Here is a 107,500-nt window from a genome sequence, read left to right as displayed (position 1 = left end):
TCTGTGTCTCTGAGAGAGATGGTCACCGTGTGTTGATGCCTGTGTTGTCCACTAGGTGGTGATCTCTCCAGCGAGGAGCAGCTTCATGCCTGACAAGGTGTGCAGCGTCCAGGACGATGCCAAGGAGCTGGCCGCTCAGAACGCCTTCCGGAACCTGGGTACACACACACACACACGTACACACACACACACACACACACACACACACACACACACACACACACACACACACACACACACACACACACACACTAGGGATGTACCCGAATACAAATAAGTTATTCAGGAAAGCACATATAATGCGATGGAAACACATACAGATTCTACCCGAAGTTGCTTGTTATTATTCTGAAAAAAGCCATTGACATGTCTGTTCGTCAGCCATTATTTTTCTTCAGATCCATTCATATCATTGTGAATGGTCACAAGATAAAAATGCCCATTCTGTTTGCAACATAGGACTTTGATTCCACTAACTAGTCGTTTCATTTACTACACATTTTGGAAAAGTGATCACTATTCAGTAGCCGTCCCCACCAAGTCAGCGCTGCCTCGATGCGAAACTCTCGCATTGGAAGTAGTAATTCACATTTCCCTTGCGAACTGCAGTAATGTTAACACTTCAAGAAACGCAAATGCAGCATCATTGGAATTTAAGATGATTCCCTTCAACTGAAGGATATTTTTCTATATATTTTTAATGTAAATCATTTATATTTCCAATGCAAAACAGAATCTTTCAGTTTCAAATTATTATTTTTTCAGTTTCTGGTTGTTCAACGTCCCCCAGTTAAAGGGGTGGTGGTGGGATTCAAAGCTTAGTTTAGTTAAAAAAAATAAAAAGAGAGAGAGATAAAACATACAGTATGATGATGTGGTGATGATGTTAATTATAAACCAATATGAATTGAACCAATATTGATTGAAGGCACAAACATTGCATTGCCAATGAATATTAGATTAGAAGCTACAACATTTGCCTGATTGAATCTGACTTCCGGTATAAACCACGCCCACTTCTGGTCTTCTATCCGAATACAGATACAGATACAGATAACTTTGTAGGTTGAACAGATACAGATACAGATAATGTTGTAGGTTGAACAGATACGGATACAGATAATGATGTCTCTGTACACCACTAACACACGCACACACACACACACACACACACACCTGGGTTTCCGTTAACCGGTAATTACCGGTCTTTGTCCGGTAAAATCTGTTGAAGTCCGACATATTTAAACCTCTTCGGTCATAATGTCCGGTGAAAATAATTCCCTTTAAGCACAATTTGAATACAATTTGCAAAAATTAATTTGTCACATATTCTGATTCCTTCTACATTAAAAAAGACGAATATATAGGCTATATTTTTTCTTTTATTATTAATGTGTAGACTAGCCTACGCGATGAACAACAGCGGCAGGGTTGCCAGATGGGATTGACAATTTACAGCCTAACTAGTCCGCTAAACCCAATAGCCCATTCGGCGGTAACCCGCCCCATCTGGCAACCCTGTCTCTCAACGGCGCGAGTAGTTTATTGCTTGCGGAGAGTGAAGGTACCTTTCGGGAGTAGTTGTGAGGGAGAAATTCGTCCGTTAATTTAGTTTGATCTAGTCTAAATAAAACCACTGCAGTGACCGGAGTCAAGGTTATTGTTCTGCGTGTTTTGGATGGGCTAGAGCACAGTGAATGACCACAGAGGGCCGTGAGATGCGGCTAGTAAAGGACGCTAGCCATCTCAACCCCGTTCATTGATTGAGCCTGCCGTGCCCGTTCCAGCCCTGAGTCGGGAGATTCAGAGTACAACATCCCCCTGGCTACCTCTTCTACTCCCCCTGGCTACCTCTTCTACTCCTCCTGGCTACCTCTTCTACTCCCCCTGGCTACCTCTTCTACTCCCCCTGGCTACCTTTTCTACTCCCCCTGGCTACCTCTTCTACTCCCCCTGGCTGCCTCTTCTACTCCCCCTGGCTACCTCTTCTACTCCCCCTGGCTACCTCTTCTACTCCCCCTGGCTACCTCTTCTACTCCCCCTGGCTGCCTCTTCTACTCCCCCTGGCTACCTCTTCTACTCCCCCTGGCTGCCTCTTCTATTCCCCCTGGCTACCTCTTCTATTCCCCCTGGCTACCTCTTCTATTCCCCCTGGCTACCTCTTCTACTCCCCCTGGCTCTTCTACTCCGGGAGTTTCCATTGAACTTTCCTCCTCTACATTCGTCCATCTCCACGTGCGCTACTATCGACAACCTGGGCTACTGGTACCATTAGATTAGGATTGATTAGATTAGGTTGACAATACCACACTACATTTGAGTTTAGGGATATCAATGTTATATATTTGTGTATGTTTTATCTTTATGTATTAAATTAGGGATGTCCCGATCCGATACTGAGATCGGATATCGACCCGATATTGGTCCTGAATGCTGGATCGGAGATCGGACCAGAAAAAAAAAAGGCTCCGATCCGATCCTACTGTCATCCGCAGTCAAACTTATGTGTATAAGCGATGAGAGAATAAAAACAGTGAACAGAAACACGTGTCGCAGAAATCCTTCACGCAAGTCCTATATGCGCTTAAAATGCGCATAGCGCTTCACGCGAGTCCTATATGCGCTTAAAATGCGCATAGCGCTGCGCTGTGTGCTTCCGGTTTCATTACAAAGAGGTTAACCCTATGTGCCTGACGTCTAACAACATTCAAATTACTCTAACTTCATATTTTTTCGGATTTCAATGTATGACACATCATTTGAAAGCTTATGATCCGTAGTTCCAATCCACAACACGTCGCATTTGTTGCTTTAATAAAGGCTGGCAGTCTTTAATTTAACTGTTGTTGGTGTGGACTATATACTGGGGAGGTATTTGAATGAATGAATGAATGAATGGTCTTTATTGTCATTGCTACAGTACAGGTACCAAACAACGAAATTTAGGAGGGGTGGCTCCCCTGGTGTTAGGAGAAAAAAAAAAAAAAAAAAAAATATTCAGGGGTCAAAAAATTTATACAAATATCGGATCGGTATCGGTATCGCCGATACCCGAAGCCCAGGTATCGGTATCGGTATCGGTAGTGAAAAAGTGGGATCGGGACATCCCTATATTAAATGTTATAATTGTTCCACATTTGAGACCTGTCTTCCCCCCACTCAGTTATTCAGTCGGTGTCCATCATCTTAGTTCAATTTAGTCTATCTATAGTGTTAGAGTTTAATTTGTGCCACTAAATTGAAAAAGTCCACGGGTGTGTATCCCCCCGATACATCCTCCCCATTCTCATACTCCCGAGTCCGAGTAAGTATGATTTGACAGGCAGCTAGACTTAATGCCTTCCCAAACAGCGAATCGTGGTTATAGAAATGACGTTGTTTTATTGATAAAAAGGGTGAAACTGGAAAGAGAATATAGAAAACTTACATTACTGTCGTGAAACTATTTAACACACTTCAGTTAACGTAATGTGGAGTCCGTTCATTGATCGATCGATGCAGTCCGTTCAAATAGACATCAAAAGCTAAACTAGGCATACTTAAAATTACCAATTACATCCTTAAATCCCATTAATGCAATTAAAATAAACATCTTAGCCTACAGTCGTAATTCAAAGTAGCAAAGGTGACTAGGCCCAGTGTGGCGCGCGTGCAGCCCTGGACAGTAGCGCATGCGAATCATGAAAGCCTATATTATTATATAGTTCGCATCTAATCGTATCGGATGAGAAATAGACATTAAATGGCATATATAGGCTATACAACAGCTATAATCACCGCGATAAACACCTATATTATATTTGAATATGATGACCGGAATTTCTCCCGTTTGTCCGACACATTGAAATCTTTCCGGACACGTTGACCGGCACCAATTTTTTCTAACGGAAACCCTGACACACACACACACACAACCTGGTTGAGTGAGAGACACTGAGCCAACACACTGTGTCAACACGATCAGACACACTCAGATCAAACACTCCGTCAACTACCTGTTTATTGACCTTTCCTCTCCTCTCCCCCTCTTCTCTCTCTCCCCTCCTCTTCTCTCCCCCCTCTTCTCTCTCTCTTCCTCTTCTCTCTCTCTCTCTCTCCTCTTTTCTCTCTCTCCTCCTCTTCTCTCTTTCTCTCCTCTCCTCTTCTCTCCCCTCCTCTTCTCTCTCTCTCCCCATCTCTCCCCCCCCTCTTCTCTCTCTCTCCTCCTCTTCTCTCTCTCTCCTCTCCTCTCTCCTCTCCTCTCCTCTTCTCTCTCTCTCCTATTTTCTCTCCTCCTCTCTCTCTCTCTCCTCCTCTTCTCTTTCTCTCCTCTCCTCTTCTCTCTCTCTCCTCTTTTCTCTCCTCCTCTCCTCTTCTCTCTCTCCTTTCCTCTTCTCTCCCCTTCTCTCTCCTCCTCTCCTCTCCTCTCTCTCCTCTTTTCTCTCCTCCTCACCTCTTCTCTCTCTCTCTATCTCCTCCTCTTCTCTCTCTCCTTTCCTCTTCTCTCTCCCCTTCTCTCTCCTCCTCTCCTCTTCTCTCTCTCTATCTCCTCCTCTTCTCTCTCTCCTTTCCTCTTCTCTCTCCCCTTCTCTCTCCTCCTCTCCTCTTCTCTCTCTCTCCTCTCCTCTTCTCTCTCCTCCTCTCCTCTTCTCTCTCCTCCTCTTCTCTCTCTCTCTCCGTTCCAGATTATTCCTTCCTGAACGAGGGGTCTCCTGGGAGCTTGTCTCCCCCTCCGACCAGCACCGGCCTTCTAGCGTGCGGCTGTCGAGCCTACACCTACCCCGCCTACCCTCTCTCCCCCCTCTCCCCCCCTCTCCCCCTGACCGCACAGACACCCCAGAGGCTCTTCATCCCCAGCCAGTCAGGGTTCTTCTGACCCCGCACCACAGGTACACACACACACACACACACACACACACACACACACACACACACACAAGCAGGGTTCTACCCAGGATGTTTGAACAGCGTGGCGCTCGATTGCATCATCAAAACCAGACTCTCGTTTATTCATGTCAACATGTGCAAAAAATACCAGCTAAAACTCTGCCTTCACTGAGGAACATCACAACCAGCTAAAACTCTGCCTTCACTGAGGAACATCACAACGCTTTAGCTTTTGTTTTTAACAACAATGTTGTGACTAAATATGTAGTTTAATAAAGACAGTTACTCTGTCATTACTAAATATGTAGTTTAATGAAGACAGTTACTCTGTCATTACTAAATATGTAGTTTAATAAAGATAGTTACTCTATCATTACTAAATATGTAGTTAAACTTCAAAACTATTACCTGGGCACTTCCATTACACTACGCAAAGCAAGACACCGGCGCACTCATACACTCACACACTGCTTGTTTATTGCAGAGGAACAGGGTGACTGACATTTTGACCTGCGTCTTCCCAGAGTCAACAACAGAGGAAAGGGGGGGGGGTATACAGTATATATCCTCCACCCACATAATTGGATAATTGTCAGCCATTTTCAAAGATAGAAATAATTATGTATGTATATGAATAAATAATGGGACTCATCACAATTATCTCAAACAGCAGTCATAAATGATGTAGGTCTATAGCAACAACAATATATTAATATTTACAAATATTGACATGTTCTGGATATTTATTCTCACAGTACAGAGTAGACTAGGGATCATTATAGGAAACAGGAGAGGCTTGGTTGGTCATTTACTCCACCAGAAGCAGCTTGCAGCTGAGTGTATATCCAAAAGGCTTCCCTGCGTAGTAGTTAATGATCATGTCGCCTCCCCTTGGGGATGGCTTAACCTGTTCTATGCCTATAAATTCGAGGGAGGAGACCGAGCCGTGGTTTGCTTCAGCGTAGTGACGTGCCATAGCATAATCCAGATTTTTATCCTCTCCAATTTTCGTCGTTTTCGTCCTCTCCAATTCTCACTTTGAGTGCTCGCTTGGTCTGACCCACGTAGACTCGATCACAAGGGCACTTCAGCATGTAAATGACATGGGTGGAATTGATCAACCTTTCTTCCCAATGACCCATGAAGAGGTTAGAATAGTTAGGTGCAAACCCTGCGCCCATGACAGCGCTCTGTGATTGGATGTAGTAAGAACCTGCATATTGGAAGAAGTTCATTTTGAGGGCCATCTCTTTTAGAGAGAGTAGACATTCATTAGGTGGAAGAATACCTTCTTGAGAAGCGCCCTGAAGTTTTTCTTCCACCTAATGCATTTCTACTCACTCTAACCAATATGCAGGTTCTTACTACATCCAATCACAAGGCTCTGCCATGGCCATGCCATATCTCTGTTCTGTTATTGACTCTGAGGAAGACGCAAGTCAAAACCTTTTTTTGTTAGTCACCCTTTTCTTCTGCACTAAACAGCAGATTGTATGAGTGCTCCGGTGTCTCGCTTTGGGTAGTCTAATGGAAGTGCCCAGGTAATAGTTTTGCTGTTATATTTGCTGTTATGTCCTCTGCTGAGCACCAAACCCCCTTGGATCTTAAACATGGCTGAAGCTTGTTAGACTTTACGTTTGGAACTTTGATAACGTAGTTTAACTTGTGTTGACATAGTGGTGCCGCCATGTTCACAGTGTGGCACAGTGCCACTTTTCCATTCTCTGGGGAGAACACTGCACTCGCTCACTCACACAAACACACACACACACACACACACACATACACACACACACACACACACACACACACACATACACACAGAGGAGAATAGTACTTGAACACTGTTAACACTAGTCAGCCTTTTCTTGATCTTCAGCTTGACTTCTTAGAAGTTAAGATACAAAAAAATCAGATTAGACACACACACACACACACAAGATCAGATGGGTTTTATTCACCCAGACAGAGTTCCTCTGATCGGTCCCACTAGAGCAACCTCAGCACCAGGACTTAATACAAGAACATGATACTTCATGCTGAGCTTCAGTTCTTTAAACACACACACACACACACACACACACACACACACACACACATATTCAGCTTAATAAGACAGATGGTTATTCATGCCCAGTGGGGAGTAGGGCTGCTGATCTCACACTCTTCCACATTGTTGGAAAAGAAGAAAATCTGAAGTATGAAATATTCCAGATCCTCTCACAGAGCTGAGGAAAGGCATTTGATGAACATGAATATTTCACTGTGAACTTATTACTAGCACTGTTTAATTATTGATAACACTATTAACTTGTTCATAACACTATTGATAACACTAAACTTATTGATAACACTGTGAACGTTTTGATAACACTACATTTATTGATTGCGCTGAACGTGTTGATAACACTACACATTTATTGATAACACTATTAACTCGTTCATAATACTGTGAAAGCATTGATAATTGATCGTACCCTCAGATTCAGTCTGGCCTGTCCCATCACCACCGCCTGAGAGAGAAGAGGAGGAGAAGGGAGGGGCGGAAGAAAAGAAGAGAGATACCGCCTTCAGTTTTTTGTACCTAGTTGATTTAATTTAGACAATGTTCCTGTTAGTTGATTACCTCTGGTCCACTACCCATTACACCATCTCAGGAGAGAGGGGGGTTGGGAGAGGGGGTAGGAGGTTGGTGTCCTCTGAACCACCGCTCATTACACCTACTACATCTCAGGAGGGGGGGTGGACTTGTTCCCTCATGTGCCTAGTTAGTTATTTTGACTTTGCTTGGGTCATTTGGATTTGAACAGGAGGCAATTTTAGCATTTTAATATGTTGTGTTCAGGGAGATGGTTTACTGTTTGTTCTTCTGGGCAGAATAATCTCAGCCACACAGCCTCACACACCGGAGGGAGACAGGATGATTAAGTACCAGCGCTTCAAACACACACCACCATAGTGTGTCTGTACTGCAGCTGTATGAACTGAACACTGTTGTAACTGTTATATCACTTGTTATTTCTTGTTTTGGAGCCTCCTCCACCTCTGTTTCTACTGTGTTAAAACAAGGGGAGGCTGGCGGGGTTAGAAATCGGAGGACCGGCTCATTGTGAGGGATGGTGTCAGATGGTTGTGTTCTGTGCATCACAGTGAGCCCGTCCTCCAATTTCTACCTCCGCCAGCCTCCCCTGATTAAGATTGACTGTGGATGGTTCACTGGGAACATTTTTAAACTGTTGCTGAGATCATGTTGAATTCAATAAACACATGAAATGCAGGTTGTGCCTGTGGGTGTGTGTGTGGGTGTGGGTGTGGGTGTGTGTGGTGGAGATACATGGGGAGAATTACAGGGCTTAAAGTTCTCCGGCATGGTGCCGGATTTCCGGCGCGGGGGAATTTTTAGCAAAAAATAAAATAAAATCACATGGTATTTGTTTACATCGTAATTTAAAGAGTCATCTTCAGCAAAGAGACAGTTCCGCCTACCAATGGTATCACATTGCTCAAGCCAACCAACGACTTCTAGCCAATCGGAGGCAGAGTAGTGGGGCGGGCCTTAAGAAGTTTGAATGAGTGTAATGTTAGCTTTATAGACGTTCGCTTTTAGCAGCCCGCTATCTCGCTAACTTTAGTAAGAGTCTATTAAAATGGAAGCCAAGTTTCTTAAACCTGGCGAAGACACAGCTATACTAGAACGAGGAGTAAGGAATAAATGGCGCTGGGCATGGATAGAGGAGAGTAGCAGGGTTTTTCCTGCATAGAGAACTATGAGGCGGCCGCCTCCGTCATAGCCGCCTCCAGCTCTCGACAAAACTCTTGACAGTCGTATTTAACTGCAATTGCGGCATTGCGCCGACGTGGTGGCGGGGGCGCTGTTTTACAAATAAGTTAGCTTTCGTTTTTGCTAGCGAAACAGCTGATAGTTGATGTTGACTGCTCAAGGAGAATACATACAGAATGCATGAGAGCCTTATATTGCATTATATTACATTATATTTTGAATGGTCATCTGGTGCCTGAATATTGTTTTTTCCTTTACATATATAATGACATTTCCACAATAAATTGATGCAGAAAGGGCACAAATTGGTGCATATCAATTCACCAGAATGCAAGAAATTAAGTGTTTTATGCTCGTTTAAGGACCCCCAGACAGCCCCGCTTCATGGGTCCCCCCCGATGTCAAACACCACTGGTACCACCTCCGCCTCATTTTGAGCCAGGAAAAACCTTGAGTAGTGACGGGAAGCCTTATGGGACGTGGTGCCAAGAAGGAGAATATAAGTGATAGTGGCTTAATAAGTAATCAGTTTGTTCTTTTAAAGACATGTATATATTTTATTCTGTATTGTTATAGTGATAGTGGCTTAATAAGTGATGCAATCAGTTTGGCCTTTTAAAGACATCTAAATATATTATTTTATTTTGTATTGAGTATAAAACAGTATTATGAATGAATGAATGAATGGTCTTTATTGTCATTAATACAGTACAGGTACCATACAACGAAATGGTGCTTGGAAAAAGACTAAAAACACGAGGGCCAAGGGTAAAATAAAAAAGGGAAAAGAGCTGGTTTACATAAATAAAGGCAATGTACACTATCTACTATACTACTATACTATACAATAAAACACTGTGCTGTACTCTATGCTATGCTATAAATATCCTAACTTTTCCTATATCTGAACCTTATGTACACAAGGGTTGTCATATTGCACATAGTATTGTTGCACATTCATTTAAAGTATTAATGCATTTTAACATTGAGACATATATTTTGTATTGACTATAAAATAGTATTAATGCATTTAAACATTGAGACAAGAAGCTGTCTTCTGTACCCGCTCTCCCAATATCTCAAACTGTGACCCCCCTCCCCAAGAATTGGTTTCAGGCACAGGATTTTTTCCCACTTTATGCCCTGGAATTATGTTTTGGGGATTACTGTGTGTCAAGAGCAGTTGGGAGTCTTGGATGAAGTAGACAGAAAGACTATTAACTTCAACTTTGTATTTAATTCTGTGTGTGTGAGTGTAGTTTTAGGATGGAGGGGAGTTAAGAGCGGGCTCGTTAAAGAGCTCACATCTCACAGATTACTGTATACACAGCTTCAGCAGGGAGATGTGTGCGTGTGTGTGTGTGCTTATGGGGTTAGTGAGGAAGTGTGAGAGATGTACGCTACAGTATGTGAGTAAGCGAGAGAGAGAGTGTATAAAAAAGGAAGTGTGTTTAATAGCCTTGAAAGCCTGTGTGAGAGAGCCAAGAGATCAAGTGGTGTGTGTAGTCCTAATAGCCTCACAAATGTGTGTGTGTGTGAGAGTGTGTGCCTGTGTGAGAGTGAGTGTATGTGAGAGTGTGTGTGCCTGTGTGAGAGAGAGTGTATGTGAGAGTGTGTGTGCCTGTGTGAGAGAGTGAGTGAGTGGTTGTTGTGGGTGTCGGCAATAGGGAGGGAGAGAACAGAATCCATTCTATCCCAGTGTGTCCCAGATCCTCCACCCTTCCAGTCTGGAGGACAGATAAACCCGTCCTTGCGCATCCCTACGCGTCCTTGCCTCTTAAAGTACTGGAGGTCTTCTTCCTCAGCCTCACCCTGCACACACTGTCAGAGGAGAGAGCAGAGCTGCAGAGGCGTGTGTGTGTGTACGTGTACGTGTACGTGTGTGTGTGTGGAGCAGGGAGGGAGAGACAGTGAAGGAGAGACGGAGGGAGGGAGAGTGAAGGAGGGAGGGAGGGAGGGAGAGAAAAAGTGAAGGAGTGGGGGAGACAATGAAGGAGAGGGTGAGAGAGTGAAGGAGAGATGGAGGGAGGGAGAGAGTGATTGGAGAGGGAGAGAGAGTTCAGGTGAATCTTGACATGAAAGGGTTTTGTCGGAACATTGCTGAAGCGAAGCTCCTCTGAGCTCCTCTCTCCTTTCTTTATTCAGGTTACAGATTTTTTGTGTGTGTGTGTGTGCATGTGTGAGAGAGAGCGCGAGTGTGTATGTGAGTGTGTGTGTATGAGCGTGAGTGTGTGTGTGTCTGCGTGTGCGTGTGTGCACGTGAGTGTCTGTATGTCAGTGTGTATGAGCGTGAGTGTGTGTGTGAGGGTGAATGTGCTGTGTGTGTGTGTGTGTGTGTTGATGTACATTCCCCTCATATCATAATCATATTGCTCCTTCCCCTCAGGGTCTGCAGGTGTAACAAGCTGCTCACACAGCATCAAAGGACGGGTGGTCAGAAACACCAAGGTGCTCACTAGCTAACCGCTAGACACACACATGCTCATACACACACACAGACACACACACTCACATACACACACACACACCTTGTTCTCATGGAAGATTTCACTGATGGTGGCTGTGATGTTATGATGACTCACCTGCTTATGAAGTTAATTTCCTTTGTTGGTTATGAATCAAAGAATCAATTCTGAGTTTAAGACGATTTATTTAAAGTACAAAAGTATACAGATATCAAAGCTGGATTCTGGTCTGATGGTCAGCTGGGGTGAATAAGAGAGAGAGCTTTCCCTGAGCTCTCCCCCTTATGTCCTTTCGTATGCAAATATCTACAACAATGATCCTATCACAGTCACTACATAGATGCTTGAGGTGTGAAAAAGGGGTCAGTACTTCAGGTCAGAAGCCATCTTAGGGTACAGTCAATTCAGGTCATCCATTTAGTCACAGAACAGCCAGGAGTATCTTACAGAACTTATGCAAGTCAAAAGGCAAATAATACATGCCCATACTATACAATTCATGTATGTGTGTGTGTTCAAGTAAAAATATACTACATATTCCCCCCTCGAAATTAAACGACCCAACAACAACAACAAAAACAAAAACCCACAAACTGCAGCTAAGAAACCACAAAAACATAAACAATAACAGACAGAAAAACTACACCAACACACAACACAAGAAACATAATAACACAGACCAACCCAGCACCAGTACCAGCAACCAAAGATAACATACAAACCAAATATAAAATAATCAACAATAAAATAGAATCCTAAAATTAACAATACAAATTAATCTAAACACAGTACATCATCACAAACACTTCCAACGACCGACGTCTTCTTGGTTCTTGCATCTTCAGGGTCAGAGGTTACTAGCACTTGAACCCAGTTGGAGAACAACCTTTACCGCTGTCTCAGATTGATATATGGAGATCTTTCTTGGTCAGGTGGCCGGAAATGATATATTGATGACTCAGAGAGAAGGTTGAATTGTAATCATTGTATTAGGCAGATCTGGGTTGCATTCTCTTGTACAGATGTTTCCAAGGCAGCATGCTCTGTTAAGTCCAAGTTTCAAGCATGGCTACGACATAGGAGATGCCGAACTTGGCTACGGCTGGTGCCGAGCATGGCTGTGGCATAAAGAGATGCCAAGCAAAGTACTGATGTTTGTTACAGCTTATATACCGTTCTCAGAGAGGAAATAGCTTTACCTCGTAACTTACAATACTGACATTGGTTCCCATACATGGCTATCCTGTGTCCATGCTGTTCTACCCTGCTGACCACTGTAAGGCTCCTATGTCCTTAGAGTTAAACTGGTCTCACTGTTACTTGATATGGTATATGCCTGCTCCTAAGAATGTTGTTTACTACTGAGAGTGGGCACACTTAAAGTATGTTTAAGGTTAAACAATGAGTATTGCAATATTTGATAGGCACACACATTTGGCATATAGTCACACAAAAACGCATCATATCAGCTCACTCTTTTTTTTCCCCCATGATGGTAAATTAGTTCTATTGAAAAACATGTGGAGTTCTTAATAAAGTCAATGAATGACCACATCAGAAATAAATGAGGTATCGGTTCCATCATACAAAGTACATTATATGTCAATATAACAATGTCTGGAAGTAGATCTTCAATCAAAGGAACGGCCTTGTGTTTCTGGTAACAAGGAGTGCTATTTGATTCTTTGATGGTCATCAGTCTTGCACGTGTTCTTGCCTCTGTTCACAGCATTAATAGGTTTTATTAACTTAAGACAATTTTAGCATTATCATTACACTACACCCCTCCTTTTCTTGACTTAAGTCTATAAAATCTTAGGCTCTCCATCAATGGATTGTGGAATTAACCTGCTCAGAAACAGTTGGAAACAAAAATACAGATGTTAAGCATAAGTTTGTTAATTGGGTTATCTGGACTGTTGTTCCCGTCCCTTAGAATTCCTAGAAGAAAGTTTGTAAGTTTGTGCTGTTGAATTCAGCTGTTTACTGCTGATGACACTGTTAGTTGCGTGCGTCAGTACAATTGAACAATTACGACTACATAAAAGTATGTGTAAGTCTCTCTTGTCATCATCATGTCTCTGTCTTAAATAATAAGAATTAACATTTCCATTGTTTGTCACATTGAAATGTCATTAGTTTGTCTCATTTATCATGTTTCATCCGTCAATAGCTTCCTTCAGCATCTGCAACTTTCTCTCCCCACTTCTGCAATGGTTAGATCTTAACAGCATCTCGGTCTCTGAGTCCTTCGCTCAATGTCTCTTGATTTCCTTGATTCTGTCAGGAAATAGAATCAACAGGCATTGTCAGAATACATTCCAGGTCTTTCTTGCTGAATTGTGTTTTCTCCATCAGAAATGTCCTCCTTTGATGTTTCATAGAGTCTTAGAGTCTTAATGTGTATTTCTCTGTTCACTAAATCAATCAAAATGTTATATGTCTGCTGAATTAATACAGATTTGCATGATAATTTCAATATGAGACAAATTTGTCTATTTGTTGTATGTTGTAGCTCTATGTGTGTGTGTGTGTGTGTGTGTGTGTGTGTGTGTGTGTGTGTGTGTGTGTGTGTGTTTGGTTACAGGAGCAGTCTCCGTTCTATTAATAGCCTAGGGTCAGAGTTTTAACACTCTCGCCCTGTTGTGATGCTTGGTTCAGAAATGTGGTTGTTATTCATTTCATTCTTAATGATAACATTCTGCATGCCATTCATACTAGTTTGCTTCCCATGATGTTAATAGACATGCGGTTTTAGTAATCAATTATGTTGATTGAAACTTCTCTTAGAGTCTTTTAAATATTATGGCCAAATCTTTTCAAACTTAGTTTTCCTCAAAGTGCTGTGCTTTCAATCACGTATTTAAGGTCTTGTCCCTAACTTAATACACAATAAATATCTCAGTCTGTACTGTTTGTCCACAGTATTTCCATTACACAATAGACTTCTGCTTTGTTTCTCTACAAAGTTCAGAATCTCAATAAATCCTAACTCTCAGTGTTTTGACCACCCTCTTTGACTATACAGCGCCTTCTATTCAAACTATATTTTAATTTAGTACTTTCCAATATCAATACATCTCCTTTTTGAAAAAATTTGAGATTCGTTCTAGAACAGCAATTCAGGTTAAAGCAAATAATCACATTGTGTTATCATGCCTTACCTGTTTCGCTGAATCTAGCATCCTGTTCGTTAGACGCCATCTGATATATGGAGATCTTTCTTGGTCAGGTGGCCGGAAATGATATATTGATGACTCAGAGAGAAGGTTGAATTGTAATCATTGTATTAGGCAGATCTGGGTTGCATTCTCCTGTACAGATGTTTCCAAGGCAGCATGCTCTGTTAAGTCCAAGTTTCAAGCATGGCTACGACATAGGAGATGCCGAACTTGGCTACGGCTGGTGCCGAGCATGGCTGTGGCATAAAGAGATGCCAAGCAAAGTACTGATGTTTGTTACAGCTTATATACTGTTCTCAGAGAGGAAATAGCTTTACCTCGTAACTTACAATACTGACATTAGTTCCCATACATGGCTATCTGTGTTCATGCTGTTCTGCTCTGCTGACCACTGGGTTAGGCTCCTATGTCCTTAGAGTTAAACTGGTCTCACTGTTACTTGATATGGTATATGCCTGCTCCTAAGAATGTTGTTTACTACTGAGAGTGGGCACACTTAAAGTATGTTTAAGGTTAAACAATGAGTATTGCAATATTTGATAGGCACACAAATTTGGCATATAGTCACACAAAAACGCATCATATCACAGATTGATAACCTTTCCATAGAGAAAGAAACAGAACTTCTTTCCTATCTTCGCATAACCACCACATCACTTCTCAACTGACATCAATCACATACGATATAGAAATAAACAAACAATACACAAATAATCACATTCAGTTATCATAACACATCATTCCCCAACAGTAAGCACAGGACAAAGGGAAAGCATGAATGCATAGATCTTCACCTCAGATGAGGACTAGTATTCTGAAAAGTTCATCAACGTGGACTGAGTGACTGATTTTCCTAAAACAGTCAATGAGGCCCTGTCTCCTAAGAAAGTCAAAAATCATGTCTGCTATAATAGGTGCTCCGATCTTAGCAAAATACGTTTCCCATGCCCCTAAGACCGTTTCCAGCCATGCTATCATCTGCTGTCCATTCCCGTAATTCCCTTTGATCTGCTGCTTCACTACCCTATGCGTAGTCTTTAATCTCTTCCTAACTGGTCGTCGTCTGTCAGTGTCATTCAGGTTCAGGCAGTTGTCTGGTCCCCTCCCACGCTGATCAAGGTCTGAGGAGTCGCCATCAGCATCATCTGAAGCATGATGCAGGCACTCACCAGCATCCCCAGTAGCACAGGTGTCCAAGCTTTGGACACTCCCAGGCTGGACCTCCAGACTGTCAACACTCTCTGCTTCGTTGGTGTCTGGGTCATTGGCATCTGGACAGCTTTCAACTGTCACCTCAGTTTCAGGCATTGCCGGTAATGTCACTGGCTGTAACTCTGTCATTGCCACTGGCAATTCCACTGGCATTGCCACTGGCTCTGGCAACACCACAGCATCTCGTCGTAGCTCCTCCTTCTCAGGTTCTCTCGGAATCTCGGCACCTGTTGGCACAACATCCTGCCTACTCTGTACATCCACCCCCCTGTCCACCACCCGTGGCCCAATTGGGGTAGGGATATGCCCAGACACCCTCTGGTGTACCCACTCTGATGTTGCTCCTCCAACAGACCCCACATCGACCTAAAGCATGGTCAATATGTTCCATCAAATATGGACTCCAAAACCCATATTCCTTGGTGATCTTGCGTCTTACCTCCCCCCTAGCCACATGTGCTAATCCATGAGCTTCCCGTATTAACATGCCTAATAAATCTGAGGGTGCTACAACCAACCCCTGTTGATTCCTCCATAGACCTGTGTCATCCTGACTTGCCCCCCTTGCTAGCCAAACGTTCTTGTCTAGCGTAGTTGCTCTACCCTGTAATATCAGCAAATCTTCAAGTGTGACCATGCCCTGTAATTGCACTTCATGTGCGACCAGAAGAACTTTACCTGCCTTGTCTGCTCCTGTAATGGCTTTGGCTGCATCATCTGCAGCCCTGTTACCCTGTGTGACATGTGATGAGTCAGAGCTGTGTGCGACACACTTCACTATGGCTAATTCCTTTGGCTTCATCATGGCCTGTAACAGTTTCATGATTTGTGCGTGGTGCTGTATAGGCGAACCATCAGTTTTCTTAAAACCCCGCCCCTTCCATACAGCTCCATTAAAATGACAAACATTATGTGCATAGGCAGAGTCGGTGTACACTGTCACTCTCCGTCCGGTTCCCAAGTTGCATGCTTCTGTGAGGGCAATCAATTCAGCCAACTGAGCTGAGAAAGGCTGAGGAACTGCCTCAGCCTGTTCCACAATAAACTTAGAATTTTGTGCTTTAACTAAGGAATACCCAGCGCACAAAGTTTCTCCTACCCGGTAACAAGACCCATCAGCCCAATATTCTATATCAGCTCCCTTTAAAGGCAAAGCTTGTAGGTCTGTTCTAAACTTAAACACTCTGGCTGTCGATGGAATCTGAGTCAACAGCACATGAGGAACTTCAGCTGGGTAGCTGACGACCACATCATTAACAGCAGGTAGGTCATGTACCAGACGATATGAACCATCAGGTTTCTTCACTGGCAGAAGAGGTGTGTTACTTAACGGATATTGAGTTATCTTCAAGACTCCTGCCTCTAACAGTCCTTTGATCTGTGGCTCAATCCCATCAATTGCTTCCTGTTTCAATTGGTATTGATTTTTCCAAGGGGGTTCTGCACCCGGTCTGAGTTCAACTCTTAATGGACAAGCTGATTTCACAAATCTAATGTCTGCACTGTTCTTTGCCCACAGGTATGCTGGCACATTCTGCATCATTTCCTCTCTGAGGTCTCTTTCCGCTTGCACAGGAAGGATTGGCTTGTCCATTAGCTTCACAGTGTGGGGATGTCCCATTCCTTGAGCAGAGATCATCAGCTTTGTAAACTGTCCATCACTGCTCCTCCATATAGCAGGGTTTTCTTTTGTTGTTACAAATCTGGCCTTTTCTGAGTCTGCCATCATTGCCCCTAAATGCTTCTGCTCATAATGTTCAGATATCATAAGGGTCACATGTGGGATGCTACCCTCAACCTTATGCTCCTGATCTAGATAAGATAGATAGATAGATAGATAGATAGATAGATAGATAGATAGATAGATAGATAGATAGATAGATACTTTATTAATCCCCGTGGGGAAATTCATTGTGCCGCGCCACTCCACTAAAAACCACACATAACAACACAACACAACATAAAGGACAGACAACAACACTGGGCCAGCCATGTACAGTATATAAAAAAACTGTGAGATCTGATATAAAAGTGGATTAAAAGGATGGCTATAGTTATTTATATTAAAATACTAAAAAAGTGATGATGATGATTAAAATAAATAATAAATACAAATTCAGGAGCCTTGACCCCGACTGCTACTTTAGTTGCCATTGAACAGTCTTAGTGCAGCCGGGATAAATTATTTTTTATATCGCTCCGTCCGGGAGCGGATCGTAATGAACCGCCCTCTGCGGCGGCTGCTGGTTTGCCCAGCGAGGACATGATGGAGGGGGTGGTTGGGGTTGTCCCTGATGGACAGCAGCTTACTCCTAGTCCTTCTCTCCACCACAAGTGACAAGTGTCACTGTTTATCTTCATAGCCACTCCCTGAGGGCCTAGGATTATACAACTTGTACTAAGCTGTACCTGTTTTGGCTGATGCTTCAGCCACTCATCTGGGTTTGCGTCTGCAGCATTTCTAAAATACTGGAGTGTACAATGCAATGGATCAGTAGGCCTTCTGGCCCCTGACATGTTTGCCAGGATGTAATTGTCCCACATCCTTGCTGGTTCCATTAGGTCTGGGCTAAGCCCTCCCACCCAATACACCATGGATGCGTTGTTGTCCATCATGACAGACAGCTGTCTGTTTTCTGATGGCACCGTCACCTGACAGCCGTCAGGTGTGCATTTCACTGTACAGTTCAATTGGCATAGAGCATCTCTCCCTAACAGCCCTATTGGTGTGTGTTCTGACACAAGTATTGACAGAGCTGCTCTCTGTCCTTTGTACTCTAAGATTACAAGCTCAGTTGTAGGAATCAGCTGTTTAATTCCCTCAAATCCGATTGTCTTCACATATTTTCCAGACATAGGAAGGTGCGTGGTGGCGTCTTCAGGCTTCACACAGGTATCTTCAGGCCTGTTTGTCACCACCAGCTGGCACCTTCCACTCGGATCTTCCGGGCACCCCTATAGCCCAGCTGCTGGGCCTCCGTAGAGGTTCATCACTTCTGGAGCAGGTGTAGCAGGAGGCCAATATCCTCCTCCTTGGCTCCCCCCTGCGCCCCCCTGGGGCCTTTTGTAGCAGGTACGGGCTAGATGTCCATACTGGCCGCATTGGAAGCATGGCCCTAGAGTCTTCCTCACTGCTTCTGTCCATCCCACTGGTGGTGGTCCTTGGCCAGGCTGTGTGTATGGCTGGTATGGAACCGCTTGCACCCCTGGTGGCCCCTGTGGGTATGGCTGGTAAGTAGCAGGATACCCCCCTTGTGGCCCCTGTGAGTAGGACTGGGGAGGGACAGTCTGCACTTCCTCTATGTTCCTCTTGCCTTCAGTCAATTGCACTTGAGTCAATCTTCTGAGTGACTCTTCGTCTTGTGTCTTCTGTATCTGAATATTCTTTCGATGTAATTCGACTTGATGTGCCACGTTGTCTATATAAACAGCCTTGTTCATGTGTCGTAGCCCCACCACTTCTGCTAGCTTATCCTTGACTGGGGTAGGAAGACCTTCTTGTATTTTTTCCCTGATTATGGCTTTTTCTAACGGATTATCTTCAGCGTCCTTCCCTGTCACACTTCTCCATTGAGTGTGCACACGGGCAACAAATCCCCTGGGGTTCTCATCTCGCCCCAGTGGCTTCACAATGATATTGTCTGGGTGAACGTGAGTAGGGTAAGTTTCCCTGATTGCCTTCCACAGCCTGCCTCTGTTTGCTGCGAAGAGCTCTGGATCATAGACTGATGTATTGATATATCTATGAAGTCCTGCCTTCATCAATATCTCCTGCATGGTATCTAACCCTGCAATTGAAGCTAAGAGTCTTTTCAGGTCTCCCATTGCTGCTTGCGTTCCTGTCAGTCTCACGTCTACCTCTGTCGTCTACGGGTGCCCCCCATCCTCCAGAACGGGGAGTTTCTCTATCACTTCAGATAGATCTGTATGATTCCAAGGACGATATTCTATCTTGTTACCCCGAATCAGCACTGGACAGTTCTTTAATGTATTTGATGACATTCGATGACAATCTTCCTCTTCCTCCCTTTCTCGTTGCTCCTTCAGCCGTCTGTGGTGTCTTTCTTCCTCTCTTTCCGCTTTCTCTTGGCGTTTCCTCCCACTTTTCTTTTCGGCTGTGGCTATCATCTTCCTGACCTGAGCGTTGTAGCCTCCATCTGCATTGTCGTCATCACTTGAGTCTTCACTGCCATCTTCGCTGTCATCTTCCTTGTCACTCTTGTCCTCCCCTTTTCCCCTTGGCTCCTTCTTCTTCTTCTTCTTCTTCTGGGAATTGTCCTCCAGTGCCTTAGCATATGGAGGGGGACTGGAGACTGGACACATGTTTGTAAATTGAATGTTCAATTTCTCCTCAAGTGGTTTGGCCAATTCATTTTTCTTTTCCGTTCCCATCACTGTTTTCTCATTCCAAGCTGATGCTATTTTCTGCCCCTCTACCTTAAATAGATCTAAAATAGCTAACTCTAACCTGCGTTTTTCTGATCTATTCTTTGCCTTTTTCTGGTTTGCTTTATACGTTTTAATAAGTACCTCTAAAGTTGCAATAACTTGTAAGTCAAAGGTGCCCTCTTTTGGCCAGGGTTGTTCAATGTCTGCCCAACGAATATTCCATTTTGCTAATTACCTTAACAAGAGGATTCATTTTTTTCTACTATAGCCATGGGGGATAGTGTAGACAATACACCACTATGTTCACTAATATCTTTTAACATCTTACTTGAATCTGCCCCCATTTTAAAATGATGGGTTTCTAAATGCTTAATATGCTGAAAATATACTATATGGGATCAGGTGTACTTTTCTTACAACCCACCTTCCTTATTGCCTTGTTTGCTAAACAAATGCTAGTCCAATTTAACTGTATTAATGGATCCACCTCCATGCTTAACAGTTGGCAAGGTGTTCTTCTCTACAAATGCTTCATTTTGGTTTTGGTTTTGTCAGTTCAAAGTACATTGTTCCAATAGGCTTCAGGTTTCTCAAGGTTTTCTTTTGCATACTTCAGACGTTTAATTTTGTGTTGATGTCGTAGGAAAGGCTTCTTTCTGGCAACTCTGCCATGTAGGTCTTTGTTGTTTAAGGTACGCTGTATTGTTGTCCTGTGAACAACTAGACCAGTGTCTGCTACTCTTTTTTGCATCATCCTTAGACAACTGTTTAGAGGAACCCATGGTTTTTAGCACCACTGCAATCGGGTACTTTAGAAGGCATGGAGTTACTTCAGAATATATAGTTCAACCCTGGAATTATATTCACCTCATTGAAGCTCTAACGAGTAAATCACCTTGGTCTGGGCCTTAGTAATCATCTTCTCAAAAGGTAACAAAGAATAATCCAAAAGGGTTCCCAAACATTTGCACATCATCATTTTAAAAACCTTGCTTTAAAATTTGCCAGAAATGTTTAACTTTGTAGCATTTAGTGTTCAGGTTTGCTTTCAATCACAAGATTAATCGTAACAGACATTTAAACCAGGGGTGCCCACATTTTTGCACCCCACGTTTGTATGTTCTACTGTATATTTTTGCATTTGTATGCATTAAGAGGTATTTAAAACGTCTATTTGTGTGTGTGTGTGTCTGGGTAGGTGTTTGTTTGTGCAGAGCTGTCCCAGTGTCGGTACCACCCTGAGGGTGTGATGTACCCAGGGATGGGGGCAGAGCGGGGCTGGCACGGGATGGGCGTCTACCCCTGCTGTAACCAGAGGGTCCTCCGCTTCGACCCAGCCGGTATACCCAAGGTGGGATTTTTCTTTACACACACACACACACACACACACACACACACACACACACACACACACACACACACACATACAAGAAAGATGAAAGAAGGATAATTATATTTGTCCATTTACACAGAGGTAATGGAAATTAGTATTTTGCACACACACACACACACACACACACACACACGCACACGCACACACACAGTTGTTGTGAATAGATAGCACACACATTCCACACAATGCATTTGTTACACACTGCATACCTTAGCCATTACATATTTTAAAAGATTGTGTGTATGTGTGTGTGTGTGTGTGTGTGTGTGTGTGTGTGTGTGTGTGTGTCTGTAGGGCTGTAAGATGAGGGACCACATAGTGAGTACGTCAGACAATGGAAACTGCGGGGACCACCAGGTGAACTCGGCCCAGACCAGACTGCTCAACGACCTCCTACTGCACAGAGACGCAGTTTGTGTTTCCAATACGCCACCATCAGAGGGGTGAGTGTGTGTGTTTGTGTATGTTGTAAGAGTTGTCTCGTGTATATGTGGAGTATAGTGTGTGTTGATATAGTGGAGTATAGTGTGTGTTGAGAGAGAGAGAGGCCGTTCGGGAGATCAGCTGCATTCTGAAGGCCAACAGCATCACCAAGGAGGACGACCTGAGTGTCATCAACCTTGTCAGGTGAGGTCTCCCCCAAAGTCTGAGTGTGATCAACCTTGTCAGGTGAGGTCTCCCCCAAAGTCTGAGTGTCATCAACCTTGTCAGGTGACGTCTCCCCCAAAGTCTGAGTGTCATCAACCTTGTCAGGTGACGTCTCCCCCAAAGTCTGAGTGTCATCAACCTTGTCAGGTGACGTCTCCCCCAAAGTCTGAGTGTGATCAACCTTGTCAGGTGACGTCTCCCCCAAAGTCTGAGTGTGATCAACCTTGTCAGGTGAGGTCTCCCCCAAAGTCTGAGTGTCATCAACCTTGTCAGGTGACGTCTCCCCCAAAGTCTGAGTGTCATCAACCTTGTCAGGTGAGGTCTCCCCCAAAGTCTGAGTGTGATCAACCTTGTCAGGTGACGTCTCCCCCAAAGTCTGAGTGTCATCAACCTTGTCAGGTGACGTCTCCCCCAAAGTCTGAGTGTCATCAACCTTGTCAGGTGAGGTCTCCCCCAAAGTCTGAGTGTGATCAACCTTGTCAGGTGACGTCTCCCCCAAAGCCTGAGTGTCATCAACCTTGTCAGGTGACGTCTCCCCCAAAGCCTGAGTGTCATCAACCTTGTCAGGTGACGTCTCCCCCAAAGTCTGAGTGTGATCAACCTTGTCAGGTGACGTCTCCCCCAAAGTCTGAGAGTGATCAACCTTGTCAGGTGACGTCTCCCCCAAAGTCTGAGTGTCATCAACCTTGTCAGGTGACGTCTCCCCCAAAGTCTGAGTGTGATCAACCTTGTCAGGTGAGGTCTCCCCCAAAGTCTGAGTGTCATCAACCTTGTCAGGTGACGTCTCCCCCAAAGTCTGAGTGTCATCAACCTTGTCAGGTGACGTCTCCCCCAAAGTCTGAGTGTCATCAACCTTGTCAGGTGACGTCTCCCCCAAAGTCTGAGTGTCATCAACCTTGTCAGGTGACGTCTCCCCCAAAGTCTGAGTGTGATCAACCTTGTCAGTTGACGTCTCCCCCAAAGTCTGAGTGTCATCAACCTTGTCAGGTGACGTCTCCCCCAAAGTCTGAGTGTGATCAACCTTGTCAGGTGACGTCTCCCCCAAAGTCTGAGTGTCATCAACCTTGTCAGGTGACGTCTCCCCCAAAGTCTGAGTGTCATCAACCTTGTCAGGTGACGTCTCCCCCAAAGTCTGAGTGTCATCAACCTTGTCAGGTGACGTCTCCCCCAAAGTCTGAGTGTGATCAACCTTGTCAGGTGACGTCTCCCCCAAAGTCTGAGTGTGATCAACCTTGTCAGGTGACGTCTCCCCCAAAGTCTGAGAGGCGATGGCTGAACCCCGTACTGTGGCATATTCACTCTCAATCGATCTGGGTGAAGTGCTCATCTGCCTGTGTCGTGTGTGTGTGTCGTGTGTGTGTGTGTGTGTGTGTGTGTGAGTGTGTGTGTGTGTGTGTGTGTGTGTGTGTGTGTGTGTGAGTGTGTGTGTGTGTGTGTGTGTGTGTGTGTGTGTGTGTGTCTATGAATGATGAAAGGCCTGTCGAGTCTCCTCTCAGTGGGGAGCGGGTGCTGGACTGTGACATCCGCCTGGAGCCTGGGCTACTGGGAGAGGGCAGCACTGTGAGTATCCCTCTCTCACTCACTCACTCACTCACTCACTCACTCACTCACTCACTCACTCACTCACTCACTCACTCACTCTCTCTCAGAATCAGAATTATTTTTATAACTATATTCGCACTATATAGGAAATTGACTTAAAGACACAGACAACAATATAATATATAATAATAATAATAAAAAACAACAACAACAATGTAATAAACAACACTATATAAGCAAACATAGTTTAAAAAAGACAATGACAGAAAGGGGCTCTCTCACTTTGTCTCTTATTTGCAGTTTTCCCTGTTGAAGAACTGGAGCCTACAACTGGTAGGGTCAAAGTTTTATTTTATTTTTTTCAAATCAAACATTATTTATATAGCACATTTCATACAGATGCTTTACAGGAAGAATACATACAATACAATACAATTCTGTGCATTATGACTGTTCACTTCAAATGAAGTGTTCAAGCACACTGCAAATGGTTTTTAGAATAATGTATGCAGTGTTGGTGTAACTTTGATAAAACATAATTGAATACAAATATTTAAATGACCCTAACCCCCCTATCCCCTAACCAACCATCAGAACCCCTAACTTACACTTTGCCCTTGGCAGAGGCAGCAGTCCCTTCTGTCTGAGGAGGAGGAGTACACCACGGGGTCAGAGGTCACAGAGGATGAGGTCGGGGATGAGGAGGAAGTTTCCAAGAAGCAAGGTTATGGACTCATCCAGACCAGTAGCTTCTAGCAATTAATGTACCCCTTCAGTGTGCAGATCTGAAGGAATGGTGTCAAGAAAACAAAATGGTGTCAGTGCACTTTATCCCAACTTGAAGGCTAGGTGGAGCCAACACCATTTTGCTTTTACCTATCCACATATGTAATAATAATAATATTAATAATAATAATAATAATAATAATAATAATAATAATAATAATAATAATTAATTGTGTTTATATAGCACTTTTCCGGGGCTCAAAGACACTGACAATATGGGAAAACACAGAAACAACAAGCAACAGATAACATGAGCACATAGAACACAGAATTAACGAACAGGGAACAATTAACACAGCAATGTCCAGGGGGGGATGGAGGTGGCAGGGTTAGGGGAGATATGTGACACGTTCTAGTCTTTTGATTGGCAACCAATCAAATTGTTCAGACTTTTCTTATGTTTGCCTTATTCCAGCTGCTAAGAAGGCAAAGAAGTGGAGCAAACCTCTGAAGAAGCAGGTGTCCTCTCCCAATGTTCAGCGCAAAGAGAAGGCAGCAGAGAAAGTGAGCATCATTCTGTAGTGTACTTATGAGATGATTGTGCTTCCCTTGGATATAAGAACTGCTGGGGTTTTTTAAATGCCTATTTCATTCTTACAGACACCTTCACGAGACAACACACCATTCACGTGAGTTCAGCTATACTGTATACTCTATTGTATAGTGTGCACAAAGATCTTGAGTCTGCATCTCTCATAACACCAATCTTATTTGGTGTCTGTCCATCTTGGTTATGATGCAGCTGCCTTTATACATTGGTTGGTCAACATTACAATTTACTCAATACATTTTGAAATGTTATTCATGAATAGAAAGTTGCTGTCATTATGCATGAGGATTCATTTCAGTTCGTTTTCAGTTCAATTCACTTTGTGTGCATTTTTTAAAAAATGTGTTAGAATGTGTCATATTTGAATTACTGAGGTAATTGGAACTGTGCATTTCCAGAGTGAGTGCCCAGAAGAGCAAATGGGACAGCTCTCGCTCTATGCGCTACAACCAAGATGCCCAAAGAGAAGAAGGTAATGTCTGTGTGGCGTGTGTGCTTGTGTGCGATACTGCAGTTGTTCTTAACTTTACTTTATGTTCACTATTTCGTTTTTATTGATTTAACTATTTTCTTCTCCCTATTTCTTCTTCTCTCTCTTTCACCTCCCATGTTCTCTTCTCTTCTCTCCCCCTCTCTGTCCCAGACCAGCGACGTATGGTGGATATTATTGGTCATCTCACTAAAATGAGATTTGGGGATCAGGAGCAAAGCAAGTCCAAGGACATAAAAGAGGTGCGTGGCGTGAGTGTCCACTCTTGATGACATCATCGCACCCTCTCTATACTAGATGTCTATGTCTCTATACTAGATGTCTATGTGGATTTTGTTTTACCTTTGCTGTCAAAAGCGGAACTGTAATCTACATGGCAAAGGAATGAACTGTTTTCTGTAGACTGTCTATTTTTTAATAGTCTAAATTGCTCCATGCAGAAATGTCAATACTTAGGAAATTTCCCCCCATGAGGTTGGTAAGACTGACGTTGGTTTTGAGACACTTGTGTTAGTGTAATCTGTGTTAGTGATGTATAATTTGTGGCTTTGTGAGCTGTGCTTGTATGAACTGTGGTCATGTTTGTGGTTAGGGTCATATCATGTGTGGTTGTGGTTGTTACAGCATGCGGGGGGAATCTACTCCAGACTGGAGGCTCAGTTCAAAAGCCCGTCCCAGGCCAGTGGCCGACAGGGAAGCTCTGAGAAGACCCTCAGGTACGACTTTGTTGGAGCCCAACCAATATTGGGTTTTTGAGTCTGATGCCACTATGAATTATAAATGCTGTAAATGCTGCTTTAACATTTAAACAGGGTCTTTTATTGAAGCGCATTTTTGAACTGTCTCTTGTTCCCATTCCACTCCGATGCTATTTTGTTTAGTTTTAGGTTTGAAAATGTACCGATACATATGCCTGTAGAGGGCCAATATTGGTTAAGAATATTATTGAACCAAATACTACCTTGCAAAAGTATTCACCCCCTGTCCCATTTTCATATGGTGCCAAATTCATTTAAGATAAGAAAAAGAAAGTCAACTTATAGCATAAGTATTAACCTTATTTGCTGTCACACCCCTATGACACAAAGGTATTCGTTTGCAAAATGTTGTTAACTATTATTCGTTCATGGCGAGATAGACTTGCATTTGAGCTAGGCTAATTGTAGGACTTCCACAACCAAGGGGTAAAAATGTGTCCAGTACACTGGGTAGATCAGTGGGTAGAACACTTTTTATTTGAATTCCAGGCCTATAGCCAACAAAATGTGAAAATTAGGCAAGTGGTGTGAATACTGTCAAGGCTGTATCTGCTCCATATACATGCATGTTACATACATGTATACATTCAGTCTTAAGTAACACTCAAAACATTACAGTATGTTTCTTTTCTTTCATATTTCCCCACTCTTTTACTGTGAATCTGTCTGTCTTTTTCCTCAGTCTCTCACCTTCATTTAATCTGATATTTTCTGTTCCTATTTTCTGTTCCTATTTCCTGTCTTCTCTTAGAGCAAAGACACGCAGTCAACCTCGGCCCACATAGATGACAGAAAGAGGAAACGTGTGAGAGAAATATGGAAGATGATTGTGGAGCGATAGAAAGAGGAAACGTGTGAGAGAAATATGGAAGATGATTGTGGAGCGATAGAAAGAGGAGGAAAAAGAAGATGAGGATCAATCGGGACAGATCCTCATGCATCATGAACTCTTTGAGAACGATTAACCCCAAATGGGGAACTTTGCAACAGCTACTGCCCTTCGCTGTCTCCTTGCTTGTTCTAAGCTATCGCCCCTGCAACTACTAAGGTCCTAGTTTGGTCAACTTAAGCCCAGGAGGCCTGTTTTCTTGATGGGGCTTTGTGGCCCACTGAGTCCAGTCAAGCCCTGCTCAGCCCAGTTCAACCTGACCCTGGTGTATTTGTATTGATCACCTTCTATCCCATTCGCTTTCGCTTTACTATATCGTCATGGCAATAGATTGGTGGCCACTAGCCCGTGTCTTGGTCTGCTGTATCCCAGCATTAGATCTCATTAAGTCAATCAAGGTCTTAGAGTTGAGTAATGTGTTTTAGTGCTGGACTAGAGTTAAAACCTTCCAACCCTATAGGTTGTCCAGGACCAGGATTGGAGACCACTGGAATAGCTAGATCAACCTGTATACCATAGAAACTCCTCCTAGGATGAGAAATTAGGAGCAATAAAATGTCTGATGCTATGTCTGTTAGCACCATGAACCACTGGGACCAAGATAACATGGATTAGTCTCTCTCTAACTGGTGGTCACAGTATACTTCAAGCACTGTCTATAAAGCCTCTCAATGAGCTATGGAGGAAATGCACATATTGCTGTGATTATGAAAGCATACAAGTCTTCAATTTCACAAAAATTCAGACGCAGAAAGACTTCAAATGTAAACTACGTTCCAAAATGTCCTTTTGTCCCCCTTCACCCCCCCCTCTATCCCCCCTTCAGCTAAAGCGCACCTTTCGTCCGAAGCTCATCGAGGGACCTTATAGACGGCGTTTTATGTATGTTTATACTATGACCATCAGACAGTAGGCTAGGATGAACTGTGCAGTCGAAAATAAAGTGACAAATGATGGAATTGCATCTTTCTCTTGTGACTGTGTTCACTGTCAGTTCATTTGTTGAAGACCAGCTTTATTCAATTATACTACTTTCCAGTAGATGGCAGGATAGCTTCTGAGAAGGTACAGTGCGAGGTGTTCAGTAGGCCCATTAGATCATCTTTGCCTCACTAACCCCCACACCAAAGACACTAACCTAAGTTGGACTCATGATAACTTTGCTAAACACATTTGTTATGATATTCATATCTGTCTCTTTGGCTTGAGGCCTTGTACAGGGATAAAGCAATGTATTCATCCAACCACAATAGACAAGGTATATCATCCAAGATCAGTCTCAATGTAATGTAAAACAACATTTGTTTTAGGGGATGATGGGGGGGGGCCTTTCTTCTTCAGCGTATGGGTTGTTGTTTCCTCTCCACTTCACCAGGCTCTGGGCCGAGGGGCTACCCTTTTACCACCCCGAGACCTGGTTGAGGGGCTCCCCGGGCTATATTTCTGGACACCCCTCCAGAAGCCACGTCATGGTCTCGTCATCTAATACCGACAGACCGTGCATTCCGTTGGGTGGGTGGTACACCGGGCAATCCAGGATGACATGGTCTGCGGTTTGGTCCTCTGGGGGGGCCTTGATCGTGTGTATGTGTGTGTGTACACTTTTTTTTCCCTTAAGTGCGACAGTGATTGCCTGCTGGTGTAGGTATCTGCTAACTAGGGCTGCCACGACTAGTCGACTAGTCACGACGACGTCGACTACCAAAATCGTCGCCGACATATTTGGTAATCGCCGTAGTCGCATGTTTTTTTGGAGCTGAAATATTATTTTTATTTTTTATTTTTTTTTTTCCTAGCACCAGGGGAGCCCCCCCTCCCAAATGTCGTTGTTTGGTACCTGTACTATATCAATGACAATAAAGACCATTCATTTCATTCGATAAGCATTAGTTTTTCTTCCCTGAAGCTGCCACTGGCTAGCGTCTCCCAGTGTCTTTGATGTACATGCGCAGTGTCGGTCATCCGGGGCACACGTGACTTCCCCGGAAAAACAAACAGAGAAATGTCTTCCTGTCCTCGTACCTCTAAAGTGTGGGAGCATTTCAACCACAACGTTGAAAAAAAGAATGTAAAATGTAAAATTTGCAAAGCTGAACTCGCTTATCATGGCAGCAAGTCTATGATGCGCGAGCATCTCAAAAGGAAGCACGTTGTGGCAGATGACGAGGAAGAAGATGGCTCGTCTCGGTAAGCTAGTAAGCTAGCTTGTTATTGGCTAACGATATCGTTACGTTAAAAGCCTTCTTTCATTATTTTACGTTATGTGCTGTAACGTTGTCATCAAAGCGATACTTATCAAATAGCTAAAAATGTTGTCTTAACGTTACAGTGCTAAGAAGGCGCGTTCTACTATGAGATGAGTGAAGCAAAGCAAAACTTTTGTACTCTGTACAAGTATTTATTTTTGTTTTTGTATTCTTTTGGTTGCCTAGTGCCTAGCCTACCTCATTTTACTCAGCAGTTTGCACTTTCTACTACTCTTTACATTACATTACATGCAAGTGATGGCAGAAATAAATCTGCAAAGTTCATTAAAATATCTATTTTTGAGTGAACAATCATTTTAATTGTCTTCATTTTTAGTTAGCACATGCCTACAACAACAACTAACAACTTCAAGCTACATTTAGAAGCTGATTTAGAAGATGATAGCTAAATAAGAGCGATTGAGTAATCTGTAATTTATGATCCGATTAGTCGACTAATCGTTAAAATAATCGGTGACTAGTCGACTATGAAAATAATCGTTTGTGGCAGCCCTACTGCTAACTATAACATCCTCCTGCGAACATATTCAGGAATATTGGTAAGCTCAGCGTGGACTCTGCACACTGGGGAAAACCTGGCTCCCTGTTGAAGCAGTGCACTCATGCTGCACCCTGACAGCGGATGCCTGGAATGGTTCCCTAAAACTGGGTCAAGGGGGAGTAGGGCTCCAGTTACCCCCAGAGCACAGCACCCTGTGTCGGGAGAGTTTTAATGGTCATTTCAGCACAAGCTCATTTTAGCACATTCATGAATTATGACTGAAAAGGAACAGGAGCGTTTTAGCACTATACAAACAACCAGGGTGACCGTGAACAACTGTAAGGGATGCCTTGAATGGAGATGCCTTCTTTTTTTTTTTTTTACTTATAAGAAATTGAACCTAGAGACAGCTAAAAGTCTCAACTTTAACTAAAACATGTTCACGACAAATGTAACTTAGAGAAGGGGGATTTGTCAATAGAGATTTTTGTCTAATTAGCTGTGCTGGCAAGTACATAAGTATAAAATGCAGGGCCCCAGATGCAGGGTTACACACCAGGGCCCCGTCTAAAACAATCCCTAGCTCACTCACCCTATACACAAACAGATCTGAAGGGTCTGGATAGGTATAAGCAATATGGTAGCAGCTCCATCGTGCCATCAAAGACTTGGTGGATTTTTTTTTTTGGCCATCTTGCTTATTCCTATTAAGACCTGGCAGATGTACACATATTGTACCAGGAGTAGGAGACATAGTGGTTTCTGGTGGTTTCTGGTTTCACCACGTCACTCTCCTGTCTGCCTGACACAGAAGTCCTAGAAGCCTCTTAGCCAATGACTTGCCCTTTTGCGCAAACATTCCTCAGATTTAAAAAGAAAAGAAAAAACTAAACAATTCTCTCTCACACACACACACACACACACAGAAATAATAATAATAACAAAAAAATAGGTAGGAAAACAAAAAAGCATCCAGCTCTGGGATGGGGATGGACCAAACAAACATACATTTGGATTAGAGGAACAGTTCAGAAAAGATATCACACAAACAATCTCCATATAAAAAACACACTGTAAAAAGGGCCACAGGGTGACACGGTGTCATTTAAATATTGGCATTGTTTTGGTCGACAAGCCTCCACTCTGTCCTCCGCCTGTCCTGCCGCACACCTGCCTCTATCGGTTCAGATTCTGTGTTGGTTACTTTTCTTTGTTTCAACGCCTGTACAGTTTGGTTCGCTGCTCAGTCGCACATCTCCTCTGGGATCTCGTGGGGGTTGAGGATACCCGGCACGGACATCTGCAGCTTGTGTTTCTCCTCCTGCGCCTGGCGCAGTGACGACTCCCGCTCCTCCAGGAACAGGTCTGTGGTGTCCTCACCTGCAAACTCCTACAGAGAGGGGGTGTGTGTGTGTGGGAGGGGGACGCGTATCAGTGTACTGTGCATGAGAGAGAGACAGAGAGACCCCTGGCCCTGCACTCGAACAGTTATTTATAGAAACCATACCTCAGCATCCAACCATCTTAGCTCACTAAGGAAAACAACTTCTATCCATCTATCCCTTCCCTTTAATGTAGGCTTATGGCGCTGCTTGATTGGGGGGGGGAAACATTGAGTTACCTTCACTTAGTCTTTTGAGAATTATTTTGTTTAGAAAGGGGATCCATTCATTAAAACATGTCTAAAACACTTGATTTCTGTCACACTGGGATGCCTACTTTAATTTTGAGGTAACTATTAGTTACTTCCAGGCTCTATAATCCACTTCTGAATTTGAATGTTGAATTGTGACGTCATCAAAGGTGGTCTTAGAAAGGGACTCTCACCTTAATCTGGACCAGGAAGTCTCTAAGGTGCTCCTTGAAGGCAGGAATATCCTGGTTTAGGCTGAACAGCCCGGTTACAAACACCTTCACCTGGGCACTGAAGGAAGGGACACATAACATTATGAGACAACATACTATTGGCTGGCATAAACATCATCAACAACACAGCAAATACACAGAAGACACTCGAAACCTAAGTTAGGAAAAAAGAGAATGTTAAAACTCACTCCTGTAAGTGGGAGAAGGCTGTTTTGAGCAGGTTGGCCACGTACTCCTGGATGAACACCTGGTTGTTGACAGGGCTGGAGGGGTTGAGGGTGGTGTTGATCTTACCCTCCTCCACCAGGTTGAACATGTAGGCCAGAATGGACGCGTGCATGGTCAGGCCTGGAAGACACGAGCACAGAACCGTACGGAGTCGTGAAATAGAGACATGGCAGACGGCAGAAACCCAATGACACAGGCTTGAGTTACATGAACACTGTGTTTTCATTACTCTGTGCAGCCCGGAGGCTAAAATGTTGTGATGCTTTCGTAATGTAACACTAATGTAAGACTGATATAGGTGGTGCAGGACATGGGAGGGTCAGTGGACTTGGGGAGTTGGCAAAAACACGCAACATGACGTTGATGTTCAATAGGCAAAAAATGAAATAGACTCATTTGATCATACTAGGCAGCAGTTGAGGTATCTCTCATACCACCAGTACATCCTCTATTAATATGTGGAAGCAGGCCTTGTGTATATTCTCGCATTACTATATTCTGTGAGATATATTCCCTAAAACATTGACCAATGTTGCATACATCCATCACCTCCACTCTCTGTGGCAGTGACTGTATGTATGCACACGCTCACCAGCAGTGTGTGACGTGTCTGTGACTACAGAGAAGATGTGCTGCAGGATGTCACAGAAGTAGGTCTGGTAGAAGCTCTGGGCCGCCGCCTCCTCCTGGCCCACGTTCTGCAGCAGCGTGTACAGGACCTGCAGACCTGGGAGGAGACACGCAACACACACACTTACTACACACGCAACACACACACTTACTACACACGTAACACACACACCTACTACACACGCAACACACACACTTACTAAAGAGGGACCGTACTGGCTGATCTGGACTCCCCAACCACACGTACAGTACATATCGTGACACGTTCTAGTCTTTTGGTCCGCATATCAGCAACCAATCAAAATGTTCCGACTTTTCTTTTGAAACACGGAACTACGTTTCAACGTTGTCGAGATTCTCGACACAAACTCGCTAGTCAAGCCAAAATACTGCAACAACGCAATGGATTCGGAGAGTAATTCCCACTGCTACCTAGTTAACTAGTTTTACTTTGTTAGCAGGCTCACAAAACAAGCTGTGTTAGTTGACTAGCGATGTGTCATTGATTTTCAACAACCACGCGGAAATGTATTCAAGTTTTTTTTCCGATCAGATCCCGATATGCGGACCAAAGCATTAGAATGTGACACGTATGACACAATGTTGGTTTAACTTATCCTCACCCGTGTCAGCCACATTCCGCATGGTGTGTTTAAAGGCCCAGATGTTGGAATCTAACACCAGTTTAAACTGGGCAGGTGGGATCGCCAGGAATGCTGGAAAGCAGTGGGAGTTGACGGCCTGCAGCAGGTAGAAGAAGTGCGTCCTGTGCTCAGGGTACTCCTCAAAGTCCTGGAAAAACCATGAAAGACAAGGCAAAGGGACATACTGTACAGATGAGACCCAGGTACATAAGCAACAGACTTCGGCGTTGAGTTTGTAAAACATTTTCCTACCCTCAATCACCACCTACGTGCATTCCTCACTCGGTAACTTTATTTTTGAACTTTTAAACATCCCACCCAAAACAGGCGGCCTCGATCACCATTCAAAGCCGTCAGCTAGATTCTCAAACGGGGTGTGTAATGTGGAATAGGGATTCATGCTCTGTATTCCATTTCTATATGCAACGTTGTGAACATTTTGCCTAACTGAATGCACCCCATGGCAACATGTTAAAACGTATCCCATGTTAAGGTGATCATACTCACTTTATTGATCATGTTGAGGGTGCATTCGAAAACAGCATCAAAGATCTGGGGGATCTCCCCTGTGATGTGGCCGCCTAGTTTATTGACGATGGTCGCCATGGTGCTGAGGACCTCAGGTTCTCTGGCGGCAGGGACGTTTCGCTGGTAGTCGATCAGAACCGCATCCAACAGTGGCGGGACAAACTTCTCTCCCACCTAGAATGCCCCGGAAAACATTGGATTGGAACAGATCAACACGACTACACTGAAGAGCATTCCTAACAGGTTGTTTTAGGACAGGCTTTGTGGGTTTAAGTCTCCAACACTAATGTCTCTGAGACTATTACACCAGGGTTTACAGTCTTATGGACCCACACTGTGTACACTGGATTTCAGTCCAGCTGAAGATCATTTAGACTCTAATGAGTGTATATACTTGGTTGACAATGGAGTAATACCACTTTATATTTGGGATTATAATAGGGTAAACGCTGCACTGAGCTCATAAATTAGTTATAAGCCTAACCTTCAAAAATCAATGAGCCGGTTTCCCAGATTGCATTTGTTCTCTAGAGGGGGCATCTAGGCAAGGGCTCACAGCCATTATGAATGAATGAATGAATGGTCTTTATTGTCATTGCTATAGTACAGGTACCAAACAACGAAATTTAGGAGGGGTGGCTCCCCCGATGCTAGGAAAGAAAAAAAAACAAAACTATAAGAACACAAGAAGGGAAGGAGCTGGTTTACATAAATAAAGGCTATGTACACTATCCACTATACTATACTGTACAGATAGACGACTAGGGTTGTCATATTGCACATAGTGTTATTGCACATTCATTTGAAGTGTCGCAGTTTGCAGGCTAGAAATGTACATATTTGTGCCTCAGCACTACACTTTTTTTTTTTTTTTTTTCCAGTCCATTATAGGTGACCCCGGCAATTAGGGGTTTAGTGCCTTGCTCAGGGACACGCTGCGAGCTGCCGACTTTGCGATCATTAGTTGCCAGCTCTACCAGTTGAGCCACAGCCCCCCCCCCCCCAAAAAAAAAGCAACCACAATGGAGATATCCCATTGAAAGACTGATTCAGTCCAGGACTTTGGGTCAGGAAAGCTATCCTAATGGAAATATCATTCATTAAAAATTCCATTTGAATAGCAGGAAATCAAACAGATGATTTGTGCGACTAATAGGTCAGGAGGGTTTATAAGACAATAGTGCTGAAGACAACGGTGTCTTGCATCACTGCCGAAAATCACAGCATAGCATGGCATGTGTGTAACAGTTCAGGCATGGTTTCCTGTTTGATCTAAAAATAAGGTCGATTTTCATTGAAACATCTGTGTTTTTCATGGATGTTTGGAGTAGAAATATCGGTGTGCAGCTTCTCACCATCTGTGGATCGTTTGATCGGCTAACCCAGCCCGATATCAGTTTCAGCGTCTCTCGTTTCACCGTCCTCATACTCCTTATCAAGGGCTGTTTGGTCACCATCTCTCCTACGACAAGAGACACACACACACTAATGTTATATATTGAACGTGTTCTTTTTGAGCTAGGTGAGCCACTGTAGTTAGATGAGAAAGGCCTTATAGGTAATGAAGTGTTCCCCTGTCAGAGGAGTAAGTGGTGCCATGTCTGTACACCGGCGTTTGTTTCTCTAAAGCTCTATGTTGTTACCAAACGTTTTCTCTGCCCCCATTCCTATTTGGGAATTATACGTCTAAAAGGGTTTAGACATAACAACTAGGGCTGTCACATCGTGTTACTCTCTGCAGAGTGGAGGCCAAATATTGCCAAATACAGCCAAAATATTGTGAATTCTTAAGACGCATATGAAAAAGTGTTCATTAATTTTGATGAGGAAAATAAAAGAGAAAATACAATAAAAAGCTAACAGGTTCCAGGTGTTGGAACATATTTTTGGGGAAAATGTGACCACCATAAAACACACACACACACACTTCAGTTTGACAGTGCTGTATACTGTATATGCACGCACGCACGTGCACACACACACACACACACTTCAGTTTGACAGTGCTGTATACTATATACGCACACACACACACACACACACACACACACACACACACACACCGTTGGTCTGAATTGATTGATTGAAAACCTTTATTGTCCCCAATGGGGAAATTTTGTTGTCAAACAGCTCAGTTAGGGCAGACAGAAAACATTCAATAAAATACATAAAACAGTGCAGGCTCAATAAGTAAAAAGTTCCAAGTTCCAAAGTTCCAGCTCCAGGTCTCCCCCACCCTGCAGGGCCTGGTTGTAGAGTCGGAGTGCAGCTGGAACAAAGGACTGTCCAAATCTTTTTGTACTTTGACGGGGGAGAACAAATCTGTGGCTGAACTTGCTCCTCATCCCCGCCAGCTCGCAGTACATCGGGTGGGAGGGATTGGCCAGCATGGCCGCCAGTTTTTTCCCCATCCTCTGAATGGCAGCTGAGATGTTTTCGCTCAGACACTTGTAGACGTTGAGCATGTCCAGGTAGATGCGGTCCAGCTGAAGGACGAAGGGGTGGCCCACGGCCTTGCAGGCTCTCACTTTGGTCTTCAGGATGCTGCCCAGCTGTTTCACCGTTTCTGGGTCCTTCAGGATGTCCACATTCTATCATGGTGGGAATGGGTACATTAGTACATTTATTTTCAAATTGAAAAGGAGTGGCGTAAAGTCACCCAACAGCAATGTGAAAGACTGGTGTAGAGCATGCCAAGACGCATGAAAGCTGTGATTGAAAATGCAGGGTTATTCCACCAAATACTGATTTCTGAACTCTTCTAAGTTAAAACATTAGTATCGTGTCGTTTAAAAAAGAAAAAAAGAATCTGTCGGGCTCTATATCCAGTATAGAACATAGCTGGTCTGTGTCTCACCTTGGTGGCCTGTTGGATGATGCTGTCCCACACCTGGTTGGGTAGCAGCATGTACTTCTCTATCAGGTGCTCCTGGACCGCCTGGTCCGTCTGAGCCCCGATCATGTAGCCTACCGCCTCATAGAACGTGAGAACCTGGAGACACCGACGACCACACACCACACACACAACATGAACATAGAGAGGACAACGGTTAGCACAACAACTCATCTAGGAATCATGAACAGACACTGAAAGACTTTTTTGTTCACTAGCAAGTCTTTATCTCGTTTTATTTCTATCATTTTATATTCGTTATTTGGAACAGGTGTGTTGGTCAAAAGCCTGCTAACCTAAAAGCTACCCAGGACAGCTGATGAACCCTACATGAGTCCATCTGTGTCTAGGCTGAAGCTGACCTGTTGTGGTTGGAGGTCACAGATGATGGTGTTGATGTTGTTGAGGATCTCGTCGATGAAGGGCATCACCTCGCCCACCTGCACCTGGACAAAGTGTCGCCTGCACTTCTGAGCGATCTTGATGAACGTGTCGCACGCCATGTCTTGTACACCGTCATGGGTCACTTGAGGAGGGAGAATAAATAAGAAACAGAAAAAGAGACTGAGACAGCACTAACACACAATCTAAAAACCACCGATACCCTCTTCCTCACTAACACCAACGACCAGATGCAGTGGTTTCCTCACCGTGCATGAACTCAAACAGCTTGTTGACCACGGTTTTGAGGAACTTCCAGTGGGCTCTGAGAAATCGAGGATACTGGCCAAAGATGTACATGATGTTGGAGGCTATGATGGCCTTGTTGTCCTTCCCTCTCTTCTGTTCATACAGCCCCCGTAGATCCTGTGAGACACACACACAGACGAGTGGTTAACAAAGCGGTCCAATTTCCCACGAATCAAGCAGTATCGGGTCTAATTGTTATTTGGATTGCTTTCTTTTTCAAAATTGCTTTCTAAAAAATGTGTTAAACATAGGGATGGGAACCGATAACCGGTTCCGTTGAGAACCGGTTCCAAATTGTTTGATGCATTGGAATCGTATGCCTCAGAGGTTATTGATTCCTCTTATCGATGCCGGCATGTTTTGCGCGTGCGCTCACAGTTGCTCATTACAAAAACGTGTGCGTCATGATGACGTCAAACTCTTTTTTTTAATTAATGTTCAAATATTATACACTGTGTTCAGAGACGCGAGATAATAAAACAGCTGCGTTAACTCTGAAAACCTGTGTTGTTGTAGTGCCTGATAAGACATTTTATTTATTGAGAAGACATTTACTTTTACTTTTGTGACATAATTTGCACCACAGCTAGCCCCTCCTCATCACAGATGTGGACAGGAAATAACTGTGATTGGCTTGAACCCTACCTGAGGGCGGGACTGATTACCTGTGTATAAAAATCCATGTTTCTTCTCTGTCTGGACTTTTTCTGAGAATGATTTGACTGACAGACTTTGTCTGTCATGCTTGTAAACTATTCTCCTTTTGCATAAGACAATTAAATACCGTTTCTATACAATTTGAAGAAACCAGGCTACCTTTCTCTATTTTCTATTTAGATACTTAAATATTTCCCTAATAGTTGTCCTACTTTTTTTTTTCTACCCAGAAAATGTATCAGGAATCGATCAAGAATTGAACGGATAAGCAGAATTGATAATAGGGTATCAATAGCACCTTATCTATTCCAATCCCTAGTTGTACACATAAAGATATATCTTTATCTTTTACATTGAAAAAATATGTAAATTTAAGTTATTATTAAATGCAGTGTTATTTTGTTAAATGCATAGTACAATAAAGTGCAAACTTAATCAAGCACACATCAAATACTAAGTAGCCGATTTGCCATATTAATCCAGGTCTGAAATTGAGCCACATTAAAGCCTATTTAATCTCCACAGTGCCCTATAAACCCCTCCCCATCGTCCCTACCTTGATAACAGTGAGGAGGAACCTCTTCTCATCCTCCTCATGCATGGCTCCACTAATAGATCCTATAGCCCAGCACAACGTGTTGAGGTTCTTCCATGACCACTCTGTCCCGTTGACCTGGTTATGCAGCTTCTCTGTCATGATTCGTTCTGTGTCTGCATAGTCCAGATGGGTCAGGTACACTGGAACATTGAGGGTTAGGGTTAGAGGTCAATAGAATACTGGACACCCTCCACCATGGTGGGCTGCTTAGGAGATACTCCCAAAGACGGAAGGAGGCAATGATGAAGAGATTCAGTCAGAATACAGTAATGGATTTGTGGAGATGAATGTGCACGCACACACGCACACCACACATACGCCACACACACACACACACACACACACACACACACACACACACACACACACACACACCGAGAGTCTCTCTCATGTTCTTGTAGAGGTTGATGGAATCTGTGTCCTTCATGAACTCTCTGACCACTTCCCCCTGGTCGTTCTCTACTACGAGGACCTCCTCTGGCTTGGCCATCCGACTCACCATCAGTGTACGCACCTGTTACGGGAGATTACAAATTGTCAACACACACACACACACACGGCATGTGGCAACTCACACATACGCTGACTACATGCCAACGCACACACAAACCCTGATCACTTGACCGGCCACACGCACACAGCGTGCGCCGTTGGCTACGTGTGTGTGTGTGTTCACACATTTTTAACTGTACTAAAAGTAACTCCATGGATATGATGTCACCATGCGTTCCCCCACACTGCAATCTGTATGAAATGGGAGCCTTACTGTGTGTTCCGTAGGCTTCCATTTAGTACAGATTGCACTTGGTCATGGTGACATCATATCCATGGAGTTTTCAAAGTGAAATTCCAACTGCCTTTCATATTCCATTGCTTATTCAGTTACGTTTTTTTCTTTTTTCTTTTTATGTATTGAACACAGTTAAACATGTGAGCCGTCCCCACAACTTATTGAGACACAGAATTTGTTCCAGAAATGGTGGTGTATCTGAATAATTAATACTCATTCATCAAATAAAAAAGAATCCAAGCATCCATATCATCTGATGCATGTATAATCATGTATAATCTGTCTATGTTGTTGTCTGATGTTATGCTTTGTGGTTTTTGTATTCTGCCTAGGGACTACATTTTTATTGACGCGTTGATGTGTGAAATGTTGATTAATGTGCACTTTTCCTGTCAACAAAATTGCTAAATGAATTAATAGATAAATGCCTCTGGCAGTTTGGACAGGCGGAGTTGTATATTTTGAGCAAGTAATTTCACACACACTGACACTACGGTGCATGTATAGGCTACATGGGTCTTTCCTCACCTTGGAGAGCACGGGAAGGTAGAGCTGTCTGCGGGGCGGGACGTCAAAGTGCTGGCTGCCTGAGAGCAGCGGGGAGGTGGAGGTGGAGAAGGGGCTCTCTCTGTAGAGCTCGGCTGCCAGGTGGTTCCAGTACTCCAGGCAGATCTTGAAGATCTCCGTCTCCTCCACCTCCGACACCAGCAGCATGTAGTGCAGGGCCTGGGGGATGGAAAACATGGACATTTGCAGTTAAACGCAAAGAAGTCAATGGACTCGGATGAGAGTTTGACCACGTTCAGATAACGAAGAAATGTGAAGTGTAAACACAGGTATTGGTTATGTATCACATAAGTAGGTATAAACAATCTTAAACAATTCCATCATGTCGCTAAAGGACAATCCAGGCTTATTTCGATAAATGTCGCGAGATTTCCAACTCTTTTCGATTTACTTATCAAAATAAGCCTGGATTCTCCTTTCGCAACGTTGATGGAATACCCCCCTGATGACAGAAGATCGGAGTCAGATGTTTAGGACCGCTGGGTAAACAAAGGTTAGCATACAGTCTCTGGGGGCATGGATTCCTCTCACCTCCATAAGAGTCTCTCGGAGGTTCAGTCTCTTCTCAATGAGCTGGCCGTGCTCTTTGAGGAAGGTGCAGAGAAACAGGCTGAGGTTCTGGATGAAGTTCTGCTCGTCGTCTTTCCCATTGGAGTAGGCCAGCCGGATGTTGGTGTTCAGGGGAAGCATCTAGGGGAGAGAGACACGGAGGATCTCAACACCCAAGACATTTGTGTTTAACTAGCCTACAAACAAGTGTGTGTTTGACTGTGTGTGGGTCTTTAACACTAGGACAGCCGTGCCTGTTTCACCTACTCTTAAGGCTGCCTCGGGGGTCATGACCGTAGTCTTTAGAATGGGAAGCTGTGCCTCTTGTAAATTAGCCTGCCTCCTACACAGCAAAACTGCTAAATATACTATACTAGTTTATCCTGATGTGATTTCGAAAATGTAAGGATACTGGGTGGTAGAACGCACATATCTAGGAAAAGTCATGAAAGGAGGGTCCTGAAATTTGATCGAGTGCAAAGGTATACATTTGTCTTTTTACTCACTTGGTCAAATGACCCCATCCATGGCTGTTCTAGTGTTAACTATTTGAGGGAAATCACTGTGTGTGTGTGTGTGTGTGTGTGTGTGTGCCCACCTGTTTGAGCTGACACATAGTGAGGGTGAAGAGAGTGACGAACTGCTCCTCGTACTGGCTGACGCTCACGCCGGCGATCTCCGTCAGGCCCTTCACGTTGTCACGTTGCGGAACATTGGCACGTTCAGGAACTACAGGAAAGCAAAGTGAAACGGGTATTTATTTTATTTATTTAACTTTATTTAGCCATGTTAATGTTGGACAGGTAAACACTATGGTTATAACTCAACCTTGCCGTTTGAGAGGCTACCTGCAATTCTTGCTGCAGTGGTTACCAATATTTGGTATTACATATCATATCATATATTATTATATTGATATATGAATTATTAAATGCAATAATGGAGCACTTTGAGCTGCAACGTTTGCAGGAAAAGCGCTATACAAATAAAAAGTTATTATTATTATTATTATTATTATTATTATTATTATTATTATCAGATAGAGACAGTTGGCAGGGGACCAGTTTGGAACTAGGCAGTGACCATTAACTGGTGTCTGTATGTGAGTGTGTGTATGAGGCCTATGGGGGTACCTTGTACACAAGTGTGCTGATGAGTTTGGTTTCAAATATATATCCCAGAGGAATCCAGTTGAGAAATCGCAGGAGGGTCTCCAGAGTGGAATGGACCAGCGGGGCATTCTGAGAGTTTTCCTGGTAACAAAACATAGTTAACGGCCGACCAAAGACAAGGGGAGATCAGTGTAAATGGTCTGTTGTTGCAAAACACTGGGAAGGGGCTTCACCTACCATAACAAACTGGCAGAGCTGGAAAATGTGGGAGAATTCGTTGCACATGCTGAAAGAAAGAGGAAACCATAAAGTTGACAAAAGGACCATGGGAACTCTTTATGATAGTGGGCTCATGGGAAAGTGTGATCGGCGAGGAAATCATCAAACACATCGTTGGACAGATTACAATGCAATGGGTTATTCACACTTCAGCCGGACTGTTCTAACCATTTGCCCTGTTCACATCTGAACGTTCTACCATAGACTTCTGCACACCACTAAATGTCAGTCTCTCTTCAAATCAGGTCAGATCATACACTGTTTTTTCTCTCTCAATGGGTTGCCTCGTAACCAATCAGGTTACTAGTGTACAGGTGCCCAGATATGTGAGGTGAAATCTATGTGAGGTCCATATATATTCGCCTTAAGGGTGTGTACGGGGCAGTAGTAGCAGCACACCTGTCTTTGAGGTGCTTGGCCTTGACCTGGGTCATCTGGCCGCTGGAGAAGTCGAAGACCTCCTCGCTGAGCAGTTTGAGGATGATCATGTTGTTCTGGCACAGGCTCTCGCTGGTGCGGCTGGCGCCCACGATGTCGCTGATGAAGGTGGGCCAGTGCTTCGGCCACTCCTGCTTCAGGATCTGAGCGTGGTGGAGGGGAGGAGGGGTCAGAACACACAGCCCGATGTCAAGCTTAGGGGATACACACATGTACAGGATGTACAGGCACACATACACACGTGTAAAGTCAGACCATAGACCAACCATAGATGATCTGTCCAGAGACCAAAACAACGTCAGCAAAAACATTTAGGGACACAGTCAGTGGCTGGCTTTCCACAGTGGGAAAATGCATTTTCGATGGCGCTTACTCAGTACCTATTCAGTGCTTAAACCTCAGACTTTTTAGCTTCTTCTACCCCCCTGGTGCTTATGAGGCCAAACAGGGTTTTGCTGGGAAACACAGCAAACCTTCTTGCGACAGCATGTATGGATGTGCCATCCTGGAGGAGCTGGACTACCTGTGCAACCTGAATGGGCTGCAGGTAGCGCCTCGTGCTACCAGTAGTGCCAAGGGCACTAAAATGCAAAACTAGAGAAAAATCAGTCAGGAAGGAGAAGGAGAGAGAAATGGTCTGTGGCCACCACCTGCAAAATAATGTCCTTTTTGGGGGTTGTCTTGCTGTTGCCTCTCCTGTCTACCTGTTGTCGCTTTCATTTGCACCAAAGCAGGTGAGATTGATTAACAATCGTTTACGCTTCCTAACTGGACAGATCGATATCCCAGAAGTTTAATTGACTGTGAAAATTGAATTCATTTCCTATATTCTTGAGATCTAATTGCCCCCTCCCACACCTCAAAATTCTTACCTGAACAAGGATCATGTTCAGCTTTCCGATGTACACTTTTTCTTTCTGAAACACAAATCAGACTATCATCTAACACAGGCATAAACCTTAAGTAATGCTGTAAAAATGACAATGTTACAGATGTCATTAACAGTATGTCTCTGCTTGCTTACAGTCATTGTGAATGTAGATGCAAACCTAATTTAACTAGGTCTCTAATGAGCCTGATGTATGCTGGCTGTATCCTTCGTACTTTAAGACATTAATTCAAAACATAGAGACATATGATTGTAACTTTCCTTGATCTCCCAAAATCATAACAGATACATTTGGCATTACTCACCTCAACATTTGTTGCATCTGACGAAGTCTTGATAATAAGACCAACCACATGCTTTTTAATCCCTGCAAGCAGAAAGAACAAGACGTGTGAAAGTCTCCCATAAAAGGGAGAATGGTTCTATACAACCATCCCTTCATAGAGGGCTGCCTGGACCATCCCTTCATAGAGGGCTGCCTGGAAAACAACTATTGTGTCCATCTACAAATAACACCACCTTCTGGTCCAGTGCACATAGGTGAACCCTGAACAGATCATCTAGCATGGTGAAGAGGCAGTTAGCAGAGTGTTTTCCTCTCTCTAATCCAGTTTGCAGTCATGCATGCTGCAGATAGTCTTAACCCTGTGTTAACGCTGTGTGGCTTTGGAGTGGTTGAAGCTGCAAAGAGCTGTCTATGCCAGTTGCTTTACTGTCTTTGGAACTACTGATTACATACAAAGTAGAATACAGTAAAAGGTGCATTAAAGAGGCCCAATCATTTCTAATTGATGGACAATACATTGATGGCTACATATGCTGGCTACATTTTGACTTAGACAGATTATAACAACAGACAATAATCTATACAATATATTATATATATATATGCAGCAAATGTGTTGGCCGCCCAAAAAATGATGATAATGTTATCATTGGTGTCTGCCATGTTTACATTTTGTATAGACTTTTAACTGACCGTTCGTAAATTAACTGAAATCAGAGTGCTCAGAAATCAGCAGTGAGGTACAACTCTAAGGTAAGAGGGGGAAATGACATGCACTGCATTGGGTTTGCCACTTGAACAAACGTCAGGCATCTACAGTAAAGTGGGAAGTCACAGGTCAATGAGAAAACACATTGTAGGGGGGAACATGAACATGACTAACTTGATTAGTTCTATTTCTGTTGTCACATAAAAGAAAAACATCCAATTCCAATTACATTTCAGGAGTCTTATAAAAAGCCAGAGGTACAGCTCTTTCAAACCTTTTGTGTGATTCTTTTCCATCTTTCTTTTGTCTATGTCCAGATCACAGATCTATTTCCCTGATCTACATTGCAGTGAGAGCATTACTGGGTAAGGATAAATAGCAGCAAACAACAAATCAGTTTACCGAAAAAAGGAATGTCAGCCTAAGTAGTAAGGGAGAAAACATGGACTTATACACTTTCGTTGAACATGTCGGTTTATCATATCGGCAGTAATTAATACAACAACAAAACCTGGAAGGTATAGAGTTATAACAAACTTACTTTTTTAAGATTTTCAAAACAATTGGCTAATTGTCCGTTCTGTACTGCTGTCAGTTGACATACTCTACATAGGACTATAGACGCTAGTCACAGTGGATGGAGCTTTGGCTGCGTGAGGACAGACAGAGCTTCTATGATTAAGTGGCTCTTCTATGTCAACAATTGAGGAAACAAATAGATAATCTACCAAGATGCCCAGCCCTTACCAAGATCTAAAAGACCTCTAAACAAACAGAGCAGATAGATACTGCAAACCAAGTGTTTGCAAGTTTACCTTAGGATGCTACACTAGGCTTAACGTCTTTGCAATCCCAAAACAGCAGTTTAGGTCTTTTCCTCGTGTAAAGAAGTGCCAGGGTGCAGAATACAACCTTTCTGCAGTGGTGAATACAACCCAGCCAAGCAGAAAACCACCCGGCATGCTTAGCAGGGGACACCACTCAACTTGGCAACCGCACGATGGGCAGTAAAAGGAGTGTGTCTCTGGCACAATTAAGGCTTTTCACAGTGTCAACAGCAATATTCCAAAGGAGGTCTGAATGAATCTGCCCATAGTTTTTCCAACTATGAGCAAGTACACATCGCTCAATGTCATCATGGTCAACTCACACATCTAAAGGGATATTTTCACTCTTGTTTTCAGTCTTTTTAAAAAAAAAATATGACAGAAATAGTAGAGATTATGACAGGAAGGACGGGTGAGAGAGAGAGAAGGGATGATTGTTTTCAGTCTTGAGCAGGTAGAAGCCAGGTGGGTGAGCACAGCTTACCTTCGCACTGATTTCGGGGCAGAATCTTCCATCGCGTTTTGATAACCGTTTCCAGAATCTGCAGAGCATAGTACTGTAATGCATAACATACAGTCACACTCTCTCGCCTTAAGGCTACAGCATTAATTTACATTAAACTATTGTCAGAAGTTGACGAAATGACTTCAGTTGTGAACAACAGCAAATAAAGAGTCGAATATTATTATTATTATTAGTAGTAGTAGTAGTAGTAGTAGTAATGTTTACTTTTTGCGCCAGATGATGCAGCGCGAGCTGATCGTATTTCGCGGTAGCGCTCCTTGGGTGCGTTCGTGCATTTGCTCTGAGAGCGCCGGAACGCACACTGGGTTCAACGTCATAAACGGACCAAGTAATTTGATTGGACAACAGGCATTCCATGAGTGCTGATCAGATTTCCAGAGCGTATTTACGAACGCACCCCTTGTTGTTCAGCGAGTGTCCTCGCGAGGGAGCAGGAACTGTGCAGCACACAAGCTCAATAGCGGCTCGCCGGCTGAGGTAAAACTGTTTGTGACTTTAGTTTAGATAATATTATAGTATATATATTATATTGTCTCATGTCAGTGGTGTCAATATTTACCAGAACACATAACAGCTTGTGAAGGAGCATTTAAAGCTCAGTAAGGCAACAATTTCAAAGGTTTATTGACAAGTGCCATTCTCCTCAGCTAGGTAAGTTCATGCAGCTATCCTAGCCAGCAACTTTTCAGTTTGTGGCTAACCACCAAGTTTAACTAACTAACTATTTCCTTTCGCTTCTAGATTATTTGCGGGACAATAAAGGCTTGACAGTATTCCAGTTATTATGGCGAAAGTGACAAGGAAATTCACGGTGACCCACAAGTATCACCGCAGACGCCGGCCGTATCCTGTCAGAACCATGACGACCCGCAGTCAGTGTCGTCAGGTTCGGGCCAGCGACTGTTTCTTTGAGCGGCTGGCCCCCGAGGTCTTTGACATGATCCTGGACAGACTCTCTGGTGGGTTCTGTTTGCTTTGGACATTTTTCAGGATGGGTGAATTATGATTATTTAGATGAGACATATCTATGAGGCTGAACTATTCTGATTGAAGCCGTTACCAGGGGCAGGGTACTAAATGGTCTTACATATGTATAGCTCGAATGACGTGCATCTGAATTAATGAGATGTTTCTCCCTGCCTCATTGTTTGTTGTGGTAAAGTGTTGCAGATCAGTGTGTTGAGCATGGTGTCCAAGGCCATCAGTCGCTACATCATGGGCTATGTCTCCACTCAGACCTGGAGGAAGAGGACCATCGTACAGGGGTGTCATCACTCCACCGAGGTGTCCTCACTAGAACACTACACATCGCTGGGTGAGAGGCTCCTCAACAGCTTTATTTGATTAATTTACCTTTATTTTACTTAGTTGGTTGGCCAAGAACACACATGTTTATAATAAACAAATATTCAGAGCCACATTATTTCTGCTGTAATTCTTTATCAGGTAGATAGACCAAAGTATTATTTCTATCTCCTTTCATAGGGGGTCCGATGAGGAAAGCAAGTGGTCCTGGTTGGCAAATATAGTCACTATGTTACATTCTTGTTGTTTTTGCTCATTGTTTTAGGTTTATTGTTCAAGAGATGTACCCTCTTGCTGCCAACAAAGGATAGGCTAACGTTCATATATAGCAAGTTTTCACAGGTAAGACAGAGAGGTGAGGGAGGACAGATGAGGCAATGTTTAGCTGTGTGTGCTCTACAAACATTCTCACATTTCTAAACAAACCAAACAGTTGACAACATTGAATAGATTGTTATTTTCTAGTTAACCTTACTTAGACTAACACAGTTGTTACCTCCCACTCAGGTTCCTTGCTTCATGATGGAAGAGTGCATTCAATCAGTGCAATGCCAAGGCTTCTCCAGCTATGGAGTGTTTCTACAGGTGAGAGCCTAGTTACAAAGAACATCAGACAATTTAATATCAAAGGCTGAATCCTGTATTGAGATGGTTAATGTTTGACTGACAGACATTGATAGCCGGCTGGAATGAGCTGGAGTGTCACAGAGTTTTCAACTTCCTGTGCGACTTCACAAATCTACCGCAGAAAATCATGTCAGTGGTCACAGGAAAGCCAGGTGAGTGTCTGTCCCTATAAGAGAGAGAGAGAGAGAGAGAGAGACAAACAGAAAGGCTAATTGAAAGAGTGTGAGAGACGTGAGTGATCCGTATGTCTTTTTTCTCCCTCAGGTTCATGTCAGCTGTTAGAGCAACAGATCCGTCTGTTCTGCAGACAGGTTCTGTTGGACCCCTGGAAGAACCGCAAGCACACTCTGTTCTGGCTGACCCGCATCCTGAAACCCTGGCCCATTGTCAGCCAAGCCCGGCTGCTGTTCATCCTCTACGGACCACTGCTACCAGACGGTGAGAGGGACAACATGGGCCTTCTCGGTTTCTACCTTAAAAAAACTGGTTGCACTTTTGTACAGTATATAAATCACTTGTTAGTAATTACATGGTGAAATTCTAATGTTAATAATAACAAATGAAATGCTTGTTTTTTGGTTGGCCAGAGTTGCAAGGGAAAGTGTATGTGTAGTGTAAGGGAATGTTCTTTCCAGGTTCGCTAGGCTGGCAGGAGCAGCTGCGTGCTGGGGTGGCCCAGCGGGACCTGGCCAAGGCTCTCATCCTGCTAAACAGCGACCTGGAAGCCAAAGATTGGACCACCGACACCATAATGGCCATCCTGGAGGAGCTCATAGGTAACTGCAGTAGCCCAGAGGACTTGGCAACTTTTAATGATTATATTTTACACACCCAGGAATGGTAGACAAACCTTTTACACTATTTTGTCTGTATACTGTATATACTGTATGTCTGGTCAGTCCACACGTACAGTATGTACCATTACCATAGGATTATAGATTTCACTAAGCAAATGGTGCGATGATGACTGATGTATAGATGATTCACTTACCTTAAGCCTGGTACACATATAAGGATTTTCTGATTATCTGAGAAGGACCCCACACATGAAGATAAAAAAATCATGGATTGAACAGTCTTGATCGTATTGTGTGTGGTGTGCTCCAATATACAACCACATGCATAAAGATCTGTCCTCCGACAGTCTGGAGTCTCGCGTGAACAGGGTAGTAGTACCCTGACTGACCTGTAGAGGCAGCCATGTGCTACAGGGAAAATAAAGTGCAGAAGAACGAAAAGAAGAAGACGCGTCAGTCAGCTGGCTTCTTGAGTGGCTACATTCCATTCCACGTCACAATCGGACTTGGGAGTTGTCAGTTTTGACCACAGACAATAAGACTTTTGATCGTAAATATTGAACACGTTTAATATTTACGATCGTCGGCCCCGACCATTTTCCGAGCAGATTGTCGGGAGAAATTGACTCTTAACACACCTCACACCACAGAATAATCTTGTAGGATAATCTTTAGAGCCATCCGATAATCAGGAGTTTGCTGTCCTTGGTCGGAAGGGGGGAAATTGGGCCAAAATCGCCCAGATTATCTTTATGTGTGTACCGGGCATGCGATAAATGTACTTCGCTTGTAAGTCGCTTTGGATAAAGGCGTCTGCTAAATGTCAAAAATGTTAATGTAAAGTGTGAATGCTGTGTGTATGAATGACAGTTGTTTTGTTTTGTGCTGGTTCTGTTGGCCTCCAGTCCTCCCCCAGGCATGGCACATGGAGAATGTGGCTCGTCTGTTGTTCCTGTGTGGGAACAGCGTGTGCTGCAGCGTGCTGGCCAGCAAGGCCCTCAATGGACGCCTGTTTGAGATCTCACGACTCATTGTGTACCTCGTACTGGTCAGTCACTGCTGCTAAATAACTTTATTATCTGCTCTAGGGTTCCGGTATCTTTTAACCTAAGAGACACATTTCCCCCATTTTGTGCCCACTTATCGGAAGGTACTGCCTGAACCGGCCTGAGCTACTGACATTTCTGGTTCCCCCTCTCAGGTGTGTGAGAAGGACGGGGAGTCCATGAACTGGTCCGTCAAGATGGTGCAGCAGGTGTGTGAGGTGTTCTCCTCCTCTGCTGACAAGTGGTCCTTCATCGAGGCCGTGGAAAACATGTTCTCAGAGGTTGCCATGGAGATGTACGAGATTATGGTGGCTGGTGAGTTGTTATAGGCACTAAGACTATCGTATCAGATCAGGGTCCAGATTCCTTCAAGCTTTGTAGCACTAAAATAATCTTAAAGTTAAGGGCATATTATTTGGGAACACATTAATAGAAAAACAGTGAAAATAAGTAGACATATGCGGATTTCTAACTGTCAATGATCTTGTCACAGATAACGATCAAGAAGACTTTGAGATCTTCCAGAGCCTCTGCAGCCTCCTCAACGCCAGTGCTCACTTCCACACTGTGATTCTCTACAACATTCTGTAGTATTACTTTCTTTCACAACAAACCGGATGTTCTGTCTTTGATTGTAATCTTTGAGAATATATACATTTTTTTGTTATGTCTTTTATATATTTATCTATATCTATCTATCTATCTATATCTATATCTATATATTTACAGTATACGTCTGTGTAAACTACTCTTCTGGATAGAGGTGTTCAACTTGTATTGTATTATGGTTATGTATTGATTATACTGTTGTTTCTGTAAGAAATATAAAAACACATTTGCATTATCATCAATTAGCCGATCACAAATGTTAACAATGAATATCTCCTGAAGACAGATGGATAGCCTGGGTAAATTAGGCTGTAAGGGCTTCTCTGGGAATGTGGCAGCAGCATAATAATAATAATAATCATCATCATAATAATCATAATAATCATAATCATGCAAATAATAATAATAATACTATATACATAACACAAGAAACTGACCCAAAAAGGGGGCTGCCTGTCGTGGAATAATATGAAAGACAGATGTGCTCGACACACAATGTGTAAAAGAGAAATAGTAAGCGACATTATTCAGCTTTTCATCAATCAATTCTGATAATTTTCACTAAAGTCGCTATGAAGCTGATCAACTGCCTCCGCTATGACTGCCAGTGTTTCCCCCCGGGAGCTACAGTGAAGCGGATGTGCCGTGTGCCAGGATCAGCACCATGGCCAGCGGCACCACACTCAGCCTGACGTCCCTCCAGTCACCCTGCTTCCAGTGGCGGAGATGTGAACTGAGAGAAAAAGGGCCAATTTTTTTATTTTGTAGTTGGATACCCTGCAGCTATCCTTTGTGAGAATATGCCTCGTTAATGACCTCTTGCTTCTCGCTTAACTAAATGCTCATAGAACACACCATGCTATTGGACTGGGCTAAAAGATGCATTTATACTGTGCTTTGTGTTTTACAAAGCACAATGACACAGGGTTCCCTAACACTCCTAAACAAATAATTAAAGTTTCTTTAATATTTGATAGGCATAAACTGTGTGTGTGTGTAACCATTGGTCCCCATAGTGTTTAGTGTTCTCTAAAGCTAAAGGTAAACGGTTGCTTCGTCATGGCTGCAAATGCATTGTATAGGGATGTGGTTTTAATTGTATTTGTCTTTTTTCACGCTAGTCTTTGCTTTAGAACCTATATTGAATTGTCATTTGTGAAATGTTTTGGTGATGACATTGATAATAATAAGAAGAAGAAGCTACAGTGGTATATCATGCAGATGGTGCGTCTACATGCGTCCTCTACAGCAACACAATCGAGTCTTTTATACTATCAGCAATTAAAAGTCAAAATAGCCCAAAAAGGCAATAATAGAATACAGCCGAGCCCAAGGGCAGTTTGCATGTGTTGCTACATTTGTTTCCTGTTTCACTGTATTGATTTCCCTCTGGCATGCGTCAACAGGACCGGTCGTAGATTCTGACTCTCCGTCTGATTTGTACATTTTCAATCACAAGATTGCTCAACACACTTCTCAGTGAGAAAATTGATTTTCAAGCACATGATTAAGTTTGTCTCCATGTCACCCGGAGACATTTCAAATAAATACACTTTACATTCAGTTGTATTGCATACAAATGCTCACTATTTTCAGATGAGAAAGACACATTGGCTGGCTGTTGATATTTCCATAATAGAAAACATGTTTTCATTGTTATAAGGGTGTAATAGTCCAATACAGTCAAATAGGTGTTTAGCATTGTTAAATGTTACAGCTCTGTTGGGAGACTATAACAAACAATGAGTAAACCATTTCCTCTATCTCTCTCTATATATGCCTCGTATAATATGATATAACAAAACAAATATACAAGAGCTCAAAGGTTGCTGCCTAATGTATGAATTCTTCTGACAGGTCATTATTTCAAGATCCATACGTGTCTACAGTGTGGCTCCATGCACATTGCGATGAAGTTAAAGGGGAGTGGGTGTCGTTTGGTTTAATATACTGTAGTCAGGTAACATACAGTAGCTGCATTGAAGGACGCGTGAACTTGAATGAATTGTGACTTGAGCAACCATTACAGACGCAGTTTAACTTCCGAAAAAGTGCGCCTCTACTGTACCTACAGTATGGGGACCATGTAGATACTTGTACTTGCGCCTCTTGTGGATCGTTTCCCTTCTCATATTTACAATGACCTTATCTGTCTAAATGGCTAACACCTGGCACACCTACCTGTGGGACTGTGCCCACCGCCCTGGCATACTCTTCTATCGTGTAGGTACCCAATTAATGCCCACCTAGAGTCTCATATCCAGGCGCATGTTGTATATTTAAAGAGCATTAAAGCGCAACAACTGTGATATGGTCAAAGCTGTCTTGGGAGATGTAAACGTAATTGGACGCACAGTCTCGATTACTACACAATTTATTTCGAGCATGGCAGAAACCATCTAGGCCAGGGGAACTATGAGGGTGAGTATGCAGGGAAGTGTTAGGAAGGATTTCTTGTTCTGATGTACACTTCCATAACTGGGGCAATCATGTAAAAAAGGGGCAATCATATGGACTAAAGAGACATTATCCTACTGCGGCAGCATAATGACTGCATGCCAATTTCAAATAATATTATTTATAGATGTATGCTTCAATTAACTCTATAAAGATACAGTTACTATACAGTATGTTGCAATCTCTGGGCACTTAACTGTCATTTATCCAGCGGAAAGACTTGTTTTCACTTTAGAGTGCGCATAATGACTATCCTCAGATCATTAGATGTTGTTGTTATGATGTTATCCAATAATGTTATGATACACAGACAGCATTTTAGGACCATGATGTTATGATGATCAGAGAATTGCACAGCTGCAACTTTAGGATGCAGTACACCTCCCCTCCGTCGGCTCAGACAATGGTCTGTACCAGCTCCGCTTGTCACAACTGAACTGGGCAATTTCAAGTTTTTGAAAATGCCAGCTGTAGATGCAGCTTCGCCTTTTATCGGAGCTTTCGTCTGGCTGGCGCCGCTGCTTTTTTCCAGTGAAGCTTCATCCTAGGATTGGCCGCTAATGGTCCCAGCTGTTTGAGTCCGGTTAGCTTGCAGAGACTGCGATTGTCATTGATCCATTGAAGGAGCCTACATACATTACAGGGATAAATCGTAAGTATGGGGCACTAATAGTCGGCGAATAGAATGCCTTTCATTGTTTCACTCCTTGCCTTGTCGACGACTGCATATCACGACCTGCTTCTGTAACACGCTCAAGGTGAATTAGAAACAGTGCCCTCCTCACATCCTCAACTTCTCCCAGATGTACATGATGATGCTGGAGTAAAAGGATGTGAATGAGTGCATTGGTTTACCCATAGGCTCAGGGGTGAAAGTGGTTTGAGTTTCTTACAGGAACTATAGGCTACTACCCCAACCTTCATCGTTTCATATTGTTCTCCTCCCGCCACCAGCTTCATGCATCCCTGAACACACACATCGTGGTGTTGGTGTTGAAATTAGAAACACTTGACAATAATAATAATATAATGTTTAAATTATTTATTTAAACATTATAACAGACTCATAACTCAGACTCTATAACGTAGACTCTCCTATGTGGGCTATCATTTGTGATTGCAACTCTCCTTTTTGAGCAAAACATTTACCACACACTGAACAATTAAATTGTTTCTCTCCTGTGTGAACTATCATGTGTCTCTTCAAGTCTCCTTTTTGAACAGATTTTTTTTAAACACAAACTGGGTAACTCAAGTGTTTCTTCCCAATAACTGAGGTTCATTAATTTCCATCCAGGATCTAGGTCCCTGGGAAAGTGGGAACACTTAAACACTTTTCCACATTTTCCACAGAGGGCTGAAGTAGTTATCCTTGTCTTCTGTGTATTGGCGAGTCATGCAACTTGTTGAGTGGGCTGCTCTTCTTCCTTTGCCTAGCCAAGTCTTCACATAAGGCAGTGGATCCCACTGTCTGCATGGAGGTCCCACAGAGCTGATGAAGAGGAGATTTGCTGCATTTCTTGTTGTCAGTTTTCTCCTATACTCAGTTATGATGTTGTTCATTGTGCTGAACCCCCGTTCACAGTCAGCATTGCTTGCAGACAGTGTCAACTGCCATGAGCAACTTCTTCATCCTCTTAGGAATGGTTCTTCCTCCACTTGCTTTGTATTCAGTGAACCCAAGGTCGGCCTCTTGTCCATTCAGATGTAGGACATCACACAAAGCCCTCACCTCATTATCTCCAAATCGAGCATTGTCGTGGTCCCAGTTGTCAGGGTTGAGGACTGCCATTTGTTTGATAAGGTTATTGTACGCCTCTTTTCGGTTGGCTGCAACACTGGCCTGTGCTCTGTTTGCTGTGGTTGTGAAGAGTCTTTATTGTCTACCACTGCTTGGATGAACTGAGCAGAGTTAATGATGGGAGACCTGCCAACTCTTAACTCCTCTCCCTTGAATTCCATCACTTCCTCTGCTTGGCTGGCTTCAACTGCATGTTGTCCTGGGTAGCGATTGAGGCTTTCTATGCGTTTGATATAGATTGTCATGTTGTCATGGGCCTTTGGGAGCGTGGTCTGTCTGTCCTGAAGAATCTCTGACAAGTTCTTAAGTTCAGTCAGAACATCTGCCATCACTGCAAGACTTTTCAGGAAGTTGATGGAGCACAACTTAGAAAGCAGACCTTTGAATTTGGCCCTGTCTCTGTTGTCCCTTGTGTTATCCTCTGATGCTTCACGGAAATGTTGTGCCAAGGCTGGATAAGACTGCCAAACTGCAGAGACTGCCCTGCATGAAGAAGCTACCCAGCGAACACTGAACACTTTTCTGATCCTCCTGAGGGCAATGTCTAGGTTGTGAGCACATTCACTCAGCTCCCGCATGTTTTTTGGTGACTGGCTATATAATGAATATAGGCTGTCAAGGAATGCCTGGAAGTCCTTTGTTCCCCCCGTCACATCCAGGGCCTGGTCCACAGCAAGCTCCAGTCTGTGATTGAGGCAGTGCCATAGTAGGATGCCTGGGAAGTCATCCTGGAGCAACTTCCCAACACCTGACTTCACTCCCAGCATGACACTGGCCCCATCACTGCCAAATCCAATGAGGACTTCCCTCAGCAACTCAACAGTGAAGCCGTTCTTAAGCAAGCAACCCATAATCTGTTCCTTGATATGAGCAGCAGACATACTATCCAGCTCAACCAGGTCTAATGGAAAGGCAATGGGCTCCATGTCTCCATCAACACTAGCCTTCAGAAACACAATGTGTTGATTTGTGCCCGACACTGGTCGACTCATCAGCCAATACTATGATTTTACAGTTGGCCTCTATTATCTTTTTCAGAAGTTCCTTTTTCATCTGTGATGACACATGCTCAATTATATCAACACAGACTGTTTTGCTGTGCAAAACACGCCCTAAGCTAACATCATTTACTTGCTGCAGGTCAATCAGACTCTCAAAGTCTGTGAAAGGCTTGTTATTCTTGGCCACATAGTATGCTGTCATGAATACTTTGGCAGTAGACTCAAATGCAGACTCCTGACTACTGGCGTTTACGTTCAGAAGTATGTCTTTATTTGCTGTCTGAAGAATCTTGACAGCTTCAGTATGCGCTGTGGAGTTCCTGTGCTCATGGATCTTTTTCCGCAGTGATGAAAGCTGTACTTCCCTTGAATTACCACTTGGGGCTATCTTTCCCTCAGCCCACTGAGTAGCTATGTTGACCCCACGGGATGCCATGACACCCAGATCTTTTACATCATGGCATGGGCTACAGCCTAGCCTTCCATTTTCAGCATGCAGCCATTCATTTTTCTCCTTGCACTGTTTATACTGTTCTTCTTTCCATACATTAGGGTAAGCAGTAGGAGGGCTAGCAGCATCGCCTGTTCTTTCTTCTGAGTAGGGAGAGGGACCTGCTGCTTCTTGTTGAGTCTCCTCTTCCTCCCTCTGGCCTTCAACTGTTTTAAATTAGAATAACATTTACAACTAAATTCATCAAAAGACAGTCAAACAGTCTCTGTCTTTGAATTGTCAGAACAGTGGGCAGATACATTAATGAACAGATTATTAGTAAAATAAAATATCTCAAAATGTATCCTACAATGTGTAGGATACATACAAAATGTTGTACTGTATGCACACAGACTGTGTTCTGAGTAAGCCACTGTCTAGTTTGCTAGTAAGCTAACTTCATGTCCATTCTCTGGTAAGTTAGCATCATCACCTGTGTTTGCATCTGAGGGTGGGTTTTCATTTTGCAGAGGTTCTGCCTCCCCCCTCTGGCCCTCAATTTGCTCTCTCCTTCTAACTTTAGCCACATTATCTGCTTCTTTATCTCTCTCCTTTCTCTTAAACATTTGACTTATTGTTCGTTGCATGTTTCTTCTCCTCAGGCCCGTCACTATGGTGACGCCCACTCACGTGTGATTATGGCCCATTAGTCTGGAACGCACGTCGAACGTTCGAACGATTAGATTTTGATGGGCCGTTGATGGCCCGGTAAGATTTGTACACGATTTGGCATGACAGCGCCCCCCCCAACTGGCGACCAGATATAACAAAATAATATATATATATATCATAATAATAATAATAATTATTATTATTAATCTTCTATATTTTATATTAAATGAAGACATTAAAATTGAGAAACAATAGTGTGTTTTTCATTTTGTTGGAAGGGATTCTAGTGACCAATCATTTGAAAAGAAGTTGAAATATTGCACGTTACTGCTTGAATATTAGGGCTACTACTAGCCTTGCTAGCCCCCCTATGGCTACTGTTCCTGTTGGATTAGTGGTGGAGCTGTCATGCCAAAACCTGGCAGCTGCCAAATCCTGGCAGGGCCATCAACGGCCTAATCGTTCGAACGCTCTTGCTAATCGTTTGCTAATCGTTCGAACGTTCGACGTGCGTTCCAGACTAGGGCCAAAATCTGACCGCCTGTGACGTCTTTCTACTGCGCTTTGTTTACTACCGCAGCTGATTAATGTGTGTATCTTAAACTGCGAAGACAATTGTAATCTTCTTGCACTTGAATAGCATTAAGGTTGATGCAGGCTTACTAGTCAGCTATATCATATATAACATTTTATATGAAAACACCCGCTAGCATGCTAATTTCACACGTAATTCGCTCTGAGAATGAGAGCTTTATTGAATTGGTATGATTGTATACACGGCATGACTTTTCATACACCTAAACCAGTAGTAAGGCACATGACATGGGCATGAACATCACCGTAGGACCGGAACACCTAATCTTACAAGACTGTTAAAATAACGCACAGCAGACAGGAAACAGAACTAAATTATTATTCGGCTCATAATTCATAAAAATTAAAAAATGGCGCAGTCCCCCAAAAAATAAAAAAGTGGCGCAGTCCCACTCTTACATTTAACTTCATTTCTACTGGATAGAGACAGTGGAGAGAGACAGTAACGAGGAGAGTAAGGAGGAGAGGGCATATCAGCTCTTTATTGGCTGGATTCGAATGCCAATATGGGCAGATGTGCACTGTAGGCCGTGGTGCGAGACCACTGGACCATCCAAGGCCACACAGAGGTGGTTTTAATCACATTATCACATGATTATTTAATCACATTAACAGGGCTGTATGGCTGCTCCAACCCATTAACATGGGCTGTATGGCTGCTCCAACTCATTAACATGGGCTGTATGGCTGCTCCAACCCATTAACATGGGCTGTATGGCTGCTCCAACCCATTAACATGGCAGCCAAAATGAAACTCACACGAGCCGCTGAGGTTGACGCAGCCAGTGAAATCGAGCCCTTAGTGTCAGTTTTTGACGCCCCTTCTCTCTGGGCAAGAAGAAGAAACAAACCTCAGTGTTTCAGTGGCGTTTTTCAGGTTGGCTATGAGGCTGTTCCACTGTTGCATCTTTGGTTGTGTTGCGACAGGTACTGGGGCCTCGCATGGCTCCGGGGAAGCCAGGACCTCTGTCAGGGCCTGGGCTGGTTCTGTCAGGACCTGGGGTGGGTCTGTCAGGACCTGGGTGGGTGGATCTGTCAGGACCTGGGATGGGTCTGTCAGGGCCTGGGTGGGTGGATCTGTCAGGACCTGGGGTGTGTCTGTCAGGACCTGGGTGGGTGAGTCTGTCAGGACCTGGGTGAGTGGGTCTGTTAGGGCCTGGGCTGGGTGTGTCAGGGCCTGGGTGGGTGGGTTTGTCAGGACCTCCTGGTGACAGTGCATGCTCTTTATGGCTGCTCTCATCCGGTGGGCCAGGGTCTCCTCGGCAGCCTGCATCCTGTCCTCCAGAGTCACCTCAGAGCCCTCCGGCCTAACATGACACACACACACACCCACACTATTAATGGGGAGCCAGTTAAGTGCTCTCAGCAACTATTGGGGAACTAGGTTGAGATTGAGAACGACAAATCTCTCTATCATATAGAAACGAAATGCCACGGGTCCCCTGACGTGTTAGGAGGTCATTAGGATGTCTGGTGTGTGTGGTGCTGGAAGCCTCATCGCTCACCCCAGGCTGTGAGTGACCTCCCCAGCGCCGGCGGGCACAGCCCCCCGGCAGAGCTCCTTCAGCAGGTCTAGGTGGTGCAGGTTGCTGGTGCCCATCCCTGTGTTCAGGATCTCGGCGTGGACGTTGTACTCGTTTATGGATATCTTCAGGCCTGGCAGACGGGTGGTTCTCACCTACAGACATGCCACACAAGGGTTAGGCTAGGAGTTCAGTTGACTTTGAAATGAAGTAGAGATAACTCTGGGTTATCAAGTTGCTATAGTGCTAAGTGTAATGTAAAGCCTACCATGGGATCAACAAAGACGGTGTTTCCCAGACACAGAACGACCTTGGCTTGGTGATGCAGGCCTTTGATCTTCTGACTGAGGAGAGATGGTGAGCCCAGAGTGGGTAAGTTACACCCTTGGAATGTCATTGTATGATGTTCTTCTACAGCAGGGGTAGCCAACACGGTGCCCGCGGGCACCTGGTCGCCCACAAGGCCAACGCTGAAGAATATAACAATGTTTGCGCGACTGTGCAGGCGCAATGCGAGAGAGTTTTTGCAGGGTGAGATGTCTGCAGATGAAAGTAAGCAAGTTGAAAGGTTAGCAAATATAATTGCTGAGTGTTCTGACAGAGAACGTTGGTTCAAATTGGTCGTTATTATTGTGACTAGAAAGTGTCTGATTATAGTTCCATGGTGTGAATAGTGTCAAAGAACTAGCAAGCTAGCTAGCTGGTCTGCTCATCTCCGTCTCTTTTGTACATAGATTTGCGAATCGTGATACTCGAGTCCTGTGACTGTACTGACCTTGGGGTTCCAGTCCACCTCAGCGTCGACGGGCTTGGCCCGGCACACAACCATCTCCACGGCCTGGGGAGGCAGGCTGTGGAACTGAGCAGGCAGCTGCAGCAGCTGGTGGGCCTTCGTCTCCTGCTCGCGCCCCTCGTCCAGGAACGCCACCGTCACGCTGGAGAACAGACACCCGGCCGCCTCTGGCACCGAGGTCACCCGCACTCTGACAGAGACGAACGTCAGAGCGGGGAGACGGTTAAGTCTCTCAGAGGAGCCGCCTCTTTGTTGTCTAAGCACAGAAACACACTCAAACGGGACTTCTCTCTGAGTCACCCGATTGTTGACATTGAGAACATCGTTTCATAGCTGAAATTTGTTCATTTGTATTCATGTTGGGTTTGGTGGGGGGGGGGGGGGTTCTGACCTATGATAGGCTTCTTCTTCTTGTACTCCATAGAGGCCTCCCTCTAGCACCTCCTTGGCATACAGCTTCTCCTTGGCGTAGTGAGAGACCATCTCTGCAGCCAGGCTCTCATAACAGTCGTCTTTGTTGCTCACAATGCGGCCATAGAGGGAAGCGGTCTTGATGTGCAAGGGCAAAACCTTGGATGACAAATAGGTAAAAAAGGGAAATATTGCGAGTGTACATACACAGATAAGCATGTTACAGTTAGAGGTTCATCTCATTGTGGAAGATAGACAAGCACCCACTACCACCCAAATAATATACTCTGAATGACATTTGGACCATAGTCAAAAATGTGGTGAATCATAAACTATGATTCACCACTATAGTTCCTGAGTCTTGATGAAGTGGGCGGTCCTGTTTAGGGCTGATGCTGTGTCGATAAGGACAAACACTACTGTCCCTGCAACAGAAAGAAAGTAATTAAGCATTACAGAATTCAGTTCCACTTCACCTTTCTTCAGACGCATACCTACGAGCAAAATAGCCAAATCCAGGGTTCAGCTAATTACAGTTGCATCTTAGCAGATTATTAATGTCAAATCAAGTACATTTTAGGTCAATCCGTCCATATTCTAAACACTGACTTGCAGAAGCCGAAGCTCTTGAGGTAGCTGCAGAAGGGCCTGTCAGTCTTCTGCTCCTCCTGGGCCTGCAGGACCCCCTGGGCGAAGTGGAGCAGCTCGGGGGGCAGCGATGCCTCGGTGCGCTTCAGGTAGCGCATGACCCCGATGACGTGACGGGCGTTCCTCTCAGACAGCAGGAGGACTGACTTCAGGGGGTGGGATGCACCCTTCTTGTCCTGTTGAAGAAAAGCCTTTGGTGAGTCCAGACAGCAATCTTGAGGTTGAGAAAGCATACCCAATACAATCATGGTGCTGGGAAATGGGGCACATTTCTCAGACGTTTGCAAAGCAACAGGTATAATACGCAAATTAAAAGACCTGTGAACTAGCGGGGCGCTAGTGAGTAGTGGATGGAGTAGACGTGCTTTCGAGAGCTCCTCTCCGTTCTGCCCTTATCTATGATGGGCCGTATCAACACGATCAAGATGGTATCGCCCCCTAGATTTTTTATATTTATTTCAGAATCTCCCAATCTTCCTCACTTCAGCATTTTTTAAGAAGTTGGACTCCATTATCTTTCCATTTGTTTGGGGATATAAAGCTCATCGCATAGCGAAAGCACATCTGCAAAAGGCCAAAACTGAGGGAGGATTAGGCCTTCCTGTATTTCGTAACTATTTCTGGGCAGCCAACGCTAGGGCTTTGTCTTACTGGCAATGGGGTTTCCCAGGTGAGGCCCATCTGTATCCACTGACCATCTGAGCGAAGCCTGGTCCTTAATATCGAGGTGACTGACGACAAACAAGGTTTAGCTAGAATCCAATCTTGATCAATTAATGTCAGGTACAAATTGATCCAATTCAAAGTCATCCATAGACTCCACTATTCAAAGACATTACACCGAATTTATCCATCGGTTTCTCCACTGTGTGACAGATGCAAAAATGCAGATGGGTCTCTAGCGCATCTTTTCTGTCTCGGTCCTCATTTGCAAAAAATCTGGTGGTTTTCCAGGGTCTATGGAAGGGACATTCCCCCTGATCCTGAACTGGCACTCTTTGGATGTTCAGAGACTGCTTCCAACTATACGGCTGAGGAACGGTCGGAATGAATGACTGGTATTGTTGCTGCTAAGAATATTATTCTATTGGATTGGAAATCACCTCCACCTCCCTGCTTCCAGAAATGGCTCTACGGATTAATCAGTATCATGCAGATGGAGAGAATACGCTTCTACAACTCTAAAGTTCCCAATAGATATTTGAACATATGGGGTCCAATTATTGACTCTCAAAGTGTATTCAAATGTTTGATTATATCCTGTAGTGATGCAAGCCTGTACACTTTTTTATTTTTACTTTTACATTTTACTCTTTACTTGTACCCTTGTAATACCTGACGATGTTGCATTTTGGGAATTGCTTTGAACCAAATCATACTAGACATGTATGCCTGGCAGTTTGTTGTTTGTTAGTTCGTTTGTTTGTTTGTCTTGTGTATAAAATAAAATGACCTGTGAACTCAGTATGCTTGTGAAAGGAGTGGAGGGTAGCTGGTCTGTCCTACCTTGTCAGAGAGGTTCTGGAAGTTGTCAGACATGCAGAACAGACGGCTGCCAAACAGTTTAGGGGAGCTTGGGAAGCCGTAATGCACGACACACGTAGCATCCCTGATGCCCAGGGCCTTCAGACACTCATTGGTGGTGACTGGAATACAGGGGAAATACAGGGAGACATTTGTTGACATTTGTCCTGACTACTGGCGTTTAAGTTCAGAAGTATGTCTTTATTTGCTGTCTGAAGAATCTTGACAGCTTCAGTATGCGCTGTGGAGTTCCTGTGCTCATGGATCTTTTTCCGCAGTGATGAAAGCTGTACTTCCCTTGAATTACCACTTGGGGCTATCTTTCCCTCAGCCCACTGAGTAGCTATGTTGACCCCACGGGATGCCATGACACCCAGATCTTTTACATCATGGCATGGGCTACAGCCTAGCCTTCCATTTTCAGCATGCAGCCATTCATTTTTCTCCTTGCACTGTTTATACTGTTCTTCTTTCCATACATTAGGGTAAGCAGTAGGAGGGCTAGCAGCATCGCCTGTTCTTTCTTCTGAGTAGGGAGAGGGACCTGCTGCTTCTTGTTGAGTCTCCTCTTCCTCCCTCTGGCCTTCAACTGTTTTAAATTAGAATAACATTTACAACTAAATTCATCAAAAGACAGTCAAACAGTCTCTGTCTTTGAATTGTCAGAACAGTGGGCAGATACATTAATGAACAGATTATTAGTAAAATAAAATATCTCAAAATGTATCCTACAATGTGTAGGATACATACAAAATGTTGTACTGTATGCACACAGACTGTGTTCTGAGTAAGCCACTGTCTAGTTTGCTAGTAAGCTAACTTCATGTCCATTCTCTGGTAAGTTAGCATCATCACCTGTGTTTGCATCTGAGGGTGGGTTTTCATTTTGCAGAGGTTCTGCCTCCCCCCTCTGGCCCTCAATTTGCTCTCTCCTTCTAACTTTAGCCACATTATCTGCTTCTTTATCTCTCTCCTTTCTCTTAAACATTTGAATTATTGTTCGTTGCATGTTTCTTCTCCTCAGGCCCGTCACTATGGTGACGCCCACTCACGTGCGATTATGGCCCATTAGTCTGGAACGCACGTCGAACGTTCGAACGATTAGATTTTGATGGGCCGTTGATGGCCCGGTAAGATTTGTACACGATTTGGCATGACAGCGCCCCCCCCAACTGGCGACCAGATATAACAAAATAATATATATATATATCATAATAATAATAATAATTATTATTATTAATCTTCTATATTTTATATTAAATGAAGACATAAAAATTGAGAAACAATAGTGTGTTTTTCATTTTGTTGGAAGGGATTCTAGTGACCAATCATTTGAAAAGAAGTTGAAATATTGCACGTTACTGCTTGAATATTAGGGCTACTACTAGCCTTGCTAGCCCCCCTACGGCTACTGTTCCTGTTGGATTAGTGGTGGAGCTGTCATGCCAAAACCTGGCAGCTGCCAAATCCTGGCAGGGCCATCAACGGCCTAATCGTTCGAACGCTCTTGCTAATCGTTTGCTAATCGTTCGAACGTTCGACGTGCGTTCCAGACTAGGGCCAAAATCTGACCGCCTGTGACGTCTTTCTACTGCGCTTTGTTTACTACCGCAGCTGATTAATGTGTGTATCTTAAACTGCGAAGACAATTGTAATCTTCTTGCACTTGAATAGCATTAAGGTTGATGCAGGCTTACTAGTCAGCTATATCATATATAACATTTTATATGAAAACACCCGCTAGCATGCTAATTTCACACGTAATTCGCTCTGAGAATGAGAGCTTTATTGAATTGGTATGATTGTATACACGGCATGACTTTTCATACACCTAAACCAGTAGTAAGGCACATGAATTGGGCATGAACATCACCGTAGGACCGGAACACCTAATCTTACAAGACTGTTAAAATAACGCACAGCAGACAGGAAACAGAACTAAATTATTATTCGGCTCATAATTCATAAAAATAAAAAAATGGCGCAGTCCCCCAAAAAAAAAAAAAGTGGCGCAGTCCCACTCTTACATTTAACTTCATTTCTACTGGATAGAGACAGTGGAGAGAGACAGTAACGAGGAGAGTAAGGAGGAGAGGGCATATCAGCTCTTTATTGGCTGGATTCGAATGCCAATATGGGCAGATGTGCACTGTAGGCCGTGGTGCGAGACCACTGGACCATCCAAGGCCACACAGAGGTGGTTTTAATCACATTATCACATGATTATTTAATCACATTAACAGGGCTGTATGGCTGCTCCAACCCATTAACATGGGCTGTATGGCTGCTCCAACCCATTAACATGGGCTGTATGGCTGCTCCAACCCATTAACATGGGCTGTATGGCTGCTCCAACCCATTAACATGGCAGCCGAAATGAAACTCACACGAGCCGCTGAGGTTGACGCAGCCAGTGAAATCGAGCCCTTAGTGTCAGTTTTTGACGCCCCTTCTCTCTGGGCAAGAAGAAGAAACAAACCTCAGTGTTTCAGTGGCGTTTTTCAGGTTGGCTATGAGGCTGTTCCACTGTTGCATCTTTGGTTGTGTTGCGACAGGTACTGGGGCCTCGCATGGCTCCGGGGAAGCCAGGACCTCTGTCAGGGCCTGGGCTGGTTCTGTCAGGACCTGGGGTGGGTCTGTCAGGACCTGGGTGGGTGGATCTGTCAGGACCTGGGATGGGTCTGTTAGGGCCTGGGCTGGGTGTGTCAGGGCCTGGGTGGGTGGGTTTGTCAGGACCTCCTGGTGACAGTGCATGCTCTTTATGGCTGCTCTCATCCGGTGGGCCAGGGTCTCCTCGGCAGCCTGCATCCTGTCCTCCAGAGTCACCTCAGAGCCCTCCGGCCTAACATGACACACACACACACCCACACCCACACTATTAATGGGGAGCCAGTTAAGTGCTCTCAGCAACTATTGGGGAACTAGGTTGAGATTGAGAACGACAAATCTCTCTATCATATAGAAACGAAATGCCACGGGTCCCCTGACGTGTTAGGAGGTCATTAGGATGTCTGGTGTGTGTGGTGCTGGAAGCCTCATCGCTCACCCCAGGCTGTGAGTGACCTCCCCAGCGCCGGCGGGCACAGCCCCCCGGCAGAGCTCCTTCAGCAGGTCTAGGTGGTGCAGGTTGCTGGTGCCCATCCCCGTGTTCAGGATCTCGGCGTGGACGTTGTACTCGTTTTTGGATATCTTCAGGCCTGGCAGACGGGTGGTTCTCACCTACAGACATGCCACACAAGGGTTAGGCTAGGAGTTCAGTTGACTTTGAAATGAATTAGAGATAACTCTGGGTTATCAAGTTGCTATAGTGCTAAGTGTAATGTAAAGCCTACCATGGGATCCACAAAGACGGTGTTTCCCAGACACAGAACGACCTTGGCTTGGTGATGCAGGCCTTTGATCTTCTGACTGAGGAGAGATGGTGAGCCCAGAGTGGGTAAGTTACACCCTTGGAATGTCATTGTATGATGTTCTTCTACAGCAGGGGTAGCCAACACGGTGCCCGCGGGCACCTGGTCGCCCACAAGGCCAACGCTGAAGAATATAACAATGTTTGCGCGACTGTGCAGGCGCAATGCGAGAGAGTTTTTGCAGGGTGAGATGTCTGCAGATGAAAGTAAGCACGTTGAAAGGTTAGCAAATATAATTGCTGAGTGTTCTGACAGAGAACGTTGGTTCAAATTGGTCGTTATTATTGTGACTAGAAAGTGTCTGATTATAGTTCCATGGTGTGAATAGTGTCAAAGAACTAGCAAGCTAGCTAGCTGGTCTGCTCATCTCCGTCTCTTTTGTACATAGATTTGCGAATCGTGATACTCGAGTCCTGTGACTGTACTGACCTTGGGGTTCCAGTCCACCTCAGCGTCGACGGGCTTGGCCCGGCACACAACCATCTCCACGGCCTGGGGAGGCAGGCTGTGGAACTGAGCAGGCAGCTGCAGCAGCTGGTGGGCCTTCGTCTCCTGCTCGCGCCCCTCGTCCAGGAACGCCACCGTCACGCTGGAGAACAGACACCCGGCCGCCTCTGGCACCGAGGTCACCCGCACTCTGACAGAGACGAACGTCAGAGCGGGGAGACGGTTAAGTCTCTCAGAGGAGCCGCCTCTTTGTTGTCTAAGCACAGAAACACACTCAAACGGGACTTCTCTCTGAGTCACCCGATTGTTGACATTGAGAACATCGTTTCATAGCTGAAATTTGTTCATTTGTATTCATGTTGGGTTTGGTGGGGGGGGGGGGTTCTGACCTATGATAGGCTTCTTCTTCTTGTACTCCAGAGAGGCCTCCCTCTAGCACCTCCTTGGCATACAGCTTCTCCTTGGCGTAGTGAGAGACCATCTCTGCAGCCAGGCTCTCATAACAGTCGTCTTTGTTGCTCACAATGCGGCCATAGAGGGAAGCGGTCTTGATGTGCAAGGGCAAAACCTTGGATGACAAATAGGTAAAAAAGGGAAATATTGCGAGTGTACATACACAGATAAGCATGTTACAGTTAGAGGTTCATCTCATTGTGGAAGATAGACAAGCACCCACTACCACCCAAATAATATACTCTGAATGACATTTGGACCATAGTCAAAAATGTGGTGAATCATAAACTATGATTCACCACTATAGTTCCTGAGTCTTGATGAAGTGGGCGGTCCTGTTTAGGGCTGATGCTGTGTCGATAAGGACAAACACTACTGTCCCTGCAACAGAAAGAAAGTAATTAAGCATTACAGAATTCAGTTCCACTTCACCTTTCTTCAGACGCATACCTACGAGCAAAATAGCCAAATCCAGGGTTCAGCTAATTACAGTTGCATCTTAGCAGATTATTAATGTCAAATCAAGTACATTTTAGGTCAATCCGTCCATATTCTAAACACTGACTTGCAGAAGCCGAAGCTCTTGAGGTAGCTGCAGAAGGGCCTGTCAGTCTTCTGCTCCTCCTGGGCCTGCAGGACCCCCTGGGCGAAGTGGAGCAGCTCGGGGGGCAGCGATGCCTCGGTGCGCTTCAGGTAGCGCATGACCCCGATGACGTGACGGGCGTTCCTCTCAGACAGCAGGAGGACTGACTTCAGGGGGTGGGATGCACCCTTCTTGTCCTGTTGAAGAAAAGCCTTTGGTGAGTCCAGACAGCAATCTTGAGGTTGAGAAAGCATACCCAATACAATCATGGTGCTGGGAAATGGGGCACATTTCTCAGACGTTTGCAAAGCAACAGGTATAATACGCAAATTAAAAGACCTGTGAACTAGCGGGGCGCTAGTGAGTAGTGGATGGAGTAGACGTGCTTTCGAGAGCTCCTCTCCGTTCTGCCCTTATCTATGATGGGCCGTATCAACACGATCAAGATGGTATCGCCCCCTAGATTTTTTATATTTATTTCAGAATCTCCCAATCTTCCTCACTTCAGCATTTTTTAAGAAGTTGGACTCCATTATCTTTCCATTTGTTTGGGGATATAAAGCTCATCGCATAGCGAAAGCACATCTGCAAAAGGCCAAAACTGAGGGAGGATTAGGCCTTCCTGTATTTCGTAACTATTTCTGGGCAGCCAACGCTAGGGCTTTGTCTTACTGGCAATGGGGTTTCCCAGGTGAGGCCCATCTGTATCCACTGACCATCTGAGCGAAGCCTGGTCCTTAATATCGAGGTGACTGACGACAAACAAGGTTTAGCTAGAATCCAATCTTGATCAATTAATGTCAGGTACAAATTGATCCAATTCAAAGTCATCCATAGACTCCACTATTCAAAGACATTACACCGAATTTATCCATCGGTTTCTCCACTGTGTGACAGATGCAAAAATGCAGATGGGTCTCTAGCGCATCTTTTCTGTCTCGGTCCTCATTTGCAAAAAATCTGGTGGTTTTCCAGGGTCTATGGAAGGGACATTCCCCCTGATCCTGAACTGGCACTCTTTGGATGTTCAGAGACTGCTTCCAACTATACGGCTGAGGAACGGTCGGAATGAATGACTGGTATTGTTGCTGCTAAGAATATTATTCTATTGGATTGGAAATCACCTCCACCTCCCTGCTTCCAGAAATGGCTCTACGGATTAATCAGTATCATGCAGATGGAGAGAATACGCTTCTACAACTCTAAAGTTCCCAATAGATATTTGAACATATGGGGTCCAATTATTGACTCTCAAAGTGTATTCAAATGTTTGATTATATCCTGTAGTGATGCAAGCCTGTACACTTTTTTATTTTTACTTTTACATTTTACTCTTTACTTGTACCCTTGTAATACCTGACGATGTTGCATTTTGGGAATTGCTTTGAACCAAATCATACTAGACATGTATGCCTGGCAGTTTGTTGTTTGTTAGTTCGTTTGTTTGTTTGTCTTGTGTATAAAATAAAATGACCTGTGAACTCAGTATGCTTGTGAAAGGAGTGGAGGGTAGCTGGTCTGTCCTACCTTGTCAGAGAGGTTCTGGAAGTTGTCAGACATGCAGAACAGACGGCTGCCAAACAGTTTAGGGGAGCTTGGGAAGCCGTAATGCACGACACACGTAGCATCCCTGATGCCCAGGGCCTTCAGACACTCATTGGTGGTGACTGGAATACAGGGGAAATACAGGGAGACATTTGTTGAATGTTATCAATAATATGAAATTGACAAGATTTAAATGTCAAATAATTAATTGATTTAATTTACCCAGAATGACATGAGTGCCAAGTCCAATGTCCTTCCTCCACTGCTCAATCACAAAGTCAAACTGGTATGTTAAACCCTCATGAGCTTTCAGGGAGAATGCAGATGTGCTGGTCACACCCTGAATGACAGACACAAGGAGGGAAGATCAAATAGATGTAGTTAAAAACATGTATTAATGTTTGGTGACAGTGTTATGTAGGAGAAATTGTCCAATAGAGTTATTCTGTGATATTGTTATTATTTTATACTACAGTTGTATGAGTCGAGAAATGACCAAATGTGACAATATGAAAAATCCAATAAAATACAGATTATATAAAAATAAAAAAAACATGTATTAATTAATGACCAATTATTATTTATGTATTTATTATACTTCTACAGTACTTTTTCTCCAAGATAGTGATTTATATTTTGCATGACAAGATACACGTTTACAAAGGTAAATGCTAAACTAAAATGGCACAAACTAATTGTTACAATATTCAGGAGACGTGTAGACATCGGCACAGTGAGCAGACATACGAAATGGCACAACAATCACTGGTCAAATGGCTGAAAAAAATGCCTTTTCAATGGTAGGCATAACAAAGCCATAACTAGGCAACTGGTGATACATCAATAACAACAATGGTCTTTTGGTTCTTCCACTACCCCTGCAAAAGACAGTCTCCCAATATAAGGTTGCAAAAATGAAAAAAACCTCTTCACACAGGAGAGTGTTGTACCTTAAAGACATGCTCGACCTCCTCTGCAGAGTTAGCGATAATGAGGGTCTTCTGGACCACCTCAGGGTTGAAGTCTAACGAACCAAGCAGCACTGAGATCTTTGTGCATTCCAGACACAACAGGATCATCTGTGGGGAGAAAGATGAGGGAAACATAATCTCAAGTGATTGAAGACTGTAAGATTTAACCAGGAATAGCAGATTTTTGGGGGGATCTGTACACCAATTGATTATGCCAAATAAAGTTTGTTTATGACAACACTAGGACACATGGGGTTTGATAGTTGTACCCAACTGTCTTGTGGAGACCCTCTACCCCCATAACCCTTTGATACCAGGACCCAGTTTGCCTTGCATGAAATGAAACTGTGATTAGGACTTCCCAAGGGATAACATGTCTGTCTTTTTTGTACAGATATAGGCAGTTAATACCCACATGTGTTTTAATTCAGCCTTTGAGCCACAAAAACATTATTTTACACGAAGGCCTAAGCATAAATGTGTGATTTATAGTCCTTAACACCCGATGTTGCGCATAGGCAACATTAGCATTTCAAGTTGTTATACCTTTGACAAAACATTTAAATAATAAAAAATGTATACGGGCAACTCTATGAGCATTTTGCATCCATTGAATTTCACAAACGCACTCTTTTGTGTTTACAGACTTGCGATGTCCACCATTTTTCAGAGAAAACTTGATGTAATCATAACAATCGGCCACAAAAAGGTGGTATAACATTTTATTAGGATCTCTTGCTCAAGAAAATAATTTACTTTTGTGAATTGATCGTGTACAGACATGTCATCAAGTGTTTAAAGTAGGGCTGTCAATGTTAACGTGTTAACACTCCCGATTAATCCGTAAACTTTAGAAAAATGTAACGCAAATTAATCATACTTCATATTACCAAATTCTACTAAGATGCGTAGCATCGATCCTGCTACCTCGCGCATGCTAAGCGAGCGCTCTACCATTCCTCTCACAAGGCCAAAGTGATCTCAAGAGCAAAAGGTATACTTTAACCTGTGTCCTTCTTAGTTTATGTAGGAGCTATAAAAGTATACTGTATTCTGTGATAGCAATTCGAGAATGAAAATAACAGTGATGGGTTTGAAGAAAAAAACTGTCTGAAAGCAAGAAGCAGACTTCTTCTAGTCTTCGGAGACTACGTCTCCGCTTGCTGAAGTACTAAAAGTCGGAACAGCGCCACAAAACGAACTAGTGGTCGAAGACATAAGAGTTTCAGAGTAACTCTTCCCGACTCCGGGGGTCCCTGGTTCGAGACCGGACGGGAACAACGTTTTTTCCTTTCACCTCTGAGGCGGAGCAGTTACTTACGATAGGGCTTGAGTCAACCGACTAGAATTCAGGCGAGAACAGACGGGTGCAGTCTGAGGTTTGGCAGTTAAGTGCAATTCTGACTGCATAGCTTGAGACTCTTTTACTCTGCACATTTAAGAGATTCTAATCTTATTTAGAAATCATCAAAACTAAGAAATGTTATAATAAAGTAAAACAAATAACAGATTCCTCTAACCAGTATGCCATGCAGTTGTTTTTGTTTTATGCTTTATCTCCCCCAAAAAATACAAGTAAATACTAGTATTTTAAACATGTGATTAATCACAGCCTATTATTGTGATTAACTTGATTAAAATGTTTAATCGATTGACAGCATTAGTTTAAAGACATGGTTGCCTATACAGGGTATATACAGGAATCTTGAGGTTAATTTCAATACCTTTCTAAGACTTTTTAAAGACCGTGTCAATATCCAGACCTCACCGCCACTTGGAGCTGTAACCGTTTACATCAGTGACACCTTTAACTTAACAGTTTTAGTTGTAATAGACACTAGACCACTATCATACAACACCATTTCCGGTTCATCTTTGTTTTTTAATAGAACTAATAAATTCCCAAACTTTTACTAAAAGTTTTTAGGACTCAACTCTTTGGACAGAGTCTAATTCAGAAAAATATCTACAAGATTCAAGACCTCATAAAATCGTGATAAGACTTAATACTTATTAAGGGTCTTGATTTTCCCCAAATTGATTTATCAACTTTTAATACTTTTCAAGACACCGCGGATACCCTGCTATATGCAACCTCAAAGGTTAAGCTGACCTGGTGCACGTTGCCGTAAAGTGCTGCCTCCTCGGTCACTGTGATGATGATGCAGGGGTTGATCATGTGGTCTGCCAGGAGCCCCACCATCTAGCTGCTCCAGCGTTTGCCCACGGCGATGATCTGCCTGGGGCAGGAAGCCCGCTCGCTTCTGTCGGTCACCTTCTGGAAGTGCTGCAGAATGGTGGCCATCTGAGAAGGAACAATGCAGTCAGAGAACACTCATAGGGAGATGGTGTTGGCAAGGCTAGTTTACTTGTACAGCACATTTCAACAGGGGCAATTCAAATAACTTTTCATATAGCATTAAAAAATACAGAACAAGAAGGAAAATAAATAGATACACATTTAACTATATAATAAGACAATGAATAAAAAGATATAGATAAGTGTTATTACTGCAACTGTAATCAAGCACTGCTTTTTGGTTATCTGGTATTGCCTTCAGACATTTTGAACCTGCTGGTTATTTTAGGCTTCAGTCATAAGCATAAAATGCCCTTCAAAAGGTACATAGAACATAATTGAATTAATGATTATGTTAATTGTAGTTATTGATCAATAGGAAAAATATATCATATATAATGATAACGTTTTTTGGGCATATCGCCCTGCCCTAGTTGACAGACAGTCCTCCACTGCATCAGGCGGTTGTTCCTCTTTAACTTAGTGAACTCCATTCTAAACATCATAAAATCATCTCTCTCTCTCTCTCTCTCTCTGACCTCGTCTGGGGCCTGTGAGTAGAGCAGATCCACCTCGTCCAGCACCAAGTGACACAGCCGCAGGAACATAAAGCAGTGGAAGGCCATCAGACGCACCAGGCTGAAGGGAGTGGTCACAACCATCTGGCCTGGAGACAGAAGGGTTAGGGAATGAGGGAATGACATATTCAAATATCCAACAATATACTATACAGTCAATTGTTGGAATTAGGTATTTTTGCTCTAGACCCAGGGTGCCCAATCTTTTTTGAACCAAGATCTACTTTTCAAGTAGCCACACACACACACACACACACACACACACACACACACACACACACACACTTCCCAGCCTGCATAGTAAACGCACAGGGGTTAATTGCCTTGCCACATGCAAGCGCCCTCCTGACCTTCCTATTGCAAGCCGGCCTCTCTAACCTCTAGGCTACCTCTCTAACCTCTAGGCTACCGGCCTCTCTAACCTCTAGGCTACCGTCACCCCCACCGCCGCCCCCCCCCAATGTTGTAATTCAACCCCCCCCCCCCAAAACAATTTCTATGACTTCAACTAGAGCAAGTCTAATAGAGCCCCCGAGACAGTAGGCTTACAGTTCTTCTGGATCTTGATCGTCTTGGCTTCGTCCTTCCCTAGTCCCACCAGTGCAATCATGGGGTGAAGGGACTGGGCAGTCTGGCATTCCTCCAGCCGGTCAAACACAGTCTGGGCCTTCTCCCACCCCGGGCACAGGATCACTGCTATGGGCTGGGGGGGGGGACACCAGACGACAACAACAACAACACATGGGTATCTTCACTCACCACTTGATCGTTTTACTATGGATTTGTAGTAGTCCAGAAAACCACATCTAAAAATCAGCCTTCTGATAGCATGGAAAGTACTGGAGTTGGAACAATATTGTTCTATTGTACATATTTTAGCTAGTTTTAGGCTAGTCTGTTAATAACACAGACACTCCTACATTGACACTATGGAGACAGGCTTGAGCTTCCATCCTCCAGTCTGGTGTGTGTGTGTGTGTATGCGTGTGTGTGTGCTGGGCTCACCCCGGTGTGTGAGGAGAGGGTGCTGTAGCCTGAGGACAGCTGCATGTGAGCCAGTAACGGGGGGAGGTAGGTGAGGGGCTCGTCTGCGCTGCGGGAGATGAGGACCGTGTCACAGCCCCAATAGCTTTCAGCCACCGACGGCCTAGTGAACTTCTGTCTCACTAGGATCTGGAGAGAACACATATGACACATTCTAATGCTTTGGTCCTCATGTCGGGATCCGATGTAATGATCTGACTTTTCTTTCGAAAAATGTGAATACATTTCCGCGTTATTGAAAATCAATGACACACACGTCGCTAGTCAACTAACACAGCTTGTTTTGTGAGCCTGCTAACAATGTAAAGTAGTGTTATAGTTAACTAGATAGCAGTGGAAATTACTCACCGGCAATCCATTGCCTTGCAGTATTTTGGCTTGACTAGCGAGTTTGTGTTGTGATTCTCAACAACGTTGAAATGTAGTGTTTCAAAAGAAAAGTCCGAACACTTTGATTGGTTGCCGACATGCGGACCAATGATCAGACTGTGTCACATATATTATACACATTCGTCACCACAACATCTGACTTAGACAACTGACAATCAATGAATGTGATTTCACATCTTCCAGATCACATGTAGAAACCCTCATTCAATATTTTTATTAATATCAAATTGTTACAGCCGTAGTGTGTTGCAGGGCTTAAAGTGGGAAAAAATCCTGTGCCTGAAACTTTTTCTTGGGGAGGGGGGTCACAGTTTGAGATATTGGGAGAGCGGGTACAGAAGACAGCTTCTTTTCTCAATGTTTAAATGCAATAATACTATTTTATAGTCAATACAAAATATATGTCTCAATGTTAAAATGCATTAATACTGTTTTATACTCAATACAAAATAAAATAATATATTTAGATGTCTTTAAAAGAACAAACTGATTAAATCACTTAAGGCCAAACTGATTGCATCACTTATCAAGCCACTATCACTATAACAATAGATCAATAGATCTACATCAAGTAGAATACTGATGACTAGTGACCAGTCAAGACCATTGGACTCCAGGATATCTTTGAGCTCCTGCATGAGGGCTGACGAGTTGGCGATGTTTACTTTCCTGCTGACTAGGTGTTGTGTTGTTACTTTGGCCAGATCCTAAAAAAATCGAACAAGGACATTGAGGATTTTGTCCATGTTAAGATTAGTAGCTTTGTCGATATTAATTGAAAACGTTGCTTTTTTAAGCTTTTCACACAGCCGTTTTTTCAATTCCGGGACAAAGGCCATGTGTGTTTAAATAGCTGGCGTGCTGATTGGAAACGGACAGCTTTGTCAGTGCATTTTTGTCTTCTGATAGCTTCTTGCACAAATCGACGAGTGGCTGAGCCATTGTGAAAGACAGATCATGTTCAGCTATAAACGCGCACACTCGGATCTTTTGCTCGCAAACACGGTCGGCCATTGAAGATGAAGTGGTAGGCTACCTGTAGCCGTCGCTCCCGGCAAGGTTGTTGTATGAGCAAGGTTTAAGAAACTTGGCTTCCATTTTAATAGACTCTTACTAAAGTTAGCGAGATAGCGGGCTGCTAAAAGCGAACGTCTCTACAAGCTAAAGGCCAATACACACAGCGTGCAATTTTTGTTGCACCACAACATTCGATTTTGAAGTTTGAATGGAAGTCTATGAGAAAATCTCATCCCAACGCATACGGCCCCGATTTTAATCGCACAGCGAAAATTCGATTCCATTCGTGGATGAATGGGACAAAGCACACGGCGTGCAAGTTTTGTCACACTGTCAAATTTTGCAAATTTTGTAAAAGTTTGTGGTGCGACGGATTATTGCATCACAATGGGACAATTGGGAAAACTTCAACTGGTCTATCTAAATTAATTGAGTCACTCATAACGGGGAGAGAGACCACTGGAGCTAGCATCAAAACACTAGTCTATTAGGGTACTGTACTGTTATAAACTGTTTAATAACAGCTTCCAATACAAACGGAACCAAATTAATTGTAACAGTTGTTTGTTTCTACCTGGCCCTGGCTAACAAACAAAGAGGTGGCTAGCTGGCTAGCTAACATTTCGGAGCTAGCATCAAAACACTAGTCTATTACATTACTGTACTCTTATAAACTGTTTAATAACAGTTTCCAATACAAACGGAACCAAATTAATTGTAACAGTAGTTTGAAAAACATTAGTGTAACATACATAATACATACATGCAATTTCAAAGTACAAATATAGTGTTGTCAGGGCTTGACATTAAGCTTTTTCAGTGAATTTATCTATAACTTTGCATACCTGCATTCTTATGAATATGTTGGTTTTGTTTTTGATGAAATACGTGCTTTAGGGAGGGTATTAAGTTATTTAACATGATGGCATGTATTACATGTGAATAAAATATTACTAAAAAAGTATTATCATTGTTGTTATTTGTATTTTGTACTGTGCAGCCAAAAAGGCTATCGTAAATCTTTTAGCAAGTAACGTTATTTATACTTATAATATATACTATACTACAGGTGCTGGTCATATAATTAGAATATCATCAAAAAGTTGATTTATTTCAGTAATTCCATTCAAAAAGTGAAACTTGTATAATGTATACTGTATATATTATATTAGTTTACTCAAAGATCTACGATAGCACGGGGTTGCCAGATTTCTAATCTAGCACGACTGAATGACCAGCCAAATTGTACACACGTTGTATAGACACTGTCCACTGAAAACCGGACATCTGGCAACCCAAAATTAATATTTACTCTACTGTACGTGTATGTAATTTACCGGTAACCTGAATGGATGAAATGGATGACGAAAAGCTCATAACTTGTCAACCAGTCAACCTGACATCTTCAATTGTGGATGGAGCAATCATCTATTTTAACGGTTTGACAGTCAAGGGCAATATATGAACATCACCATCAGCCAGCCACTACACCTAGCCCACAGCTGCCACTATACACATTACTAGATCTACGAATTACTGCATGCATGATTTATTTCCGTGTCATGCCACATAGCTACACGGCACATCTCACATACAAGACGCCTATATTACATAATAATAACAATCGAGCATGTAGGCACAATATTGTAGCGCGAACGCAGGAACATTCGCTGCCGTGTAGTGGTGAGCACCCGGTCTTGCTGATCGCCCCTTGTAGTGGAGTTGTGTGGTGTCCTATGGCCTCGTGTCGGCCCGTATGGTTATGCTGTGGCTCGATATGAGCGTGCTTCTATGTGTGGCTTTATGAGCGTGCTGTGGCTCCAATAGAGCGTGCCTTTTTTGTACACTGTTTGTAATGGTAATTAGGGAAACCAGCTCTAACTTATTGAACTATGCCGTCCTCCGAATCTATGTCCGGCTGATCATCGCCCATAATAATAAAGTGGCTTTTATAATACACCTTTCTGGCTGTGTGTTTTGTGCGCTCCCTCTCCTGACATTTTACCAATACCCCTAAATCAGGGGACCCACATATTTTATCACAATATGTCCAGTTGTATCTTGTAGAAATTGTGGAAGCAAGGCAAGCAATATTGGTAGAGCCTATTGTAATCAGCCTGCCTGGTCCGACTACGTAACAATAAAGTAACAATTGAGAATGGAATGTTGTGGTGCAACAAAATTGCATCGCACGCCGTGTGCATTGGGATGAGATTCTTTATGATTTTCTCATAGACTTCAATGGTGTGAGTTGAAAATGGAATTTTGCGGTGCAACAAAATCGTATCGCACGCCGTGTGCATTGCAATCGAATGTTGTGGTGCAACAAAAATTGCACGCCGTGTGCATTGGCCTTAACATTACACTCATTCAAACTTCTTAAGGCCCGCCCCACTACTCTGCCTCCGATTGGCTAGAAGTCGTTGGTTGGCTTGAGCAATGTGATACCATTGGTAGGCGGAACTGTCTCTTTGCTGAAGATAAACTTGCCGCCGGAGAACTTTAAGCCCTGCAATATAGCAACATTCTTCAGGATTTCATGCACATTCTACAGCCAGAGACAGATTACATTACATTCTTGTAGCACCTGAAAATGAGAACCCCATATTGCTGCGAGAGACAGACAGACACCACAGTCACACAGAGTTCCCCAACCCTCCATAATGTTATTCATCTTTTTTCCTCCTCCCTCCACCCTTCCTCCATCCTTACGTTTGGTTCTTGCTCTGGAGCTCCTGTAGCTCCGCTCTGGGCTCCAGCTCCTGTTCAGCCTGATTTCTTTTCAGCTTCTCTAAACGATACTGCAACTGGTAGATTTGGGCTTCTATTAAGGGGGGGGGGGACAATTAGAATGCAGGAAGCTCAGTATAAGTAGTAGCACCTGGAGATATAAAAGCAATTTTCATACAATAGCACAAATAAAATCAACCTGATGGATTGCTTAAATAGCAGAGAAATGCATACCTCTCTATGTGATAGTGGTGCTACTGTTAGCCAATTCTCTCTCCAGCTCATCCCTCATGTCTCTCTCCTGGGACAGCTGCCTCTGCAGCTTCCTCAGTCTGAACTGAGGAGTGTTCATCAGATCCTGCAAGGGAGAGCTGAAGAGCATAAAAGTATTTGCAAAAATGTCTGCAGTGTACAGTACATGGGTGATTTAATTCATCAACACTAAATTCAAATGTAATTTGGCAATACCCATGCCTCGGAACAGGCAATGTACCTAGAGTCTGAGTTGCCGTTGTACCCATTTCAACACCCCCAAAATGACATGATCACAGTAAATGGAAAAGTATACCTGACTGAGGAGGAGGCCACAGTGTGGAGCTGCATGAACTGGACCCTCTGTTTGCGGTTGAAGACAGGCGACTCATCATCCGTGAAAGAGGAGGCACTAGACCCCCATCTACTAGCAAAGGCTGAAACATTTGAGAGAGAGAGAGAGATACTTGCTGTTATTTCAGAACTCTGTGCAGACCACTGCAGGGGCAGTGTTGTTGAATATGAATATGAAACACAGACAAATGTTGTGACTTACTTTTCCTTTTCTTCAGATACTTCTCCAGATCACTGCTCACAGAGGCCGTTCTCGTCGTCCACAACAAAGCGAAGCATGGTGACAAGCTCAAGCTAAGGGATAAGGAATGAGCCACTTATGTATTTACAAATATAACTTATAAATGACATGCTACAGTATGGAACTGTCATTTAAAAACTGCTTTAAATGCTGTGGTTACTTAGGTCTACAATAATGAGGCCCTGTCCCCTACCTCAATGTTATGCCCCAGTGTGTGAAGGGTATAATGATCATTATAAACAGCATGGTGGAGCAGCAGTAGAACCACCTGAGAAAACACAACAGGTGTGATTGAGCACACAGGGTGACCCCACTAGTAGTAGCGATGCTCTAGTTCTGTCCAGTTCTGTCCGTGAGTGTGGATTACAATTCTGAAACTTGGTCTGTGTTTGGTCTGTGGTGGTTGATATTTCTCAGATGCATTAATATGCTTGCCTTGCTGTGGGATCATGTGATGTTATAAGGGATTGGGACAGTCAGATTGTGCCTGGAAAATCAATAACTGTCATTTATGCAGTGATAAAGCAGATACCTTTGATAGCTCCATCTCTAGGTTTACACCATTACTGAGATGTTCCCAGGAGACCATAGCTCCGTGGTCTGAACTGTACCTGCAGTCTCCTGAAAAATAGATAGAAGGAGAGACATGTGGAGAGTTATGAGGAAGACTGACGGAGAGAGGGAGCTGGCCATCTGGGGAAATTAAGTAAAAGACTACGGCCCAAATTACACTGGAAGCGTCAACCTCGCCTTACCTCAGCGGCGTGTGAGTTTCATTTAGGCGCCCATGCTAATGGGCTAGAGCTCTCACGTGCACCTCATGCTGGCTCCTCCGACTCGCTTGCTATAGAGTCAGAGTCTGGCCTATTTTTCACGTGTGAGGCCGACGTGAAAATTATCTTAACCAGCAACATAGACTACAGTTTCAATGTCTACATCTAAATATGTCTAACTTTTTTTTAAATCAATACTTCCGCTATCTGTTTCAAAGCAGAAACCCCAGGTAGACTATAATCATATTATGTTAATAAGTTAAAAGAACATCATGCACCATGAAGGGCAGTATTTTTCCAGTGATTTCTCCCTCTCTCTCTTTGTTCGGTAGTTTGGTTATTCTCTTGCCACGGCAACATTGTGACGGTATACATTTCCATCTTGCTTATGTTGAGATCGAAGTCGCATGAAATGACATGTCGTTGGCACGATCGCAAAATATTAAAACCAATAACATTCCTGTGGAAATGGACATGCTCTGAATAATTTGTCCACTACTCTTTCTACCGTTCTCTCTCTTGCTCACACACACATACACACTTTCTCTTTGCTTCTCTCTGTGTTTCCCTGTCTGTGTGTGCATGACTGCGTTTTGCTTATAACCATTGCACTTTTTGAATCGCTCATTAAGGATGGATGACAGTAGAGACTGAACCCAGAACTATTCATAGTGAAATAGTTTGGACTATTGTAACGGTCTCCTTTCTGGTCTTCCGAAGAAAGCGATTGGCCAGCTGCAATGAGTCACAGCAAGAGTTTTAACCAAAACAAGCAGACAAGCTCATATAACTCCTATTTTAGAGACTCTACACTGGCTTCCTGTTAAGTTCAGGATAGATTTCAAGATCCTTCTGCTTGTTTATAAAGCTCTCACTGGCACAGCACCAGAATATCTGAAAGAGCTTTTGCAGCATATCAGCCCAATAGAGCTCTCAGGTCTTCTGATGGTGGTTCTCTGTGTACCACATGTACAAAAGAAGAGATTTGGTCAATCTGAATGTACAAAGATAGGCCTGGCTGTAGCAGCTACGCATTAGAGGCGTAACAAAAAACATGGGCAGTAGGGAAGACAGAAAGTTCTGCAAAATTCTGCCACGCACACACAGCTAACGCAGCCAGTGTAATTTGGGCATAACAAGGTGCAAGGCATTTGTATTTTGAGTGGACAATCTAACCAGACAGATTAACCTAAACTGATTCTCTTATCCTTGAAAAGTAGTTAGATAAGTAGTCAATTGCACTTGGAAAAGACTGCAAAATGAAGCTTAACTGATTAAGTTAAGGCAACGTATTTAGAAGTGTGCCCCACCTTGAAGGAAGTCAGAGAGCAAGCTCAACCGCGCCTGAATGGGCTGGTCCAGGCAGGACTGAGGGGTCTCCACTCCCTTCCTGTTAGGGAGAAAGCTATCAATAAAGACAAGCACAACACACAAGATCATCTGCACAAAAAGACCCAGATACATGGCTGACTGCTGTGCAGATACATCAGAGAGAATGGAAGCCACACACATCCCCCCAAAAACACACATACTGTGTAGAAATGTCTACCCTACACATAGGGTGCAGAAACTTGGGCACCCCTGGTTTTAATGTCTGTTACAATTAATCTCCAAGTGATTGAAAGCAAACCTGAAAGTTAAACATGACACCTTTCCGCACATTTTAAAGAAAGGTTTCTTTTTATTTCAATGTTTTGTTTTTCTCATTTCTCATTTTTTAAAAAGGAAAAGGGCCCTGTGCAAAGGTTTGGGAACCCTTTTGGATTATTCTTTGTTACCTTTTGAGAAGATGATTACTAAGGCCCAGACCAAGGTGATTCAGTCGTTAGGGCTTCAATGAGTCAGGTGAATATAATTCCAGGGTTGAACTATATATTCTGAAGTAACTCCATGCCTTCTAAAGCCTGACTGTGGTGGCTGTTGTGTCTGGAGTTAAAAACCATGGGTTCCTCTTAACAGTTGTCCAAGGATATCAGAATGAAGAGACAGTTCACTTCCACCATCAAGGAGAAGGCTACAAAAAACTCTCGCAACGTTTCAAACTACCCATTTCCACTGTCAGAAACATCATGAGAAAATGGAAAATAAATGGAACAATTGAAGTCACGGCAAGATTTGGAAGACCAAGAAAAATGTCAAATAGAATGGCCCGAGATCTGGTGAGAAATGCTCAGAAGAGCCCACAGATCACTGCAAAAGATCTGCAAAAAACAGTAGCAGACACCGGTCTAGTTGTTCACAGGACAACAGTACAGCGTACCTTAAACAACAAAGACCTACATGGCAGAGTTGACAGAAAGAAGCCTTTCCTACGACCTCAACACAAAATGAAGCGTCTGAAGTATGCAAAAGAAAACCTTGAGAAACCTGAAGCCTATTGGAACAATGTGCTTTGAACTGACAAAACCAAAATTGAACTTTTTGGCCACAACCAAAGAAGGTATGTTTGGAGAAAAGGGTGAAGCATTTGTAGAGAAGAACAGAAAGACTCTTAGCTGGCTACAGGAAGCATTTGCAAGCTGTTATAGTTGCCAGAGGAGGAGTTACAAAGTACTAGCTGACAGGGTTCCCAAACTTTTGCACACAGCCTTTTTCCTTGTTTTATTATTTTGAAATTGTAAAAAGACAAATCTAAATTAATCTTGCTTCAAAATGTGATGAAATGTGTCATGTTTACCATTTAGAGCTTAGGTTTGCTTCTTTTTACTTAGGTATTAATTGTAAAAGGCATTTTGACTAGGGGTGGCCACATTTTTGCACCCCACTGTAGGAATTTAATGTAAAATATAACCAAGCACATTCGCTTTACTCACAAGTTATGCATTAATCTCAGCAACAACAAGCCATCTTGTAACTGATTGATTTGTAGCAATGGTTGGTCCAATTTCAAGCTGTTGATCTGGAGATGAGAAAAAGGTTTGAGTCTGCATGAACAATTATCAATATCAACTACTAGAGCTTGCTAGCTATGGCCTGTGCCATGTCATATCAAATAGTAAGCTACAGAATTGAGCCTAACTTCTTACTTACCCACTCCAACAGGACCAACACTTTGTCTTCGTCTAGTTCCATGTTCACGACTGTCGTCCATTACCAGGCTAAATGGGGAAACATGTCAACACAACAGCAAAAAAGAACAACATGTCAGTCCTGATACACACTTTCCAAGTGCAGATAACTAGCTCCGTATTATCTCGCAACAACAACATTTTAAATACTAGCTAGCTACTTTAGTAGGCTAATAGAATTACAATAACACAAAGTATGTAGCTAGCTACCAATGACTTAGTTAGACGAATAATGATTTGTAAATGAAAATTCTAATGTAGCTAGTTAGGAATCACATACATTGGCTTTACATAGAGCGTTACGACTTTTTACGATACATTTGCCTCAAAATTGGAGCCAGCTTGCTACTTACTTGCGACGTCATCCGTGTTACCACTAATACTATAATATATATTACATACAGACACCACCTCCACTTACATACATACACCTCCTCCGCAGACATGCAGACATACAGACACCTCCTCCACTTGCATACATACACACACTCACACACTACAAAATCGAATACTCTGTGTCCAACTGGAGTCCACAAGCTCACCGCTGACGTTGATAGGGAGGTTCAGGGCTGCTGCCGTGACGATGGACGCACAAACAGTGGCGGCAGCTCCCATGTCAGCCCTCATGGCGTCCATCCCCGAGGGCGGCTTCAGAGAGATCCCACCGCTGCCACCAGAGAGCAGAGAGAAAGGGAGAGAGAGGGTGGACAAGGTATGAGTGAGTGCCTGAAAGGTGATGTCTGTTGTGGTGGAGGTGGTGGTAGGGTGAAGATGATGGCGGTGGTGAAGAAGGAGGTGTGTGTGTTTTACCTGTCGAAGGTGACACCCTTGCCCACCAGCAGCAGTGGAGTGTGTGCTGTTGGGGCAGCTGTTGTAATGCACCTCCAGGAAGACAGGGGGCTCCTCTGAGCCTTTAGGACACACTTAGGAACGCCCCCGTTTTCTGCTCCTCGATCCACTCCAGAGGCCTGGGAGAGGGGCGTTACAAGTTTGCTCACACACACAAAGGTTGGTCAACACACACACACGCACACACACAAACAGAGACGCGTACACACACACACTCACACCTTTTATGGACGGTGACCCAGCCATGACACCACCCTCCAACCCCAACACCCTCCAGCCAGCCATGACACCACCACCCTCCAACCAGCCACAACACCACCACCACCCTCCACCCAGCCACAACACCACCAACCTCCACCCTAAAACACTAAACCCTCCACCCAGCCATGACACCACCACCCTCCACCCAGCCATGACACCACCCTCCACCCTAACACACTCAACCCTTCACCCAATGACCTAGCCATAACACAACCACCCTCCAACCCAAACACCCTCCACCCAGCCATGACACCACCACCCTCCACCCAGCCACAACAACACCACCACCCTCCACCCTAACACACTCCACCCAGCCATAACACCACCCTCCAACCCCACCACCCTCGACCCAGCCATGACACCATCACCCTCCAACCCCAACACCCTCCACCCAGCAATGACACTACCACCCTCCACCCAGCCATGACTCCACCAATCCTAAATAAAATGATTTATTGCCTTCGCTAAAAGTATATTTATTTACAAGTGTTTACAAATATTAGACACCACCACCCTCCCCCCAGCCACGAAACCACAACCCTCCACCTAACCACAACGCCACCACCCTCAATCCATCCATCCACCCAGCCATAACACCACCACCCTCCACCCAGCCACAACACCTCCACCCAGCCACAACAACACCACCACCCTCCCCCCAGCCAAAAAACCACAACCCTCCACCTAACCACAACGCCACCACCCTCAATCCATCCATCCATCCAGCCACAACACCAACCTCCACCCATTCACAACCACAACACCACCACCCTCCAACCTCGACCCAGCCATGACACCACCACCCTCCAACCCCAACACCCAGCACCCTCCACCAAGCCATGACACCACCACCCTCCACCCAACCATGACAACACCACACTCCACCCAGCAATGACACTACCACCCTCCACCCAGCCACGACACCACCAATCCTAAATAAAAGGCTTTATTGCCTTCGCGAAAAGTATATTTACAAGTGTTTACAAATATTAGACACCACCACCCTCCCCCCAGCCACGAAACCACAACCCTCCACCCAACCACAATGCCACCACCTTCCATCCACCCACAACACTACCACCCTCCACCCAGCCACGAAACCACCACCCTCCACCCAGCCACAACACTACCACCCTCCACCCAGCCACAACATCACCATCCTCCACCCATTCACAACCACAACACCACCACCCTCAACACCACCACCCTCGAACCCCACCACCCTCGACCCAGCCATGACACCACCACCCTCCAACCCCAACACCCAGCACCCTCCACCAAGCCATGACACCACCACCCTCCACCCAACCATGACAACACCACACTCCACCCAGCAATGACACTACCACCCTCCACCCAGCCACGACACCACCAATCCTAAATAAAAGGCTTTATTGCCTTCGCGAAAAGTATATTTACAAGTGTTTACAAATATTAGACACCACCACCCTCCCCCCAGCCACGAAACCACAACCCTCCACCCAACCACAATGCCACCACCTTCCATCCACCCAGCCACAACACCACCACCCTCCACCAAGCCACGAAACCACCACCCTCCACCCAGCCACAAAACCACCACCCTCCACCCAGCCACAACACCACCACCCTCCAGCCACAACACCACCACCCTCCCCTCAGCCACAACACCACCACCCTCCCCTCAGCCACGAAACCACCATCCTCCCCTCAGCCACGAAACCACCATCCTCCCCTCAGCCACGAAACCACCATCCTCCCCTCAGCCACGAAACCACCATCCTCCCCTCAGCCACGAAACCACCATCCTCCCCTCAGCCACGAAACCACCACCCTCCCCTCAGCCACGAAACCACCATCCTCCCCTCAGCCACGAAACCACCATCCTCCCCTCAGCCACGAAACCACCATCCTCCCCTCAGCCACGAAACCACCATCCTCCCCATAGCCACGAAACCACCATCCTCCCCTCAGCCACGAAACCACCACCACCCTCCATCCATCCACCCAACCAACCTCCACCCAGCCACGACATCACCACCCTCCACCCTGCCACAACATCACCACCCTCCACCCAGCCACAACATCACCAACCTCCACCCAGCCATGACACCACCCTCTTACAAGTGTTTACAAATATTACTGACAACAGTCATATAACATTAACAATGACACAAAAACAACTGGGGATTAACAAAGGGTAGGAGAAGGACCATGCGAACGGTGTCACAACAAAACACAGCCCTATTCTTCCCTACACCTCTGACCTACCTATATCACATACTAACTAACCTACCCGGAACCTAAACTACCTGCTACAGAACTACGGGGCGTGACACCCGCTCGCGTCTTACCTAATGTTTTTAGACAGCGGTTATCTACGTGATGTAATGTATACCCCAGGGTATTTTACCTAGCCCTTCTACCGTGGGGAAGAAAAGAGAAAACAGGGGTCCATCAACACACTAAACCCACAGCTATGAACAAAAGAAATAATTTCTGGTAACAGATTATAAACAAACTAGTCAAACAAAACACCACCCCTTCCCTCTCTCGCTACACATGACAAAACACACATTAAGTAGGAGATGATCTTCTGGGTTTGGATGACAACTGATTGAACACAGGTGAGGGCTGACGAGATAACGATGATGGACAGGACCCAATAACCAACAGGGGAGGAACCACATGCACACCACTTCACCTAGGGGGAGACAGACAGAATGAAAACAAAAACAGACACAGGACATAATACAATACATACAAGTCTGTAACACTTGCATACATACAGACACCACCTCCACTTACATACATACACCTCCTCCACTTACATACATACAGACACCACCTCCACTTACATACATACACCTCCTCCGCAGACATGCAGACATGCACACAGACATACAGACAGACATACAGTCATACAGACACCTCCTCCACTTGCATACATACACACTCACACACTACAAAATCGAATACTCTGTGTCCAACTGGAGTCCACAAGCTCACCGCTGACGTTGATAGGGAGGTTCAGGGCTGCTGCCGTGACGATGGACGCACAAACAGTAGCGGCAGCTCCCATGTCAGCCCTCATGGCGTCCATCCCCGATGGCGGCTTCAGAGAGATCCCACCGCTGCCACCAGAGAGCAGAGAGAAAGGGAGAGAGAGGGTGGACAAGGTATGAGTGAGTGCCTGAAAGGTGATGTCTGTTTTGGTGGAGGTGGTGGTAGGGTGTAGATGATGGCGGTGGTGAAGAAGGAGGTGTGTGTGTTTTACCTGTCGAAGGTGACACCCTTGCCCACCAGCAGCAGTGGAGTGTGTGCTGTTGGGGCAGCTGTTGTAATGCACCTCCAGGAAGACAGGGGGCTCCTCTGAGCCTTTAGGACACACTTAGGAACGCCCCCGTTTTCTGCTCCTCGATCCACTCCAGAGGCCTGGGAGAGGGGCGTTACAAGTTTGCTCACACACACAAAGGTTGGTTAACACACACACACACACACACAAACAGAGACGCGTACACACACACACTCACACCTTTTATGGACGGTGACCCAGCCATGACACCACCCTCCAACCCCAACACCCTCCAGCCAGCCATGACACCACCACCCTCCAACCAGCCACAACACCACCACCACCCTCCACCCAGCCACAACACCACCAACCTCCACCCTAAAACACTAAACCCTCCACCCAGCCATGACACCACCACCCTCCACCCAGCCATGACACCACCCTCCACCCTAACACACTCAACCCTTCACCCAACGACCTAGCCATAACACAACCACCCTCCAACCCAAACACCCTCCACCCAGCCATGACACCACCACCCTCCACCCAGCCACAACAACACCACCACCCTCCACCCTAACACACTCCACCCAGCCATAACACCACCCTCCAACCCCACCACCCTCGACCCAGCCATGACACCATCACCCTCCAACCCCAACACCCTCCACCCAGCAATGACACTACCACCCTCCACCCAGCCATGACTCCACCAATCCTAAATAAAATGATTTATTGCCTTCGCTAAAAGTATATTTATTTACAAGTGTTTACAAATATTAGACACCACCACCCTCCCCCCAGCCACGAAACCACAACCCTCCACCTAACCACAACGCCACCACCCTCAATCCATCCATCCACCCAGCCATAACACCACCACCCTCCACCCAGCCACAACACCTCCACCCAGCCACAACAACACCACCACCCTCCCCCCAGCCACAAAACCACAACCCTCCACCCTCCCCCCAGCCACAAAACCACAACCCTCCACCTAACCACAACGCCACCACCCTCAATCCATCCATCCATCCAGCCACAACACCAACCTCCACCCATTCACAACCACAACACCACCACCCTCCAACCTCGACCCAGCCATGACACCACCACCCTCCAACCCCAACACCCAGCACCCGCCACCAAGCCATGACACCACCACCCTCCACCCAACCATGACAACACCACACTCCACCCAGCAATGACACTACCACCCTCCACCCAGCCACGACACCACCAATCCTAAATAAAAGGCTTTATTGCCTTCGCGAAAAGTATATTTACAAGTGTTTACAAATATTAGACACCACCACCCTCCCCCCAGCCACGAAACCACAACCCTCCACCCAACCACAATGCCACCACCTTCCATCCACCCAGCCACAACACTACCACCCTCCACCCAGCCACGAAACCACCACCCTCCACCCAGCCACAACACTACCACCCTCCACCCAGCCACAACATCACCATCCTCCACCCATTCACAACCACAACACCACCACCCTCAACACCACCACCCTCCAACCCCACCACCCTCGACCCAGCCATGACACCACCACCCTCCAACCCCAACACCCAGCACCCTCCACCAAGCCATGACACCACCACCCTCCACCCAACCATGACAACACCACACTCCACCCAGCAATGACACTACCACCCTCCACCCAGCCACGACACCACCAATCCTAAATAAAAGGCTTTATTGCCTTCGCGAAAAGTATATTTACAAGTGTTTACAAATATTAGACACCACCACCCTCCCCCCAGCCACGAAACCACAACCCTCCACCCAACCACAATGCCACCACCTTCCATCCACCCAGCCACAACACCACCACCCTCCACCAAGCCACGAAACCACCACCCTCCACCCAGCCACAAAACCACCACCCTCCACCCAGCCACAACACCACCACCCTCCAGCCACAACACCACCACCCTCCCCTCAGCAACAACACCACCATCCTCCCCTCAGCCACGAAACCACCATCCTCCCCTCAGCCACGAAACCACCATCCTCCCCTCAGCCACGAAACCACCATCCTCCCCTCAGCCACGAAACCACCATCCTCCCCTCAGCCACGAAACCACCATCCTCCCCTCAGCCACGAAACCACCATCCTCCCCTCAGCCACGAAACCACCACCCTCCCCTCAGCCACGAAACCACCATCCTCCCCTCAGCCACGAAACCACCATCCTCCCCTCAGCCACGAAACCACCATCCTCCCCTCAGCCACGAAACCACCATCCTCCCCATAGCCACGAAACCACCATCCTCCCCTCAGCCACGAAACCACCACCACCCTCCATCCATCCACCCAACCAACCTCCACCCAGCCACGACATCACCACCCTCCACCCTGCCACAACATCACCACCCTCCACCCAGCCACAACATCACCAACCTCCACCCAGCCATGACACCACCCTCTTACAAGTGTTTACAAATATTACTGACAACAGTCATATAACATTAACAATGACACAAAAACAACTGGGGATTAACAAAGGGTAGGAGAAGGACCATGCGAACGGTGTCACAACAAAACACAGCCCTATTCTTCCCTACACCTCTGACCTACCTATATCACATACTAACTAACCTACCCGGAACCTAAACTACCTGCTACAGAACTACGGGGCGTGACACCCGCTCGCGTCTTACCTAATGTTTTTAGACAGCGGTTATCTACGTGATGTAATGTATACCCCAGGGTATTTTACCTAGCCCTTCTACCGTGGGGAAGAAAAGAGAAAACAGGGGTCCATCAACACACTAAACCCACAGCTATGAACAAAAGAAATAATTTCTGGTAACAGATTATAAACAAACTAGTCAAACAAAACACCACCCCTTCCCTCTCTCGCTACACATGACAAAACACACATTAAGTAGGAGATGATCTTCTGGGTTTGGATGACAACTGATTGAACACAGGTGAGGGCTGACGAGATAACGATGATGGACAGGACCCAATAACCAACAGGGGAGGAACCACATGCACACCACTTCACCTAGGGGGAGACAGACAGAATGAAAACAAAAACAGACACAGGACATAATACAATACATACAAGTCTGTAACACTTGCATACATACAGACACCACCTCCACTTACATACATACACCTCCTCCACTTACATACATACAGACACCACCTCCACTTACATACATACACCTCCTCCGCAGACATGCAGACATGCACACAGACATACAGACAGACATACAGTCATACAGACACCTCCTCCACTTGCATACATACACACACTCACACACTACAAAATCGAATACTCTGTGTCCAACTGGAGTCCACAAGCTCACCGCTGACGTTGATAGGGAGGTTCAGGGCTGCTGCCGTGACGATGGACGCACAAACAGTAGCGGCAGCTCCCATGTCAGCCCTCATGGCGTCCATCCCCGATGGCGGCTTCAGAGAGATCCCACCGCTGCCACCAGAGAGCAGAGAGAAAGGGAGAGAGAGGGTGGACAAGGTATGAGTGAGTGCCTGAAAGGTGATGTCTGTTTTGGTGGAGGTGGTGGTAGGGTGTAGATGATGGCGGTGGTGAAGAAGGAGGTGTGTGTGTTTTACCTGTCGAAGGTGACACCCTTGCCCACCAGCAGCAGTGGAGTGTGTGCTGTTGGGGCAGCTGTTGTAATGCACCTCCAGGAAGACAGGGGGCTCCTCTGAGCCTTTAGGACACACTTAGGAACGCCCCCGTTTTCTGCTCCTCGATCCACTCCAGAGGCCTGGGAGAGGGGCGTTACAAGTTTGCTCACACACACAAAGGTTGGTTAACACACACACACACACACACAAACAGAGACGCGTACACACACACACTCACACCTTTTATGGACGGTGACCCAGCCATGACACCACCCTCCAACCCCAACACCCTCCAGCCAGCCATGACACCACCACCCTCCAACCAGCCACAACACCACCACCACCCTCCACCCAGCCACAACACCACCAACCTCCACCCTAAAACACTAAACCCTCCACCCAGCCATGACACCACCACCCTCCACCCAGCCATGACACCACCCTCCACCCTAACACACTCAACCCTTCACCCAACGACCTAGCCATAACACAACCACCCTCCAACCCAAACACCCTCCACCCAGCCATGACACCACCACCCTCCACCCAGCCATGACACCACCACCCTCCACCGAGCCACAACAACACCACCACCCTCCACCCTAACACACTCCACCCAGCCATAACACCACCCTCCAACCCCACCACCCTCGACCCAGCCATGACACCATCACCCTCCAACCCCAACACCCTCCACCCAGCAATGACACTACCACCCTCCACCCAGCCACGACTCCACCAATCCTAAATAAAATGATTTATTGCCTTCGCTAAAAGTATATTTATTTACAAGTGTTTACAAATATTAGACACCATCACCCTCCCCCCAGCCACGAAACCACAACCCTCCACCTAACCACAACGCCACCACCCTCAATCCATCCATCCACCCAGCCATAACACCACCACCCTCCACCCAGCCACAACACCTCCACCCAGCCACAACAACACCACCACCCTCCCCACAGCCACAAAACCACAACCCTCCACCTAACCACAACGCCACCACCCTCAATCCATCCATCCAGCCACAACACCACCAACCTCCACCCAGCCACAACACTACCACCCTCCACCCAGCCACAACATCACCATCCTCCACCCATTCACAACCACAACACCACCACCCTCAACACCACCACCCTCCAACCCCACCACCCTCGACCCAGCCATGACACCACCACCCTCGAACCCCCAGCACCCTCCACCAAGCCATGACACCACCACCCTCCACCCAACCATGACAACACCACACTCCACCCAGCAATGACACTACCACCCTCCACGACACCACCAATCCTAAATAAAAGGCTTTATTGCCTTCGCGAAAAGTATATTTACAAGTGTTTACAAATATTAGACACCACCACCCTCCACCCAACCATGAAACCACCACCCTCCACCCAACCACAATGCCACCACCTTCCATCCACCCAGCCACAACACCACCACCCTCCACCCAGCCACGAAACCACCACCCTCCACCCAACCACAATGCCACCACCTTCCACCCAGCCACGAAACCACAGCCTTCCAGCCACAACACCACCACCCTCCCCTCAGCCACGAAACCACCATCCTCCCCTCAGCCACGAAACCACCATCCTCCCCTCAGCCACGAAACCACCATCCTCCCCTCAGCCACGAAACCACCACCACCCTCCATCCATCCACGAAACCACAACCCTCCACCCAACCACAATGCCACCACCTTCCATCCAACCACGACATCACCACCCTCCACCCAACCACAACATCACCACCCTCCACCCAACCACGACATCACCCTTTGGTCGTCTTTTACACGTTCATCATGAATGAACAATAACTAACCGGCTAACCCTTTAAACTGAAACAAAACCCCGGAATTGCTAAACGTCAAACAATAGTCCAAACTTAAATAACAAGATAGTAATACGTCATTGTCGCACGCTCTCCAAACACACAGCCAACTCTGCCACAGGTGTCTGTGGTTTCCTCTCACTCATTCAATCATCTGTCACGCCCCCGTGCACTTCCTCAAACTAAACAACATTTATACAAATTAATCAATGGGCAGAAAGAGTGATACTATAGGCATACATGACTTGCACTGGGCAAAATAATTACACCACCATGCATCACTATTGTAGTGTTTGGCAAACTGTTGCGTCGCTGAGTGAGCATTGGTAGATCCTACTAGTACAGACTTTACACTCAAACAGGCTTTCTCTCTCTCGCTGATCTCCTTATCTCAGGTTCTGGATTCACTACACTTGTCTTTATGAATGAGTTAACATTATTTATTTAGAATGATTGAGATCAAAACAATGTACATTGAATGAACAATACTGTTTAAATGCGTTTACGTAGCACTCATCTGATACTGTGACGGCTATGAGTAGCCTGGTTGTCTGTGTGTTTGTGTGTATGTCTCTTTAACAGCCATAGGAGATAAGTCCAGTCCAGAGGATCCCCCCCCCCCTTGATAATTGCCAATCAACTCCAGCAGTGGTCAATCAACTCCAGCCAATCAACTCCAGCCGATCAACTCCAAACCAGCCAATCATCAGAGGCCACATCATTTAAAAGACATTGACATGAAAGCAGCAGGAGCTGTGTGCCCACCATTCTTTTGTTGTACTACTTTGTTAGTTTGATACTTGTTAGTTTGATACTTGTTAGTTTGATACTTGTTAGTTTGATACTTGTTAGTTTGATACTTGTTAGTTTATACCTTGTGTTAGAAACCTGTTAGTAATTATTGTTTAAAGAACCATCACGGATGAGTTTATTGTTTATTTTTGTTTGAAGCATTTGTTGTAACTCCAGTTCTGTTTTTCTCAATACCAATAAGACTTTAATTTATCCTTGCTATAATAAAACTCCTTGTTACATAACACCAGTAATACTTTGTTACTTCTTCTTCTCCCTAGCGAACGTAGAACGTAACAGATACACTGCAATACTAATGTATGAACACGTGAGGGCGCTATCATCACGGCCATATAGCAGAAACACTAGGCACGGCGCCATCTGGTGGTCAACTGTCGTCAGCACAACACAAAGCGAATTGGCGAATCCAGAACTTCATGAGAATATTTCCTATTCAGTGGTTGAAACTATCACACATCTGGCACTCCGAATTGTTTCAGCAGCAGTATAAAAAACTGTTATATTTTCCAATGTTTTTATTTATATGAAAGGCCTCCTATTATTGATGAATGTATCCAGCTGTGTAGCAGCACAGTAACATTCCACTCCATGGAATGGAAAAGCAGTGGGATCACCAGCGCCCTCATGTGGACAACATCATAACCTGCAGCCTGCCACCTGGGTGCACTGATACTGTAGCTACAAGGAGGAAACTAGACTCTCAAACAGTCTGGATAGAATAATGGGGTGACATACGTTTTATTGCATAAAAATAGCAGGAATACAATGACCATTTTAGAACAGGAAGAATGGTTGAACTGACTCAGGCTGTAGAGCAAATATAATAATATCAGTTTTCACATGAATGTTTGGCAGAGACTTTTGGCTATGTTTTGTTGATAGCAAAACATGTCTAATATTGATAATCTGACTCCAATGTAATTATCCTATGTGCTTAGTTTTTTCTCCTCATACAGGGTTAGGGTTACACTGGTCAGATCGCTGTCATACAAAATCTCTGCTAGTCTGAGCAGAACAAGGATAGCGGGAGGATAGAAATTAATAATATTAGTGTTTCTGTGTGTCAAAGCGGGAAAAGCAAGGCTAGATGTATGCAAATAAATGATGTATCAATTTCTTCCCCGTGTATGATACTGAAGGTAAATTTATCAATGTTCAAACCTTTAAAAATGAAAGTGTTGAAAAAAAGTTCTGTGGAAAACGTCTGGCCACAGCACATAGTGAGAGGGCTGCCACACGGTACACGTTTATCATGAATGAAAAATAACAAACCGGCTAACCCTTTAAACTGAAACAAAAACCCGGAATTGCTAAACGTCAAACAACAGTCCAAACTTTAATAACAAGATAAAAATACAATACAATTGACAGATTGGTTTGGTTCTCTCCTTCTCTGTGGTAACATTCTTTCGACTGACCATTGCCAAATACCACACACTATCAATGCGCTTACATCTACTGAATTAAAATGTAAGACCTTACCAACACCGGCTTGTTTTCTGCAGAAGATCAAATCTGGATGATGTTTAGCCATTGTAGGCGAACGCAGGGCATGCGATAGTTGTGGCGAACTTTCAACTTTGACCCATACAACTCTATGAACATAAAATTCTTCTTTTCTTATATTCTCTTCTTCAGATCGCAAATTATAAATTATCTATCCTACATAGAAATGATCGTGCTATAAAAAAATAATTGTGAATTAACTAAGAAAATATTAATTATCGTCGCTCAGAAAGGTCAGAACTAAACAAATGAACATTTCCCAAAAAATTGTATTAACAGCTTCTGATGCCTCAATCTGCCTGAGCCTGTGTGCTTGGAGCATGGATTAAGGGCTCCGTTATGTCAAAGACATCAATGAGTTCCTAGGAGACAGAAAACAACAAAGCATGAGATGACATCAAATAAAACAACCTTTTTACAATCAGCTGGTTGTCAAATGTGTGAACATAAATTATATTAACTTGTTGAAAAAGAGCATTAAAAAAGTCCTTTAAGTTATGAACAAAAATATGATGTTTGGTGTGTGAGATAGATGAGCTTAGTGAGTAAGATACAAAGGGTCTGATGGGTACAGAGCTAGAGTGATGGGTATAGAGCTAGAGTGATGAGTATAGAGCTAGAGTGATGGGTATAGAGCTAGAGTGGTGGGTATAGAACTAGAGTGATGGGTATAGAGCTAGAGTGATGAGTATAGAGCTAGAGTGATGGGTATAGAGCTAGAGTGATGAGTATAGAGCTAGAGTGATGGGTATAGAGTGGTGGGTATAGAACTAGAGTGATGGGTATAGAGCTAGAGTGATGAGTATAGAGCTAGAGTGATGAGTATAGAGCTAGAGTGATGGGTATAGAGCTAGAGTGATGAGTATAGAGCTAGAGTGATGGGTATAGAGCTAGAGTGATGAGTATAGAGCTAGAGTGATGAGTATAGAGCTAGAGTGATGAGTATAGAGCTAGAGTGATGAGTATAGAACTAGAGTGATGAGTATAGAGCTAGAGTGATGGGTATAGAGCTAGAGTGATGGGTATAGAGCTAGAGTGATGGGTATAGAGCTAGAGCATCCCTCACCCTCCAGCTCTTACGGCTGATGGAGATGACACACTGCTGTGTGGACGACCCTCCAGCCTCCACCTCCCCTTCCTCCACAGGAGCTGAATCACATGAAGCACTCACATTAATAATGACCCAGTATTATTGAATCACATGCACTCACATTAATAACGACCTGTTATTCCTGCAGAACAACCTGAGATAATTCTTGCAGAATAATGGGAAGGAAGCAACATCAAGAACAGGACTCGTAAACATGAAACCTCACAGATATTACTCCTACCAGGGCGGCTAATACAACCACAACACCTTGTGACGTTAGAATTATAAGGTTCTATCTCCATTTTTGTCAAAATTGAGTTTTTTATATAATCTGATCCATTAGGTGTTTACTAATGCCTGTGTGGTGTTATTTTTTAAATGTTGAATTTTTTTTGTTAGTAATTCATAAAATACAAAGGTTTCATCTCACAAAACATAATGGAATGTAAAAACTTTGACGCTCAATATCTCTGAACTACCCTAAACGGAGATAGACCTAGAACCTTATCATTCTAAGCTCACGACCTGCACACATATTTATGACTCATTAAAGACTCATACACATGCGTACGGAAGGTGTGATGGGAAATGTAGTTTTTTTCTTACCGATACAAGGCAACTTGTCGTTATCCAGGTACATCCTTGCCAAACCATCCTAAGGAACACAAAATATAGGAATACAATAATTCTTCCATTGGCTATGTAATAGTAAATGTAGGAATCTTAAAGTTGTATCTCCCTATGTATATACAGTACTATCTGCATCTCATAAATGAGTAGCAGTGCTGCAGTGGTGGTTGCCCCCCCCATCGATTGATAACTATACCTATCAAACATAAGCCACTCACCCTGATCAGAAAAGACGTATGGAAAATGTTCTCCACTGTCCGCGAGAACGAGTTGGGATCGATCACAAACGCATAATATGAGATAGGTGATGTCGCTGTGAAGAGAGACACAACGGCTATCGATCTGATATACAATTATTAACTTAAATGTAAACATCAAGTCGATATATATAATACAATATAATATATATCAAAACAACAGTCAAAACTCACGGTCATCAGTAGCTTCGCAAGTATCCCAGAATCCTCTCTACCTCCTTCTCAGTTGCCTCCTGGTGGGATTCTTCAAAGTTCATCAACTGCAAGATAAAGTCAAGCAAACTACAGTTAAAAAACATGACCTATTTCCCCCATCTTGGACTCTGGGTGACCTCACTTAAAATGACAAACAAGTGTAAACATGTCGTCCTCCACAAATGATGTAGCGCCACACCGTGTGTGAATTGGTAACAATTAGGTATTCAAACGTATGACTAAAAAGCTACCAGAAAGTGTTGTGCTCCTTTGCTTTTTACAGAGTTGTTGTGTTTATTTGAAAGCGGTCCATAGATTTGAGGTAGGTGGAAAAGTTACCGTTGCTGGCCAAAAGATGGAGTCTGATATGTGATATATAACTAGTAGCACGAGTTATAGTGGTGCTATAAATAGATAGCACTAATGGTGGTCTAACAATGATACTCCACACTGTCTGGACTTGTACCTAGCTGCCTGAAGCTAAACGTTATTCCAACAGCAGTGGAGTTTAGCAGACAGGAAGATGTTAGCTCACGCATCATGTGACTTGGATGAGACGTAGACCCCCCCCTCTAAAAAATACATAAATTAGGTAACATCACTATCCTCCAAACACAAATCGTGAGCTTAGAATTATACGGTTCTATCTCCGTCTACGGTAGTTCAGAGATATTGAGCGTCAAAGTTTTTACATTCCATTATGTTTTGTCAGATGGAACCTTTGTATTTTATGAATTACTAACTCAAAAATGTCAACATTTTAAAAATAACACCACACAGGCTTTAATAAACACCTAATGGATCAGATTATGTAAAAAAACTCAATTTTGACAAAAATGGAGATAGAACCTTATAATTCTAACGCCACGATATGTTGAGTGTGTGAAGTACAGAGACCTGCATGGGCATGGTCCTCTTGGCTTCCTGGCCGGGCACCTTCCTCTGCCTCTCTACCCGTTGCCTTGGTGGAGGTGGCTCTGCCGGGAACGAGCCCAGCCTGGTAGAAAACAGACACTGGGATTAATCAGAGATATACTCTCCATGCAAAAATACAGGGGAAAATCATCCAAGACGATAACAATTAGTTATTATTAGTCAACTTGATCAATTTCTTCCATGCACATAACGAGATGGAGTGGTGTGTGTGTACCCAAGTGCTGCAATAACGCAGGCGTCAAGGTTCACAATAATCCAAAACGTAGGTACTTTACTAGGAAACTCAGGTAAATACAGATACATATGACAGTGAAGGCTCAGGACTGAACATAGGGTGACAATTGAGTCAGGTTTATATGCTGGTCGGATAACAAGACACATGTTGGTCAGTACGGTAGACACCTTTGTCTCGATCCTCACAAAGAGGTGAAGGAGAAGGAGACACTCACATGTAGTGGAAGGTCGGGGCTGTCCTGAAGCAGCACTCTGCTCTCTTAGCCAACTTCTGCCAGGCATCAGCGGGTAGGTAGCCGCCGGTTGCGCCATCCTTCTCTGCTTCCTCCTCCTCATCCTCCAATCGATTCAGCCCCATGAAGGAGAGCTGGGTAATCCATCCAAAACACAAACAGTGTTTCAGCAATCAGACTTATACAAAGTCCTGAACAAGCAAATTTGACAAGACTTGTGACAACCATATCAATAGACATCCTGACATCTGGCTAGTTAAATGCAGATACAATGATATGGTCCCTGACAAAGATACTTTGCTTCTGGGAGATTACTAGAGATGATTTCTATCAGAGTAACTACTATCTTCATCCTCCACCACCTCCTACTCTGACTCACAAGGTTCTCAGTGAAGGCAGCCGGGTCAAAGGTAGATCCCCCAGCATGCAGTTGGCTGGCCTTCTCTTTGCCAAGGTCTGTTGCTAGAATGAGGAGCTGGGCATCCAGCACTGCCTCCCGGGGCTGATGAACTGTGAGGGAAAACAAAGAGCGACGTCATTATTAAAGCAGGAGGGGAAATGGACTGTGAAAGGTGGTGGGAAGAGGCACTTTGCTTATAGAGTTCATAGGTCCATATATATTTGGACACTGACAGAACGTTCATAATTTTGGCTCTTTACACCACCACAATAGACTTGAAATGAAACAATCAAGATGTGCAGACGTTCAGCATTGATTGAGGGTAATTTGAGGGTAATCAGATGAACAGTGTAGGAATTTCAACAGTTTCTACATGTGACCCCCCTTTTTTTAATATAGTAGGTTAAACCCTGAACACCATGGATTGAATAGGTTGGAAAACCCTAAAACAAATAGCACACAAAGCAAGGTGGGTAAACTCTATTCACTAAGATAAAAAGGTTCAAACAGTTTACTTGCATTCACTGGACTAACATCACTGATGCCATCGTTGGTATTGTGTGGTTTAAATAAAGTTTAGTAAACCAAGATAGACGAGAGACGCACACAAATAAACAGGTGAAGTTGTTTCTTTGAACAGTAAAGATAATGCACATTATTTAGAAACTATAACCACAGCCCTGAGGTTACAATGTTTGACAATAGAAAACAGGCTTGAACAAAGCCACTTACTCCGCGACGATGGCATTTCATAATTCAAGTGCAACTCCCAAAATAGATCTATCATGTACCGAACAGATGGGCTCACTAACATTGTTTACTTCTTCTTCATTCTGGTTTCTGCCTTTTCCATGGCGTAAAAGAGACCGTCGACAAAATACTTAGGGCGAAAATGAACTTCACAATTTTGGACTCCGGCCCATGCCTTATGCAGAAAGGTGAGAGAGAATATTTATCATAGCATACCTTCTTTAAAAAGTTTGTTGGCCTCCTCCAGAACCTCAGTGAGTTTGTTGTTTTTGGGTTTCAACATGTCCTCTCGGTTTTCTGTGAACAGATATAATCAATGGTCAAGCCAACTCAGTATCCCTGAAAGGTGTCAAAAATAGTTACACAAAGTGGGGGAAATATGGCAGTCCTAAACAAGACTATCATGCTTTATACAACAGTTAGTTCCGACCAAGTAATTTGATTGGACAAGAGGCATTCCATGAGTGCTGATATACAGTATAACAGCACTGGGACCTTTAACTATGTATCACTCCGCCGCACAGATGTTCTACTAAATGACCGTTAATTAGACTACATGTTTGTGTTCAGGTTACTAGGCAACCGTCCATTTGAAGTTCAGTTGCGGAACTATTTTTTGTTTATTTTTATGATTAAATAAACAAACAAATCATAATCTGTTGTCGCTTATTACTGTTAACTAATAAATCGCGCTGTAGAACTGTTGTATAAAAGCAATATCACACTCGAGGTCTGCGGCCTCGTACCTACGACCGAATCACAGCCGTGCTGATATTCAGTATAACACACTCCCTCTCGTGTGATATTGCTTAAGTGTGCTCCACTCACGTTGAACCGTGCTGATGAGGTCTCGGTACTTGCTCCGGATCTCACTCCTTCGAGCCAGGTCATCACCATCATCCATCATGTCTACCGGACTGCATCCTGCCTCATCATCATCACCACCTGTGTCTCCGCCCTTCTCCGCTCTCCCATCCTGTCTGGCCATGGACTCTTCACCTCTGTTTACTGCTCTCCGGCTCATCTTGGACGAATTAGGTGTTCTGTGGTCTTCTAACCTCTTTTCCTCTTCCAAACTGAGACGTGATGGGGGGGGGGGGGGGGGGGGGAAACGTTTGGATTAGTAAAGAAGTGTAGCTAACCCTTCTGTGGTGGATGTTGGATTAAGAATGCCACGGTGATTCACTTAGACAGATATATATATATATATATTGTAAATCGATTTGCATGAAGGCTTCGGTTAAATGTAAAAATAAAAATAAAAATAAATAAATAAATCAAGTATCGAACAGGCAACCTTCAGACTAGGGCTGCAACTAACGATTATTTTGGTAGTCGACTAATCTGTCGATTGTTTTTTCGATTAGTCGCGATTAGTCGTGTGGCCGCGGCAGTGGCCGCGGGCTCCAGTGCATGTTGTACCTCACCTTCTCAAGTCTGCACACCTGTGAATGTCACCCTGTTGTCCAGTCTCTCTGGCTTAACATACGTTCCCATTGCAAATTCAAATAATGACTCATGAAATATTTGAATTTGGACCTTCCAAAACATTTAATACATACAATAATCAATCTTTGTTTCAATGAAACAAAATAAATAATAAACAGATTTATGCTTCTGCGTCACACCGACGACGCGCCCCTTCCCCGATTACTCACTCAATCCATTGCGTCGCAGTATTTTGGCTTGACTAGCGAGTTTGTGTTGTGATTTTCAACAACGTTGAAATGTATTTCCGTGTTTCAAAATAAAAATCAGAACATTTTGATTGGTTGCCGACTTGCGGCTCAATTGACCAGCCAGTGTCACATATGCCCATGTCGGCATGGGTTCAGATCCATGCCCTGCTGCAATACCCTCTCCTCCTTACTTCCTGTCTTTCACTAAAGTCTCTGTTATGTGATTAAGACAAAATAATTGACGGTTTCCCTGATTATGTATAGCCCACATGTTCTTTCCATGCACACAGCACAGTGTATTCTTCTCTCACCAGGGTAGATTTCACAGTGTGGGAGGTGTAGTTGACGGACAGACTTCTGAGGGCAGTCTATGTTGAACAGGGGTCCTGCAGGCCTCTTGCCACTCTGGGCTAGGAGCCTCGTGTCCCAGGGGACTGTCTCATAGAGCACCTCCCCCTCCCCCTTCATCCCAAACACCAGGCCTGTTATACTGCACTGGAACAGACCTGCATGGGGGCACTGGAACCTGTTGAACATACAACAATGACGAATGATATCCACCAATTCAACTATTTCGACATAGTAATCTCTTGTAGTAATCCCATACAGTCAGAAATATATGTATAATACACAATATAATGACAAAAAACAAGTTACCAGTATCTTCCCTTGCTCTCATCATCAAGGATTTCAGGAGTACATTTTTTGTGAAAAGTCTAAAAAGTAAAAGCAATTGATATTGAACCACATACTTAAATTATGAAATAGTTTTCATTTTCTTTTTACTTCCTAAATTCTCTCTATCCTTCCAGGTGAAGCTCTTACCGGGGGAGAGTCAGGCATAAACATGCTCAGGCTGAACATGTTAAATTCTTTGAAACTTAACACGACATCAGGTAAGTTGTTGTGAGACAGATGTACTCTGACATCTTCCGTGCTGTTCTTGGAATCGCCACTAGGGGGCCAACTACGGGGGCGTGGCCTGAGGCTGGATGGTCCTCTGTGTTGAGGCGAGGTTGAGGCAAGGTGAACAGTAGGTTGAATGGGTTCTGGGAGGGAGGGAGGGAGGGAGAGAAATAATCATACATTTGGAAACAACATGTCTGTCTATTATAGTCTGTCTAGTATACATACTGTATACACATATAAGTGCATACTCGCCACACACACACACACACACACACACACACACACACACACACACACACACACACACACACACACACACACACACACATGCATTATGTTGATATAGTAGACATGCAGAAAGAAAACTTCCAGAGAGTTCCCTCACCTCTCTCCTCTGCTGTCTTAGCTGAGTTCTCCACATCCATCCTGTCAAAGAATCATAATCAAAAGTGAAACAATACAAATAGTTGTTTTACTGCACAGGACCAGACCTGCCTGGGGAACTGGAACCTGTTGAACACAGTGACCCAGTCTGATCATTAAGTCTGCTAGTGACCCAGTCTGATCATTAAGTCTGCTAGTGACCCAGTCTGATCATTTGGTCTGCTAGTGACCCAGTCTGATCATTTGGTCTGCTAGTGACCCAGTCTGATCATTAAGTCTGCTAGTGACCCAGTCTGATCATTTGGTCTGCTAGTGACCCAGTCTGATCATTTGGTCTGCTAGTGACCCAGTCTGATCATTTGGTCTGCTAGTGACCCAGTCTGATCATTAAGTCTGCTAGTGACCCAGTCTGATCATTTGGTCTGCTAGTGACCCAGTCTGATCATTTGGTCTGCTAGTGACCCAGTCTGATCATTAAGTCTGCTAGTGACCCAGTCTGATCATTTGGTCTGCTAGTGACCCAGTCTGATCATTTGGTCTGCTAGTGACCCAGTCTGATCATTAAGTCTGCTAGTGACCCAGTCTGATCATTTGGTCTGCTAGTGACCCAGTCTGATCATTAAGTCTGCTAGTGACCCAGTCTGATCATTTGGTCTGCTAGTGACCCAGTCTGATCATTAAGTCTGCTAGTGACCCAGTCTGATCATTTGGTCTGCTAGTGACCCAGTCTGATCATTAAGTCTGCTAGTGACCCAGTCTGATCATTTGGTCTGCTAGTGACCCAGTCTGATCATTTGGTCTGCTAGTGACCCAGTCTGATCATTTGATCTGCTAGTGACCCAGTCTGATCATTTGGTCTGCTATGGTGCTTTTCCACTACAGGGCACGGTAAAATAGTTCTTGTTCGGGATGGGTAGCGAAAGTTGGGGAAAGGTACTTTTTTGCCAGGCTGCGTGTGACGTGTGACGCTGCACACCGTTGATTGGTCAATGGAAATCGTCATCCCATGTTCATAGATTTCTTCTCTAACCGCCATCTTTAAATACCACAACAGATTTCGCTCTAGGAAAATGTCACTTACTGTTTCTGTAATAGCTTATTAATAAAGATTCGAAAAATTATGCTGACCATCGTATTATCTTAGTTTAATGTCATTTCAATGCATCATAGAACTTTTATTTACAACAAGCATAACAAAAAAATCGCTATTATGGCGATGTGCTGTGCCTATGCTGTTCCTCAGTCCAGCGGCAGTCAAATGCCGGTAGATTCGTGTCTTGGAGGAAGCATGATATTCGCTCAGAGTTCATCTCGCTTTCCCCCCCCCGTTGATGTATTAAACAATCTAAGCAATCTAATCAGAGCAGTTGTTATTATGTAATATTATTGATGGATGTGCCCTTTTTGATGGAGAGCAGTGAGCTGATGACTGGATGTGAGCATGTATTTGACTAATGCCGATAGATTCGCGTCTTGCTCCGAAACCGGAGCTGGGAGCAGTCGGTGCAGACAGGATTTTACAGCGTTCCTTAAAACTGCCGTAATTCATGAACTATATGCCCAATCTAAAAGATTCAAACAGTTTCTGAAAGCAGAGAAGTTGCACTTTTTGAACAGTTGAACTTTTTTAGGCTTATTACGGTAGTTCACCAACAAAAAAAAGCACAGTGCTCAACGTGTCAGGAGAAATAAAAAAAGAATCATGTCGGCATTTCCCTGGTTGCGAGATCTAAACTAGTCTACTAGAACTGAAAGCGGCAAGTAACAGGCACTTAACGTTACATGTTGTAAGGCTGATCTGTGCACGATAGTGCTGCATTTTGACATAATTCTTATCGCATTTCCCCCCTCTGATCTGTATAGCGGGGGGGGGGGGGGAATCTTATGACACGTAACTACAGTCCCGGGTCGCTCAGTATAATGGAGAAGCGTTTCTGAAAGTACGGCACGGCACGGCTCGGATACAAATGCGGCCCGGTTCGGGTCGGTAGTGGAAAAGCGCCACTAGTGACCCAGTCTGATCATTTGGTCCACATGTCGGCAAGAAAAGAAAGAAAATACGAATCACAACACAAACTCTCTAGTCAAGCCAAAATACTGCAACGTAATGGATTGGGTGAGTAATCCCCACTGCTACCTAGTTAACTAGAACACTACTTTACATTGTTAGCAGGCTCACAAAACAAGCTGTGTTAGTTGACTAGCGATGTGTCATTGATTTTCAACAGCGCGGAAATGTATTCACATTTTTCGGAAGAAGAGTCAGATCATTACATCGGATCCCGACATGCGGACCAAAGTTGGTAATGATCAGACTGTGTCACATATTTAAATGACGAAAGCCCTTGAATTTAATGTCCTGAGTCATTAACAATGTTGCCCTCTCAGTAGAATTAGAGTTTTGAAAAAGAGCGTTCCAACACTTCCTGTAACACTTGTTGAGCAGAGCAGAACAGATATCAGCATACAGTGCCAACTGTAAGTATTGGGACAGTGAAGAATTGTTTCTTATTTTGGCTCAATACTGTTTTGGATTTAGAAGTTTGGATTGTAAATCAAACAATTATTAAGAGGTTATGTATACGTAGATTAAGAGGTTATGTATAGATTAAGAGGTTATGTATAGATTCTCAGCTTTTATTTGTAATGTCGGGTATTTGTGTACATATTAGTTTCACCATTTAGAAATTACAAAAATATGTTTATATAGTCCCCCTATTTCATGGCACCAAAAGTATTGGGACAGACTAATGTTTTGTTTGTTGGACTTTTAAATGAATGATATACAGCCAGTGATTCTTGAAGAATGTAACTTTAAAATCAGCTTAGTTCAACTGTCTTACCCCATCAGCACCCAAAATACAAGCTTGTTTTAAAACATGTTTTACTTGTTCATAAACAATGTAACTATAAAAAACTAGAACACTGTGTATCTTTAAAACATGGTTAAAACTATAATTTAACCATAGCTCCGTCCATTACAGTAATTTACGTTAGATTCCTCCAGCCCCATCCCGTAGCTGTTTACTAAACAGTGGCGGAGAGACCACTTGGTTGTCGTTTGAACCCCAGTTTGCCCCTTTAAGCACAATGACCCGACCAGACACTGGGTATCTTCACTGGTGATGCTCTGACAGGCCTGCCCAAACCATACCACCACATCCACCATGTTTCACAGATGAGCTGGTATGCTGTGGGTCTCGGGCAGTTCCTTTTTTCTCTAAACTTTACATGTGCAATCAGTTTGATACCTGATAATATTATAATAATAATAATATATAATATTCATTTTCTCTGTCCTACGTTTCCAGAACTTTGCAGGCTCTTTTAGGTACTTTTTAGCAACGTATAACCTGGCCATCCAGCTTTTGAGGCTAACTAGCTTGGGTTTTTCCTGGCTCAAAATAAGGCTCTTTTCTGTGCGCCCACAAACCTGTTATATTGTATAATGATACTGAATACAAATAATTATACATGAAGAAAGACCAATTTACCTGCATGTGTCCTGGCTCTGATCATTGGTAGTAGGTGTAAATTCCTTGCAAGAGCTCTAAAGAATGAGACAAAATGCAACCAAATGTTTTTTTGTTAATGATCCCTCCACACACACACACACGCACGCACGCACACACGCACGCACGCACACACACACACACACACACACACACACACACACACACACACACACACACACACACACACACACACTTGAGCAAGACTACTGTAGTTACACAGCAAATTACCAGGGTAGGGTTGGTCGTCAGAGGTGTGAGGCTCTGTAACTCTTCCATCTCTACGTCGTCAGATGGTAAACTGCTGCTAGATGAGGGCAAACTGCTGGACACTGTTTGTTTTGGGGAGATGAAAGCTTCTCCTACCAGCGGATCTGGAACCTCCATCTAGATGCAAAACGACAGCACAGGTAGAATCTTAATTTTGTGACAACCTTTCCTTATGTGTAGTTGCATGCTCAGAGCCCAAACATTCTCTTTCTTCCTCACCATTACAAGTTTATCTGTGATCTTTTGGATTACAGTGGCTTTGCTGCTCGACGAATATGAATCTCCTATCATAGGAGAGAAGATGAGAGGGAAACAGAAACAGTCAGTATCACCAATAGTTTTCCAGTGGCTTTGCTGCTCAATATCTGTTACACTGGTACAAGGCACCAGAAATGCTACCAGTCAGTTCTGCAAGAGGAAGGTTCTGTAAATCCCTCTCTAGAGGAAGTTTCTCTCTGTTTTTATAGCTTCATTAACATTTTCAGCTGAAAGATAGTCTGCACTTCTGATAGACTCAACGTTCTAACGACTATTACTTATATTGAACATATTTATCTATCTTGCTGTGTCACCTCTTCTGTCACCACTGGTTCTGGTTCATGTTCCTCAGGGTCACCAGTGTGGCCTTCACAGCTATCTCAGGGACATAGTAGCTCTCCTCCATCTTATCAACTGTGTCTAGCATGTCAGATCTCTGGGATGGGAGGATAGCCACGTAGCCGATAAGTCGACAGGTGAGATTGAATTCTCTTCTCTTCTATTATGACTTAATCTAAATTTTCAGCTGAGAGAAAGTCAGCATCAGCGAGAAGTGATAGTTTATGTGTGAAGGAAAGCCTATGATACGCTCACGGTTTTGTAATAATCACATGTATCTGTCTTGTTGCGTTACCTCTTCTGTAATCACTCTCTACCTTCTTAGCGAGATCAAACAGTTTAATCTCACTTTCCTCACTGTTCTCTTATGACCGCAGTGGTGCACCATGTTCTCCAATCATCATTGTGCATTATGCATCATTGTCAGTCTACATCATGTTATTCAAGGCAACTCTGATATGAGATCGCTAAAGTATGTTTGTCTCTGTTTTCATAGCTTCATTAACATTTAGAGTTGAATGATAGTCAGCACCAGCAAACAGGGGTGATCTTTATGTGATGGTAAACTTCTGATACACTCAACGTTCTAACGACCATTACATGTAATAAACATGTACAGAATATGTACAGAATCTTGCTGTGTTACCTCCTCTGTGATCACTCTCTAATGTCTTGACTAGGTCATTCCGGTTCATGATCCTCAGGATCACCAGTGTGATCTTCACAGCCATCTCAGGGTCATATCTCTCCACCATTTTATCCACTGTGTCTAGCCTGTCAGCGTTGTCCAGCTGGGTCTCTGGGATGGGAGCAAAGCCAAGCAGCAGCCCACTAGTCAGATGAGATTGAAATATCTTCAGCCTGTCTGTGTCCAGCTCCTCCAGAGTGTCCAGCAGCAGACCTGGTACAGTGAGACAGAGACGTGTCTTACATGTTAAACATTTCTCATGTCATTTGTGGTATTGATGTACTGTACTATTCTCAGTCTACTGTTCATCATGTTTTTCAACACAGTCCTGGAATTAATGATACCCAAGGAACCTGGTCTTCCAGTTATTATGACTTAATCTACGTTTTCAGCTGAGAGAAAGTCAGCATCAGCGAGCAGGGGTTCTCTTCATGTGAAGGAAAGCATATTATACTACAATACACTCCAACCTAACAAGGAACTGCACTCTTAAGGAACAGATGTATCTGTTACCTCTACTCCTTAATTTCCCAGCGAGATCAATCCGTTTCATCTTCCTCAGGATCTCCAGTGTGATCTTCACAGCTATCTCAGGGTTGTATCTCTCCATCATCTTATCTACTGTGTCCTGCCAGTCAGTGTTGTCCAGCTGGCTCTTTAGGATGGGAGCAAAGCCAGGGAGCATCTCAGTAGACAGGTGAGACTGAAATATGTTCATGTCCTCAGTGTTCAGTTCCACCAGAGTGGCCAGCAGCAGACCTGGTACAGTGAGAC

The 107,500-nt window shown here is 44.2% G+C and overlaps 3 protein-coding genes and 2 pseudogenes across 5 annotated transcripts in view; 3 read left to right on the top strand and 2 right to left on the bottom strand.

Moving 5' to 3' along the window:
- Positions 1-4,855, top strand: part of LOC308164343 (putative RNA-binding protein 46) — a gene marked incomplete at both ends in the record, with an annotated part of 15,062 nt that extends 10,207 nt beyond the window's left edge. Inside the window, 2 exons of the mRNA XM_080538457.1 lie at positions 56-158; positions 4,665-4,855. Coding sequence (XP_080394583.1) covers positions 56-158; positions 4,665-4,855 — 294 coding nt within the window. The remainder of the gene's footprint in view (positions 1-55; positions 159-4,664) is intronic.
- Positions 4,856-10,635: 5,780 nt separating this feature from the next.
- Positions 10,636-27,781, top strand: LOC308164342 (SANT and BTB domain regulator of class switch recombination-like; the record flags this gene model as incomplete). Its single annotated transcript, XM_080538456.1, has 13 exons — positions 10,636-10,647; positions 21,094-21,246; positions 21,583-21,731; positions 22,144-22,167; positions 23,433-23,496; positions 23,779-23,811; positions 24,103-24,202; positions 24,680-24,768; positions 24,865-24,893; positions 25,213-25,286; positions 25,458-25,546; positions 25,929-26,020; positions 27,778-27,781. 13 exons carry the CDS (start codon positions 10,636-10,638, stop codon positions 27,779-27,781), a joined length of 912 nt encoding a protein of 303 aa, XP_080394582.1.
- A 3,161-nt stretch (positions 27,782-30,942) lies between these two features.
- LOC308164341 (exportin-1-like) lies at positions 30,943-46,266 on the bottom strand (annotated as a pseudogene). Its single transcript has 24 exons — positions 46,235-46,266; positions 45,610-45,685; positions 45,364-45,436; positions 43,363-43,424; positions 43,041-43,085; positions 42,130-42,311; positions 41,689-41,737; positions 41,473-41,592; positions 40,938-41,068; positions 40,322-40,480; positions 39,752-39,949; positions 38,809-38,947; positions 38,392-38,573; positions 37,139-37,295; positions 36,851-37,014; positions 36,453-36,587; positions 36,003-36,186; positions 34,951-35,057; positions 33,575-33,769; positions 33,047-33,215; positions 32,386-32,520; positions 31,754-31,913; positions 31,527-31,623; positions 30,943-31,089 (listed from the first exon to the last, which is right to left on the bottom strand). The product of its transcript is annotated as an exportin-1-like (transcript).
- On the top strand, positions 46,265-49,771 carry LOC308164339 (F-box only protein 47-like; the record flags this gene model as incomplete). The annotated part of the gene is made up of 10 exons (XM_080538452.1): positions 46,265-46,364; positions 46,568-46,720; positions 46,976-47,052; positions 47,218-47,295; positions 47,381-47,489; positions 47,602-47,775; positions 47,973-48,113; positions 49,040-49,182; positions 49,336-49,495; positions 49,674-49,771. The coding sequence occupies 10 exons, from the start codon at positions 46,265-46,267 to the stop codon at positions 49,769-49,771; spliced, it is 1,233 nt and encodes a 410-aa protein (XP_080394578.1).
- A 7,778-nt stretch (positions 49,772-57,549) lies between these two features.
- LOC308164338 (putative ATP-dependent RNA helicase TDRD12) lies at positions 57,550-75,231 on the bottom strand (annotated as a pseudogene). Its single transcript has 15 exons — positions 75,226-75,231; positions 72,935-73,102; positions 72,479-72,632; positions 71,891-72,018; positions 71,166-71,357; positions 69,032-69,160; positions 68,304-68,421; positions 61,626-61,765; positions 60,081-60,295; positions 59,815-59,896; positions 59,452-59,630; positions 59,020-59,250; positions 58,536-58,611; positions 58,250-58,422; positions 57,550-58,051 (listed from the first exon to the last, which is right to left on the bottom strand). The product of its transcript is annotated as a putative ATP-dependent RNA helicase TDRD12 (transcript).
- Positions 75,232-107,500: the final 32,269 nt, after the last annotated feature.

Source organism: Nansenia antarctica (genome assembly GCF_963989245.1).
Source record: "Nansenia antarctica genome assembly, chromosome: 8".
Taxonomy (NCBI): Eukaryota; Metazoa; Chordata; class Actinopteri; order Argentiniformes; family Microstomatidae; genus Nansenia; species Nansenia antarctica.
Note: the sequence above shows the minus strand (reverse complement) of the source record. Positions and strands in the feature narration are given on the sequence as shown.